Source organism: Neovison vison, chromosome 1 (genome assembly GCF_020171115.1).
Source record: "Neovison vison isolate M4711 chromosome 1, ASM_NN_V1, whole genome shotgun sequence".
In the NCBI taxonomy this organism is placed as follows: Eukaryota; Metazoa; Chordata; class Mammalia; order Carnivora; family Mustelidae; genus Neogale; species Neogale vison.
The window spans coordinates 263,336,474-263,480,652 of record NC_058091.1 but is presented as its reverse complement, the minus strand read 5'-3'; the positions used below and the strand labels follow the sequence as shown (position 1 = coordinate 263,480,652).

At 38.1% G+C, this 144,179-nt stretch overlaps 1 pseudogene; it reads right to left on the bottom strand.

Moving 5' to 3' along the window:
• Positions 1 to 110,682: 110,682 nt before the first annotated feature.
• On the bottom strand, positions 110,683 to 111,175 carry LOC122901948 (annotated as a pseudogene).
• Between the last annotated feature and the right edge of the window lie 33,004 nt (positions 111,176 to 144,179).

Sequence of the window (144,179 nt, the reverse complement as noted above, 5' to 3'; positions counted from 1 at the left end):
ATTTTTCCTGCAAAAGTATTTCTTTAAGAGCAAGTTTGTTCCTCCCTGCACTCTGAAAATGCCTGGCATGACGGCTCTCCTTAAAGATCATACTCTGCAATGATGAAGAGCTCGGACTAGAGTCCTACTGAGCTTGGTTTGAATCCAGGTCCTGTCATTTGTACTGGTGTGACCTTGTGCAAGTTACATAATCTCTCTATGTTTCAGTTTTCCCATCTTTGAAAAGAGGATAAATGTAGTACCTGTCTTGATAAGTTAAGGCTCTGGTTATGTCACTAATCCAAACTATGGTTTTTGAAGCAATAAAAGGGAATACAGTAGCTAATCTGTATGTATATGTGCATGTGTATGTTTATGTGTCTCTGTCTCTGTCTAGCTATACTCTCCAGGAGTGGTTAGTTAAGATACAATCTTGTTATCCTCTTTTGAGTTGCTTTTTCTTTTAGCCTCAGCCTTCTTTTTTCTTTTTCTTTTTTTTTTTTGCGAATAGGATTTGTCTACACAGCAGAGAAGAAGGTGTCATAGCCCCTAATTAACATTAAATAAATGTATCAAGTTCTCCAACTTGAAATTTAAACTATTCACAGATTTTAAAAAATTGTAATAAAATAATCTTTTTTGAGAGAGGGAGTGAGAGGATGCGCACATGCAAGCTGGGGAGAGGGGGAGAGGCAGAGAGAGAAGCTTAAGGAGGCTCTGTGCCCAGCATGGACCCCAGCACAGGGCCAACACAGGGCTCCATCTCACAACCCTGAGATCATGACCTGTGCTGAAATCAAGAATCGAGTGCTTAACCAACTGTGCCACCCAGGTGCCCCATAAAATAGTCTTAATTGGTTCTACTTTGGTCATAATCTCACCTTGAACTCACCATGTGGTCTGATGAAGGAGTTGCTTTGGTTGTTTAGACCAGGTTTCCTTGCCCTATTATGCGTGTGGCCATGTAGGGTTCTAGGGCTGTCAGTCCCACTGTCATCATATGTTTGGAGAATGGGAGAAGTAGTTCCCCAGAGGAAAGGGGTTATGTAGGGTGTGTTAAAACACAAAAATAACCAACGTCTAGTAGTTTCCTCATTGGGCTGTGATAAGAATTCAATGATAGAAATTTTTGTACCATTGATAGCAAGTGCTCACAAAAAAAAAAAAAAAAAAAAAAAAAAGAAAAAGAAAAAAGAAAAAAAGTTAAAACTCAGCTTTTACTAGTATTATTATTCACTGGAAGGATGCTTATTTCTAGGTATCTTGTAGATATCAGTCTCCTGAACAGTTGCGGTTAAACCGCCTTTGGCTGGGTTTAGTGCAAACATCTGGGAAAGAGATGTAGGAGGTCATGTGAAAGAGGGGAACGGAAAGGTAGCCATCCTGACTCTTCAGAGAAATGAGCCCAGGCAAGGCCCCGGGGCTTAGAGCAGGGGGAAGAAGCCTGTCTTTTCTGATGGGTGGTTCCTCATAATAAGTGCTCATTTTCAGTGGTACCTGTAGGAATAGACTAGCCTTGAGTCTCCACTGCCATTCCCATCCTCTCTTCAGAGTCAAATAGTCAGGTTTAAACATGATTAAAGTACCATGAGATTTCTGGCTCCTCTGTTTTTTGTTTTTTTTCCTTTCTGTTGGTTAGTGTGTTATCCCTACATTTTTTGCCCTTTCATCTTCTCAGACTTGGATTTAGCTTACTCTTGACTTTTTCCTTTAGTCTGACTCTGGTCACATACAGATAGAGCCCAATATTAATACGTAATGAGAAAAGTGGAATTTAGTTTAGCTTCCTTGTATGTGTTGCATTGTTGAGGCTAAAAAAAAAAAAAAAGGTTGAACCTTTTGACTTAGAGCCATGAAAACACTTCTTATTTAAGCACCATCAACTTAGAGCTGAGGTTTCCAACTGGCATAGATCATCACAGCAAGCAGGCAAATCTTTTGAAATAAACCCAATTTTTTCTTAAAGACAGACATCAGGAGCACATAAAAAATCATGTGCACCACGATGTACTTCGGGGGTAATTTTCCTTGATTATAAACAACTTTTTGATGTACTTGTCTCTCTAACATCGATGAGAAAGAGTCCAAGTGAATAAATAGTTCCTGCATTTCATGATGTGATTTTAATTCCTCCACCTTGGCTGCTTAAGGATAACAGCTTGATCTGATATGACTGAAAATAAGAAATATCTATATTTCCATGATCACTGAAAGTTCAAATTGGATTGTAAACTTAGATAGAACTGACCTGAGGCTTATCAGAACTGAAGCAATGGAGCCGTGAGAGAACAGAGCAGATTTAATCAGAAAGGAAATTCTGCTTCAGAAAGTCTTTGCCCCACCAAAAGACACTTGAGTATAGGAGGAAGGAGGATAGGGGATGAGAAAGAAAAAAGGAAACTTTCAAACATTTAAAAAAAAAAAAAAGTTACCTCCCCCCCTAACTTCTCTACTCGATTAGGTTTAATATAAAGTAATCCTACGTGTTCGTCAGGAAATCTTGTTATGTTCTCGAAGCCAGTGAATAATGGAGATATCTGCCACACTGGAAAGTAGTCCCGATCAATAATATTATATGTTTTTGTTCGCCATGCCTTTTTGCAGCTGACTGGCCTTCCCTTCTCTCTGGAGCTTGGCTGCTTTATTTATAGATGTGATTTTTATCTTCTCTCTTCCTAATGGTGGTGTTTGGAGGACCAAGGGAACAGTTATGAAAGCAACTCTGTAGGGCAAATAACCAAGCCAGTGGTACTGCACTGATTTCATGAACTCCCAATCCACTGGGAGCTCACTGTGTTGCTGAGGCTGAAGTGCATGTACTTCACCCAGTTCTGATACTGTTCAGGGCGTGCAGATGTGGGCAGCAAAGCTGTTGTTAGTGAAAGATTTTTCTGCTCCTGCAAAACAATGTACTGTAGCTAAAACCTTAATTTTAGCAAGTAGGATAATTGTTACTTCTCTAATGCCTCTGATTAAGGTCAGCAGCAGACATTACTTGGGAACTAAGACAGCTTTTGTGGGCAAATGACACAGAGGAAGAAATAAAGAAATTGTTTCTTTCTTGAAAATGGAGGATACTAGAAGGAACTATATGGTATACACAGATGGTATCAGCCATCTAATGCTCTATGACATAATGGCTTCCACAACACCCGCTCTTTTATTCCTGCTTTTGCCATTTGGATTGGGCTCAGCTGGACTGGCTGATCTCTGCTTCTTCTGGTCAACTGGATGGTTCCCACTACCTCTTTGACATGCCCAGCAATTGGCTGGGGTCCTTGGTTCTCCTTTGCATGGCTCCTTAGCAAGATACCCTGGGCTTCTTCATTGCGTTAGCAACTTCACAACTGCGTAGCATAAAACTCAACCCCTTTACAAAATAGTTCACCCACTTCCCCGGACCATTTCCTGTATTTCTTGGGGGATGTGTCACAAACATTTTCAGAAAAGACCCTTCTACCGAAACTGACCTTCTCTGCCAGCTGCTTCAGTGTTGCCTGTCCCTCCATGTGTGCATTTCAGCATGGCCCAGTTGCCATTGCATCCTTCTCTTACTGCATTGGACCCTTGTGTCCCCAAAGCAGTGTGGCTATCTAGGGTGAGGTGGGAACACTGCTCCTTTCCCCTCTGGGCTACTGTTTTAGAGGAGCCCCAAGCAGGACTCTTGGGTCCACCTTTCTCCATCTCCTGTTGTTCTTCCTCTATTTGGACATGAATCCAGCATGGGGTTGGCTGGGAATAAATGGATTGGACCAGGACACATTACTGAATTAATCTAATGGCATTTTATTTGATTAAGTCTATCATGCCCCATTCTTTCTATTTTTAGGGTGAATTCTCTCAAGGCCCTGACTTCCTAGATAGCCATCTTCCTGTCCATCCCCCACATCCCCATCATCCCTCTCTTGAACGAGCACCATTGTCAAATGAGGTCTGTCCCATTTTAGAGGTGAAAAAACGAAGTCAAGGAAATCAGAAATTCAACTCCCTTGACTTAGGTAGCCTCTGTAGGCTAGGGAGAAGAAAAAGCGAGATTCCAGGGCTCTATTTAGTCCGTTCCTCAGTTGGCAAATCCTCCCTATCCTAAGAAATCAAAGATATCCTGTGGGGGTAGCAACGAGATACTCCATATGGTGTTCTGCTCTTTCTCACCCTTTTAATTTGGCTCATTGTTCAATCTTAATTTGCAATTGTCACAGCTGCGATTGCATTCCCGATGTTCCACCAACTCCAAAAACCCTTGAATCTGAACCCTCAGTGGTTTTAATTTTATTTTTGTTGAGAAAGGTTATGTTGTCACAATGGGTAAAGCTAGCTCTTCAGTGAGGGAAAACATTTTTTTTTTGGGAAAAAGATACTTCTAATTTTGTATTAAGCCTCAGAATGGGCTGCAACTGTGGAACCTCAAGTGCAGGGGAGTTGACAACTCAGCCATAATCAAGCTAACTGAATTGGACAGAGCAATGTGAGACATAATTAGCAATTCCGTTCAGCGAGCTGTCTCCTGAAAAACTTAAAATACCTTCCCTTCCTCATGCATATTCAGTGCCTCATTTGCTATTGTTTTTATCCAACAGGTTGAAATTCAAAAGGAAAAAATTCTGAGTTGTCTGTCTCATTTTCATCCCCCGCATTCTCCTCTCTTTTCAGCAGCTCCCCGCACCCCCCCATCCAGTCCCATTTCAATATAGCAGGTCACCCCGATGCCAACTGCACAGTGACAAATACAAAGTACTCTGAGCACATTTTTTCTCTCGCTAGTACCTTTGTCAACCTTTCCTTTCAATTAGATAAACTGAGCAGGTATGTTTGCCCTGGGAAATTATGACCGTTTGGTTTTTGTGGTCAGGCTTCTGCTGGGAATGCTGTCTGTCACATGGTTACTGGATCTGATAGGTTTGTGCCGAATTGGAGATTGATTGATGAGCCTATGCTTTTCCTCCTGGTCTCTATCCACCTTATAGGGTTAGGCTTTCCCTTTCCTGGTTGTTCCAGGTAGTTAGGCTTTTGTCTGTGGATGTGCAATGAGACCACAGAAGCAATGAGACGTGGTGGGAAAGTCAAATACATTTCCCTCTGTTCATTGCATTCCCGGGTAGCTGAGCCTACAAATTCTCCATTAGAAGATTGTCTGCAAAATATGTTGGGTGTGACTACTCTGGAAAAACCCCCAGAAGAATGACTGGTCATCTGCAGGGGCAGTGCAGTGGAGAGCAAGCAAGAATCTGTCTTAGATCTAAGGTGAGATCTAAACAATGCTTTTAGCTGTGTGGTCTTGACCAAGTTACTTAACCTCCCTCATCCCCAAGTGTTTCATCTGCACAACATAGATTGTAACAACTCTGTGCGTGAGTATTATTATGAGGATTACATAAGACAATGTATAGCAAGGACCTAGATGAGTATCTGGCCCATCGTTGGGGCCCAGCAACTGTGTGCTTCCTTTCCTTTTTAAGTTGCTCCCCTTCCTCATCTTAGTCTTCCTTTTCCTTTTCTTTGTTTTATTGTATTTTGTAATCTGATATCAGAAAATGTAAAATATTTTAAAATTATAGGGAAATTACTCAGTGCTTTCAAACTCTTTCCCTACAAAGTTTCTTTTTAATAGACACATTCTAGCAATTAGTAAATGCCCATTTAAGTTTCATTTTCTCTCCCCTCCCCTATCAATATCTGGTAAAGGTGACTGGACAAAGGCATAAATTGAGTTAAATGAGGAAGTAAGTATTTTTTGAATCCTAAATTCCTGGAAGCATCACTGTATTTCATCACTTCAAAAATAGCCTCTTTCAGGGATGCCTGGTGGTTTAGTCAGTTGATCGTCTGCCTTCGGCTTAGGTCATGATCCCAGGATCCTAGGATCGAGCCCCACGTCAGGCTCCCTGCTCAGTGTGGAGCCTGTTTCTCCTTCTCCCTCTGCCTGCAACTCTGCCTACTTGTACTCTCTCTCTGTCAAATAAACAAATAAAATCTTAAAAAAAAAACAAAACCCAAAACCAAAAATAACCTCTTTCAGATTTTAGCTTTTCCATTTGGGAAGGATTAAAATAAAAAAAGTATACTGATAAAATTTCATGTTAAAAATTTTAATTTGGGCGCCTGGGTGGCTCAGTGGGTTAAGCCGCTGCCTTCAGCTCAGGTCGTGATCTCAGGGTCCTGGAATCGAGTCCCGCATCGGGCTCTCTGCTCAGCAGGGGGCCTGCTTCCCTTCCCCTCTCTCTGCCTGCCTCTCTGCCTACTGTGATCTCTCTGTCAAATAAATAAAATCTTTAAAAAAAATTTTTATTTTAATTTGCTGACCTAACTTGGAAGGTTTAACTTCCACATTTTTTTAAAAGTGAAAAGTAGGAAGTTAAGGCACTCTCGAGTCTGCAAATATTTTAGGGGAAGCTGAGATATATATTTAAAATGGATTCTGTATGAAATACAACAGTAGTGCTCAAAAGAAAGTTTTAAGGGGAAATAGAAGAAGGTCACCAGTGTTGTAAATCAGAGGAAGAGAGTTAGGAAGTTATTCCTTTTCAAAGTTATATTTGTCATAGCAGGTTGACATCCGAATAAGTTCATATGATGAGAAATGAATGCAAGGACTAGACTGAGTAGAGGCACTCCTTTCCCTCCCCCTGATTCCTGAAAGCCTATAGATTTCATTACATGTATCATACCATTTGGCAGGTGATTTAACCTTCATTGATTAGCATCACACACTGTCCTCTGTTTTCCAAGTAACAGTTTTATTTTGTCTTTTTTTTTTCCCAAAATATTGCAGAATATTTGAGGGGTTGGATCACCTCAAGTACTTGATGTGGCTTCCCACAGCTTCTAGCCCTATCCTATATATGTGTTGAGCAAGAAAGGAATCCTTGCAAACTAAGGCAGAATGAGAGAAAATGAAGCCATGAATCTGTCTTCCATCTGCAGTACCCCTTACTTTATGAGTGTGTGAAGGCCAAAGCTATGAGCCACCATGCTCACCAACAGAAATGGTCGTACAGGAGGGAGGAAGAGATGAAGTCCAGAAGAGAAGACTATGAAATGAGTATGTTGAACTCCAACAATGGAAAGATATGAAGAATGAATTGCAGATGGAGGGAATGTGAGAGATGAAGAAAACTGGTGATTGCTCAGCTGCAGTAGTGAGAATTTGGATTGTGAACAAGTTCCAACACAGCTTCCATGTCATAAAGGTGGGGAACAAGGTAGAGGATATATTAGAAATCATGACCCCTTTGTCTGAATAACTTTAGTTAGGGCTTCAACATAATCTCTTGTGTCGCTCAAGCAGGAACTTGATAAGCACAACTTAATGGAGAATTGAGCGAGCCCATACCCTGAAGAATAGGGACAAGATAGGAGCAGACATTTGAAGCTTAGGGAAAGATTTGCACTCCGTTAGCAGTGGAAAATACCGTCCTTTGCCTCCTTGAGCAGTAGCTCCCTGAGTTTTGAAAGCAATTAATCTGATGTTTCTACTTTAACCCCAATAGAAGCCTAAATTCTGTAAAGTCTTTGCAAGAAGTATATTTTGTTGACAGGTTGTTGTATATGATATAACCTCCCACAAAAATCTTGTCTAAATCCACCAAAATGGTGAAAATGAATGATACTGCATCAAAGTCATGGCTGTATTTGTTACATTGCCTTCAATTTTTTGCTTCTTTCTCCTTATGCTTTTTTTTTTTTTAAAAGCAGGGAGGCTATTGAGAAATCTTATTAAAAATCACAAACTGAACAGCAGACCCCCTTTTTTTTGCGAACCAGAAACAGATTTTAAATGACAAAAAAAACCTCTCTTTTAATCTTTTTGTAACATCTTGACAGTTGTGCCAGAAGATGTCTGCTTCTGCCTTCAAAATATAATTGCTTTTGGTCTGAAATAATTCATTTCCCGCTCCTTTTCCTCTACTAGAAATCTTTGCCCTTTAAGCTGGATATTTTCCCTTCATTTTGTGGCTACTTTTTTGGAAGAAAATGGGAAGGGGTAGGAAGCCAGGAGGCAAAGGAGACCAGAGTGAATGTCATAACACATTGCCTTGTGAGGGTATGATAAAGAGAGCCTCTGTGAACCAAGGGAAAAAAACTAACCTCATAAAAATAAGGTTAACTGTTACACTGTTAAATATCTAGTGTCATCATAGGTATTTGACCTTTTTAAATCCACCAGAGCACATTTCTATTTGTTTTGTTTTCAATAACTCAAGTGAAGTCATACCATAGTTGAATACCTTTCTGGCAGTTTTGTGTCTTAAAGATCCCAGATCTTGTTGGAGTAAGAATGTCTTCAAATTTCTGTAAAATCTGTCTTTGGATTCTCTGGCAGGAAACATTTCTGATTTATGAAATAAACTTAATAGGGAGTAGAAATAGGTGATCTCAGCAAAGGAGGACCGTCAATGGTAGGATGGGGAGTGTAGGCATTTGTAAAAATTCATATCTGCAAAGTAGGATGGTATGTCCTTCTAACACCCACATTTAAGTTTTTTTTTTTTTTAAAGATTTTATTTATTTTATTTGACAGATAGAGATCACAAGTAGGCAGAAAGGCAGGCAGAGAGAGAGGGAGGAGGAAGCAGGCTCCCTGCTGAGCAGAGAGCCCGATGCGGGGCTCGATCCCAGGACTCTGGGATCATGACCTGAGCCGAAGGCAGAGGCTTTAACCCACTGAGACACCCAGGCGCCCCCACATTTAAGTTTTGAATCACAAACTAGAGAAAAGGAAAGATAGTAGAGGGAAAAGAGGACATGAAAGAGAAACAGGTATTGACCATCACAGTAAACCTAATATTTTTAGGCTCCTTACATTATAGTGTTTTTTTCCCATATATACCTGTCATTTCTCCCCATAAACCAGTTCTGTGAGGGTAAGCGTAGTCCGCCAGTTCTGTTATGACTCAGTTGTATAGATGTTTTTGGCTTCTTTGGATCTCTGCATTCGCTAAAACCCAGAAAGAGGACTATGCCTTGCACTTGGCAGAGTTTATGAGATTAAGCAACTCTGTGCTGCCACCTTCTGTACAGATTTGACCTGTTGGATGAATGAAGATTTGTCTAATAGAGCTTCTTTTCTGCTTTTCTAATTGTTTGAGAAAATAGAAAATACATGAATAAAAAAGAGGGAGAAGGGGAACACCAAGCCTCTGTTGCAGTACTAGGTACTCCTCGGAAACTATCGGGTGCACTGTTCTTTCCACCTGCCTTGAGGCTACTTCGCTATTGAGCACCAGGGTGGAAGCAGTGCATTTCTATGTAGACAAGAACCTACATTTGGAGAAGCAAACTGAAGTCCGAGTTTTCTTCTTTCTTAGGGAAAACAAGGATGAGAATTACATTACATTGCATTGAGCACTTGATATGAGTCAAGCATTGTGTTTGATGCTCCTTATAGTATGTGGTGGGCCTACATCCCATTTCCCAGTAAGACACAGTCACCAACATTCTGGGGAAGATGAGATATCTTAAAATTAAAGCCACAGTTTATGCTGTCATTTATTTATTATTATTTATGCTATATATTATTATGTTTCCTTAGGAGTTTCCCAATGGGCGAGGACAAAGATTCAGTTTTGCTAGCTGGGTTCAAGACATGAAGCAAGAAACTGATAATTTTCCTTGGGTTTCTTCCTCTGGGTTTCTTGTCCTGTTAAAATATAGGTATCGCAACCCATCACCTATTCCCATCGTATGGTCTTTTTTGATTTTCTGTATTAATTCAGGACCTCATCTGTCTTTTTTACTTCTCTTAATTTGTTATTTCATGTTATCTGTCCTTTCTGGGATATAGGGTCTGTTTCATCCTGAGTCCCATTTTCAGGATTACCACTTGTAATTCCACTTTTCCTTCTGAGGAGACTGGGCCTATGTATTTCAGTCTTTGGGGATTCCAGCAGTTTTATGCAAAAGTAATGATGATTATTTTTCAATTTTTTTTATTTGACAGAGATCACAAATAGGCAGAGAGGCAGGCAGAGAGAGAGAGAGAGGAGAAAGCAGCTCCCCACTGAGCAGAGAGTTTGATGGGGGGCTCGATCGCAGGACCACTGGACTCATGACCTGAGCTGAAGGCAGAGGCTTTAACCCACTGAGCCACCCAGGTGCCCCACTTATGATGATTATTAAGAGGCCTGGTATTCCTGGAGGATTAGTACTTCCCAACTCCAGAGATCATTTTATCCTTCTTCAGCTTGGCAAGGGGGCTGGTATGACCTTATTTTACTCTGAGGAAAGTAAGATTCAGTGTTAGGTAGGTTGCTTACATCATGTAATTAGTAAATGGTGGAGCCTGAAGTTAAATACTGCTCTGTTTGGGGCTAAAGGAAGTATCTATATTCCTTTTACGCAATGATCTCTTAAAATGATCTCTTAAAATCTATGATCTCTTAAAATCTAACATTTATTGAATTTATTGAATGTCTACTGATGGTTCAAGCACTGTAACAAGGCTGCTATGCTGGGAAACTCTGAAATGGAGTTGGCATCAAACTGAGTTGGCATTCTGAAATATTGTGATGAGAGAGATTGTCTTGAGATGTCTTGTCTGCACCTCAGTGAGAAAGGATGTTGGGATCCATTGTTAATGTCTATCTGGGGAGCATAATAGGGTGGCTTTGACAATTATTCGCCTTCTCTCCCAGAGTCACCCAGCATCAAGGGTGGGATGATAGGCTATTTAAGAGATAGATTTGGACCGCTACAGCCCAGGTTCAGGTCCTGAATCCACATTGTGTTTAACTAGGATGTCTTGAGGAAATTACTCAAACTGAGTCTCCATTCTGTAAGAGAGGGTGATCATAGTATTCACCTTGGGTTACTTTGAGGCTTAAATGTGACAATGCACTTAAAGCACATGATACAATGCTTGGCGCATTAGGTCTTCAGTAAATGTTACCTGTTAGAAATAAATTTAATGAGACTGAAAGGTATCTTGATAGACCACTTACTATCTTTTTATTTTTCTTTCTCTAATCTTACAGAGGTTACTTCTCTAAAGGATACCTAGTTGACGTATTTTACACGGCGAAATAAAAGAGTAATTATTTTTCCATTTATTTCCCTGACAGGTTCCTCTTCACTTCCTTGAGATGAGAAGTCCTAATTTGACTAACTGATCTAGTCGGTAATGAACACCAAATGCTGACTAGGAGACTCAGGTAAGGCGTCATCTACAAAACCACAGACGAAGGTGTGATGCACTTTGAAAGTCAGGATGAGTGTAATAAATTGAGGGGCTTATAGGGGATACAGGGCAGAGCAAACCCTGATGTCTGTGTTTTGGGTATAGATGATACTGCTTTTGCAGACCACAGTCTCCGTCTCAGCTGCCGTGTTGTGAGATAAGAGAAGTATGAAAGGGTTGGCGAGGGGCTGAAAGCTGAGACATGTAGCCACACACCACTGTTTCTTGTCCCAGTTCCATTAGCACCGAACAGTCAAGTGCTCCAGTACTGTGAGTGTACTTTGGTAGCTTGTAATTGCCCTGTGCTTCAGTCAAGAGATGGGTAATTGCTCCTATGGGCCATGGATTTCCTGCTAGCAGCAGCTGATTGAAACCAGCCATTTATTGTGCTTAAAAACCCCAGACTCACTGCAGTGTTTACAGATAAACCTTCTGTGCGACAGTCATTTACTCTACCCAGCCATCCATATATTAAAGATATTACACACTACCCCCTCCCTTTCTCTTGAAGACAGATCAACTGTTCTTTTCAGTTTGATTAAATTTCAGTCTATAGTGTTGACATGCCAACTTTTTTATTTTGTGGCTTATGCTTTAAATAAATTTGCATTTCTTTGGACCTAAGTTCTATTTTGGGGGTGTTTGTTAATAGCCACACTACTGTTAGTTTTAGATACTTCTGCCAAGTTGTTTTTCTTCCTTTTTGTGCCTCCCATGAGCCAAACACAGATCTTAGCCTGTGTGTCTCTTTGTGCCCTCATAAGCTGGAATGTCATAAAGATAGGCTGTTCACTCTAAGTAATCATGGATTTTTAAGTTTTGGAGATGCTAACAGAGGATTGTGTGTTTTCTAATTTTAATGACACCTGCATCTGTGATGGACACATTGGATGCTGCTACATGACATCACAAGGTAGAGGACACTCTGTGTCCATTATCAACTTAATGGTCTCCTGTCCTGCTACCCCTGCAGTTCTATTAAAATTTGGTTCCAGGAATTAAAAGAGAAGATTGATATCTACATGTGATTCAGGTCTGTCCAATAGGTCTCAAGATTTGGGGTGGTTTTAATTCAATTTCTCTGCTTATGAATAGTAACACTGATATCATTTTCTACTTTCTCCCTTTGTTCTTGTGCCAAGAATGAAAGATAAGAGAATACTTAGGGATAAACTAGGAATGCTGCTCTGGACTTGTGAAATCAGAAACTCTGTTATTTCATACCCATACCCTCTGTCTCTCTCTCTCTCTTTTTTTTTTTTTTTTTAAACTTTCCCACCAAATGCACTTGGTTGGAATTCATGAGTAATTTATGCTCTTTCTATAGGAATAAATAGGATTATCTGCTGATCTTGACATTTTAATGTAAATTTTCTAGGTTGATTAGAAGGAAAAATGATCAGTCTTTTTTTTTTTTTAAATTTTATTTATTTATTTGGCAGACAGAAATCACAAGCAGGCAGAGAGACAGGCAGATCGAGAGAGAGGGGGAAGCAGGCTCCCTGCTGAGCAGAGAGCCCGATACAGGACTCGATCCCAGGACCCTGAGATCATGACCTGAGCTGAAGGCAGAGGCTTAGCCCATAGGTGCCCCTTAATAACTTTATTAATAACTCACAACCTCAAGATGAAGAGTCTTAAACACTCTTCTGAGTGAACCAGCCAGGTGTCCCTTGATATTATTTTCTTCAAGATGAGGAAGCAGAGGCTCTCAGGGGTTAAATAACTTCTCCTGTGTCATAAAGCTTGTAAGAAGAGCCATTGTGATTCTGGTTCAGCTAGGCCTGGCTGCTAAGTCCGCGTGCTTTCCATTATTTTACCTGGTTCTTGAAGTTTTCTTATTTCTCTGAATATCAGATTTCCATAGTGCAGTTAAACATGATTTGATTGATCAGTATTTGGTTTCCACTTGGTTTTTTAGGACCTCATTCAATTATTGATTCATTCAGCTAATATTTATTTTCATATCTCCCGTGTGTCGGGCACTGCTGGGCACTGAGAATACAAGATTAATGAGATGTGGTTCCTGTTCCTGAGATGCTTTCAGGGAGGGAACAGATAGGCAAAAAACCCCATACTTTTGATCCAGTATGAGAGCCACGTTAGAGGTAAAGTAGTGCCCCTCCTGCGCCCCATCTGTGGTTTTGCTTGCAGGGTTTCAGTTCCCTGTGCTCAGCCATGGTCTGGAAGCAGATGATTCTCCTGACATGTCATAGATGAACACTGCATCACAATGCCTATGTCATTCACTGTACTTCGTCTTATCATGTTGGGATTTTATCATCTCCCATCATCACAACAAGAAGAAGGGTGAGTACAGAACAAAGAAGTACTTTGAGAGAGACACCATATTCACATTACTTTTATTACAGTATATTGTTATAATTGTCCTATTTTATTTTTAGTTATTATTGTTAATCTTCTTACTATGCCTAACTTATAAATTAAACGTTGTCATAGTTATGTATGTATTGGAAAAAAACATAGTATATATATATGGTTTGGTACTATCTGTGGTTTCAGGCATCCACTGGAGGTCTTGGAATGTAGCCCCCACAGATAAGGGCAGACTACTGTATGTTCAAGTTTCATGGGTGGAAACAAAAAAAAGCAAGTAATCCATATGTTTGTGAAGAGAGGTTGTGTTTGGCAAAGGGTTTTTACCAAAAAAAAAAAAAAAATAAAAAAAATAAAAAGAGCTTTAACGGGAGCCTTAAAGGATAGTGATAATGGTGATAATTGCAAATAATTTTGAATACTTAGTATGTTCTCAAAGCAACCTGATTAAAGTCTTGCTTCATTTAAACCTCTCAAAATCTCTAGGCCTTATTCCTTTTCACATCTTGGTGATGAGGAAACGCAGGCACAGAGAGTTAAGTGACTACTGGATAGTAGGAAGGAGAATGCAAATCCAAGTTGGCTAGCTTCAAGGCCAACCCCATTTTGTGGTTCTGTTTTACTGAAGCAGTGCTGAGTAAGGGTTTGCCCAGAAGAGGTCGGGCTGGGGTAAAGGGAAATTCGGAACTTCAGAAGGTTTTTACGTAGCCAAGGGAAAGAGGTGAGAAACAGTGGGGGCATATATTGGGGATTTGTAAGTAGCAACAAATGGCTGAATGTGCCTTGTGTATTGAGGGTTGTTGGGGAGGGTCTCCCAGATCAGGAAGGACCTATTTGGACAGGGTAAGTTTAGACTTGGTGTCACTGAAGGATTTTAAATAGGGGAATGAGATGATCCCATCACTTTTTGTCACTAAGGTATACACAGGAAATTAGGAAAAGTCTAGGTTTCAGGGATATGAGTTAAAGCCCTCAAAATATGTTAGTAGCAGCAGTTTGACAACCTCAACTTAAAAACATTATAATAGCATACATTATTTATCTCAATATTATAAGATGTGATAACTTCAACTTTTAAAGCCTTCTAGTCAAAGCTCTTCTAATGTAGAAGGACCTACATTAGAAGAGACCAGTCTAACCATTAGACCATTAGACCCTGGACCAGTCTAACCTCTACATTAGAAGAGCTTTGAAGTCTGCAAATGCCTTGGTCATTTACCTGAGTTTCAGACAGGCCATGTCACCTGAGATAGAGACTCGTTCTGGATCTGAGGTTTAGATCAAATTGCTTTACCCTAAAAGAGGGTTGCATGGAGAATTTGTAAATCAAGATTTAGGTTCAGTGTGTATTTTAGGAGCCCATTCTAATGTTTCGTAGACCATAACACAAACTCCAGGCTTCTGAGCCAACATGATAGGAATTGACAACCCATTTTGGGGAGGGAAAGCCATGGTTGAAATGGCCACTGTGTGACTGCTTTTGATTACTGTCTTTCTAGGCATTGCACATCAGAGGAAATGCACCATCTGAAGATTTAAAGCCAGTAAGCCGTCTTTACCTCTCCTGATATTTTCTGCCTTAGACTGGAGCAAGCATTGGCTGACACTGGTGGTTGTTTTCCCTGACTTGCTTTGCTATTATATGATGACCTTTTCTTTGTTTATTGTTTTATTTGAACTTGCTGGGAGTTTATATAATTGATGGGCTTGTATGCTGTAGTATGTCTGAGAATCCGCTGGTGATATACAACATTGTCTGAATGTGTAGTGTTTTCTTTCATTCCTCCCCCCAACTCTCACCCCTGATGTCAAATAGTCAACATCCCAACTGGTTGAGCTGATACAGTAATAGAGATTCTTCCTTATCTTGTAAGCTAAAGGTTTGGGTTAATCAGAGCCACCCAGAGTCAGCCTATATTAGAAATTTCTTGTTGACAGTCTCTTGAGCTCTGGTATAATACCTGACTTTTAGGTTTTGATATATTTCCTAGCAGAGACTGGTCTCTACTTACATTGCCTTAGCTTGACTGGGGTGTTGAAATGTACAAATCATGCATTTGTTCCTTACTTATGAAAAATACGTAGTATGTGATTGTCAGTATATGTTTGCTAGCTAATCACTTAACATTTAAATCTGATTTTAAAAACTATAGGCATTAAAAAAAGACAAAGAAAGAGGAAAAAACTATAAAACAGTATATAGATTCTCATTTTTGAACCAAGTTGTATATGATCTTGAATGAAAAAGATACGAAATAAAAAGTATCAGAGAGCTATGGAGATAATCTGGGTCACAAGGACTTTGTCTTTCCTCTCTGTACTAGTACATGTGTAATTTTTTTCATATTTGGAAAAGTTTAAAAGCACAGACACTATTCATGATGCAGGCATAACTCAAAAGCTTCTAAAATGCAAGAGGATTGAGTGATTAGCACATAGTTCAAATATGTTATATGTTTCAAATAAAGAAGTTAATTATTCAGCTGACATGGTTAAGCTTTAAGTTCCTTGTTGCTTTAAATTAAACTGTGCTTGTGTTTTGCAGTGATGGCTGAGGTCCTTACATCTTGGTACGAAGGAATTGGTCTTGGTAAGTCACTACTTTCATATTCTTAAAGTTTATTATTCAAGGCAAGGATCAAAAACACTTCCACTAGCTCTGGGAATTGATATGCAAACAGGTATACTTGTGATGACTTTTGCTTACCTGTGATGTCAGCCTTAATCTTATCTTAGTACCTTCTCTGTCAATCAGTCTTGGCCAACATCTGTTGGAAGTCTGTGGTGTGCTAAACCTTGTGATGGGTGTTTAGGATAAAAAATAAAGGGTTCCTCAACAAGCTCATGTCTTTGAAAAAGAATCCAGCATAAATATTGAATTTCATTGGTTACATGTATTTTCCAATAGAGAAAGAGAGTTCCTAAAATTGGTTTTGCTTTGCCATCCCTTCTGAGAGGTGTTCTAAAACAAGACATAAGTGCCAAGTGATGTGGTGATTGAGTATTTTATGAAGGGCATGTAGTTAATCATTAAACATCTATTTTGGTGCCAATTAAGCAACAATTCTTCATGAATGTTCAGAGTTGAGATTTTCTTTGTGTTCCTTGAGAATGGATTTAGAAATCTGGAGGCAAGAGCCAAAGTGATTGATTTAGTTCAAGGGCCTGATATTGAGGGACTTTTTTTTTTTATTTTTTTTTTATTGAGGGACTTTTTAAGGTTTCTGTGGGATCCTGTGGAGTTGGTTCTTTGTCTCTCTTCATGGAATAATACCTTAAAAGAGGAGCTTGGAAGAGATTAAAAACCAACTATAGGCAGGGAAATGAGCGAAAGAAATGTCAAACTCAGAGGGCATTCGTCAAGGTTTGTCAGTGTTTTAGTTCATTTGGGCTGCTGTCACAAAGTAATGCAGATTGGGTAGCTTATAAACAACAGAAAGTTATTTTTTTAAAGATCTGGAGGCCAAGAAGTAAAAGATCCAAGCATGAGCATGTCATACTCTGGTGAGAGCCCCTCTTCCTGGTTTATCGCCAGTGTCTTCTTCCTGTTCTCGTATCATGGAAGGGGTCAGGGATCCCTCTGGAGCCTATTTAATAAAGCATTAATCCAATTCATGCGTTCTCCAACCTTCTGGTTTAAGCCCCTCCGGAAGCTCCACCTCCCAGTACCATCTTTGGGAGTTCGGACTTCAACATATGAATTTTGGGGGGACACGAATATTTACACCATAGCCATTAGGCACTCATGAATCCAGACTGGTCCCAAGCTATCAGAAAGGGTTGGATCTTTGTGAATCAGGAAATTAATAGGGGGTGGGGATGCATGTAGTCGTCTTACAGCAAGTATATTTGTTGTGTGTTTGTTGTCTTGATAGGGAAGATATCAGAACACCAAATTTTAAAAAAGAAGGAAAAAAATCTGTGCTAGAAACCTGTCAAAGGGAGAGAAAAATGCTTTCCCTTAATACTGCTGTTTTGAGAGAAAGTATTCAGATTTTTAAAAAAAGGTTTTATTTATTTATTTGACAGAAAGAGAGATCACATGTAGGCAGAGAGGCACGCAGTGTGGGGGGGTACGTGGGGCGGGGGAAGCAGGGTCCCTGCTGAGCAGAGAGCCCGATGCAGGGCTCGATTGCAGAACCCCTGAGACCATGGCCTGAATTGAAGGCAGAGGCTTAACCCACTGACCCACCCAGGCTCCCAGTATTCAAATATTTGAAGGAACTTAATATTTTCCCATAATATCTGCATTCATATATAGATTTTTTTAAATTCAAAATTCAAGGGGCGCCTGGGTGGCTCAGTGGGTTAAGCCGCTGCCTTCTGCTCAGGTCATGATCTCAGGGTCCTGGGATCGAGTCCCGCATCAGGCTTTCTGCTCGGCAGGGAGCCTGCTTCCTCCTCTCTCTCTCTCTGCCTGCCTCTCTGCCTACTTGTAATCTTTCTCTGTCAAATAAATAAATAAAATCTTTAAAAAAAAATTCAAAATTCATGGCAAGTACTATATTTTTAAATTTTTGATTTTTTAAAATTTATTTTCAGTGTACCAGAATTCATTGTTTATGCACCACACCCAGTGCTCCATGCAATACGTGCCCTCTTATACAGATTTGATCTATCTTTCTGTCATCTATCTGGATTATGATCTACATACACATATGAATTTGATCCCGCTGTTTGGTTTTAGCATAGTTATCTGCTACACTTAATATGTTAAAGACGAGAAAGTAGGGCATGACTTTAACTTAGCATTTTAGTTCACAGGGTACCAATTAATAAGTGTTAAATAATTTAGAAGGGGATTGAGTCTTTCTGGGTTAGACTTTTCTTCTAAGAAATGACTATATTTTAGATTTTACTCACATTTGCTCGGGGTCAGGACTGTGTCATCAATGTGTTTTACTTACAATGTATGGTTTATTTATGGGAATTTATTGGGGAGATGACAACAATAAATTTATTGGGGAGATGACACTTTCATTCTTTCTTGCTTTCTCTGAGTCCAGCTCCAAGAAAGCATATACATTGGATTCATATTTTGGATCACAAGGACTGGATTTTTTGAAATCATGTTATAAAATGCAATAAAAAAGAAAAAAAGGTTTTGCTATTTTCCTCTTAATTTTTAATTTTTTCTATTTTTTAACCTTAATTTTCTTTCTTTCTTTCTTTCTTTCCTTTTTTGAGGATTTATTTACTTATTTATTTTAAAGATTTTATTTTATTTATTTGACAGACAGATCACAAGTAGGCGGAGAGGCAGGCAGAGAGGGAGGAGGAGGCAGGCTCCCCGCTGAGCAGAGACTCCCCCCACCATGCTGTGCTTGATCCCAGGACTCTGGGATCATGACCTGAGCCGAAGGCAGAGGCTTTAACCCACTGAGCCACCCAGGCACCCCTTACTTATTTATTTGAGAGAGAGAGAGAGAGAGAGAGTGCATAAGGCCAGGAGGAGGAGAGGGACAGAGAAACTTTTGCAGAGTCTCTGCTCAGGGCAGAGCCTGACATAGGGCTCAGTCTCATAAGACTGAGATCACAACCTGAGCCAAAACCAAGAGATGGAGGCTAAGTGACTGCCCATGCAGGTGCCCCTAATCTTAATTTTCTGAACTATATTTCTTCTTTTATAAGATGGGACATTGATGCCTTTCTCTCCTGGGGAAGTGGTCTGGCACATGGCAGGCACTCAGACCAGTTTGTGGTATTTTTTTTAGTACTTAGCAAAAAGTAAGGTGTTCAGTGAATGTTATGCCTCTTGCACATCTTTATGCTGAGGATATGAAGGTGAATGAGACACAGCTTCTGCTTTCAAGGAGCTCGACATCTAGGGGAAAGAAAAATAAGTAGACAGAGCCAATGAAACCTCTTATTCAAAGTGCTTTAGGACTAAGGGGTCAATGTTCTAAAGGACCTCTGTGTTCTCGGACAGCCAGAATTGTCCAAGTCAGCCATGTTATTTGCACAGTATCTAATTGGATGTTTACCAAAAAGACCTAAAGCCATTGACAACCTATAAAAAATGTTGTGGTGGTGAAAGCTATTAATGTGTACACTAAGCAGAAAATAACTTTAGCTGTAGGTCTGTATTGGTACTAGGCTGTTGTAACAAAAATACCACCAACTGGGCAACTTAAATGACAGAAACTCATTATCTCACAGTTCTAGAGGTTAGAATCTGAGGTCAAAGCAGGGCTGATTCCTTCTGAGTGCCATGAGGAAGGATCTATTCCATGCCATTCTCCTAACTTCTGGTAGTTTGCTGGAAATCTTTCACATTTCTTGGCTTTTGCTGCATCACTGAGATCTCTGCCTACATCTTCACATGATGTTCTCCTTGGGGGGCTGCCTGTCTCTTCACATGATATTCTCCTTGGGGGGCTTCCTGTCTCTTCACATGGTGTTCTCTTCATAAGGACACAGGATGGGGTGTCGTCTTGATTTCAGCTCAGGTCATGATCTCAGAGTCCTGGGATCAAGTGGGTGAGGCCGATCCATGTTCAGCAGGGAGTTTGCTTCAAGATTCTCTCTCCCTCTGCCCCTTCCCCCCTCAAATAAACAAATAAATCTTAAAAAAAAAAAAAAAAGGAAGGATACCAGGTTTATTGGTTAGGGACCTACCCTACTCTGGAATGACCTTATATTAACTAAGTACATTTGCAACAACTCTACTTCCAAATAAGGTCACATCGTGAGGTACTGAGGTGGAGACTTTAACACACGAATTTTGTGGGGAACACAATTCAACACATTAAAAAAAGTGTTTCTTTATAGTATTTTTCATGGAACAGACAGGAGCAACTGATTAAAATTTCTCCCAAGCACTACAGACACTGGAAAGGTATATATATTATCCTGATGAGAAAAATGGAAGAGCAGGTCTTGGGAGAGAAGGGATAATGCCAGGCTTCATTGGATGCTTCCTATAGCCTAGACACTATTAGGTTCTTGTCCAAGTTATTTCATTTACCATAATTTAATCCTGATTAAAACTTATTTACAAGATCATCTCCATGTTGCAGATGCAGAAACTGAGGCACAGAAACATGGAATAACCAGCCAGAGTTGGGAGCCATAAATGGGTAGCGCTGGGATTTAAGAGCTAATACATTGGGTGCCAGAAAACATATTCCTTCTCTTCTAGTCTGCTGTCCTCCCAAGAAAATCTGTGACAACAAATGTGAGATAGTGGAACCCAAAGATCCTAGGACACTTTTCATATAAAAAATGTTTATCCCCAGGTGAGGTAACGTTAGCAGTTATGTTCTTGGTCATATTTTAGAACTTTATAATGAGAGTAGATACCTCTGTGTTCTCTAATTCTTGCAAAGATCGTTCTATAGGCTGATATTATAAGCTCTTAAATTTAAACTTAAACTAAAAAAATTTTTATAACTGTCTACATTTTCTTATCCCACTCGTCAGCTTGTTGACCCCTGGGGGAAAGTGCTGAATTCATAAGAGAATCATAAGAACAGACTCTTGGGGGTAGTTCACATGTTAACTCTAGGCACTTAAAATTTGATTTTCTTCTGTTTGGCATTGAACACCATCAATTCCCCCCCCCCCATTCCCCTTTCTTCGCTATTCTTGTCCTACCACATCCATGTCATGAAAATGGCTACTGAAATAAATTAGTTTAATTTGTGAAATTACATTATGGTTCTCTCTGCTCATGCCAGTTTACCCAGATTAGCCTGGGCAGATGGCTGTGGGGTTTCATTGCTGGTGAGAAAAGGGGCCCTTTCCAGAGATGAAGTACAAATGTGGGAGAAATGTTGTGGATGCCAAAAAGCTGTGTGCTTGGGTTTCTGGGCGAGCAAAAGCAGTGCTGTGCATCAGGGCGATTCTGCCTTCTGAACAGAGGGCTTTCTGAGAGCTAGAAGCAGCTGGTTCTGGAGAAAAGATGGCTTGAAAAGAATCAGAAGCATTATGAGTCTTAAATTATTTAAGTTCCTCCTGTGGCAGCGAACTGTAATTGCTTCCTATTTCTGTAAATATTAGCAGCTGTGAGCCTTTCAAGTTAGGAGCTAAACCAGCGCTCAGTGTATCATACTTAAACTCTGGAATATTGTTAAATATCTGACCTTGGGCTGTCAAATCACACTCATTACCCACACTAGTCCTTCTGCTGGGGAGCTGTTGACACTCTGAACTGGTCCATTATTTTCAAGCTTGGTCTGTAATAGCCTCAATAGATGGAGAGTCGGCAAAGGGAATTGCGAGTCACCAAGTAGCAGTGTCGTGATCCATTTCCTCTGGGGAGGTCGCCTCTGTGCTTGCTGCCTTTTCGTTGTTTTCACACCTGTGACTCCACCTATGGCTGTCATGGCGAATCCTTTATCAAACTGGCAAAAACTTGAAATAGGCTAATTCGAATACCAGCTCTTACCTCTTTAGTCTCAGTTGATCTCCCTGCCTTATGTTCAGCGGTTTAGTCATACTGAATTGTTTCTTCAGATTCATCATATTCTCACTTGTCTCTTGCACTTGGCTTATGCTGAAACTTCTATCTGGAACACGCTCTGCTTGTCCCATAACATCTCCATGCTAGCTTCTACTTATTCTGTTGATGACACCTGCTCTTGGAAGCCTTCCCTGACCATCCGTATGTGGGCTAGTTATGGCTTCCTTATTATCCCATGTGTGTGGGCACTCTCCCCATAAGAACACACATCATATTTTGGATTGTAATAGCCTACTTAGTGGTCTTCATCTGCCATTGTTCAGTGGGCTCTCTGAGGGTAAGAAAAGTATCAGTTCCACTTGCTGTTTTAATGGCAGGGTCTGTGTGGAAGCTGGTAAATAGAAAGTGATTGACAAATGTTTGTTGAGTTGAATTCATACTCCTATATCTAACATTGGTGAGATATAATACCTTCGGGCTTAGGTTTGAGTAGACCTGCTAAGGCAACCTGTGGTTGCAGCAGAATCTCATAGACGTCTTTGGAGAGCCTCCTCCTCCTCTTCCTTGTGAATACATTTGTTTGGGATAGAATGTGCCCAGCTCCCATAGGTGAATCATGATTGGCCTAAGCCAGTTATCTCTACCTCACTTTTTTCTGCCAGTGATTGTTGAGCGTGTGACACATTTCTGGTAGTGAGTTGTAAAGGGAAGTATGTTGAAGGTTTGGAGAATAATTTTCTGTCTTTCTTTCTTTCTTTTTTTTTTTTTTTTTAGAGATTTTATTTATTTATTTGACAGAGAGAGAGAGTGAGAGAGAGAGAGAACACCAAGTCAGGGCAAGCAACAGAGGGAGTGGGAGAAGTAAGTTCTTCACTGAACAGGGAGCCCGATGTGGGGCTTGATCCCAGGATCCTGGGATCATGACTGAGCTGAAGGCAGATGCTTAATCAACTGAGCCACCCAGGTGCCCCAGAGACAATTTTTTTTTTTTTATTAATAGAGTGGTGTGAAAAGGAAGACATTTTTTACCTGTGTCCCTTGTTTTTTGCTTGGATGTTTTCATAGACATAAAAAGAAATGCTACAACTATTTGACAACCATGAAAAAATAGGACCCCAAATAAAGGCAAGACATGAGCATGGGAAAGTGGAAATATGAAACATTCTTAGGTCCTTGATGACGCGGAGCCATCAAAATCAACCCTGGGACAACTCCCCTCTGGTTTCTGTAAAGCAAAATACTCTTCTAGCTTAAACTATTTTTGCTAAGTTTTCTGTTACCTGCAGCTAAAACCATCCTGATTGACAGAGACACCAGGAAAAGGAAAGTGTGTGCATGAAATTTGGGGTTTATTTAAAAAATGAGGGCGCCTGGGTGGCTCAGGGGGTTAAGCCTCTGCCTTCGGCTCAGGTCATGATCTCAGAGTCCTGGGATCGGGCCCCACATCGGGCTCTCTGCTCAGCAGGGAGACTGCTTCCTCCTCTCTCTCTCTGCCTGGCTCTCTGCCTACTTGTGATCTCTGTCTGTCAAATAAATAAATAAAATCTTTAAAAAAAATAAAAAATGAGAAGGACTATGCTACATGATGAGAGAAAGCAGCATAGAAAACGTGTTGAGCTTGGGGTTGAGACATCTTAGTTTACCTGAATATTTCTTGTGTAATTTAGGAGGAATCACTCTTTTCTCTTATTTTCTAGTCAGGCAATCATTCACTCAACAACTAGAAAAAAATATATTTGATTGCCAACTGTGTGTTATATACTAGGTTAAGTGTTTATTTGGGAAAACAGAGTTGAACTAGGTGATCTCTAAGGTCCTTTATTTGTAAAACTCTGATTTGCCTTTTATTTTTATGTCTTTGAACATAGTTTCAGGAACTGTGAGTCTATAAAAATTTTGCATGTCTTACCCCCAAATCTGCTTTGATTCAAATCATATTTATCATTGGCCTTTCTCTTCATCCAAATTTCTTGCAGATCCCTGTCTGATAGAATTTTAAAAAACAAAAAACAAAAAACAACAAAACCCACAAGCATCTGTCTCTGGCAAGCAGCTCATGAGTCACATCTCCTCTGCAAAGCAAAGTCTCATGAAATCAGCTGATTAAAAGGAGCCCTTAAAGAGGAGACAATCTGTTAAATTTATTTTAGGTCTAGCCCCCTAATTTCCATTCCACATGCACTAATTTATTCCATCACCCAGTCTTGGCAGGTGCAATCTATTTAGGTGACCCTGCTCAGGCTCACCCCTCAAATTTCCTGGCTGGAGAAAAAAGGCTATTGAGCTGTCATCAGAGATATTATAGCCACTGCTGATTCGAAACTGGTTCATCGTGGCCCCACTTTGATTAGGACAGGGCTCTTGATTCAAACTACCATGACCTTGCAAGTTGTCTGTTTGTGCTAATCCAACATTCTTGGTAGTAACGATGGGGTGGGATTGCCATTGTGCCAGGTTGTAAAGTGGGGGATCATCCATGCTTGATGGGGCACTGGGCAACCTCTGGAAAGCAGAGATAATCATCACTCCGATGGGACCGAAGGTGGTGGTGAACTGATCAATAGCAATTGGTGGTTGTGAATTTTAGGACATTGGTATGGCTGCTGAGTGAGTGTAAGAACTTACACAGTGGATCCATGGTGTGGGGACCCAGCAGCTTCTGAGCACCTTCTGCAGATCTTCCATTTTTTGCACGTGCCTCCACTATGTCTGATTTCCAGCAAACAGGAAAAAAGAATAGTAGAATTTCATGCGTCTTCTTTGTAAAGGAGGGGCGCCTGGGTGGCTCAGTGGGTTAAGCCTCTGCCTTCTGCTCAGGTCATGATCTCCGGGTCCTGGGATCGAGTCCCGCATCGGGCTCTCTGCTCAGCAGGGAGCCTACTTCCTCCTCTACTCTCTGCCTGCCTCTCTGCCTACTGTGATCTCTCTCTGTCAAATAAATAAATAAAATCTTTAAAAAACAAAACAAAACAAAAACAAAAACCACTTCTTTGTAAAGGATGTGACCAGAAAGTTGCACAAGTCACTTGTATTCGTATTTCCCATTGGCTGGTACCTGGTTATGTGCCACCTCTAACTTTATGGAGAAATGTGGTCTTTAACGTGGCATTCATATATGCAGAAAAGACTTGTATTTTTGCAGAAAAATAGATGTGGTTTGGAAGACTAGAAATCTCAAACATAGTAGTCCTCAGGGATGGCTGCAGGAGTGGCTTCTTTGTGAGCCCCAGCATCTGGGCAGCTTTGAATTCATTATGGAATGTTTCTGGCTGTGGTCACAGCTCTGGTTCTGCTTTCATACTTCCTTCTTTGTGTTCTCATCTCTTCTCCTAACCTGCCCCTTCCTTGTAGGGGTGGAAAAGCCCATTTTACCGTAGCATCTTTGTATACTGGGATGAGGTCAGTGGATTGTTGTTGTTGTTTACAAATGAAGTAGTATTTGCGCAATTGCTTATGTTTTTACAGTTTGGAGAAGCAGACTGACACCTAAACTACTGCCTTCAAAATGTAATTCAGCCCTATCTTTTTCCCAGTGGTGTAGCAGAGCCCTTTGCCTCTAAAGGAGAGAGCAAAACCCTGATCCCAGCTGGGAAGGCATGAAAAGACATTTAGAGGCAGCTTTTGCTTAGTGAGGATGTGTTCTCTGGAGATGCATGTGCCTTATTAAGAAAAACCAACCAAACTACTCTTGGTCTCTGTTTAAAATTTGTAAAAGACAGCAGCAGGTAACTTGCTCATTGCATATTCTCTAGACACTTCTATTCTCCCTGAGAGCTAAGGAGAAATGACATGTTATCTGTTTCCTGACAACATGATCTAGGAATATTCCTCCAAGAACAATTCTTGATTTGTATTTTATTTTGTCCTTTTAAGAGATACACTACTAGGGAATTTAAGAGTTGTAATATTTCATACATGAGAGGTTAAGGTTTATTTCTGCCCATTATTTTGGTTGTGAATTGGTGATGTTTGTTCATTCCCCAATGAATCTCCAGTATTTCCTTATAGAGCTCCATAAGCAGAGAGATCTATGCTTTGGTTTCTACAGTGAGTGGAGGGCAGTTTTGAGCAGTCCTCCTATAGATTTCTATATATAACTAATAGTTTACAAAGTAAACAGTTCTTCTGGTTGTCTTATGGTCGTTTAGGGAAAGGAGGCCATTCGTGGAATTTTATTTTCTTATTATGTGGTGAAATTCACAAAGGTGTGTGTGTGTGTGTGTGTGTGTGTGTGTGTGTGTAGAAACATGAGGAGAATCAGAAATAAGTTGGTGTCAGTTGGAAAATGAGTAGTGGGAGGATACCTGGCTCCCATTCCCTTACAATGTTTTCTTGATTTTTGGTTCTGGGCTGGTCATTTTGTCATCAGGTGCCATCTTGGTACCAAATGTCAGCCTCCTCTTCTAGAGATGCACTAGGCTTTTGATCTCTACCATTCTCTTCCATGTGCACAAAGCTTATTTGCTATACCTCATGTCTTCAAAAGCCAGTTCTCTGTGAGGTAAAGGGCTGATCAACTAAGAAGATCCTCTAATGATGGGAACATTGGGTGCTTAGGTAGTTGTGCTGAAGACATATTTTAGGGCAGTTTTGTTTTGTTTTGTTTACATTCCTATGAAGCCCATTCCTGTATGATTTCAGAACTATAGATTCTTTGGGGATAAAATTGCTCAAAGATTAAATATTTCTTTATGAATGAGAATCTGAAAGAAACTCAAGGGGGGGGTTTTGAGAGTGAGATGGTTCCCTATCCCTCCTTTTTGTTTGGCTTTATTTTATTAAAAAATTCTATCTCATTCTATATATCAATCTACTTATCTGGAGGGAGGATTCTGTATGTACATTGCTTTTTACTATTTAAGTAAGGATTGAAGAACTGGGTAAAGGGGGAGGGATATATCTGACTGCCAAAATGAGGTTGATATCAGTATAGATATATTGATCCAGTTTGTCCTTGTGAGACAAGTGATCTTTTGTAGTATCAAAGCATTTTTGCAATCTAAAGAAATCTGAAGACTATCTTGTTCAGCTGCTTATTTTACACATGACGGAAACTTGGAGCTTCAGAGATAAGTGACTTGCCTAAGGACATACAAATAAATTAGCCTGTTGCTTTACTTTACAAAAGTAAACTTTTTGTTGAAGAATAACATACATTAAGAAAAGTGCAAACCTTTTCCCCGAGGGACTAGATTTCTGTAACTAGCTTGTAGATCAAGTATAGAAAACACTCCAAAATTTTTCCTAATCACTCCCCCTTTCCCTACTGCAAAATATAACTATTATTCTACTTAAAACATAGCTTAATGTTGCCTGTTTTTGAATTTTATGGAAATTTAATCATACAGACTCTGTTCCTCTTTTTTTTTTTTTTTTTGGTCTGGCTCCTTCATTCAACATGATGTCTACAAAATTAATCCGTTTTCTATGTTGCTATAGTCTGTCCATTTGCATTGCAATACTTTATACCAGTGTGTGAATATAACACAATTTATTTTTTTCCCCATTGCTTTGTTTTTAATGACTAGAGGTTCCTAGTGCTGATTTTCATGTCTGATTTTCATTTTCCTTCTGGACAGTAGTATTTTCTCAAAATCAACCTATAAGGCTGTTGTCTGAAGTCAAATCCTTAATCACAGCAACCAGGAAGCAAAAATGTATACCACTACTGATTATTTGCTACAGCAAGTCCTGTTTTCTTTGGCGTGACTTTCTCTATTCAGAAGTTAGTTGAAAAGGGGTCAGATGACATTCCTCTCCTTCTTTCTTATCCTTTATGATGGCCTTTTGCTATTAAGAATTGATTTACAGGTTGAATTTTGAACAATTCATGTTAAAGTGATTTGTTTAGAGGAATGACTTTCCTTGTTCATTTTCTCCAGATCCTCTGGGAGAATCCAGATGGTTCTTGCATTTTTAGTGAATGAACACTTGCCATCTTGCATAATCTAATTGTCTAAAACTGCCCACATGCTTACCATCTGAAGGAGTGCTGTCTGCCAAAGGTGTCAGGTTATCTTTCATACGGCTTTAAGAAAGAAGACATTTTCGCCTGAAAGCATGGCATCAAAAAGCATCTCTCCTGGGTGGCTAAAATTGACAGTGCTTCAACTCCTTTATTAAAAATACAATTCACCAGCCTGAAAAAGAAAATCTAATTATTTAACTGCTAGCCATTTTCCCCATGGTAAAATAACCCTTAAATGTTTACAATCAAGTTAGCTAGATTTTAACCAATTTACTTATTTAACCAAGTATTAAAAAAAAATCCATACCATACCTTGTAAGTTCTTCTAAGCTTTTTTTCCCCATTGATTTTGATTAAATAGGTAATTGGCAGTTGATCAATAGGCATGATTCTGATGAGCTGGTTTGGCCGAGCCTTCGGTGTGACAAACCTGGGAGGAGGGAGCCCAGAGGTTTGCTGACACTCCAATCTATCTTCAATGAATGCAAGCTGGCTAATAAATATTTAATGGGCAGTTGTTTGCAGTTTAATAGAATTAGATAATTCTATTAGAATCCTGTTTGGAGACCTACAGGTATCATATATCACAGTTGAAGACATGGTTAATAATTTAAGCTAAGTGACTAGTAATTAGACAGTCAGATTAAGCAGGAACTTCTGGTTTTAAGCCATTTGGGAATTTGTGTGTGTGTGTATATGTGTGTGTGTGTGTGTGTGTGTCTGTGTGTGAGAGTGAGAGAAGGAGAGAGAGAAATTGTGTAGGATTTTAGATTGTGAACCATTATAAGGATTAGCTAATGCAGCAAGTCTGGGCCAAACCTTAAATGTGATAACAAAGCATGAGGCCCCTGGGGATTATTTAATATCTCATCCTCTTAGTTAATGAGATGGAAAATAGTTCACTGTTTATCTACAGTAGATTGAGCAGATGTTGCCAATTCTGTTTTATAGAATGTAATCTTGGTAAGATTGTCTTCTGCCCATTACCTTTTCATTGGCTCAATCTCTCCTGTACTCTTCTTTTTTGGGAGGTACAGATACTTTCTTGGTCATGGATTAGATGAAAACCCCCCTAAGTTAGGAATTAGTGGCCTTTTCATGTTCCAAACACTCAGTAACCTCTATTATGGCAAAGCTGGTTGCTTGACACAGGTTTGTTAACAACAAAAGTCTGGTACAATGTGAAGACTGTTGACTCTCTCACCAATTAATATTTATGAAATTTAGGTTTGTGATTTTATTTCATTTGCCTCTTTTACATTTCTCTGTTCTACAAATGCTTAATATATTAACTGGAGCATTGGATCTAAGAAGCCTAATATGATCCTTTTTTTCCCCGTTAAATAATTTTAATTTTCTAGAACCATGAGGTGATTGGTATTTTCCTAAATTGTGGTATCAGGAGAAAGTGGCTAATTTAGGAACATAAGATAGTAGAGATTTAGCTAAGGCATTAAGTTACTTTAGGAAGTGGGCTACAGACCCGTTAGGACTTGCCTTTTTCTGTGGCAGAAATAGACTTGTAATAGGCATAAATATATAAATACTTCTGGGACACCTGGATGGCTCAGTGCGTTAAACCTCTGCCTTCAGCTCGGGTCATGATTTCAGAGTCCTGGGATGGAGCCCCGTGGGCTCTCTGCTCAGCAGGGAGCTTGCTTCCCCATCTGTCTCTGCCTGCCTCTCTGCCTACTTGTGATTTCTCTATCAAATAAATAAAATTTTTTTTTTTTAAATAAAGACTTCTTTTTATTAGATCAGTGGTATGAGGATGTGAGATCCAAAGGCTCTGTCATTCTTTTACTTTTTCTCTTAGGTTCCAAGATGGCTGCTGCCACTCCAACCATTGTTCGCATTCCAGACAGGAGCCAGCAGATAGTGGTAATATCTCCAAGAAATTCCCAGGAGACATTCACTTACTTCTCATTGGTCATAAATGTGTCACAAGGGTACTTCTAGTTGCAGGGGCCTCTAGAAAGGTGGGTTTGTATCTCTCTTGTCTCTCTAGCCGAAGGAAAAGAAAGGAAATTTGAATAAGTATTGCATGAGCCAACCTACAATATTTGCCATATTCTTTAAGGAAATTTCCTTATTTTGTAGTAAACACTGACATGAATTTTTCCTACCAGAATAAAAGCCCTTTAAGATTTCCTTAGGCCCAGTGTTCTACAAGCCTTGCATATGGCAAATTGGAAACTCTTGATAAATTATGCTGCATTCTTGGGAGAAAGAAATAGAAAAGGGAAGAATAGGAAGAGAGGTGGAAGGCAGGAACCAAAAGTGGTGTTTATTTACATATAACTAAGAAAAATATTATACTGTACCGTTAGAATGTTCCAGTCCTTAATTATCACAATTATTCTGGTTAATTGAAGTTTTAGGCTCAACTTTATTTATTTGCTAAGAGGCTATTATATTGAGATGTTATCAAGTAATATATCTAGTTGAGTTTTTCTTAGCCTTTTTTTCCCTTAATGTTTTAAAAATATTTACTTTCTTCTTACCTCAAAGTAATGTATGGCCATTATAAAAATTTTACAAAATACAGATTTAAAAAAGAGAAAATATTCAAATCCTTACATGCTTGAAATATTTTCTTGTGTAATAAGACCCTATATTGTGCAAATTTAAGTAAATGGTGAAATGATACAGTGCAAATATTAATGTTGCATGATTTATTTATTTATTTTTTTAGAGGGGGGCAGTGGGGAAGGGCAGAGGGAGAGAGAGAATCTTAAGCAGCCTCCATGCCCAGTGTGGAGCCTGATGTGGGGCTCAATGTGGGGCTCAATGTGGGGCTGGACCTCACAACACTGAGATCATGACCTGAATTGAGATCAAGTCAGATGCTTAACTGACTGAGCCAACGAGGTGCCACCCTATTTATTAATTTATTTATTTTTAATTTTGAAAGATTACTTATTTATTTGAGAAAGAAAAAGAGAGAAAATATGAGCGGGGGGTGGGAGTGGAGCGGATGGAGAAGCAGACTCTCTGCTGATCAGGGAGCCTGGCACCAGGCTTGATCCAGGATCCTGAGATCATGACCTGAACGGGAGGCAGATACCTAATGCTCTGAGCCACCCAGATGCCCCCCAGGTACCCCATTAATGTTTCATTTAATGTATGGATTTGAAATAAGAATTTCTCAAATTAGTGACTGGTTCAGTCTGTAGATCATAAAACTCTTAATCACAGGGTCATGAGTTCAAGTCCCATGTTTGGCATGAAGCCTACTTAAAAAAAAGAATGAAAATATAATAAAGTAATAAAAGATAATTTCTCAAATTAAAAATTAATGTCTACAAGGGTATAATTTCAAAGCTGGATAGCCAATAGGAATTAAAAAAGGTGTAGGGCTGAGGGTTGAGGTCACCATGGTTGGTAATCCAAAATCCCCAGCGTGTTTCATCAGAATTAGACTTCGGTAGCTCCTCATTTGCATTGAAGTGACCACCCTAGATATCTTCTTTTATGTGAGTTGTGTTCTTTTTTTTTTTTTTTAAGATTTTTATTTATTTATTTGACAGATAACAAGTAGGCAGAGAGAGAGAGAGAGAGAGAGAGATAGGAGGAAGCAGGCTCCCTGCTGAGCAGAGACCCTGATGTGGGGCTGGATCCTAGGACCTTGAGACCATGACCTGAGCTGAAGGCAGAAGCTTTAACCCACTGAGCCACCCAGGTGCCCCTGTGCGAGTTGTGTTTACCTAGGTAAATATAGGATTGTGTCCTCCATGATTTTTTTGGGCAATATCTTATTTTAAATATTTGCCTGCATTGTTATCCTATCTTGTCTTAAGCAGATTTGCAGGGGTCAGTAAGAAATTTTCAGAGATCCTTGCTGTTATAATTAATAGTCAAGTTAGTAATGATACAGGGCCTGCTATACAATTTATTTTCTACAAGGTCTTTGAAAAAAAAATTTTTAAGTAATCTAAACAAGGTTCAGATTTAACTAATGTTTATTGAGCTCCAGTTTTGTTCCATGCATCATGCTAGTCATGATTACAAGCCTTCATTCAGTTAGTGCTCAGAATAATCCTGTGTGGAAGTGGTCGTGTATCTACTTGGCATTGTCCTAAATTTCACTTTCTTTTCTTTTCTTGAGGACTTTACTTATTTATTTTTAAAAAAGGCTTTATTCATTTATTTATTTGAGAGAGAGAGATCACATAAGCAGGGGGAGGCGCAGAGGGAGAGGGAATGAGAAAATCCCAAGCAGACTCTGCACTGAGCATGAAACCCACCATGGGGCTCCATCCCAGGACCCTGAGATCATGACCTGAGCCAAGACCAAGAGTGGGTGCCCAATAGACTGAGCTACCCAGGCATCCCACTGGAGATTTTATTTTTAAGTAATCTCTCCACACTATATGTGTGCCTCAGATTCACAACCCTGAGATCAAAAGTCACATTCTCCACTGACTGAGTCTGCCAGGTGCCCCTGACCTTCATTTTCTTGTCTCCCATATCAGATTGGAAAATCATACTGGCTCTACTGTCAAAGTAAGACTGAGTCTGATCATTTACAGTCTCTACCACCGCTGCCTCGGTCTAAATCACATCATCTTCTGCAGAGATGGTTTCAAGAGCCTCCATGCTGCTCTCTCTGCTTCCACTCTGCACCTCTCCTCCCCTCCCCTCAGTCCATAATTTCCTGCAGGGAAGACACGGGGTGGGGGGGGTGTGATCTGGTTATTACAGAAACATACTGAATACCTCCTAGCATCCAATGTATGTGGGGAATGAAGAAGGAAGACTTGAAAGAATTTTGTACCTTTTAGTGATCAGAAATAGAAAATTATAAAAGGAAGATTCAGTACTTATTGATGTTTAATCAAAATGGAAATATGGAGGAACATGTTTGATTATGTAATTTAGACAATTTAAATGCACCATATATTTTTTTTCTTTTGTGAATCATGCAAACTATGATTTGTCAGAGTGTCTGTCTTAAAAGAGTCAGGACAGACAGGAGTACACCTGTGTGTGTTGTTGCATGTTTTCTGCATCCCCCCCTTCAGTAATGAATTTTGATCACTATGCTAGAAGAAAGACTGAACTACCTTTTTAACTCCCTTGAAAGTTATAGTAAAAAATTATTGTCATATGGAGAGGTGATCAAAGAGCAAGCAGATAAAAGGAGTAGGACAAAGTTATTACAGAAGTGTTATCAGCCGGTTAATTAACAAAAACATTAGGATATTCTTCTGGGTTTTGTCGTATTTGTGACATTTGTCAACATTTAAAAATTTGCAGTTTGCTGTGATTTCTCTTTTTGATACTCACTTTCATGCCTAATTTTGCATTTGAAATTGAAAAGACATCCTTTCTCTACTTTTAAATCTGTGGGCCCCGGAAAACCTGGATCTTGCTTTATTTTTGTGAGCTAACTTAGTTCCATGATGTCTGGAAGTTCTTTCCATTAGTTTGGAGTGAGTTTCTGTTTCCTACAACCCAGAGAGCTTTGGCTAACATATATACCTTTAAAGAATTAGAGGTAGAATGGGACCCAGAGGAAAGAAGAGGATGTGTGTGCTATGTGGGCAAAGAAAGGTCCCAATTATAGGACAGTTCTCAGGGAGAGCATGGCCATATGGGGATGCGTGGAGGTGGCGATTGGGTCTACAGTATTCCTAAAGATCCCAAAGGAACCTAATAGTCACCGGACAAAGAAAACGCCCTGGCTCCCAGCGTCACAGAGGGGAAAAAAGCTCGGAGGGAGATTGAAAAGGACTGGAGAATTTAGCCAGCAGCCAGTCTGCTCCTTTGCAAGTTGTACACACTCCTCAATACAGTGTGTTGACTTTGTATGAGGAAGCTGAGGTGCTGCTGTCCATTCAGACGACGCTGGTGCGTAATGAAAGCAGAACAGCGGGAGCTGTGCATTGGAGAGGGCGCTTTTGATTTTATCTCCTTTTGTTGATCTCCTTTTGAGTTTCCTTGGTTCTGTGGTTTGGACCTCCACAGACCTAGAAGAGTTCAGAAACTTGAAAGGGAAAAAGCCCTTCCTCCCCAGGGCCGGCTCTTCCACTTTCATCCTGTGTCAGGTGTTCACGCCTCACAAAGATGGTGCTAAATGGAACTCTCTGCAACCTCTGGGTAGCTGGGAGTCCTTTTGAGGTGTTATGTTCTGGCAATAATGGAGTCTTGTTACTACAGGCTGTTAACATACACCCTTCCATTGTTGAAGAAAGACATCCAGGCAACCACAAAGCACATGGCTTCCAGGAAAATCTCAGGCTCGAGGATCTCTCAGGGAGTTTGGCTCTTGAAAGGAACATAGAAATCTCGGGCCCTTACTTCTCAGAGCCCTTTTTCCCTTTTTCCCTGAGTAAGTTGTTGAATTTTATCCCTGTGTCTTGCAGCACAAGGAGTTTAAAGTAGGTGGTTGTGGGGAACAACCAACAAGTATAAGCAGTTTCAGGGAATGTGCTTTGAAATGTGGTTGCTATTATCTTCCTCAAAGGATTCAGATTTTAATATCTGTTGCCTATAGCTCTATCTGTACCTACACAATAGGCTAGGTATCTTGCTTTCTGGAAATTTTTGATGTATTCGTCTCCTTTAACTCCTAGGGAGGATAAATGCATGGAATATAGTCTTACACGCCACCGCACTCTGTGTAGGCATTGCTACTTGATCATGGCGTTCTCTCCTACTAAGCTCTGATGCGGTTTCCAAACCGTTTTCTAGATGGTCACCTTCGATCTACCAAAATTTGTGCCTTAAGACAAAGATTGTCAACGGGATGAAGTCCTCTTTACGTCATTCTACCAAAGATCTTCTTAAAGGTCAGACGCTTATTTGCTTACCTCCAAGATAAAAGAGGAGAAGGTACTCTCAAAGAAAGTTTAAAAGAAACATGGGGTAGTAGGGCTGGTGAAATGAGAAAGAGAGAGAGAAATGTGTTTAATATATATTAGGTATTTTTGTCTGCTAGCCTGATTATTAAAAAAAAAAAAGCTACCTTAGCAAATCAATTATAGTTAGAATGACAGGGTACAATAGTAATAGTTGGGACAAGCTTCATTAGGCATTTGTGAGTGTGGCTTTTTTTCTTCTCAAAGGTCTGCCTGGGTCACTGGAATAACTGTGAATTTGGGTCAAGGACCCGAGTAAGCCGGGGAAGGCTCATTTATCATCAAAGAAGGGTGAGACAACTGTCATCACTCCATTTGACTCCAGCTGTGAAGTGAACAGCTTATTTTTGTTTTAGTGATGATTTGAGAGACCCATCAATAACATCACTAATACTCTTCGCAGTGCAGCCATCTATCTGTGTGTCAGTGTGTGTATTTGTGTGTGCACATGTGTACCCACCCATGTGCTCGCTGTAAGCAGGAAAGCAGAAAACAACTTCACCTTTGCACACGTATATACGTAGGGGTCCCTTCTTTCTGTTCACTCATGTTAGGGACTAATCTCGGAGCCTCCAGCTGGTTCCTTATTGTCCCTGATGGTTAGCATATTGAGCTTGTTCCACAGCTTTATTGCTCCAATGTGCTTGGGTTGCCTACTGTGCTACTCATATGCCCAAGCCCAGAGGATTCTTTGGAGGAAGGAGTGATTAACTGGAAGAAATGGGCTGAGTAGACTGTCATCAATCACTTTCCTTTATTTTCAACAGCACATCTCCTTAAACTTAATCATTTCGAAGATGAAAATCCTTGTCATAATTTCCAGGGTACTTACTAAGCTAACACACACACAGCACTTACGATGTGTGAGGCACTGGCTAAGTTTCTCTTTTCATGATTTCATCTAAGCTCTACAACCACACTGTGGGGTAGATACTGTTACTATTACTATTCCCTGTGTTGATTAGTGTAGCCTAACAAATAGACCCAAAATGGCTCAGATACTATAGAAGTTCATCCTTGCTCACATAAGAATACTGTGTGGCTGAAAAGTTTCGAGGAGGGGTCACCTGCATCCATACAATTATTCAGAGACCTGGGCTATTGGGAGCTTTGCTCTCTTCAACAAATAGTTTTCAAGGTCACCCTGATGGATCACCTCCATTCCAGCCAGCTGAGAAGTGAAAAGAATATGGATAGAGTACTGTGTGTGGGTCTCCATGTGTCAGGTCTGGAAGTTATGGTGATCAATTTTGTTCACATTTCATTGACTAGAGCTTAGTCGCATGACTACCACTAAGGGTAAGAGGAACGTAGGGAAATGTAGTCCCTGGGTTCTCTGAGATAACTCCACACTAGGGAGGAAGTGAAAAACGGTGATCTGCTAGCCATCTTTGCCCTACTTCATCCACTGGCTACCGAACATTTCAGAGCACCCTTCTTCTCATACTGTTCTGTAAGAAAGACAATCCAGAGTTCCATTCACTTACTGAATCCAGGTCAAAGTCTAGGCTTTCAGGGTAATGTGCTGTCCTATGTTGGGTGTGGATGGATGTGAATCCTTATGCCTGGCAACATATGAACCAAAAGCTCATTTGTCTTCCCCACCCCTTACCATACACCCAATAATGACAGCATAACCACATACACACGCAAACTTCATCTTGGGAACTGAAAATGTGGGAAACTCACAACCATCACTAATCTGCAGCAAAGATGAAATCGTCTCTAGTCAAGTATGTGATGGACTTTTGAAAACAGGTTTTATAGGCGTTTGAATACATTACATCTTCTCTGTTTGGTATGTACACACAGACACATACATACATATATATAAAATGTGTATTATGCAATTCATATGTAATGTATCTCTAATACTGTGTCTATGAATATAATATTCATACTTATATATGAAGAAATAACATACAAGTAATAGCAAGCGAACCATTTTGCCATTCTAATCCTCTATATCTTTACTTTGTTTTAAACCCTTCAGTTATGTGAAATAGAGCATACATTGAGAGATATGCTTAAATACATGTACCATTTAACATAGTAATAACATGAACACCGGTGTCCTCTTCATGTAGATTGAGAAATAACATAACCAGCATGCCAGAAGCCCCTCTCCTCCATCACCTCCTTATCACAGGGAAGTTTTATTTTATTACTGCCTAAGGTAATTACTCTCCTGAATTAATAAGACTTGCTTCTCTGTTTTCCCACGTCTTTATCATCTAAGCATGCGTTCTGATATCCATACCTAAAATCTGGTTGTTCTTGAATGTTATATGAATGGACTCATTCTGTGTGCATTTTTGGTGTCTTATTCTTTTCACTAAACTTTGTAATATGTGTTGAATATTGCTGTGGTGGATTTACTTTTATTCATGAATTAGAAGTGCCCATCTCTTATTCTAGCCTGTTAATGTTTTTTTTGCATTTTATATTATTTCTTTTCAGTGTTCCAGAATTGATTGTTTATGCACCACACCCAGGGATCCATGCAATACGTGCCCTCCATAATACCCACCACCAGGCTCACCCAACCCCTCACCCCTACCCTCCAAAACCCTCAGTTTGTTTCTCAGAGTCCACCGTCTTTCATGGTTTGTCTCCCCCTCCAATTTCCCCCAACTCACTTCTCTCCCTCTCCCAATGTCTTACGTGTAATTCCTTATGCTCCACAAGTAAGTGAAATCATATAATACTTGACTGTCTCCGCTTGACTTATTTCACGGAGCATAATCTCTTCCAGTCCTATCCATGTTGATATAAAAGTTGGGTATTCATCCTTTCTGATGGAGGCGTAATACTCCATTGTATAGATGGACCATATCTTCTATATCAATCCGTCTGTTGAAGGGCATCTTGGTTCTTTCCACAGTTTGGTGACTGGGCATTGCTGCTATCAACACTGAGGTACAGAGGGCCCTTTTTTTCACTACATCTGTGTCTTTGGGGGTAAATACCTGGTAGTGCAATTGCAAGGTAATAGGGTAGCTCTATTTTTAATTTCTTAACCCACTGAGCCACGCAGGTGCCCGTATTTTTAATTTCTTAAGGAATCTCCACACTGTTTTCCAAAGTGGCTGCACCAACTTGCATTCCCACCAACAGTGTAAGAGGGTTCCCCTTTCTCCACATCCTCTCCAACACTTGTTTTTTACTGTCTTGTTGATTTTGGCCATTCTAACTGGTGTAAGGTGGTATCTCAATGTGGTTTTGATTTGAATCTCCCTGATGGCTAATGATGATGAACATTTCTTCATGCGTCTGTTAGCCATTTGTATGTCTTCTTTGGAGAAGTGTCTGTTCATGTCTTCTGCTCATTTTTTGACATGATTATCTGTTTTGTGTGTGTTGAGTTTGAGGAATTCTTTATAGATCTTGGATTTAAGCCCTTTGTCTGTAGTGTCATTTGTGAATATCTTCTCCCATTCCGTGGGTTTCCTCTTTGTTTTGTTGACTGTTTCCTTTGCTGTGCGGAAGCTTTTGATCTTGATGAAGTCCCAAAAGTTCATTTTTACTTTTTTTCCTTTGCCTTTGGAGACATATCTTGAAAGAAGTAGCTGTGACCTATTATATTTTTAAGTCTGCATTTTCAGAAAATGTATTCAATCTACTGCTTTGGTCTGTTGCTTTGAAAAAATTCATCAACAATAACTCTCTTGTATTAAGCAAAAGATACATTGATCTTGTTTGTTTGTTTACCTCAGCTTTTTAAATTTTATTTTTATTCAGTTATAACATGTATGCAGTAAAGTACACAAATTTTAAATGCATAGCTCGCTGAGGTTTTACAAATGTAGATGCGTGTAAGCGCCACCAGGCTCAAGTTATAGAGCTTCTTAACACCCCAAAAAGCTTCCTTGTGCCCTTTCCAGTCAGTACACACGAACTGCAGATATTGACCATTCTGATTTTTAGCCTCATGAATTAATTTTTCCTTTTCTTGAACTTCATATAAGTGAAAGCAGGCAGTAAATTCTGTTTGGTGTCCATCCTCTACTCATCAGTATATTTTAGGGTCCATTTGTGTCATTGGTGTAGCAGTAATTTTTTCCTTTTTATTGCTATGTAGTTTTTCATTGCATGAATATATCACAGTTTATTTATTCACTCTTGATTATAATGATAAAACTTCTCTGAGCAGTCTTGAACATGTCTTTTGTGGATATATATATATATATATATATTTTTTTTTTTCTCCCAGTTATCTTGAAAATATACAGATGTGTGGAATTGCTGTATAAGAAGGTTGCTGTGGGCACATGGGTACCTCAGTTGGCAACTGCCTTCAGCTCAGGTCATGATCCTAGACTCTTGGTATCAAGTCCCACATCAGGTTCCCTGCTCAGTGGGAAGTCTGTTTCTCCCTCTGACCCTCTCCCCTCTCATGCTCTCTCTCACACACACTCTCTCTCTGAAATAAATAAATAAGATCTTAAAAAAAACCCAAGGTAGCCGTATATTGTAACTTTATATTATATTATATATATAATATAATATATTATTATATCATATTATAGCTTTAACGTTAAAACTTTATTAACACTGTGTTTCAACAGTATTAGAAAGTTATGTAATACTTTACACTGCCAACGGGCAATGCCTGAGCATTCTAGTTGTTTCTTGTCCTTTACCAACACATACGTTGTCAATCTTTGAATTTTAACCAGGTGTTGGAAAATTTTTTCTGTAACTGGACAGATAGTAAGTACTTTAGACTTAATTGCCCATAGGGCTTCTATTGCAACCTTGCAGCTCTACCACTGAACTGGAAAATCAGCTGTTGACAATCAGTATACAAATGGGCATGGCTATTTTTGGTGATCTTTGATCTAAAACAACCATGTCCATTATATTTATATTTAAGCTAATAGATAGAGGGGTGGCAAAGTGGCATTCTTCTTTTCTTTAAGAGAATGACTTATAGGGGTGCCTGGGTGGCTCAGTGGTTTAAGGTCTCTGCCTTCTGCTTGCCAGGGTCCTGGGATTGAGCCCCACAACAGGCTCTCTGCTCAGCGGGGAGCCTGCTTCCTCCTCTCTCTCTCTCTCTGCCTGCCTCTCTGCCTACTTGTGATCTCTGTCAAATAAATGAATAAAATCTTAAAAAAAAAAGAGAATGACTAATAATTGCACATTATCATTTTAATCCACATCTTATTGGTTAGAATTTTGTCACAAGACCAGTTTGCAAGAGAGAGTGAAAAATTATTTCACCAGGTCTTCTGTGATTAGCTAAAATTCTCAGGGGTTCTGTTAAAAGAAGACAAGGAGAATGGGTATTGGTAGACAACTAGCTGTCTTTTCCACATGGCCCATGACAGTGGGCCATGTCCTGTGGAAAATTTCCTTAGGTTAAGGAATACGGACTTTTATTTCTTTCATTATATTCCCTTCCATGTTTGTCATTCTTCTAGAATTCATGGTAGACAGATACTGTCTTTCTAAGGTCTATCTTGAAAGAAGTGAGATCTAAATTCTATTATGACTCTTGTTATTTGTCTCATAATTTCTGTCTCTTTGGTAGATTTTCAGTTGTTAATTCAGTTTTAGTTGATCTCCATTTTGGTATTTGGCTGATTTAGTTTAAAAAAAATCTTAAAAATCATATTTTTAATTTTTAGACTGACGATTGCTTTTCACAGAGCTCTTTTGATATATCAAATCTCTTAGTGATAATTATTATATATTTAAATTTCTATTCAGTACTGTTCATATGCTCTGTTTACAGAGATTGGCTATTTTGACTTTCAACCTAGTGTCTCTTTCATTTGTTAATTTTCCTCATAAGTTTTGTTATTTGGTGTTCTTGCTTATATTTATAATTTGGAGTTAACTTTTAAAAAATGATTTATTTTAGAGAGAGAGAGTGAGTGAGAAAGCACATGAGCAGGTTAAGGGACAGAGGGAGAGAAGCAGACTCCTCACTCAGCAGGGAGTCTGACAGGGGTAGGGGGCTTGATCCAACGAACCTGAGATCATGATCTGAGCTGAAACCAAGAGTCAGAAGCCCAACCAACTGAACCGCCCAAGCGCCCCTAATTTGGAGTTTAGATTGAGAAACACTAGTAGTTGGAATGGATTTCTTCAACACAAGTGAATATAATAACTCTTCTGGTAGATAATTGAGTTATGATTATGGGATGAGTGGCTCTACAGCTATGTGGGGCAGAAGAACAGAGTAACATTTGGCTGTGGAATATTTTCTTTAGTTGAATTAGTATTATTTTCATGCAACACTGCCACTGTTCCCATGCTCAGTTGAGTTGTCTTTGGAGGCATATCCTCCACTTTATTTAGAATGATATATTTGAGTCTTGTCATTCAAAATATATTGAAGTCACCTTGAAAGCAGGGACTGACGCAGTTGTTTTCCAGTGCTTAATCAATTTTCTCATGGACAATCACAAGATATGTTGTGTCTGCCAGAGATTGCCCACTTAAGCTGATTCTCTTCTTTGGGAATTATTATTAATTTATTACTTTGTTACTGTGGTTTTGTTTGCATTTATTTACTGATTTTTGAATTGACTTTTGGCATTTTTTATAACATTTAGAGGAACAAAATTGGAATCTGACTGTTTGGATTCATTGAGAATTACTCTATTAAAACTATTACTTCTATCATATGATAGATATGATATCCCTGATATGAGGAAGTGGGGATGCAACTTGGGGGGTTAAGGGGGTAGGAGAAGAATAAATGAAACAAGATGGGATTGGGAGGGAGACAAACCATAAATGACTCTTAATCTCACAAAACAAACTGAGGGTTGCTGGGGGGAGGGGGTTGGGAGAAGGAGGGTGGGGTTATGGACATTGGGGGAGGGTATGTGCTATGGTGAGTGCTGTGAAGTGTGTAAACCTGGTGATTCACAGACCTGTACCCCTAGGGATAAAAATATTATATGTTTATTAAAAAAAATTAAAAACAAAACAAAACAAAAAAAACTATTACTTCACATAAGTTCTAATTTCCTTAGTTAACTTTACTATTATATAATGTTTGCTTTTTCTTGTTATAAAGATAATATATGTTCAATAGCAAACAGTTTTAGAAAATGCAGATACATAAAACTTTTTTTTAAAGATTTTATTTATTTATTTGGCAGAGAAAGAGACAGTGAGAGAGGGAACACAAGCAGAGGGAGTGGAAGAGAGAGAAGCGGGCTTCCCACCAAGCAGGGAGCCTGAAGCGGGGTTCGATCCCAGGATCTTGGGATCATGACCTGAACCAAAGACAGACCCTATGGACTGAGTCACCCTGGCGCCCCTAAATAAAACTAATTTAATGCTTAATCCCTCTATCCAGAGATAACTACTGTTAACTTAAAAAATATGTATATCTTGGGGTGCCTTGGTGGTTCAGTCAGTTAAAGCCTCTGCCTTTGGCTCAGGTCATGGTCTCAGGATCCCCGAAATCGAGCCCCGTGTCAGACTCTCTGCTCAGCGGGGAGCCTCCTTCCCTTCCTCTCTCTCTGCCCGCCTCTCTGCCTACTGGTGATCTCTGTCAAATAAATAAATAAAATCTTAAAAAAAATGTGTATCTTCAGCTCTTTTTCTCTCATGTATGAATTAGGCTTAATAGAAATTAGGTTACTTATTGACAATCACACAGTAAGTAGTGAAGCCATGTTATGGAACAAGGCAAACTTATTTCAAAGCCTTTGCTCTTAAACATTACAATTTATACTTTGCCTTATGGATCAAATCCTGGCCTTAGGAAGTCTTGGAAGATATAGGATTGTGGCAGTTCGGAGCCAGCAACCAGGAGCTGAATGGAGGAGGTTTTCGACTGTGAAAAATTCTGTTGGGTCCCAAAGGGAGTGTTGTTCTTTAAAGGGTCTGCATCTCTTAGTTTTCCAAAGGTTCTACTCCAGTTGATGACTCATATCTTGTTGGCTTTGACATTCTACTGTCTTCCAAGTATCCTACAGAGTGGATTCATTGGGTTTAGTTTAGTTGTTGTTGCACTGTTGAACTCCATAGAAAAACAAAACTCCCATGGATTCTAATCTTGTAATTATCAACTTGGGTGTAGTTTTCTCTGTGAGGTTGAGCAAAGATAGAGGTGGTGCTGTGCATGCCACAGCCTTCTTCATTATCCTTCGATTTGCTCATCTCCTTGGCACGCTCAGAGAAGTTTGCAAGGATCCAGAGAACTGAGTTACCATAACAGCTCTCTAAGATCTGCTTTAGGCAGTGCACTTCAGCAAAGAGCAAGCCATGAAAGATCACAGGTATCTGAAGTCGCAGGTGATGGTCCAGATTCTTGGCTCCAACTATAAAATACTCATTTCCCCATTTCTGGGCTTTCTTGTTCTGAGGCCAGGCTGGTACTGTTTGCATAAAGTGCTGTTCCATTTGGAAACAGCTGTGCCTAGAAGCAGATGAGAGTTGGCGAAGTAGGGATCATAAGTCAGCAGAACTGTGCTAGAGAGGCATTTTCTGTTGCTGCTTTTGGTGGATGCTGACTAGAAAATCAGATTCTCTATAATCAACAGAACTTTACATTATGCATTTTAGAAGTTAAAAATCTAAGCTCAGAGATCCTTAATGATTTACTACCCTGGACAAAAGCTGTAGCTCAGAGTCTGTCCTTTATGGCACAAATATTATGATCTCATCAAAACAAATGTTATCAGAATACTCCTTTTAAATCGTTTTTTTTTTTTTTAGGTTGTGATAACTTATGATTGCAGGATCTGACTTTCACCCTCTCTGCTGAATGTCACATGGTCTCATCTTCCCTGCTTCCCTGTTTCATAAGCTCCTTTGGCGTGCTGTTCACAAGACGCATCTTGGTGGTGATCTTAGCTATACTCAGGGTCAAAAGGGACACTGCCATTACAATGTGTTAATAAACTGGGGAGTGGTGGTTCTTAGCATCTAGTCTGTGAACATTCTCTTGCTTCCTTCAGTGCTGTGCCTATGAATGACGAGTTTCGGGATTTTTTAAAAATATATTTTTTAAAGTTATTTTATTTTATTTGACACACACAGAGAGAGAGAGACAGAGAGAGAGAGACAGAGAGAGATCACAAGTAGGCAGAGAGGCAGGCAGAAGGGGAGGGGGAAGCAGGCTTCCCACTGAGCAGAAAGCCTGATGAGGGGCTCGATCCCAGGACCCTAAGATCATGACCTGAGCCGAAGGCAGAGGCCCAACCCACTGAGCCACCCAGGTGCCCCTGGGATTTATTTTTACATTTATCAGTCTGTGGTCTTTTTCCCTTAAAGTCTAGCCATCGCTGGGTGTTCCATCACTCATCAAGGTGATACAAAAGATGGACTTTGAATAAGAAATGTAAGCCAAGCAGGTGTTTGACTTTTTTTTATTTTTTATTTTTTAGATTTTATTTGTTTATTTGAGAGAGACAGAGAGAGAGAAAGGGAGAAAGTAAGAGCACGAAGTGGAAGGTGAGGAGCAAAGGGAGAGGGACAAGGAGATTTTGTACCAAACTCAGAGCCTGATCTGGGACTTGATCTCAGGACCCTGAGATCATGACCTGAGCTGAAATCAAGAGTCAGATGCTCATCCCACTGAGTCACCCACGTACCCCAGGAGTTTGAGATTTTAAGTGATATGCTGAGTAAGGCATTCTCAATCCATCTCTTTCTTCTTTCACATGCCATCTCTCATCTTAGACCACAGTCTCTGAGTATCATCTACACCCCCACAGTTAACGTAGCCATGAGTCATAACCCTGAGTTGGCATGAGAGTGGACCACCCCTTGATGTGGATGGCAGAGTTGGTTTGGACCCACGTGATGATCTAAGCTCCTGAGGCAAAGTTAGACACTTTAACCAGTCTGTCACCATACTATGTAAAGCTAGGGTAACCAAAAAAGTGAAGACAAATCAGTAGTTTCTCTTTCCTCATGAGAAAGGCAATGGTACTGTATTCCTGCTACTAATAGTAACACCTGGACCTAATGGTACACCTGTGAGGTATCTTTATTATCTAGTTGGATAAACTCCAATATCTTGGAAAAACATATTCAGCACGATACTACATAAAATAAGTGATGTTGAGGAAGCAGGAGGTTATGATATAACACTTCTAGTCAATAATAAAGTATAAGCTGAAATAATGGGGATCTAAAAACAGTTCTTTTTTTTTTTTTAAAGATTTTATTTATTTATTTGTGAGAGAGAGAGGGAGAGAGAGCGAGCACAGGCAGACAGAGAGGCAGGCAGAGGCAGAGGGAGAAGCAGGCTCCCTGCCGAGCAAGGAGCCCGACGTGGGACTCCATCCCAGGACGCTGGGATCATGACCTGAGCTGAAGGCAGCTGCTTAACCAACTGAGCCACCCAGGCGTCCCTAAAAACAGTTCTTAAATAGAACCATTTACATAAGAGAATTTGTGATTATAGGAGAGAAGAGCTCTCCACCAAAATTTAGTTTTGTGCTTTGCATGGTACAGGATCAACCTTGGGAGGAAATTCCCCGCCTAGGGGATTTACATTTCCTGGTCCTCCTTGCATGAAGTTGTGGCCATGTTACTGTTTAGGCAAAGGAGCAGAAGTATTATTGCCTGAGCCAGAGTTTTAAGATGTCAGTATCTCTTTTAATCTCCTTACCTCTGTCTGCCTGGGTACAGGAGACTCCAGAGGCCTAGAGAAGTTGATGGAGTCACAAGATGAAAAGACCCTGGATTTCTAAATCTCCACATGGAGGAGAGTGTCTTACTCAGCAGGAAAACTTTCACTGGATATAAGGGTTGTATTTTTAAGAACAAGTAGCATTGCCCTAACTAACACAGCTGGGGAGACGAGTTGGAACAATGTATCAGTCAGGGTAAAGACCTTGCCTATATTTGTGTTTGGCCTTTGGTGGTCCAGATGATGTTGTATCCAGAAACTAATGTCCAGATGACCTGTCACTTTATATATAAGTGAAACTACATGATCCTCTTCCTTTGCCACTTTATTTACTAACAAGGATTTAAAAAATGAAATGTTCTCCTTTGTCTGAACATACACCATCAAAGTTCTTCATCAATATCAATAGCAATCATAACTAGAAAATACAACTAAATAGAGTAACGTATATAATTAATATAACTAAAATAGAAAATAGAAAAAATACTAAAAATACTAACTAAAATAGAAAACATAACCAACAAGTCTGATTTCTTTTAGATTTATTTCTGTATGTGTCATATTCTCAATGTCATTGGTACTACCCTCTCAAAGCCAGTGATCATCTGGCTTTCCCTAACACAGTTCTTTGATTTCATTAAGAACAGCCCTTTGTCAGATTTAGGTGGCATATGTGCTAATCATAGTTTAATTGGTCTCTCCTGTTCTGTGGTGGCTCAGGTGTGATGCAAATAAAACATATATGTGCAATGGAGGTGATTGGAATTATGGTCAACTGACAGGAGGCATCAACCTTTCAGTGGTTGAATAGCTGGTTTATTGGATAAGACAGGACAATTACCACAACTGGCCTGTCAGGATGGTTAGAGCTCCCTATAGGCTTTGAGGCAGGTGTTTGTGCCTTCAGTTTAATCTCTTTCTTTCTAGTTCCAGGCTGCATGCAGCCCTTGGCACCGGCAGAAGCATTTATACAGAAACGTGGGTCACCTGGATGCCTAGCCCAGTGGATCTGGATGCTTATTACCAGACAAGGCATGAGCTCTCTGCAACGCAAGCTCGATTTCTCTGGGGGAAAGGTAACCTGACTTGCAATCTTTTTTGGATCATCTCTGTGTTTAATTTAGTAGAATTGTGGAAATTGAGAATGTTTTTCATCAGCTCCAAAGTACCTCCTAGAACCTATGCCATTCAATCTCTGATTTTGCAATTGAGGATTCAGGGTCTCAGGGAGGTTAAGTGGGTGCCCCAGGCACAGCCGATCATCAGGGAGCCAGGGCAAGGTTTTAGGTCTTCTCAGCTGGTGCTGATTACATGACCTGCAGCTGCTGCTTTCAGCCTGTTTTCATCACCTGTCAGCTCCTGTTTGTAGGAGTTGAAGCCTCAACAGCTTCTAGAGATTGGAGAAGTAAAACAGATCCAGAAGGAGTAGTTGTGAATAATTGTTTTCTTCTTTAACGCCTTTTTTTTCTTCTGCAAGATTTTTTTTTTAATCTTGTCACAAAGTAGCTGTTATTCCACGCTGGTGGTCTTTCTGCTGGTCTTCAAGTTGTTTGAGACCTGTGACAATTCTGCCATTTAGCTAAGTTCTAGTTCATATATTATGGTTGATCATTCCAGTTTTATTTCATGGAGAACATGTTTGGTAATATTATTATTCATACTTTCAGAGATAGCAAAAGTAGGCTTTAAGGCTACCTTACAACTTTCCCAAGGCCATCTGGGCAGGAACGACAGAGCTGGGGTTGAATCTGAGACTGACCTCTCCCAAACTGTGCTGTTGACTTCATGATACATAATCCTGCAGAGTACTCAGCATTTCCGTAGTCGTTTAACTTACTCCCCAAAAAGATTCAGCCTTGGGAGAATCCGTTTTATCAGGATGAGAGATTTTCTCAAAACTCCTCTTTCAGGATTAAGATTCAGATGGAAATTTTCATATTCTTAAATCTCAAAGAGCGTATATTCTGAACATTGTTTCAGTGACTGCTCTAGGCTCAAACTGGGAGTTAACGGAAATGGACCAGGGTAGTGGAAAGATCCAGAAGTCTAGGTGATGGTACCTTCTTCCTGAGAAATCTCTGTCAAGAAATCACTGTTAAGTTGTGTTAGATGTCAGTTCATTCTCTGGAAGTAACTTAGTTCCTTTGATTTTTTTTTTGGTAAAAATTCATCCTGGCTAACTTTTCCATATTTATCACTTTCCTTATAGAAATATAGTCCTTGCTACTTGGGTCATTTCTGTCAAAATTAAATAATTTCTAGGCTAGTAAAAAAAATGAGCATTACTGTCTTATGGACCAATTTATAAAACTGTCAGCTTTCTAGATGGTGTTTTTTTTTATTTGTGGCTTTTTCTCAGAAAACTCCATGACTTGAGCAGTATTTTATTTTTTATTTTTTTATACTTCGTTACACACCTTTTACCCCCATGATATCCTGGTGATTGTGTACAATTCATTCACTTTTTCTTATTCTCATTGGAAAAAACAAAAGGGACAAAGGTGGGAGAATGGCTGGTTAAGAAAAGCCAAGTTCTGGGAGAAATTGGTAGGCACCATTCAATTACTGATTTAAGAAAAGTGCTTCTAAATCCTTGTTTGGATGGCAGAACTGAATGTGAAGGTTGGGAGGCGTTCTGATCCAGATGGTTCTCTTATTTCCTCGAAAGTCTACATTTTCTTCTTTTCCTAAGGAAGAAGACAGAAAACAAGAGATAACAAAGCTCAGTTTTGAGTTAGCTTCATGTTGAGCAATTACTCTATTCCACCTATGTTTCACATGTACTGCTTTTCATATTCACTGGTTAGCATATTTGTATACAAATGAGCATCACCACTTAAATAAAAGAACTATCAGTTTCAAAGCTTGGGGTACATGTGCAAAAAACTATTGCCCTCAGTAGGTGCTCAAGGCTGAAGATGACCTTGACAATGTTGTCCTTTCTGCCAGGAGCTCATTCAGTGCATAGGTGCATTCTTTCCATGTATCTATAAAGTCTGGACCATTTCTTTTTGTCCTTTTCACTCCCTTTCTGCTTTCTTTTACAGTGTTATCCAACTCGTGTTCCATTTTCTTTTTCTTTCTTTATTTTTTTTTCAGTAGGTTCCACACAGAACGTGATGCTTGAACTCATGACCCTGAGATCAAGAGTCACATGCTCTACTAGCTGAGCCAGCCAGGCACCCTCATTTTCAATGGTATAATTATTTGCTCCTTGGTTGGCAGATATTTTTATGAACTAAATGGGTTTGTAATAAGACTATTAATAGGATGAATGGAGGATTTAGATACTTGCCCAGAATCTGTCTTTACCCTTTGATTTAAGAACACTGGATTGTTAGTTTGATTGAAGGGAGGAGTTTGGCTATAATAAAAGTTACACAGAGGAGGAGAGGCAAAATGATGAGGGTGTTGTTTTGCCTTTCTGCCTTATACAACGGAATGTGTTTGAGTTCACTGGTTAATGGGTCAATGGGTCAATGGGTCAGAAGTTGCTGTCATTTTTATTTTTTTCCCCTGATGAGAGGCTTCAGGGATTCCATGCCCAGGAGTGGTACTTCATGCCTACCTGTCAGAGTATGGCACAGAATAGAAGAGAGGGAAGTCTCTAAGCACCGTTGTGGCACCTTTGGAATTGGCATCTTGGAGAATTCTCTGGAGATGTGCCCTTGCATGGACATGGCCACTCACAGAGTGGATGTGGGCACCAGTCGATGAAGGGAAGCCCAAAACACCTTGGCACAGAGAGGGAGAACATTTCAATTCTCTGTAAGCGCTGCAGTTGACAGATTGGTTCATGGACACGTGTGAGGCATTTCCTTGGTGGTGACAGTGTTTGGGGAGTACTTTAAGCAGCTTAGACCCATTGAAATTAAGGAGTCAAGCAATTTGTTAATCTTGTGAGGGTAGAGTTGGTTATACTCAAGTGACATGTTAATTCACAAAGGACTATGATGGTCTGAAGTTTTACCCTCTTGGTAAAGTAAGAAGTCAGCCCATCACAGTTTCATAGACGTTAGCTGAAAATGTGAGACTTCTGGGTGGAGACAAAAGACTTTATTATTTATAGTTCGGCAGGCAGAGCACCAGGATCTTATTGGCTCCTGGAGACCCCACATCCAAGAGGATGATGCAGAGAACAGCTTAGGGAAATGTTATCCTTGCACTGGGCTTAGTCACAGTTGAGGAGTGCGAAGCTTAGGAAACCCCAATTCTTTAAAAGGGCTGTTGGGAAACCTGACTAACCTTTGCCTTAGAGGGAGACGTTCTTTCTTAAAGTGGTCAGGAAACAAATATGTTCTCTGACTCAGAGGAAAACGGAGTTCACCTTCCAAGGCTGTTTGCTATTCAAACATCCTTGACAGGATAGTCTAGGGAAAAAACTGTCAGTACCTCTGCTCAGAAAACTTGCAGGAATGTGAGAGACTCATGAAGAATTCTCCCCAAATAATATGTTCCAAAGATTCATATTTTTATAATTTTTGAAGGTAGATAATGCCTGAAGTCAAAGAAATAAAACAACAGGAATGTTTTGGGGGCATGCTAGTTTTTTGTCCCCCTCCCTTTTTAAAAAGATTTTATTTATTTATTTGAGAGAGTGAGCAAGTGAGAGAGCATAAGCAGGGGGAGGAGCAGAGGGAGAAGGAGGCTCCCCACTGAGCAGGGAGCAGGACATGGGTCTCAATCCCAGGTGGGATCATGACCTGAACCAAAGGCAGATGCCTAATGGGGTGAGCCACCCAGCAGCCTGTTTTTGTTTCCTGTTATATCCACTGATGCTTTTCCTCCTGTGACCTGTAACTTGGACACATTTTCCAGGGAGATATCTCTTTTCTTGTTACCTAAACTCGTCTGGCACAGGTGCTCAGGATCTGCCCACAGCACTAACAGGTTTCAGCATTGGAATGCAAAGGAGAGACTTCAGATTAAATGTTCCAGTGTCCATTAAAGAGTAGCGACAGGGACCAGAAGATATCTTACCATATCCTGTCACTGTTTAATATGCTAGATCACTTCAGCCGACTAACTGGAGAATAAGGAAGAGTCTGCGGGTCAGTGAGTGACTGTATGTGATGTGTGTGTGAGAAGGAGAGGGAAGAAAGGAGAGGCGGAGAGGGGAAGAGGAGAAGAGAGACGGAGAGGGAGAGGGGTATAGATTGCAGCCCGTATTCAGAAAGAGCTTGTGCACTTGGGGGTTCCACTGGGCTAGTGTATTTCACGTGAAAGGCTTGTAAAGCTCTTAAACTTATTTTTTTTTTAAAGATTTTTTTTATTTATTTGACAGAGAGAGATTACAAGTAGACAGAGAGGCAGGCAGAGAGAGAGAGAGAGGGAAGCAGGCTTTCTGCTGAGCAGAGAGCCCAATGTGGGACTCGATCCCAGGACCCTGAGATCATGACCTGAGCCGAAGGCAGCAGCTTAACCCACTGAGCCACCCAGGCGCCCTCTTAAACTTATTCTTTCATACTTTCAAGACCTGCAAATGCTAACCCATGCATTTTCTATGGTGATTTTCTTTGGTAAACATGAAATTAGCCTTAGAAACACCTCCTCTTAATTCAGATATTATTTAAATCAAGGGCTTAGAATTACAAAGTCTGAAAGATTTCGTAGGTAGGAGGGGAAAAGAAGTCAGTGTTTACATTAAGTATTTGAAAACAAAGTGAAAAAGGGAACATGATATATAGTTTATAGGAAGAGCCATTTGGAAAGCTTTTTCATAGCTAATTTGTTGGGAATTCTTTGGCTAAGGTGGAATAAATGTATTCTAGGAGAAGGTCTATTGAGCCCAGTGTGGTAGTAGCTTAATCTGACCGTGGCCATGTCTCACAGATCACTGTACCTAGTCAATACTCTATTATTGCAAGTTAAGTGGTTTGCTACAGTATTCCACGCTCAGGGTATTAGAAGCTCTGTTCCCTAATTTCCTAAGCAATAATGGTATAAGCAGTATGCATTTTTTATTATAAAAACTAACAATTGCCTCCACAGAGTTAACAGTGTTTTACATACCATTGGTACCCAGGAGATTCAGTCTTAAATCAGAGCAAAATTAAATGTAAAATGTACGAAATTTTGGCAGAATTAGGTTTTCTTTGTAGAGGCTGAAGTCTTCAGTTTTGCTTGGAATCAAACTTTGGTTTTCTTCCTGGTGCTTTTATTTTCATTTTATTTAAATGGGTGTGTTGTTTCCTGATTAAAATTGATTCTGAATAATTATAACAACAGTAATTCACAGCGGGAGCCTGGGCAGCCTTCTTTATAGCTCCTGGAGGCTGTCATCATCCAGCCTCTCCATGCTTGCCAGTTTTTCAGCGTTAACTATATTCACTGTGCAACGGGGTTATGAACTGCACAACAAAGACTTGGAGTGGAGAAGCATTCCTCCTCCCAAATGGCTGCTGTTTTTACAGGTTGGGGACTCTGTGCAGGTCAGAATTTGCTTGGTGAATTGGTTATTTACTCATTTCAGAGTAAATATATGGTAGGTAAGAAAGGAAAATGCTTTCTCCTCATTAGGAGACTTGATTTGGATTGGTAGCTCCCATGGGCCAGGAGCCATCATGAAGGAAGGAGGCGGGAGCGGTGGGGGACTGAGAGGGGACGTGGGTTTTTGGTTCAGACCAAAGGTAGAATTAGAGCTGCCCATGGGCTATGGGAGTAGGAAGTTCAAAGACAGCACAGTCAAGCTTACACTCCAATCTCTCTTAGAGGTCTCTTTTTTGCTCCTCTCTGCACATCTGCTTCATTTTTCTTTCTATAGTTGGCTTTTTTCCTGCCTCTTTGCCCTTGTGCAGAATACGGTGGCATCAGTGGGTCCCAGACTGCACATTCTCAATCCCAGTAACCATTCCCACTCACTAGCCAGAGTTAGGCCCAAAGGCCTTCAGGAGCTGGGCCTCGTTTTGATTAACAGTGAGTGAGGGAGTGCCAATATGCAGAATGCATTTCTGGCTTAAAAACATTTGAATTAAACATTGTTAATGGCAAAACTAAACATACCCATACAGTGCTATGGTCAAATGTAGTTTTAAGGCTACCAGTTTAAGATCCCTTGCCAGTCTTTCTAAGACCGTTTCCCAAATTCAGGGGTCACCTAGCTTTTCAGCAGGGATGAGACTAAGGTGAGGTGATAAAGCTGCAGGTGAAAATTTAAGGCAATGCCTAAAAAGATCAATAATCCAGATAATACTATTTCAATGCAAATGTTCTAACAAAATAAAAATTAATGCAAAAAATTCCATGGTAAACAAATTCTGAAATTGTAAGTGTAGACAGGATCACTATTACTGATTTTTCCTTTTGTCTCAAGCTCCAGTATGGCTCAGAGCAGGCGGTTCACGAGGTGTCTACCTATGGGCCAGTCTGTTACGAACAGCGAAGTGCGTCCCATCAGTAGTCTGTGGGTGGAGGAGTCCCTTGTCAGCAGTAGGGATGTGGGCCAGGCACGCACATCACAAAAAATGTCTCTCAAGGATGTTAGAGCATGTTACTTTCTTCTGGGACTCTGTGTTAGGGATTTGCCATAGCAAAACACCACAGGCTAGGTAGAAGTCTGAAATTAGGGTGCCAACATGATCAGATTCTGGGAGAGACTGTCTTCCTGGCTTACAGAGGACTGCCTTTGCCTTCTCACTGTGTCCTCACATGGTCTTCCTTCTGTGTGAGAATGCACACAGAGTGGGGGTGGGGGTGGGAGACAGAGAAGGTGTGCTTTCTTTCTTTCTTTCTTTTTTTTAAGATTTTTTTTTTTTTTTTTAATTATTTGACGGACAGAGATCACAAGTAGGCAGAGAGGCAGGCAGAGAGAGAGAAAGAAGGCTCTGTTCAGCAAGCTTTCCACTAACAGAGAGCCCAATGCAGGGCTGGATCCCAGGATCCTGAAATCATGACCTAAGCCAAAGGCAGAGGCTTTAACCCCCTAAGCCACGAGGTGCCCTGAAGGCTTCCTTTCTGTTGTCTCCTCCTTATAATCCTATCATGAGGGCCCCACCCTCACGACCTCATCTAATTCTGATTACCTCCCCATCTTCAAATACTATTAGGGGTTAGGGCTTAAACATATGAATTTAGAAGGGACAAAAGCATTCAGTCCATAACAGCCCCAAATATTAGGGATATGCACCAAACATTCTTTTTTTTTTTTTTTTTTTTTTAGGAGGCTTTAAAAAAAAAAAAAAAAAGATTTATTTATTTATTTGACAGAGAGAGAGAGAGAGAGAGCCCAAGTAGCCAGAGAGGCAGGCAGAGAGAGAGGGGGAAGCAGGCACCCTGGCTCCCTGCTGAGCAGAGAGCCCAATATGGGGCTCGATCCCAGTACCCTGAGATCATGACCTGAGCCGAAGGCAGAGGCTAAACCCACTGAACCACCCAGGTGCCCCTCCTCCAAATGTTCTTAATTCTCCCTCCCCCCATTCAGATCTAAAGTACAGTCTTCTAAATGTTATCTTTTGATAGTCTTGCCAAAATATAAACCCAATAAAGTTAAAATTTTGTCATTGGCTTCTTATTCTAAGTTAGTTGCCCCCAGAATATCGTTGTACAAAACTGAATTAATCATCAGACAAATGACTCAAAGATTTAACTAGAAAGTGAAGCTTGGATGCTTAACCATTTCTGAAAGTCCTGGGACCTGACCAATAACTACTCTTTCCATCCATAAGAAGACAGAAACATTTTAGCATATGGTTTTTCTTTTCTGTATAAAATCAATCAGAATATGTCACTTTGTGGCTTACTATAGTCAATCAAAATGTTGTGTCTCATTCTTCTAAATATAAATCTTCTAAAGACATTTTTCAGAAAGTTCTGTCAAGTTATTAAGTGATAGGAATGTTGGTAGAGAAAATAAATTCCTTTAGACATCTTATAGGAACTAAAGAATTAAGGAATGCTTCCCCCCACCCCATTTCCTCAAGGCCTGTTTTGGTTTTGATGTTCAAACACCATATTGGAAAACATTTAAACTGCGAATATAATTCTGAAAACACTTTGAGCCATGACAATATCTGTCCTGGGCAGCCTCATATCAAGCTGGCAAAACAGATCTTGGAAAAATAGGAAAGTATTTTTGTTTTCAGAATGCTTTATATGCAATTCCCCAGAAACAACTCAAAAAGATAGATACTCTTTTCTAAAAGGTTGCTGTTTTAGCACTTCCCAACTTATAAAGGTTGGAATTTCCCACTGGCTCAGCGGAGAGATTTGTATCAGTTATTTTAGATTCACTTAATAGCACATTTGTGTTTGAGATGAAGTGCGAGTCCCATCAGACAAGTAAGATTGTTCTTAAAAATTGGCCTCCTTCTTCTTCCTACTATGTATACTCAGATCTAAAGTAGAGTCTTCTAAATGTTATTCCACAGCTAGGTATGACATGCTATCTTAAAACAGCAGCAATAGCTGCTGTTTCTCTTTGTAGAGAACATGGCTGGATATATAGTGAATGAATCTGTGAAGACTGGTGATGTTCAGTTTTTTAAGTGAAGCCTTGACTTTATTCTCCACCCTTTCTCTGCACTGTACTGGCAGAGATGGAAGTGAGGGTGAGGAAGGTGGTAACACAAGGAAAGGTACCACCAAGGTTTGTACAAAATACAGTAACACTTGCTTAATCACATGTTATCTCAGCACAGTCATTTCATTTTGTTTTTACTTCTGCATCCATCATGTTCTATCCTTTTATTTTCCCTCCTGCTTGTCACCTTTATTGTTTTTTTTTTAATTGACTTTTTTTTTTTAAGAGCAGTTAAGGTTCACTGCAAAACAGAGGGGGAAGATACAGGTTTCCCATATACCTCCTTCCCCAAACCTGCATAGCCTCCTCTTTGCCCTTGTGCAGAATTATCAGCATCTCCTGTGAGTTGCTACATTTGTTATAATTGATGAACCTAACTGATTGACACATCATAGCTGCCCAAAGCCCATAGTTTACCTTGGGTTCACTCTTGATGTTGTATCGTTCTGTGGGTTTGGACAAATGTTCATTATGGTATCACGCAGAGTATTTTCACTGCCCTAAAAATCTGTGTTCTATCTATACATTCCTCCATGCCCACCTTAAGCCTGACAACTGCTGATATTTTTACTGTGTATGTAGTTTTGCCTTTTCCAGAATGTCATACAGTTAGAATTACAGGTAGGTAGCATTTTCAGATTGGCTTCTTTCACTTAGTAATATGTACTTAAGGTATCTCCGTGTTTTTTCATGGCTTGATAGCTCATTTCTTATTGTCACTGTGTAATACCCCATTGCCTCTGTATATCATAGTTTATCCTTTAACCCACTGAGGGTTAAAATCTTGGTTGCTTGCAAGTCTTGACAATTATGAATAAAGTTTCTATAACCATTCATGTGTAGGCGTTTGTGTGGACATAAGTTTCAATTCCTTTGGGTAAGTACCAAGGAGAGCAATTGCTGAATGGTGTTTAGTTTTGTAAGAAACCACCAGCTATCTTCCAAAGTGGCTGTACCATTTTGCATTCCCACCAGCAATAAATGAGAGTTCCTATTGATTCATAACCTTGTCAGCATCTGGTGTTGTCAGTGTTCTGGATTTTGGCCATTGTTAGATAGGTGTATGGTGGTATCATGTTCCACCTCATTTTGCTCTTAGGTTTTACCTTCTCTTCTAGCTTACATGCTTCTTGAAGGCAAGGGTCATGCACAGCTTTTTACCCTCAACCACTCCTAGTGTATTCACTTGCATGTAAAGTCACTCAGAAGTGTGCCAAAACATTGAAGATGATGAATGTCTTTGAATTGGTTAAGAGTTCAGTTAGAGGGGAAGAACTATCACTTACTGAATAAATTTGTCAACCATTTGAAATACTTGCAATTTCCCTGTTAATCCTCACAATAGTCCTATGATAAAGACAAAATTATTTCCATTTTGCCAAAAATGGACTGAGGCTTAAAATAGTAAGCGAATTGCCCATCATCAGTAGAGTCAGCTAGACCTGTGGTTCTAAACAAGATCTGTCTGGCCTAAAGCTGATTTCATGAGAATGGGCTGTACCTGCAGTTTGAGCCATGCTCCCAATCTTAGATGCCCATGGGCCAAGTAGAGAAGGGAGGATGCTGGGGGTGGGGGTGGAGTAAAGAAGGGGGCAGCCTCTACTTACCTCTAGCTAACTATTAAACTACATTTTTAGAATCAGAGAATCCATAAATTTGTATTTTTTTTTGGAGGGGATTGCAAAATCTTCCAAGTTTTATATTTTGGCACCCAATTTAATAATAACACTTAAAAAGTAAATAGAGGTCTGTAGGCCAAATTTAGGCTACAAAGGGAAGGTTTCTAGCTATTGTATTAAAGAATAGTTTGAAAAAGTAGCAGCTCTTTTTCCCCAAGTATGCATTGTAATCCCAAATGAAGTAAAATACTGCCTGTCAAGAAAAACTTAGAGAGCTATCATTAATAGTTCACTCTTTTGTTGGTATGTAAAATGTGTATGGATAATACTTGTTAAGAAGTAGTTACCAGTCTACTATTCAGGAGCCCAGCTAGTGAATGAATACGGTTACTATTTTATTCCAGATGAAAAGAAGTTCTAATCTAGAACTTCATGAAAATAGCAAAAGCGTTTATTGAGCTGTGAACTGATGCTGCATACTCAACTCTCCACAATTTCTAAGTATCTTAGGCAAATATATGCACTTTCCCACAAGAAATTACAAATAACATATGTATGTAACCACATATAGCTTTGGTGTTAATTGCTTGTTGCCCATTATGAGTATGTAGATCGTGCCCTTTGTCAGAAGCAGCTAGAGTAGTCTCTTGTTCTTCCTCTTGGTCCTATCTATTGTTACCCTGATTCAGGTCACCAGCCTGTGTTGTCTTTGTCAGTGGCCAGGGTAGTCTAGTCTCTCTTTTGACATAAGTGTTATGATAATTACAGAAAACTCTTTCTGCTGCATCTCTTGAAGTTTGCATCTGCACAGAGCTTAGCTGAATTTTTATTGTTTTAACAATTTTTGTTCCTAGCAGCTATTTGAGGATGTGATGTAGGAAGGTAAAGCCCCCTCACTGTCAGTGTTTGAATGTCTCTAAATGTCCTCATTTGGCGCTCCCTTGGAGAGATAGATTTAATGAGCTTCCATGATTTCTATGTAGAAAAAAGAATGTCTTCTAGGATATTGCTAAGGCTTAAATGTCGGTTCTTCAACGATCATGCCTCACCTTTCATTTTGGGTATGTTGACTTTCCTACTGCAAGGATATTTCTTGTCCCTGGATTTTTCAAAATGTCCTGCCCTTTTTATTCTTTTTTTTTTTTTTTTTTAAGACTTTATTTATTTATTTGACAGAGAGCGATCACAAGTAGACAGAGAGGCAGGCAGAGAGAGAGAGGGAAGCAGGCTCCCTGCTGAGCAGAGAGCCCGATGTGGGGTTTGATCCCAGGACCCTGATATCATGACCTGAGCCGAAGGCAGCGGCTTAACCCACTGAGCCACCCAGGCGCCCTGTCCTGCCCTTTTAAAGTGGGGCGTGTTCTTTTACTCTGTCCTGCTTCCCTCTTTTCTTCTCCCCTTGTTTTGCTCTGCCAGAGAAACCACTTTAATTATTTGAACTTATTTTAGAATTTAACAGCATGCTTCTACATAACATGCTTTCACTGCACTTTGTTGATTTTTAAATTTTGAGTGTTATCTATGCAATTTCAAATAAGAGAGGATTTAGCTCTATTTCATGCTTGATCCCTACCACAAAACAAAATCTTCCCATTTCTCTGTTTTTTTTCAGTAGAATTAATTGAAATTTGTTAGATTGGTATTCCTATAGTCAATGTCTATATTATTATGGCTCTATAATCACTATTCACAATCAAGTCATGAATTATGCTATGATGTATTTTTTCTACTGTTCTGAAATTTCACATTGATGTGTCTTAGTGTACATTTATTTTCATCCACTTTGCTGGTAGCTTAATGTGCCTTTTAAATTTGGAGCTTAGGGGGCAACTGGGTGGCTCAGTCAGTTAAACATCTGCCTTTGGCTCAGGTCATGATCTCAGGGTACTGGGATTGGGCTCCCTCCTCAGGGGGGAAGTCTGCTTCTCCCTCTTCCTCTTCCCCTCCCTTTGCCCATGTTCTCTGTCTCTTACTTGCTCTGTCTAGGTAAATAAATACAATATTAAAAAAAAAATTCACATACCTCTCTAAAAAAATAAATTTGGAGCTTATATCCATTATGGGGATTTTCTTGAGTGATAATAATATAATAATAATAATATAGGTTCTTGTTTGGATGGTTCATTTATACCTATTTCCTTCACTCTAATTCATTTTATGATGTTGGATCTCCTGGACTATATCTCTAATGTTATTATCTTTAATTTCCTTTTTTCAGTTTTTGCATCTTTATGTTGTGATTTTCTGAGAGGTCTCTTCTTTACTCTTTCCTTCCCTTCTCTTCTCTTATGACTTCTTTGGGTTTAGTTTGCTCTTTTATTTTCCAGTTTCTTAAAGTGGAAAGTTAGGTTGCTGACTAAAGATCTTTCTTCCATTTTAGTCAAGGTTTTTACAGTTATAAATTTCCTTCTTAAGAATATTTTAGCTTCATCCCATAAATTTTAGTATGTTGTGTTTTTGTTTTCATTCATTTTAATATATTTTCTAATTTTTCTTGTGATTTCTCTTGACCCATTTGTTATTTAGGACTTTATTGTGTGATTTTCATATATTTGTGAATTTCTTTAATGTTCTTCTGTTATTGATTTCTAATTACATTCCATTGTTCCTGGAGAACATATTTTGTATTATATAAATCCTTATACATATACTGAAACTTGTTTTATGGCCTAACACCTGGAGTATCCTGGAGAATGTTCCATGTGCCCCCAATAATTATATTTTTTTCTTGTTGGTGGAGATTTCTATAGATCTCCGGGAGGTCTAGCTGGTTTATAGTGTTGTTTACCTCTTCTGTTTTCTTGTTGATATTTTGTTTAGTTATCCTATCCATTATTAAAGGGGGGTTTTCAAGTCACAAGTGCTTTTGTTTAATTGTGTATTTCTCACTTTAATTATGTCAGTTTTGATTACATTTATTTGGGGTTTTTGTTAGTTGATATGTTTATAATCATGTCTTCTTGATAGATTTACTTTTTATCATTATAAAATGTCTTTGTCTTTAGTAACAATTTTGTCCTAAGTTTTATTTTATTTGATATAAGTATCACTCTGACTTCTTTTGGTTACTCTTTGCCTGATATATCTTTTACTGTCCTATTACCTTCCACCTATTTGTGTCTTTGACTCTGAAGTATATCTCTTGTATCTCTTCATCTGTCACTATCTAACTTTTGATTGGAGTGTTTAATACATTTACATTTAATGCAATTCCTGCCAAGTGATTTATGTCTACAAGTTTGCTATTTATATCTGTTATGTTTTTTGTCTTTTTGTTTCCCTATTCCTCCACTGCTGTTTTGCTTTGTGTTAATTAGGTATTTCCTAGTATACCATTATGAACTCCCTAAGTTTACTATCTTTGTTAGACTACTGGTTTTCAAAGCTATTCCAGAACTAGGTAGAGTGTTGGGAATAGGCCAAGTTAGAATACCACAAACCTCATTATCCAATTAAACTCAGGTGTTTTTCCTGAATAAACACCGCTCAAATAGTTTTATGTCATTGGTTAATTTCCAAAGTTCAGAATAAGTTCATTTTGAGAATTTTTGCTAGTATTCCATTAATTTTTATGGGGGAGTGGATTATCAGGTATCCTTTTTCCACCATTACAGAAGTGCCTTCAGAGATTTCTTGAAGTCTATTTTCCATTCTTTTGGCAAAATTTATTCTCTATTATTATTATTATTATTTTTATTTTTAAGTAAGTGTCTGCTCTTGTTTTTTGGACATAATAGCTGGGATATTTTCTCTCTCTGAAGATATTATTAAAAGCTAAAAATTTTTTTGTCCTATATTATCTCTGTTTCTTCCAATTTGGTTTAACTTCTTCATTTTGTCCTCTCTTCTATGTTAGAACTCTCTTCAGACAATAATGGCAACTTTAGTAGCAAACATTTATTGAGCATCTACTATGTGGTCATCACTCTTCTAGTAGATTATACATATTATCTTATTTAATATATATTAACTTATTTCATTCTTCTAACATTAAATATCACAGGTGACTACTATCATTTCTTCCGTTTTACATATGAGAAGCTGGGCTATAAAGAAGTAAATAACTTGCCTTAAAGTTACATAGTATAAAATTGCAGAGTTGGAATTCAGGTATAGTTTGACTTCTACATCGTCTTTCTCAAATAGCTCATCCCTGGGTTATCTGCTTCTATGTACCAGTGGGGTTGTGAACATTTTGATCATATGGGTGGGGCTTGTTGACTGTGTGGCTGTCATCTGTGGGGTAAATTGGGTACTTCTTGGCTTTTCTCATTGCTAATTTCTCTTGCTAGCTTTCTCTTGTCTGCTAATCAGTTATCACTAGTCCATTAGCTTTTTATCATCCACATTTTTTTCTGTTTTTGTTCTCATTTTTTTTCCTTTTTACACCTCTGAGTTTATGCCTTAGGGCGGTAAAAGTTTTACTATCATCTTAGTAGGGCTTTGGGAAGAACCAGAACCAAATGTATGCTTTCGATACACTGCCTGTTTAATCATTTTAAGCATATCTGTCTATCTATTTATCTATCTATCTATCTATCTATCTATCATCTATCTTAAATCTGTTATGTGAAGTTCTTGAAGGTCTTCCTTCCATCTATCTGCTGGTTTAACATGAACACTAAAATTTTCCTATTCAGCTCTATAATTTTGTCTTGCATGTCTATCCTCAGTGGAGGCTTTATCTAAGGGGTTTCTGTGTGGTTTGGTCTGAGTTTTTCTCCATCTAGATGTTTCTCATTTTCTCCTGCCAGGTGCTCCACGATGTCTTTTTATGTTAATTTCATGCCTTAGGAATACAGGACTCTGCAAAGAGTGTGAAATAAAACTGAAGCTCATGGGAAGATGAGCTTTGGTTAAGAATTTTTAGGGGAGATGGGCACCTGGGTGGCTCAGTGGGTTAAGCCATTGCCTTCGGCTCAGGTCACGATCTCAGGGTCCTGGGATCAAGTCCCTCATCGGGCTCTCTGCTCAGCAGGGAGCCTGCTTCCCTCTCTCTCTCTTTCTCTCTCTCTCTGCCTGCCTCTTTGCCTACTTGTGATCTCTCTCTGTCAAATAAATAAATAAAATCTTTAAAAAAAAAAAGAATTTTTAGGGGAGGTTCCTCCCACTCCTCATGCCTGAAATTTAGAACTGCAGCAGCCTCCATGTTCCTTTTCTGTGCCACTGAGCATATAGAACACCATTTCACTGAAAAAACCGTACTCCAAAGATTCTGGATTAAGCATGAGGGTCTCATTTCCAACTCTCCTCATCTCATAGGTTCCAGGTCTTATGTACTATGTGTGTAGCTATTAAAATCAAAGCCCTTGGGCTAACTGAAACCAGACCAATCCCTTCCCTAATCACCAGACCAGGACAACATGATAATATATTACTGAGTTTCTTTTATCTTCATTTTTGACCCTTGGGGATTTCTCTTACTTTTATTTGAGTGCAGATATGTATTTAAAAGGATACTTGTGATATTTTAACCAGAATATCTATATGTTTTATAGAGAAAGATTTTGTGTTATTTGATTTGCCTTTGTTGCCTGCAGTTCCTAAAATTAACTTTTCTTGTTGAATTATTTCATGTATACCCCATGAATGTTATCCTCACTTTGAAAGTATGTGTGATTTTTTCCATGACATCGCTGCTAAGTCAAGGAATATATTTTTCCCCAGCTTTATTGGGATATAACTGACATATCACATTGTGTATATTTAAGGTACATACATGTCAAATTGATGTGTTTATAAATTGCAAAATGATCACCAACCATCATAGTGTTAGCTAACACACCCATTGCATCACATAATTACTGTGTCTTTTTGTGGTGAGAACATTTAAGATCTACTCTCTTGGCAAATTTAAAGTATATAATATAGTATTATTAACTATAATCATTATGATGGACATTAGATCCTCAGAACTTACTTACCTTATAACTTGAAGGTTTTTTGTTTTTTTTTAAGATTTAATTTATTTGACAATGAGAGACACAGCAAGAGAGGGAACACAAGCAGGGGGAGTGGAAGAAGTAGAAGCTGAACAGGGACCCTGATGAAGGGCTTGATCCTGGGATCATGACCTGATCTGAAGTCAGACGCTTAATGACTGAGCCACCCAGGGCACCCCTTATAACTTGAAGTTTATGCTTTTTAGCAACATCTCCCAATTGCCTACCACCCAGCCTCTGGTAACCACCATTATAGTCTCTGTTTCTGTGAGTTTACCTTTTTTAGACTCCACATATAAGTAATATATAATATTTATATTTTTTTGTGTGATTTATTACACTTAGCATAAAAAGGTCCTTTCATGTTGTTACAAAAGGCAGGGTTTCCTTCTTTCTCATGGGTGAATGATACTCCATTGTATATGTACCATATCTTTTTATCCATTCATTCATTGATAGATATTTAGGATGTTTCCATATCTTGCCTATTGTGAATAATGCTGCACTGATCATGGGAGGGCAGATATCTCTTCAATTCTTTTGAAGAAATACTTAGAATGAGATTGCTTGATCACGTGGTAGTTACATTTTCAAATATTTCTGAGGAATCTTCATATTGTTTTCTATAGTGGTTGCACCAATTTACATTTCCATCAACAGTGTTCAGAGATTCCCTTTTCTCCACATCCTTGCCAACACTTGTTCTGTCTTGTTTTGAGGATAGCCGTTCTAACAGGTGTGAGATGGTATTTCATTTGTATTTCTGTGATGATTAGTGATATTGAGCGCCTTTTCATGTTTAAGAATGTATTTTTAAAGTGGCCTAAAGGAGTTTGAGACTGAACTAGTAGAGGTAATAGTTTCTATTCTGTGAGGATAAGACCTAACTAGAACTTGGCATTGTGTTCTAGATACTTCACTTTCCAGAATAATAGACTTGTGGTGTGTTATGAGAGGGACAGTTAGCATGGCAAAACATCCTCTTATAAGGATACTTGTGATTGCATTTAGGACCCCCCTGGATAATCCAGGACAATCTCACTATCTCAAGATCCTTAATGTAATCATATCCTGCAATGTTATTTTTTTTCCCATATAAGGTAATATTCATGGATTCCAGGGATTAAGACATGGAGCTCTGTTATTCAGCCTTCAACAGCTAGCTTTGTGAACATCAAACTATCTTCTTTGCTCTAAGAACACTTTCTACAATATCTTGGGCAAGTGTCCTCTAGCCTCTCTTGAGTAATGTCAGTGTTAGAGAATATCAACAGCCTTTAGATTGTACTTAAATAACTTTTAACCCTTTCCTATTTCCAAGAATCTATGGTTTTGAAGTTTTTGTTTTTAAGTTCCTTTTGCAATTTCATTTATGTTTGCTTACTTTCCATTTGTGCAATCTATATAAAAAAAATAATGTGCTAAGTTCAGGTGAATTTACCCAATCCATATCTGAGAAGTTATTGAGGTTTCATAGTGACCTATTACATCTAAAATAAGGAAAGTATATTAATAAAAGTTTTATGTTTGCAAGTGTTAAAAAAAAATAACTGTGTGATTAAGTTAGTGATAGGAATTTATTGGCTTATATACCAGAGAAATCCCAGAATAAGTGTAGCTTCAGCTGGATCCAGGTACTCAGATGGTGTCTTGGTTGCTTAGAACTTGGTAATTCCATATCTTAGTTTCAGTTTTGTTGAATTGATTTTATTTAGTAAGCTAATGCTAGGATGACAGGATGATCACTAGTGACCCTGGCAACCTTGCTATCTTCTTAGACATCTGTGGAAAGAGCTCTATTAAAAAAATTTCTAGAATTTGCATTCAGTGGGCTGGCCTAAACTTGAACCGAGCCAGCCCCAGTGATATTGCAGGGACGTAGAGTAAGGAGTCTCCCATGAAATATTAAAAAAGCCACTATCAGCAAAAAGGAAATATTTGTTGGTCAGGCTACAAAAACAGATGTGCTATGTAAAACATCATGTAATATGCAAAACATTGCATATGCTATATGTAATCGTAGTTTCAGCTGTATGTTTTGCTGGAGGTTTATGGAATCGATCCCAGTGCTCTATAGCTGTGTATCAGGCTCTGTCTACATTTGTGTTTGTTTGTATTTTAGATAAAATTTACCAGATGGGAGAAATCCATTGCTGTTGCCTAGCTGGCCTGGTGGAAGAGATCAGAGGATGTGGGTAAATTCATCTTTGAACAAATGAATTAAATATGCACAGTAAATGGTTTATTGCACAGCAGGAAATTGGTGCGTAAGCATTGGGGAAGAAAGCAAAGCTAGCAGAGCAGCAAGCCTCATGCAGTCACTCCTATGGTCAGGTCTGAGAGGTGGCGATAGCCAGGAGGCTAGCAGAGTGCTTTGTAGCACAGAGCTTGTCTGAGTGTGCAATATGTTACCTACAGCTGGGTCTGGCATAATCAGCCCTGACTAATGGGAGGTGAGAGGAAGGGGTTCAAGTGCTGAATAAATAAATTACTTAATTACATATTATCAGAGAGAAGAACAGATGGTCAGCTTAGCCCATCTCCTGGTGCCTTTGGCTTCAGAATGGAGAGTAGATCTCATGAGACCAGAGCAGGTTAGGCTCTTTTTTTTTTTTTTTTTAAATTTTATTTATTTATTTGACAGACAGAGATTACAAATAGGCAGAGAGGCAGGCAGAGAGAGAGAGAGAGAGAGAGGAGGAAGCAGGCTCCCTGCTGAGCAGAGAGCCCGATGCGGGGCTTGATCCCAGGACCCTGAGATCATGACCTGAGCTGAAGGCAGAGGCTTTAACCCACTGAGCCACCCAGGCGCCCCTAGGCTCTTGATTCTATTTATCTGCCGGTCCTACCAGAGGATCATGGTGTTCAGGAATAAACAGGTCCCATTTCCCCAAAGCTGAAGGGCACTAGGTGCTCCAGTGTCCACTCTAAACTACAGTTGGGCAGGCCTAAACTAGTAGGCATTTTCCACTTTGTTCACTTTGGCACCGGATGGAAGTATAAATGCATTTCATTTCCTGTAAAATGGTTGAAAAGTGATTTTCAATTGAGAATCTAATAAAATGTGAAGGGAGTAGTTGAGCATTTACTGAATGTGCTCATGAGTATCTCCTTTCACTTTAGACCATATACTTGTTTTCCTTGGCTTTTGATGTCCCCACAGAAAATCCACTTTTTCTGTGTACTGATTGCTCTGGTGTCAGAGGGAAGTATGGCTGAGGTTGTATTCTGGAAGCATCACATTTGTTTTCAAATGCCTCAGTTTGGCATGGAAGGGTTCTCAGAGCAGGGTTTCCTACATGCTGGTCTGGTGATGGTTGCCAAGTTGGCTGCATCAAAATCACCTACGTTGTTTATTGAAGCTATTTGCTCTTTAGCTCCAAGCATAGAGATTCTGATTCATTAGGTCTTGGATAGGCTCTGGGAATCTGTGTTTCTTCCTAGCTCTACAAATAATTGTGAATTAAGTTTAGAGATTGGTATGTCAGTTGGGTAGCAGAGGAACAGCAAACTCAAAGGGCTTATTAAAGAAATGTTAATACAAGTGTGTGGCCAAGTTTAAGAGGAACTTTTAAGGGGTAACAAGGCATCCATAGCCAGTAGCCATGGGAAATAGGCGCAAGGGGAAGAAGTAGTTATCAGACCCTGGTGAAACCTATAGGTGTAAAAGAGGGCTGGTGGAGGGGAACAATGGACTGCCATTGTCAACCTATGGTCCAGCAGGGAGAAAAAACCTCTCTCACCTTTTGCCCCTTGATCTCTTCCTGGTGCTTTTGTCTAAACCAAAAGGACCAGAGAGTCCTGGCAATTTGGTCTATAGAAGTCAGACTCTTGAGACACCAAACAAGATGGAGAAACTAGAGAGTGGACCTGGAGGGGTAAATAAAGAATATCTAGCTCATGTTGGTACAGATGACATTTTCTAGTTACACATTTGTGTCAATATGTGAATGACAAATAGGCAGGTATGTTTTGTTTTACAGACATGCTTTTTTTCTTGGTATAAAATTGCCTCCTCCACAATTTCATCATAGAGGCTGGGAACTCTTAAAGAACAGAAGTGACATCTTTCGAATTAGCTTCCTGTACTCTGCCCACGGTTCAGCCAGTTCATATTCCTTCTTTTGAAAGGGCTTCAAGGAGAATCTTTTGGAATATCATAACTGTCTACCTGGTTGTCAACTTTACATTTAGTAATATATTTTTAGGATGTCCTATTCTCTCTTATTAAGTAATTGTGGATCTGTATCATTCTAATATTCTTTTTTTTTTTTTTAAAGATTTTTATTTATTTATTTGACAGAGAGAGATTACAAGTAGACAGAGAGGCAGGCAGAGAGAGAGAGAGAGAGAGAGAGAGAAGCAGGCTTCCTGCTGAGCAGAGAGCCCAATGTGGGACTCGATCCCAGGACCCTGAGATCATGACCTGAGCCGAAGGCAGCGGCTTAACCCACTGAGCCACCCAGGTGCCCCTGTATCATTCTATATTCTTGAGGTGACTTTTACTCTGGAAGAAGTTGTTTGTATTTGTAACCAACAGGATCTTCATGCTGAATGTCTCCTTAAAGAAACCACGTTATTATACTTCATAAAAGATTGAATTCAGTGGTATTGCTTTCTTTTGGTTTTATGTTAAACATTCATTTCACTGTGTTTGAAGCATACATTTAATGCTCATTAGTAATTATAACTCCACATCAGAAGGATTGGATTAATTTTGATTTTAGTATGTTGCCTATGAAGATTTGAGCACATTTTAAAATACAGCAGTGAAAGAAACTTTATAGAAACTCTTCATGGAATCTCCTGGAGATTTTTTCTGTAGCTTCTGTTTTAAGACTCCAGCCCCTTCCCCCAATGAAGAAGTTTTGGGCATTTAGAGTCCCCTTTCCTGATGGGAACTAACCACTCAAAAACAAAAACTTGTATTACAGCAATTCATTAGGCCACCTGGGCATGTCTTGGTCTCCCACCAAGGGAATAATATGCATGCCAGTTATCAACATCTTCTAAGTACCTACTGCATCCTAGGCACTTTACATGCCATTTAGTCCTTCCAGTTGCTTAGGCAGAAAGCTTGGAGAAAACTTTGGGTCCTTTCTCACCACATATCTACATAAATATGTCAACAATTCCAGAAGCCACTACTTTCAAAATATGTCCAGAATCTGGTCATTTCTCACGACCTGCAGTGCAGGGCATTGGTTCAAATCACCATCATCTCTCCCTTGGATTAGTTAGTCACATCCTAAATGTTTTGTCTGTCTCTTCCTTCTCCCTTCCGTCTTTTTCCTAGAAAGCAAGCAGAGGAAGCCCTGTAAAGATTATCATGTAGTTCCTCTATTTATAGTCCTCCAGTGGCTCCCATCTCGCTCAGAAGAAAAGCCAAAGATGTTACCAAAGCTTTATAAGGCTGAACCCTCGCTTTTCCTCAGCTGTCTCTCTGACCTCATCTGCTTTCACTCTCCCCTTCCCTCACTATATTCCAGCGACAGCATGCTCCTGCTTCCCAGTTTTTACATATGCCATTCCTTCTTCTTACTGTGTTCTCCCTCTAGTTTTTTGCCTGGCTTACTCTCTCATTTCATCCAGATCTCTTAAAATATGACCCTGTAAGAGAAGACTACACTGACTACCATATATAGAGTGCCCACCTGAATCACTCTCTTCACTGCGTTATTTTTCCTCTTAGTGCATATCACAATCAGACATATTTACCTGCTTGTTTGATCCCCATGAGAATGAAAGCTGCTTAAAGACCAAGACTGTGGAGTTCACTGCTCTGTCTCTGGCCTGTGTTTTAGTACATGGCACATAGATGGTGCTCATCAAATATTGGTGAAGTAAATGCATGGATTTGTGAGTATATCAGTTATTCTCAAGAAGAATATGATCTAGCATTTAGCAAAAACAACTCAGACGAGTTTCACCTTAAGTAACATTGTATTGAGTACTCATCTGATAAGCATCTTATCAGCCTTATTGCCAATGAGAGATGTTTTGGTTTACTGCAAAGGAAGGAAATATGCATATTATACATACACCTCCCACATGTATATGTACACATGTGTATATGTTATATATGAATGTGTATGTTCGTATATGTATGAATGTATGAGTGTGTGGAAGAATGTGTGTATGTGTATGTGTATGTGTATGTATATGAGTATGAGTGTGTTTGTATATAAATTTTTTTTGGCCCAGGAAAGAGATGTCTTCCTACTCAATATCTCACTGGAGAATCTCCATCTTCTACCCTAGGAATCAGTGCCAGAAGTGGACATGGAAAAAGGAGACAGTGAGGCCCTGCACATGAATGAAGAGACCTGACTGTGGACTGTTAGAGAAATTTATTAAAGGGTTGGACAGTATTCCTCATGGTCTTTGTGAAGCCTTGGACTTCCTAACTGCCAGTGCAATGTGGTATCACAAAGATAATAGCTTTTTTCAGAAGTTCAGTTTTCTATTCCTACCTTGGAAAGCAGTAGCTTAATGAACCTGAGTGGTCAACATTTGTGGTACTCCTCTCTCTCTTCCAGGACCTTTTGAAATATATGTTTTTTGAATTTAGTTTTGCCGGAAAAATCTGCATCCAATTTGAATGAAATTGAATATGTTTCAGGGCTCAAGCAGCATGTCTTCCATCTGAAGCAAAATGGAGATGAATTTCAATTAGATGTTCCCATTATAATCTGTCTCCACCTGTAGTTTTCATCAAAAATTGCTAGGAAGTGTGGTATAATGTATGATCAGGATTTGCCCACTGGCAGCAGTGTCCCATTATCTTAGTAAAAAAGCACAAAATAATTAGTCTGATGCATATAGATAGCAGCTTCTTACAGCGAGTGACTTTAATTGTGGTGAGTAATATATACGAAGTTTGAAGTATTATATATTTCCCTCCCAAGAAGACACCACTTACTAATTCAGTTGACAAAGTAACAATGTTTCAGAAGATTTAATGCAAACAGAACATCGTAGTCAATAGCCACTGTAAAATGTCCATTTTATGGCCTTATTTTTGCCTGAGCTTAATTTATGGTAATTTGGTAGTTACATATAGCCTGGAAGTATGCTGTTGGCTTGAGTTAGTACTTGGGTATTGCATAAATCATAGCTGAATGTGTTGGCTTCATCTAATGCTCTTCTTTCTCCTACAATTGAAATCCTTCTTATCTTGTCATTTCTCTCTCCTCATTCTCACCTGCAAATTCATGGGGCTCTGAGAGCTCAGTATTTAGGAGATCACTTCTTCACAGAGTGGCATCTTCCAAAGGTCAGGTAGAGTGTTTCTGGACTTCACAGGGTGGGGAATTTAGCAAATCTTTTTTGGGGATAGAGTATTGGTACCATCTCACCTTAAATGCTTTAAAGGGAGGTATAATTCTTCTTGCCCTACCCTCCTATTTGCCTCTAAAATCTATACTAATATAAAAGGTGAGGTTTAGTAGTATTATATTATTTGAACTAGGTTGTTTTTTTTTTTTTTCAGGGCAGGATTGTATTAGTTTTATTCTATTTTATTTTTTAATCTGAAACATAGGATGAATAAACCAGCGTGCTCTAGGTCCACAGGTAATCTACCTGGGGACCTAAATAATATAAATTATTTAATTATGTAGTAAGGATTAGTTTAGGTGACTGGTCTTCAAAGAAATACATTGGCTATTTCAGAATTAATGAGACAATTGGCTATCCTCTACTTCTTTTATACTTGTTTACATAGATTTTTGAATTTTTAGTTGTGACTATTCACTTTCAAAAGTGATTAAAAGGGGCGCCTGGGTGGCTCAGTGGGTTAAGCCGCTGCCTTTGGCTCATGTCATGATCTCAGGGTCCTGGGTCGAGTCCCGCATCGGGCTCTCTGCTCAGCAGGGAGCCTGCTTCCCTCTCTCTCTCTCTCTGCCTGCCTCTCCATCTACTTGTGATTTCTCTCTGTCAAATAAATAAAAATAAATAAAATCTTTAAAAAAAAAGTGATTAAGAATTTCAAGTAAATAAGTGTCATGCATATAATTGTGAACAACCTTATTCAAAATGTTGTGGGAAACCATGTTTGAAAATGTAGGTTCTTCTCTTAAACCCATAAAGTCATAATATAAATATTGCCATCTATTCCTAAGTTGGATAATAATATTCTTCTAATTTAGTTACTCAACTCTCTTCCTTTACTTAGAAAAGCATCTGTCTATAAATTGCACAGAACTTTTATATGCATTACCTCTTTTAACTCATGTATCAACCCCATGTTGTAAACGTTATCTGCAATTTAAAAGAAGAAACAAGCAATTTTTAAATGGTATGTTTTCTAATTATAAAATGACAAATGTTTATTGTAGGAAATCTCTGAAGTGTCAAAAGTATACAGATGTTGTTAGTAAGACTGACCAAACAAAAATATGGAAAAGACACCAATTACCAATATTAGGAATAAAATAAGTGGGTACCACAGATGGACATAGGGGAAGGGAAGGAAAAAAAAAGATGAAAACAGAGAGGGAGGCAAATCATAAGAGACTTAACTATAGGAAACAAAGAGGGTAACTGGAGGGGAGACTGATAGGGAGATGGACATTAAGGAGGGCCTGTGAAGTGATGAGCACTGGGTGTTGTAGGCAACTAATGAATCACTAAGTTCTACCTCTGGAACTAAAAAAAAAAAAAAAAAGTAGGTATCACTACAGACCCTCAGACATTAAAAGGACATTCAAGAAATCCTACATACAACTCTATGCACACAAATTCAATATTCAAAAAGAGGTAAAATGTACTAATTCCTTAAAAAATACAAATTACCAAACTCATTGAAGATGAAATGGGTAACTTGAATAGTCCTTTCACTACTAAAAAGCTGAATACATTGTTGAAAAGCTGTAAAAGAGGGGCGCCTGGGTGGCTTAGTGGGTTAAAGCCTCTGCCTTCAGCTCAGGTGATGATCCCAGGGTCCTGGGATGGAGCCTCCGCATTGGGCTCTCTGCTCCAGGGAACCTGCTTCCTCCTCTCTCTCTCTCTGCCTGCCTCTCTGCCTACCTGTAAGCTCTGTCTGTCAAATAAATAAATAAAATCTTAAAAAAAAAAAGCTGTAAAAGAAATCTATAGCCCAGGTAGTTTCACTAGTAAACATGTAAAGAAGAATTAACATAAATTTTATATAGTTTCTTTTTCCTTTGCCAAAAGTATAAATACATAGATCAATGGACTGGAAGAGAGTCCAGAAATAGATCAACACAAGTATGACCACTTGATTTTATTTGCACTTAAGCATCTTATTTATTTTAATGATAAATTATTTTCAGAACAATTTTAGACCTACAGAAAAACTGAGAAGATAAAAGAGTTCCTATACACCCCATACCCACAGTTTCTCCTATTATTAACATTTCACATTAATATGGTACATTTGTTACAATTAATGATCCAATATTGATACATAATTATTAACTAAAGTTCATGCTTTAAAAAAAAAAGATTTTATTTATTTGGGAGAGAGAGAGATCATGAGCAAGGATAGGGGTAGAGGGAGAAGTAAACTCCTCACTAAACAGAAAGCCCAATGCAGAATTCAATCCCAGGACCCCGGGATCCTGACCTAGGCCCAAGGCAGATGCTTAACTGACTGACCCACCCAGGTGTCCACCCCCTGCAACTTTTTAAAAAGATTTTCTTCAGCTTTTACCTGAAGTTCTTTTTCTCTTCCTGGGTTCCATATAGGATACACATTACATTTATTTGTCGTGTGTACTTTGGGTTCTCTTGGTTGTGGCAGTTTCTCAGACTTACCTTGTTTTCATTGACCTTGACAGTCTTGAAGAGTACTATTAGATCTTTCGTAGATTCCCCCCCACTGGGATTTTCCTGATGCGTCTATCATAGAATGGAGTTAGGTTTTTTGGGGGAGGAAGACCATAGAGGTAATGTGCCTTTTTCATCATGTTCATCATCAAGAGAACATACTACCAACTGGCTTATCATTGTTGTTGTTGACTTTGATCCTCTGGCTGAAATTGTGTTTTGTCATTTCTCAACTGAGAAGTAGCTCATTTCCCTTCTTTTCCATACCTTACTATTTAGAAGCAACTCACTATACCTAGTCTACGCTTAAGGAGTAGGGAGTTATGTTCCCCCTCCTTGAAGGAAGAGTATGCAATTCATTTGGAACTATTCTGTGTGGAAGACTTAGCTCTTCTCCTTATTTATTTATTAATTTATTTATTCAGATCAGTATGGGCCTATGGATATTTATTTTATGGGTTATAATCTAATACTATTTTATTTTGTTGCTCAGATTCTTTCAAGTTGGAATAATCGGGCTCTCTTTCAGTTGGCTCCTGTTTCACTTTCATGTGCCCTGATGGTGTTTTTTGTTTTTGAAAGTATTTCCTTAATTCCTGGCACTGCAAGATGCTCCTGGCATATCGTGTATTTCCTGTTAGGCACCTCTTCTGTATTTTCTATCCCAGTCCTAAAATCCCCTATTTCCCCATTTTCCAAAAAGACCTGGTTCTTTTTCTTGGACAATAGTATTAGAAACCAAGACATAGGCATTAGGTTTGTTCACTGCTACTGAGATGTCACTGACTCTAGGCCTTCTCAGTTGATGGATCAGAGAAATATATGTGTGTATACAGTGTCTATACATCTGTCTATAGATATTTCAGCAAATTGAATCATTTTAATTTATTTTAAGCTAAACATAAGTTAATAATGATGTCTCCAACTCTATTTCCATTACCATATGGATCATTCTAGCTCTGTCTCTTGCTTATCTGTAAACTCCCACTCTAACAGTGGGAACTCTGGCTCCCATCATTCGCCATTTATATACTTAATTGTTTAATTCCAAGATACTTGTATAGCTGAGTTAGCTTTGTTAATCTTTTCTGGCATGGGAAAGACTTTATCAACCAGAGCATAGTGTTTACACACCATCTTAGCCAAAATCACTTAGAAGTGATTGAGCATAGCATTTCAATAGAGTTTCTTTTACATTTAATTTTACAAACTCCACTAATTTCCAAAGCCTCTTAGGTCAGCATCTCCTCTTCCAGTGAGGTGTTTTATATATTTGTAATACAGTCACATTCTATATTCTCCCCTGGGATCACATGTCATCCTAAGTAATTTTTAAAATTTTGCATAAATTAAGGTCCATTGTAAAGTTTTCTATGTTGAATGGCTTTGACAGACGCATAGTGTCATATGTCAGGAATTATGTATCAAACAGCATAGTTACACTTCTCCCTAAAAATCACCCATGCTTCAACTCTCCCTTCTGAACCCCTGGCAACGCCTGAACTTTTTACTGTGTCTATAGTTTTGCCTTTTCCAGACTGCCATATAATTGTAATCAGATAGTATGTAGTCTTTTCATCTGGTTTCTTTCACTTAAAAGATATGCATTTATGATTCATCCATGTCTTTTCATGACTTGATAGCTCATTTCTTTTTTTCTCCTAAATAATATTCCATTGTATAATTGCCATTTGGTTTTTACAAAGGCACCTGAGTGGTTCAATATGAGAAATATAATTATTTTGACAAAGTTGGAACTACTTGAACCCATTTACAAGACATGACACTCAATCTTACCCTTTTACCTTATATAAAAATCAACTCAAAATGAATTGCCAATCTAATTTCAAAATGATTAGACTTCTAGAAGGAAGTATTTATGACCTGGGGTTAAGCAAAGTATTTTTAGATGGAGTTCCAAAAGCCAGGTTCATAAAAGAAGTTGATAAATTGGAATTCATCAAAATTGAATACCCTTGCCCTGCAACAGACTATTTAGAGAATAAAAAGACAAACTACAGACTGGGAGAAAATATTTGCAAACCACATGTCCAACAAAAGACTTGTATCCGAAAAATATAAAAACTCTTTAAACTCCATAGTGAAGAAACAAGCAAGCTAATTTCAAAATTGGGAAATTCTTAGACAGGTACTTCACAAATAATATATACAAATGGCACGTGAAAATATGTTCAACACCATTAACTAGCAGGGAAATGAAAATATGTGGTCTGGCCCCTTAATACTTCTCTGAGTTCCTCTCCCATGTTTTCCTGCCTCACCTGTTTCACATCAAACCACACACATATCTTTGCTGTTTCTGGAATGTCCCAGACACAGTCCTGACTTCTACCTAAAATGTACTTCCCCAAATATTCATGCTAACTTTCTCAACTTTTTCAGACTTTGCTAAATGTCACCACCCTAATGAGGGTTACCATCTCCATCATGTTTAAATTGCAATTGTCTGTCCCTGTACTTTTAACTACTTTCTGTTTTACTTTTTCAAGCATTTGTCATCTTCCAACAGATTATATAATGTACTGATTATGTTTGTTAGTTGTTGATTACCTTTCTCTGCTAATATCTAACTTTTATGGAGACAGGGATTCCAGTGGCTTACATACAGTGGATTAAAAATATGCATTACTTTTATTAAAGAAATAAAGTTGCTGCCAACCATTTGATAGAATTTTTCCACTGTGATCCGAATATCAAACATCACTTTTATGTGTTTTAAATCCTTACTAATTTAGAGGTTAGTTGTAGGGGGTAATACTATTACATTTTCCTGTATCTGCATTAGAACGATGTGATGATTTCACACAGAATCTCTACTTCTAAGTCTAAGACTTATGACTGAGTACTCTGCTTTCTCATTCGTGCCTTATCTTTCTACGTCTTTTCCACTTCGCTTTTTATTTCCCTTTTTGCTTTCTATATCTTTTGGTCTTTCCTTCTTTCTTGTTATTTTATCATGGGAATTTATAATTTTGGTAGATTAATGATATTCTTTTATTCTTTTTCCTCAAGTATGAAGTAATGCTTTTTAAAAAACTCATGAGTTTATGGTAGTGTTATTAAGTACATTTATAAAAATAGTTTATTTATTTATTTTGTAGGAAGGGATGATGTTGCAACACAGCAAGGTTTTGACTTTTTATTCACTTAAAATTTGGAATTGGTACCAAGGAACTCAAGTAGAACCAATCATAAGTAAACAAGTGGATATTCATTTTCACTGAACAAATTAGGTAGGCTCATAGAAGCAGTAGATTGACTAGATCCAGTTTTACCTTTTGTTTATGTCCACAGTCAAGCTTTTTGGATATACCTTCAATGAGAAGAAAAGATCAAAGTTTTTGGTTTTGCAAAGTGTTGCTCAAAACATGTATAATGGGTGTCTCAGCCCTTCTTTCTGTTCTTAGCTCAAACTCATGCTTGAAAGAACTGATGTTATTACTTCTTCTATATAAAAAGAAGCAAATGGCATAGGTTTAAAAAACCCATATAGGCAGTCTTTATAGTAAGAGATGTTTAGGTTTAAATGGTTATCTGCTCTTTGACAAGTTGGTCCAGAAAGCAGTAGAATAAGCACCAGCTTTGGAACAGAAAGTGCTAAGATTCAAGAAATAAGAAAAACAAGTTCCCCTGGCTTCCTAGTTAGTACAGCTTAGTAAAGGGAGATAGATATTTAATAAAATAATCAATCTCAGTGACATGTAACTATGAATTAGAAGAGCTTCAAAAGTAGAGTAAAAGGAGCTATAGCAAGGATTAGAGAGTGGTGGACCTGTCTGAGAAGCACAAGGAGTTGGAGAGGGACAAATGTGTTCTCCATAGCTGTTTTGTTTCTTCAGTCTCATATGGACCAGTATAGGTCATCCATGTAAATGATGCAATGGATTAACTGCCTGATGCCAGCTGATAGGACATTTGCAGGTATGGCTATGGCTTAATGGATCTGTTTTAAAGATAAAATAGTGTAGTTTTTTTAAAGCACAGATTTCCATGAGGATCTTCCTACAGTTTTAAGAAAGATAGCGTGATGCTTTTGGGAATAACAGTACAGATAATCTGTCAAAGCTCTAAGAAAACACCAGAAGAGGAGGGTCCCCTGATTCAGGAACTGCTGCAATGGCTGGCAGCTAACACAGCAGCAGAAGGTAGGGAGGTGACAGACACGCAAGGCAGATGTTCTACTGAGCTCCTCCATCTGGATGGGGCCTTTTGGTTCTACTGCTCTTTCCCAGCCATGCAGGAAGCAAGTGCCAATGATGCATCTTCATTAGGATGAACATGACTTTGGATAGAGGAAAAGAAATTATCATTTGCTTAAAGCCCAGGGTCAATGAGAACCCAAATATGGTACTGATAGTATTGGGGGAAAGTGACAGGACCATCACCTCTTCTTTTGAAAGAGGACTTACTGACAATATGAAGGGAAATCATCTAATCCCAACCTTCATCAATAATACAGGGACAAAATCTGTCAGGAATAGCTATGCTTTGATTATTCACTCTGTGCCAGACTCTCTATGATCTGTCTCGATTCCTTTCCCTTTATTTTGCAGATCTCATTTTCCCTTTATCTCCCCACTGACCACTGTACGTGAGCCACAAGAAGACCCCAAGAAGTTGCCATCTTTCTGGAATTTGCTCTCCCTATTCTCTGTCTAGAAATTGCTTCATGTCTGTGCGTGGCTTATTCTGTCACTTTAAGGTCTCTACTTAAATTCCTCTCCAAAAAGAGGTCTTGCCTGACCACCCTATCCCCAATAGTACATTTTGTCACTCTCTAGCCTTCCACACTGCTTTTGTTTCTCTACAAAATTTCTGTACTGCCTAACTGTGAAGTGCATGTATTTGTTTATCACACCGATTAGAATGGAAGCTCAGTGATGTGGAGATTTTGACAGTCTTCTTCACTGTGCTATCCTGAGTGTGTATTACAGTATCTGCACAGAGTAGGCAGTCAAGAAGTACTGGGAGGAATCACCAAATCGATCTTATTTAATATCCAAAGCACAATTTGAGAAGTAGGTATCCTTGTTACTTCATTTGACAGAGGAGGAAACAAGATTAAGCAATTTACATAAAATAAAGATACTGATTTCAAAGATACTGATTTCAAAATCTGATCTTTTTTACTTAAATCATTTTGTCCCATTTTAATCTTTGATTTTCTCTGAATCATATATGCTAAAGAGAAGCTACTTACCTGTGTTATCAAAACTGTCCCTTTGCCAGGCCAGAGAGTGTAATACAAAAGAAGAGTGATAGTATGGATAGCATCTAGTGATATTGAAGTAGGAACAGATAGAAAAATTGTTATGGACCAAATATTTGTGTCCTGTCAAACTATTTTATCTCAACTATGTTGAAAAAAACCCTGATAAGACAATAGTAGGAGGTAGGGCTTTTGGGAGGTGCTTAGGTTTAGATGAGATCAGGAGGGTAGAATTCTTTTTTTTTTTTTTTTTTAAATTTATTTGACAGAGATCACAAGTAGGCAAGAGGCAGGCAGAGAGAGAGGAAGGAAAGCAGGCTCCCTGCTGAGCAGAGAGCCTGATGCGGGGCTCCATCCCAGAACCCTGAGATCATGACCTGAGCCAAAAGCAGAGGCTTTAACCCACTGAGCCACCAGGCACCCCCAGGAGAGTAGAATTCTTACATGAGATTAAGACCTCCTATAAGAAGAAACCAGAGAGAGTAATTTCTCTCTCTCTCTCTCTCTCTCTCTCTCCAGTGTGAAGACAAAGCAAGAAGACAGCAATCTGCAAGAGGGCTTTCACCAGGAACTAAACCTGCCTGTACCATGATCTTGGAATTTCCAGCCTCCAGAACAGCTTCCAGTATTGTTTGTTGTTGAAGCCACCTGGTTTATTGTATTCTGTTGTAGAAACCAACCTAAGACAGGAATATTCTCCAAGCATTTATACTCAAGGTTGCCTCTTTTGCGGGTTTCACAAGATAATTTATATGTATATGTCTCAAAGAAGAGGCTTAGCATGATGCTTCTGAGGAGCAGATGATGACCTTTCCGGACAAAGGACAAACAAGAGAAAATGAAAACAAATTTCCAGGAGATTCTCAGCCTCTAGCAAGGGTTCCCTAGGAAGGAAAATTATAACTTCTCAGTCTCCTGAAGATGAAGCGCTGAAACATCATTTCCTTATTTAGCATTCTGGGTGGCCAGAGGCAGAGAGTGGCAGCACTGATGAGGATATAATGATGTGAGGCCCTGTTTGTATAAATAACTGTGGGAAATCCCAAAGTTTACAAGTGGTGATGACCACAGACTCCAGGTCCCGCAAGCCAGGTATGCAGATGTCCTGATATCTTTTCACACATGTCCTGATCTACCTCATTTTGAATGCTTTTGGTGAGGGCCCTTATATTCCCATTTCTCAATTCTGGGTTAGTTTGTATGGAAAACCAGACACACTCCTCACAGAAAGAACTAAGCTACTGAACTTCTTGGTGAACTTTTATTATGAGTATGCCCCTGAGTGGCTATTTTTTGTGTTACCAGTAGCTGAAATGTGTCCTGTTTTTGTTAACAAGCACATTACTGAATTACACTCATTTTCACTGATTTTGCCAGCATAAAAAATTAGATTGGAGGACATGATAAGCAATATGGCAAAAGCAAAAATCAGGACATAGTAATAAAACGTGGATAAACTTGAATGCTGGGGTATCCTGTATAATTAAATTTTTTTAAAGTTTTGGTTAGCTGAAAGTTAGACAAATTCTCCCCCCCCAACTCTGGAAATCTTGAATAATGTTTGAGTTCACTCCCCTGTCATTAAAAACAGTATATTAAACCTAATGATACCCACTTTTAATTAAAAACCCAATAGTGTACTAGGTAAACCCTTCCAATTTATCAATTTTCATTGATTATTGTAGATAGAAGACTGACCAAACCTTGGATCACAAACCGTATCTAGAATTAAGAAAAAAAAAATCACCTTTATAAATAGGATTTTTCAAAGCATGTGATAAATGTTCCTTAGCAAGTAAGGTGCCCAAATAAAACAGCCTATTTAAAGGAGAGGAATCTTTCAGTCAAATGGGAAAACACTAGTGAGTGGAAAGTTTGGTAGTTTGAATTTCAAAACTCCACTATATTTTTGTATTTTCTCTATGAAAGACTGACATTTCTCAGTTCCCTTATTTTCTTTTTAAATATCAATTTAATATCTCCACAATCTTACAATACCTTGATGTTAGTGTTGTTCCCAAACTTCTAAAAGTGTACTGGACCCTCAACTTTAATTATAGTTGCGACATTTTATTTAAGCAACTTTAAAATGGAGATCCCCCCCACCCTTTTGAATGTGATAAAGAAAAATGATTGGTTTAGAAGAGCAAAAGCAAGTGAAATATCAAAATAAAACAATACACAATTTACACAATTTATTATTATGATCTTTATATGTGTGACCATCCTAGTTTTATTTAACAAATCTTTATGTAGAGCTCACTATATTCCAGGCACTACTTTAAGGCTACCTATGGATATTATGTCTCTTCATTAATCCTTGTAACACCCCTATGAAGTAGTTACTGTTATTCCTCTTTTACCCATCAGGGAATGAGACTTATAGAAGTTATATAACTTTCCCAAGGTCACCATACTATTAAATGAAAGAATTGTGATTTGAAACACCCAGATTATATGCTTTCAACTATTATACTATGCTGTCAGTCTTGGTTGCATGAAAGACAGAAGTGTTCAAAATGTCAACTTCCAGGACCCATCACTGTTTGGGGCTATTAATATCTGGAAATAAATGAATTTTATGACCTATCTCTCTTACCTCAGGAATATATAATGAATATTTTATAAGTATGCATTTATGCATGTCACACACACACACACACACACACACACACACAACAATAAAAATGCAGTTCTAACTATGTTATTGTTCCAGGATTTCCTTACAATTTGTCCTCTCCAAAGATTCGGGCATTTCCAGGTAATCCAAGAATAAGTTAATGGAAATGCCTGAATCCTCATCATTTTATAGTTATTATTTTCTGTGCTGCTTCACCTTTGGGTGCTGATTATCTTTGTGTTCCATGCTTTTCCACATTCTTTGCGAATTCATGATACGCTCATGCATAACTTATATTGTGGTTGATTTATGACAGTCAAAACTATCAAGTAGCCTGCAGTTACTCAACCTTCCCTCTGAAATAAAATCAGAAAAGCCAAAATTCTCATTATGACTCAGATGAGAATAAACATATAGGTTTTTTTGTTTTTCAAAACCAATTTCATATTGCTCTCATGTTTTTCTTTCAGTTATTCCCTCTAGTAGAAGAAAAAAACCCTCACAAACTGTCACTCACACTTCAACTGGGACTCTTCTAGTTTGAAACCATCTCTTATAGCTACAAAGCAGTCAATTTAGGGTTGGCACTAACCTCTCAGGGCTGTTTGTCCCGGCTTGATACCCATGATGTTGAATTGTTGCTTTGGTCCCCCAAATGCTAACATCTGCCTTGGATCGCCATGGATCCTATCCTTGTCTCTGGTTGTGAGGTCCCTCCTCTGTGAAGTCTTTTTGTCCTGAGCACATCTCTTCTGTTCTGCTAGACCTATTAATACCTATAAGAGAACTCTGCAATAGGATTTTTCGAAGGCACAAGGATGTTCTAGATGCTCCTTAACTAAGTAAGGTGCCAGATTAAAACAGCTATTTAAAGGACAGGAATCATTCAGTCAAATAGAAATTGTAGAAAGGGGTCAAAATCCTGACAAGAGAGGATTTGGTGAGGAGATTTACTTTAGAGAATGTTAATGCTAAACCCCGTTTTAGTCAGGTTTCTCCAGGGAAACAAAGCCAATAGGATATGTGTGTGTGTGTGTGTGTGTGTGTGTGTGTGTGTGTGTTTGTGTGAAGAGATTTATTTTAAGAAATTGGCTCATGCAGTTGGGAGGGTTGCTAGGAGAGCCTACGGTGGGGACCTCTGTGGACTTTGGGAACTCACTCATGTCAGAAAGAGCTATAGAAGCCTAAGTAAAAGCTAGAAGCCTGCGTTTAGGGAAAACTACATGTCCACTAATAACCAAAGAGATAATGCATCTTTCCCATGGAGGAAATGTGGGCCACATCCAGATCAGACCTATCTCTGAACTGCTTTCATTTCTACCCAGGAGGAGGGCAAAGGGCTTACAGCTGTGAGTCTATGTATAGAGTGGCCACTGGAGAACCAGACTGAATGAGAAATCTCATCCATGTCATTGGAACTGCCCAGAAGGGAAGGAGGCTCTGAAATGCCCACAGAAGTACCCTGTTTAAGTATCTGCCAGGCTCAGGGGGCGTGATGTTGCTCTGTGACTTTCATGCCACCTGGAATGTAGTGCCGTGATGTGCACTTACTTGGGCTTCTTTGAGATGCTTCTGGCTTCCTCAGCGATACCTGTGGAAATGGGGCACCCAGTCCCAGTGTTCTTAAACTCCAACAACACTAGGCGGATGTTTCTGTGCCTTTTCCACTCTGAAGACTGTAGGTGGCTGGGATGCTCCCATCTTTCTCTTTTGTTCCTTTATTTCTTCCTCTATTCTCAGCACTGAAAAGGTTCTTTCTTCATCCTTCTGTCTGGCAGGAATTTTTGCCTTATGTTGTAGTGTATTCTTTTTCTACTCCTTATTAGTGACATAATTTTAGTGCAAGAAAAGGATGCAGGAAACCAAGTGTATTTTAGCAAAACCAAAAAATTATTTAGGGAGGTAATCTTATGGCTGTTTCTTATTCTACTGTTGCCAGTGGCATTTTATGGACTTGCCTTGCTTATGGATGTTTGTGTAGAATCGTCAATGCACTAAGAATATTAACTCATGGTTGCCTCTTATATTACACAACAAATTTCTCCCTTTATCTAGCAACAGATCCCTTTTGTTCTTCTCTTCCTTTTTTGTATTTAATAATCATAAGGTAATTTTTCCAGTCTGAATTAGAGAATTACATACACATATACATATACATATACATATATATGCATTACATATATATATATAGAGAAGAATATATATATATGTGTGTGTGTGTGTATATATATATATAAAACCCTCTTTCAGTGTTTTACTCTCTTTCATATAGGTTGTGTGTACAAACCAGGATCAATCCTTGGATTCAAAGGAATGGATAATTGGAAAATAACTTTATTAAACTGTTTAAATGTGCATGCAGGAAATAAAATCTTAGATTTTCTTTAGACAAAAAAAATACATGAATATTCAATCACGGTGATTTCTAATAATTTCAGCATTTTGTCTCAATAGATGGTGGAGTGATTTTCTTTTTTCTAGTGGGGGAGGTAGAGGCATATTTTCAGTAAAGATTTTAATTGTGTAATTTGACTTTTTAAAAATAGGATGCTAGATGTAATGTCTGTATATGCATTTTCATTAAACATTCTTTTCAATCAGATATATTAAAGATTCTTGTTTGGGTTAAGTCAGATTTGTCAGCTCTTCAATCAGTTTGTAGTACATTGTAAAAGAATATACTCAAAACAGAGCTGAGCTGTCAAGCTGTGACAACTTTGAATGAGGAAGATTTTCAAAAATTATGAGTGAGATATTTTAAATGTCTCCTTGACATCCACAGAACTATTCAAAATACTTCATCAGAGGCATGTGCTTTAAAAATGTACTTGAAAATTAATGTGAGGAGTGCAATTTGTCAGTCTTTGTCTTAGCAAACGCATCACTGACAGTCACAGAACACTGACTGTCTCTACCTGAATCTCTGTACCCATGTGTTGCTGGGATGGAGGAGAGATGGACTGACCCATTCAAGGGGCATTTAGAAGGGCCTCAAGCAAAGCAGCAACATAAGAGACCTGGTTCAGAGTCCTGTTGATACCTGTCTGAGCCGGTGGCGAATGGCAAACTTCATTTGTCCTTTGCCAGGAGGATTGTGTGATTTAGTGATTCCTCAAAGGAGCCATTTCATCCTCAGCTGTGAGTCAGGGACATGAGCTATTTGTCCTGACCTCAGCTCATAACAAGGAAAGGTATGGCAAAGAGACAAAGCCTTGGCTATTTATTTTAAATAAGTCTCTTAAGGGGTAAAGAAAAATCACAGACCTGGGGCTGTCCTACCTTAGCTTCTTCTAAATTCAAGGAAACCTTTCCAACACCTGACCTGGAAGAGCCCTCCAGGGACACCACTTAACTGGTGAAGGGGCTTAAGAATGGATCACATTGAACCATGGACCTTCATGTTTCTTTTCACTGCGTCTCAGTACCTGTCAAATGCGTGTGTTGTATGCTTATCCGTTGCCAGAAATCAAGGTGGGGAAGGCACACAGTGCTGGATATTGAAGAGAATAGCTTAAAATAGATTTAAAGGTGATCCTGTCTTCCATTTGCATAGTGTCCTTGGTCTTTTAAGGTGCCCCAAAAGGAAATTCACAGTGGAAATTCATGGCAGTGTCACAGAACTCAAACTTAGGAAGGTCAGGTTCCAAGAGCAAAAGAAGCACAGGTGGCTTCTGTCTCTCTGATCATGGTGGCTTCTCTTCTGTGTGTCTGCCTGTCTCTCTCTCCCTACAGAGAGAAGGGAGTGTTTCAAGAATGGAGAATGCTTTTGAGGCATCGTAGTACAACAATCGGGAATGTGTAAATGGCCTTTGGGCTTAGTGACAAGGGATGTGTAAGTGGCCTTTGGGCTTGGTGACCTTAAGGAGAGCTGTTTCAGTGGAATGGGGAGGCACTAAGCCATGATGAAGTGGGTTGAAAAGTGTGCAAGGAGCAAGCATATGGTGGTGAGATGACTGTTTGATACTTTACATATTATTATTTTTTTAAAAGATTATTTATTTATTTGACAGAGATCACAAGTAGGCAGAGAGGCAGGCAGAGAGAGAGGGAGGAAGCAGGCTGAGTAGAGAGCCCGATCGGGGCTCAATCCCAGAACCCTGAGATTATGTCCCCAGCCGAAGGCAGAGGCTTTAACCCACTGAGCCACCCAGGCACCCCTGCTTTACATATTCTTATTATCCCATAGCTAACCAACTGAGTTAAAAGGGCTTCAGAAAAGCTCAGCACTTTAAGAGAGAGAGAGAGAGCATAAGCAGAGGTAGGGACAGAGGGAGAGGGAGAGGGAGAAGCAGGTTCCCTGCTGAACAAGGAGCCAATGCGGGACTGGATCCTAGGACCCTGGGATCATGACCTGAGCTGAAGGCAGACGTTTAACTAACCAAGCCACACAGGGTCCCCAAGGTTCAGTACTTTAAATGGGACTATACATGTAATAAGTGGCAGACACAGGGTTCAAACATATAAATGTCTTCCCTGCAGTACTGAACTCTTAACTGCAGTTAATTTTTCTACCACTTTCATTAGGGCCATGGGTATGTGGTTACCCTGGAATAGAGAGTCTTCTTGGGCCCAGGGCATGTTGAGCACATTTGTGGCCACAGATGCTGTTCAGAAGAGATAGCTGCCATGTTTTACTTGCCTCACAAAAATATGTGACAACACAGGGAAGGAGTTTATGTTCTTAATCCACTCATTAAGCTAGACTTACGATCACATAATTGTCTAATTTGTTCCAACCTTCCAATATCACTTGCAGTAAATATACTATTTTGGTGGCCTATGGTCCCTTATCAGGGCACCTATAATGATGCAGTATTTTGTATTTGACTTGTACATTCTATCTGTAGCATTTAAAATACAGGAATAAAAGAGACAATTAGTTCTGCTGAATGCATCTTGGAGCCGTGTATTAGCTTATCTATGGATTTTCTCCTTAGATGTTTAAATATTCCCCCTGTAATTTAGGTTTCATCAAACAAAGGAGATCTGATTTAAGATAATTCTCTTGGTAAGAAAGCAATTGCTGCTGCAATCTGCCATTCACCCAGAGCCATTGATCCCAGGATAAACCTTCATTTATCAGAGAATTCAAAATAAAACACAACATATGCTGTCGTTTATAACAAATTGATGGGTAGAATTCTGCATTCTTCCTAGATTCTCCTATCCAAGCATTGTTTCATTCATCTGATGAAAATTACTGTAAAATATCAGTTTTTATCTCCTTTTACTCTTAATTCAAACAACAAGCTGGTTATTTTTTAAATAAAGCCAGCCCATTATCTTAGCCTTGTTGTACTATTATGTTTATTTAAAATTGTCTTTTCAAAGCATTTTTATTAGTATATTTTAAAATGGTCTCTTTTATAAGCCACTCCATCAGTTGGAGCCGTTCAGTCAGCAGTGTGTTAGTAACGTTGGGAGGAGTTCAGGCATCTGGATTGTTCCTCTGGCCTTGTGCGGTGATTTTCTTGCAGCAACCATATAATCATCTTCTGAAAGCTTCAGTCCAGGTATAAAGAGGTTGTGGCCATGAAGACATGCTTTTCATTAGACTTGTTATTGAGTTTTGCAATCTGCACATGGCAGGCAAAATGACCATGAGATGATAATTAAGTGGTATCTTTATTATTTCAGAGAGGAAAAAAAGGTCACAATTCTGGTGATTGCAAAGCCTTGGAATTGGAGATTAAAGGGAAAAAAAAAAAAAACCCAAACATAAAACACTTGTGTGAACACAGATTCCCTCGTTTCACTTTTTAAATGTAGAAGATGTTTTTTCCTTGAATAATGAATGTCTTGTAGGACAAGAGGCTCTTGACTGAAGGTTGGCATTAAAATACTTGCTATCTAACAGCAGTATAAGCAGATTGTACAAAGGAGACCACTGTTTAATCACTGAAGTTCAAAACCAAGGTTTCTCTCTGAGAAGGGTGTTTGGAGCCTCGAAAAAATGCAACAGATGGGTACCTCAAATTTAAATTCTTTTGATAATGATTAAGGATTTTCTGCTTAAAAATGATGAAAATAAAACTTTCACTGACAGTCTTTGAAGATGACGGGAGAAGATCTATCAGGAAATTATAAATTTTTTGTGGGATTCATTTTAAAGTAAATGTTTTTTGCTTCTCTGTACTATATGAACTGACTTTTCTGCATTTTAATAAAAATTTTCACTTGAGCTCACATAAAACTCAGAAAGAAGCTATAGTTATAAATAACAGCGTGTGCATTATTTCTTGTACTTTTACTAAATTGAAAATCTTGAAAAAAATTTTAATCTCTGGTGCAAAAAAATAGAGATGGTCGATGGTCTCAACTGAACTGTAACTGTTAAATTATTTATCTTTCTTCTCTTGGTTGTTGTATAGAATATCACCACCTCAAACAAACAAAACCTACCCATGACCTATGTGATACAGGGGTGTTGTTCATATAGTTGTCTGCAAGTTTTCTAATCTGTAATCTCGATGGGATTATGTAAAATTCCATAAACATCAACAATGAATATATTTTGCTAATTCCTAATAGATTCTTAAGTTGCTTTCCCAAATCATTCAGAGGGAGTTATGAAAACTTTCCACAGTAGTAGGTCCTTCAGGCATTTCTAGGGAATTGCCATTCCATGTTTTTAATGTGAAGAGGAAGGCTGTCTTGAACATATTCATCTTTAATTAAGCTTAGTGTATAGGCTAACATGATGTTTATTGTGTCTCCTCATAAAAATTGCTGTTTTTTTAAAAAAATATTTTATTTATTTATTTGACAGAGAGAGATCACAAGTAGGCAGAGAGGCAGGCAGAGAGAGAGGGGGGAAGCAGGCTCCCTGCCAAGCAGAGAGCCTCATGCGGGGCTCGATGCCATGACCCTGAGATCATGACCTGAGCTGAAGGCAGAGGGTTAACCCACTGAGTCACCCAGGCACCCCAAAATTGCTGTTTTGGTAGTATATCAGTGCTTTGTTAATTCAATAGCCTTATATCTAATAAATTACTTCTATAGCTTTATAGAATCTCTAAAAGCACTATAGTATTCCGTACTATAATTTGCTAGTATGTGAAGGAAAACTTTTCACATTATAAACTATCAACAGTTACTGATTGAACTGGAGAAGGTTGAGGAATTCTGGAGTGGCAAATTTGTATAAATGAAACATCATACAGAATCATAGAATCATAGAAGATTTCTTAAGCTCCGGAAGGGACTTTTTATATTTATATTTTGTAGTGTGGATAGCATACTGAATATGGATGAAAAAAATCAATATTAAATGTATTTTATTTAAATTAAAAAATATACATCATATTCAAATGCAACAGCTCAATGGTTACACTATAACAATCTAAAAGTTGTTAATTCCACAGCATGAGGCCCTATATATGCAAAATGAGATGAAATCTATGTGCCAGAGCTCCAGATTGCTGGCTGCCTTTGCCTTCTGATATATGCGAAAGCTCAGTAAAATATGCAATGTGAGAAAAGAAATCAGTGGGTTTATATTATTATTTCTAGTAGAAGAGGCTACATTTCTTTGTTTATTAAAAACTTGAGAGGTCCATTGTTCGTTTTTCTTTTCTTTTTATTTTATATTATAAATTCCTTTTAGAATTTAGAGGCGTTTAAAAAAATTTTTTTTAGATCATTACCTTTAAGGAACTAGTCATAAATCTACATATATTAGGCTTCTTAAAGCTGCATTTGCATAACTGATTTGAAAGTAACATTTGTTATAAGCTTAAGTCTTGATGCTATTATCCCATGGCAATTAATTCCAACCACTGTGAAATGTCAAGGATGATTTGTTTATAGTGTGACCCTGGTTCCTTTCCCTTGCCAAAGTAGAAGACATTGGATAAACACTTAGATTTTAAGAAGTTTAGGAATATACATTTAATATGCCTGATGGCTGACTATTCTTTACCCCAGTCCTGAAAGGAATTAAAGGCATGCCCCAGCTACTGGGTGTTTCCACTCTTTTCTCTCTTTGGTACTTCCTACTGACTGCTACTAAGGTTAAATCCTAAAGTGCACATCTGTTTGTAGATCTTCATTGCCCTCAAATTTATGTATCTAGAGAGGCCTTCCTCAACCGCCCTACAGTGGCAGCTTTCCTGATGTAGTTCTCAAATGGTATACTTTGTTTCATTTTCATTTATCCCTATCTGACATTATATTATTTGTTTGTTTTTACACAGAACAATTTTCACAGTTCCCCTACTAGAATGTAATGTCCATGAGGGCAGGAGCCTTGTTTCCTGTCCTGAGGATTGTACCTGGCACATAGCAGGTGCTCAGTAAACATTTTTTTGGACAAATGAATATATTTTCTTTAAAGGCAAATTATATCTCAACATTCCCTCCTGCAGTCTTGTGGTTCTTTTTTTTTTTTTTTTAAAGATTTTTATTTATTTATTTGACAGAGATCACAAGCAGGCAGAGAGGCAGGCAGAGAGAGAGAGAGAGAGAGAGAGAGGAGGAAGCAGGCTCCCTGTTGGCAGAGAGCCCGATGCGGGGCTCGATCCCAGGACCCTGAGATCATGACCTGAGCCGAAGGCAGAGGCTTTAACCCACTGAACCACCCAGGTGCCCCATGGTTCTATTGTTTGACCATAGCAGTATATGTAATTCCCCATTTATTATCCCAAATAAAATGTTGTTCTGATTGGAGATGATGTGTTATATATTTATTTTTATACTTGGAGATTTCCTGTTTAAAGATGTATTTATGAGAAATGATCAATACAAATGACAATATTTGTGTTAAGCTCTTTTTTTTCCCCTGTGAAATAATTTCTTTAGAAATGTTGCTTCCTCTAATCTTTCCAATCTGCTGTAAGATTATCTGTGAAATTGCTACAAGATTTGCTTGTGGTCTCAGGGTGTAGGGACTGCAGCATGAAAATTACACTAGAGTATTTTAGAAAAGTACATCGGGATTAATTTGTTGTTGTTTTTGTTCTGATCTATAAGCAGTTTAAATTCACACTAACCTCTGCTATGTGTGGTAGAGATCCATGGATAACTTGTGCTTTTAACGATAAAGGTTCTCACAATTCTTTATATGAATGTACTGACAGAATTCTTTTTGCCACTTAGAAATGCAAGACAAAACAGCTGACAAATGTCATTTGGAATTTTAGGATCATATACACAAATACTCTGTGTTTCTGCAAGGGTATGCCTACATGATTTCAAGTTTCCTTCCAGTTTCTCCAGAAATAATGGGTTAGTTCAAATAAAACAGTTTCAAGATTATTGATATAATCACAAATTGAAATGGGACCCTGAGCTCTCTGTTCACAGGAAAGCTTGCCTGACTCTCTCTGTATTTGAAGTGATTAACGATGCTGCAGCATTATGGGAAAAAGGTATGTCTATAATTATATGAAGCCACAGGAGGGAGAAACCCTTTCTGATAATGGTCTTTGAAGCCACCCAAGTTATCTGAGTTCAAGCCATTAGGGGGGAAAAAAAGTTAAAAAATGTAAGACAAATATAAGAAAAGAAGAGAAAAATCAGAATATGTAGTAGCAATAAAGGTTTAGGGGAAGACTGTGTATGAGAAAGGAAAAAAAAATTGGTTTTGGCCATAAGAAGCTAATTACAGGAGGAGATACTATCTTAGTGGTTAAATAAGCCACTATAAAGTCATGGAACACTTATTTGTTCTCTGAATAATTATCGTCCCATTGTTCTTGTTATGTCACCTTCCTTTTAAATCTGTAATATGAGACAGTATTTCTCAGCATCTTTGTGGGGCACAATGACACAAACACACTTCACTAAAAATATAATGCTATGTAAATATTATAAACAATGATAAGGAATAGGTTCTCATTGCTGTTCCCTATCCCCAAACCCATCCCCCGCTGTGTGTTCATGAAAACACAAGCCTTCTTAAAATTAGGATAATTCAAGGCTTATGTGAATTTCAGAATCACCTTTGAAATGTCAGGGGTATGTGGGGCTCCATTTTCCTCCCCAGCCTCGTTCACCTCTCTGAGAAGATGGACTGCAACCTCTGGCTGCCTGGAAACAGTGTTGGACTGGCATGCATGCAGCCTGGCCAGAGGACGTGAATACAAACTGGCAGCCCAATTCCCTTCCTGACCACTTGGTGCCACTCTAGCCTTAAGAACTACTCAGCCGCAGCCAAATCCTGGGAAACTGCTTTCTCCTAGGTTGGCTGCTGTGGTTTCAAAGACAGTCATTGTTTTGAAGAAGGTCATTTGGAGAGTTCGATGGCTGATGTGATTAGAATGTGTACAGCGAGGCGCATTCCAGGTGCTTTGTGTGCTAACACTTAGGTGTTATTACCAGCATTAATTATCCAAGGGACATGTAGCAAACACAGGTGGGCCCTTGTTGGTTCATTAAAAAGGCAAGGCTCTGCAGAATGCAAACCACCAGGTAGCCACCCAGGCCTTTAACTTGGAGTTTAATTTGGGAATAGGCTGGCACCCATCAGACCTGGTTTATTCATAGATTGGACGTTATAAAAAGAAAATGTGTTTAATATTAGTTCCTTCTGATACATGTTAAACACACACACACACACACACACACACAAACACACATCCCTATAGTGAAAATAGAAAGGACTTGAAAATGCTGTTAACTATGCTTCCTGACATAATGACAGTTCAGGTGTTTTTTTTTCCCCCCATCTCCACCCTTTTTATGTGCCCAACTTTTTATTTATCAATAAAAAGGACATTTTCTTTCATAGAAAGAACCATCTTTCAGCATAAGTTAACTACCTCTAGTGTTGTCCAAAATGTGACACAAATGACATGTTATCCAAGTTATGCATCTTCATCCATTTCCCCACCTCTTTTTTTTTCTGGGACCAAAAAGAATTCGAGGAAGAATCTGTGTGAAGGCATTTACAGCTTTGAGATGACTTTCTGAATTGGAGGACATTGCAGCATTTAGCTGAAGGTCCTGTGTTCTGTTTTAATGGGAGCCCAGGAGGGGGGCTTGCCCACTTCTAAAGATGCTATTGAGAGCAGTGCTTTTCTGACTCATTAGTTTGGAAAGGCAAGAGAAGGCTGCCATTAAGAAATGTCTTTGCAATTAATTGCATGTAAAATCTCAAGTTTTTTTTTTTCTGACACATTTATAGAAGGTGCTTTGCCTTGTTTATGTCAGGGTACTACTGTGGCCTTAGCATGAGTGGAGCTGGCACTAGGCAAAATTGAGGGGTGGGCAAAATCTGTTTCTGAGTCCTTTTTTATTTCATGGCTTATTTTTCCCATCTCTGAACCTAAAACTTCTTTCCACTTCCCCTTAAACTTTATTGGTTTTTAATTAAATTGCCTCTGGCATTTGGCTTACCAACTTTGGGCTGTCCTTTGGTTTGGGGGTCTGGGAGCTCTGTTAGGATCTCGATTCTGCCACTTCCTTGTTGTGTAAATTTGGGCAAATTATTTAACTTTCTTGCATTTCATGTCCCCATCTGTAAGTAGGGCTATTTTGAGCAATAAATGAAATACCACTTATAAAGCTCTGGCTCCAGCATTGGAATAGTCAAGCATTTAAGGTGTTTGTTAAAAATGAAATTTTCTGAATATTATTCTAGACAACTGATTCAGAATCTTGAGGGAAAGGCCCAGGAATATGTACTTTTAAGAGGCCTCTTACACTCACCAAAGTCTGAGAACTCGTGGCTTAAGGAATAAATCTCTGAAGAGTAACTGTCATTATGAAAGTATCAAGGGAAATAACATAACCGAAAGGAGCGGATGAGTAACTGAAGGACACTGGGTTTTGCTGGGGAGAGATTTTGGGGCCACTATGGGGTGTGATTCGATTAGGGCTGTCCTGACTCTTATTCAGAATGGAAAACGTGGACCATTTATTCAGGATAAATGCTGAGATTGCTGAGGAAGAGTATACAGTGCCTTTGTTCTAAAGGGAAGCTGTTAAATCCATCTGTTTTATTACTGTAATTTGTCACTTTTTCCCCCAGCTTGATTTTATTTTGGGTATCCATATGTGTGCAATTGAGGCAGGGATTATTCCCCTTCTGTTTTGCTAGCTAGCAGACTCTTATTCACTAGATTGTAGGCTCTACAAGGGTAGACACCATGATTTCATGCTCCTTTGGGGCTTTAGGGTCTAGTATAGAGCACATGCATGGGGTAGGCATCTGGTTAATGAGGACATGAGTAGGAAAATGGTTTCTTAACCCCTAACACATACTAATTAACCTCCCTTTTTTCTCTTGTTCAAATTCACACACATACTTAAAGCTTAATCAAGTTCAGTTTCCTTGAGTAATAGAATAATTTTGGGAGAGCTGATACTCTGAAGAAACTAGGTCATATTAACTGAAATTTAGGGGTGACCAGATATATGGAATATAGATTTTAAGGGAAATTAATTCAGTATTGGCTTGCTGCTGGGCCATCTTTCTGGTTCAGATCATCTAGGAGATTAAAGATCTACTGATCCAGTATGAGCCTGATTTGCAGAGCTTATTGACCATGTGGGAAATTGAGCGATGGAAAGCAAGTTGCTGCCTGCTGGGGTTTGTTGTTGACCCCAGTATTTAATGCCTACTTAGAATGTTTTAAGAAGTGACAATGGAAGGGATGTTTCGAACGTAGTTAATATTTCCCGGAGCCATTCACACTGTCTAATTTTTCTCAAAATTAAGTATAATAGGAAAAATGCAGATTTCTGGGTCCAACTCCAGATCAAATCTACATATTGCAGATGGCAGGTGTGAGGCAGGGTGTAAGAGAAACTCGGGTGATTCAGTTGAATTTTGTCTGGAAGAAGTTGTTCATGAGATCTAGGCTATCCTAAGTTTCCCCCTCTCTGCCATTCTGGGCACTAAAGGGAGCCATAGCTGATAACTGTAATGTATTTACTGCTCTCCATGTGCAAAACTCTGGCATGGGAGTAAGCACATTCTTTGGTCTATATATCTTGAAGCCTTCGACTTTAGGCCTCATCCTTGTCACTTTTTGCATAATCAAGGACCACATAACTTTTTGTTGTTGTTGTTGTTAGAGCAGTTTTAGGTTCACAGCAAAATTGAGGGGAAGGTTCAGAGATTTCTCACATACGACTTGCTGGACACATGCACAGCCTCTCCCATTACAAACATCTACCACCAAAGTAGTACATTTATTACAATAGATGAACCTGTACCGACATTTAATTATCACTGAAAGTCCATAGTTTACCTTGGAATCCACATGACTCTTTTTTTAAAGATTTTTTAAAAATGTACTCGTTTGAGAGACAAAGAAGAGAGAGCATGGGCAGGGGGAGAGGCAAAGGGAGAGGGAGAAGCAGACTCGGGGGTGAGCAGGGAGCCTGATGAGGGGCTCGATCCCAGGACCCGGGATCATAACCTGTACCAAAGGCAGATGCTTCACTGACTGAGCCAGCCACCCAGGCACCCCCACCTAACTTTTTTGAACCTCATTTGCTTCACCTGTAAATGGTTTAAGTGAGAAAACTACTCTCATGTGCTTGGATTCTCCTGTCTCCATGTTTTAAGTAGGTAACAAGATAAGTTTTGTCGATTATTCTTGTTGTTAACCTTGAACTCTTTAGATTATATGGGCTAGAAGCCCCACTTGTTCTTTTAGTTTAGAGTAGCGATTCTCAAAATGTCCCTAAGCCAGCAGTATCAGCATCCCTGGAGGAGTCTGGTAGAAATGTCAATTCTTGGGCCTTACCCTAGACCTACTAAATCAAATGCTGGGGTGGAGCCCAGTGAGCTGTGTTTCAATCAGCCACTCAAACAGTTTTAGTGCTGCAATAGTTTGAGAGTCACTGGACTTGAGGGAAATGTTGCTCATTGGCTTAAAATTTTAATGAGCACTAATCTGACTGAGTGGATAATCCTTCATACAGTGTCATTTAAGGAAAATAGAAAAAGGCCAATCAGAGGCTCTTTGTGGTGAGGTGAGAGCAAGGCAGTTACATGGATCAGCTATATCACACTCACCTTTATTTTTTTGCCTAGGGCTCACCCTACGCATACATTGAAAAAAATTGCTTAACCCCTGGCTTCACGGTCTTTGTTCATATCTTTGGGCAATGGTGAGAATCCTATCTCATCTGGTTGTTGTGGGGTTAAATGAGGGTGCAGGTTAAGTGCCTCCTGCAGTCTGGTGCATGGTAGGTGTTCAGTGATGATCCCTTTGCTGCCCTCCCAGGAGACAGAGCACCATGTGTCATTACACTAGACTCTAAAGCCAGGAGGGGCAGGACCTGCGTCTCCAGGGGTCCTTGTTGCAGTCCTAGCAACTGGCCCAGATTCTGGCTCAGAACTTACTAAAAAATATTGGGTGTATAAACAAATATGAATGGGTCAAGGCGAAATAGCGGATGAATAAGGACAGTTTTATTTGATATGTTGGCTGATACAATATACACGTGAGGAAAACTTTACTTTCTGAGACAAAGGTTAGACCTCTTCATATGAAAATTAAGAGTCAACTCTCAGGTCCGGATTAGAAGCACTCACACCTGGAGTCAAGTGGAGGTAGGAGGAAGGTAAGGGGGGTAATTTAGAATCCCTACTCCCAGCACAGCCAGGCTCTGCGTGCGCACAACCGCTCCGGGGCCCAACTTCCTCCTCCTCCCTGGGCTTAGTTCTCTGGAACACCAAATCCCCGAGTCAGCTCCGCCCAGCCCCCCAGGAAGGGGCGGGCATGTGGGCGTGGCCTGCCCGCTTCCTGGTCCTCGCGCAGTAAGGGGCCGCCTCACGTGGCCTTGGTGCAGTTGCAGTGCGTCTGCAGCGTCTCCGCAGCTGTGGAGGCCGACGAGACTGTGGAGTCTCTTCAGGAGTTCTCTGGAGGTCGTAAGATGATCCTGGGTTTGCTGCGTCAGCAGGGGAGCAGGACCCGTTTACCGTAGCATTGTGATTGTCCACGGACACCCTTTTAAGGCCCATCAGGCTGTTTGGGCTGCTTGCAGTAAGTTCTAAAATTCTTTCAGGAGTTTACTCAGGAAACTTTGGCAGAGTTCGAGGGTGTTAGTCATATGGGCTTTCGTCGTTTCATTGAGGTCACGTAGGCAGCAAAGTTAATGGTACTAGGAGAAGAAGAAACCAATGTATGGAAAGCAGCAGAGCTTACACAAATGCTGGAAACTCTCAAAGCCCTTGAAACCAGACACAGGTGAATTGGGTGTTTTTCTCACATTTGCGGTATGCAAGTTTTTTTTTTTTTTGAATAGAGTGTAAACTTTTGGAATGGCTGAAAAAAAGTATCAGGACCTTATTTTGTTTCACTGGAATTGCATCATTGCTTATTAAAACTGTATATGAGAAGGTTCTTTTTACTTGTTAGGAAGCAGTAGTTTACCTTATAGACTTTTTTTTTTGTTCCCAGACTATCGAGTTATAATTTCATATAATATAGGGGCGCCTGGATAACTCAGTCGGTTAAGTGGCTGTCTTGGCTCAGGTCGTGATCCCCGGGAATGAGCCCCACGGAGCCCCGCCTTGGGCTCCCTGCTCAGCAGGTAGTCTGCTTCTCTCTCCCTCTGCCTGCCGCTCCCCGCCCGTTTGTGCTTTCTCTGTTGAATGAATAAATAAATCTTTAAAAAAAAAACTTTCATATAATGCAATTCACCCACTTTAGTGTAGAGTTTGAATTTTGGTAACTGTATACTATGGTGTAACTACGACCACAATTAAGATACAGGAACATTTCATCACCCTTAGTTTAATTAGGACTCTGCAGTTGATCCTGACCCGGAACCCCAAGTAACCACTGATCAGATTTTTATCCCTGTAATTTTATTTAGAATGAGAGCACTAAGTGGACACCTACTGTATGTAGTCTTTTGTTCAACTTTTTTCACTTAGCATTACATTATAGAGATTTGTCTGTATTGTATTACTGTTCTGTCCTTTTTATTGGTGAGTAGTATTCCACTGTATGAATATGCCACCTGTTCATGGATATTTAGGTTGTTTCTAGTTTTTGCTTTTACAAATAAAGGTGGTATGAACGTTTGTGTACAGGAAAAAAATTTAAGGGTTGTACAAGCACTTTTCATATCATTAGGTATAAGGAGAATAGGAGCCTCACTAAAATATAAGGGCAATTAAATTAGTATAGATGTTAACAGATTCTGTATTTCAAGCTGTGATACATAATGTAGGCATCTACTGCCAATAATGTTTAGATAGACCAGAAGCCAGGATATGTCAATTTTGAAACACTTTTTGTCTCCTTTAGTTTCCTAGTGATCCATTTGTTTTTGACTTTCTTCAAACCAAGGGTTGCCAGAAAAAAAAAAAAATCTGTAATGAACTTCTCCCTTACATTCACTTAATTCTTTTCTTCTTGTCTTTTATTTTTATAACCATCCGATCTCTTATTTGACTTCTAATTGTATGCCAGCTCTACTAAGCACCTTACCAACTTTATCAAATTAATATTCTTAACAACCATGTTGTTACCACCCCATTTTGCAGATGGAAGGACCGAGGACTGCAGTTTAAGTAACATAAGCAAAGCCAGGACTAGAACTTAAGGCTGATTTTTCAGCCTATGATCTTTCTACTGTAGCACCTGGTACAGAGAAACTTCTTTACATTTGTTTCTGGCTGGATGTGATTACCTATTGCTCATACACTTAGTGATATGGGTAAGCTTACTGGTTCTTAGAAGACTTGCAGCTAGTAAAAGAATGAAGAGGAAATTCCCAGAGCATGAGCCATTGGAGAAGGGAGGATAGGTTTTCTCTTCAACCAAGAAGTGAATGTTCCAGTCTCAGGATGGAAAAAACTTAGAGGGGAAAGGCTTTGGTGATCTTAGATTTGGATGAACAGATGGCCTCCATGCTCTTTGTTGTTTCCTTATTAACATTTGTTTGCTTCTATTCCAGTTTCCATGATTTGAATTTCAGTGTTTTCCTGGCTTCTGACATTGGTTGTCTGTGTTCTCTCCTGCTTTCTCTTCATTTATAGAAACTTGAGTTGTCTTTCAAGTTATTTCTGACCAGTCTAGGCAAAAGTGATCTCTCCTCTCAGTTCGTGGTTCTGTTTGACACTTATTAGGTACTTAATTACAGTTGCTTTGTGATAGCAATAAATTACCTAAATAAGACCTATTTAGAATTGGGTAAGTATTATATTGTTCCTCAACCACAGTTGGATTGTAGAGGTCCCGTTAAAAAATAGTAAGCATTTAAAATAATAATAAAAATGAAATAATAGCTAATATTTATTGAAAACATTTACTGTGTGTCATTATTTTGTCTGTTTTTCATATGAACTTTATGAGATGGATACAACTATTATTATTCATGCTTTATAGATGAGGAAATGGAGCCATAGAGAGATTAATTTGCCTATGTTGATATAGCTGGAAAATAAAGTCCAAAAGGAAAAATAAAAACATAATCCTATCATGAAACCATAATTATATACTCTTAAATTTTAAATAGACTGATGCCAGAGACCATTTTTTTAATAAACTTATAGTGCTAGTCAGGTAATAAATACTGAAGGTACCTTTATTGAATAGTCAAGTGCATTCCACAAAAATACTGTTGAATAAACTTACAAAGGAGTTGAATCATATTTTCTTGACTTGCCTGTTTAATTCAGCTTCCTCTTTTCTTCTCTTACACAGCTGACTGTCCAATATGAAGTTTTCTGCTTACTGATGTCAAAGACTGTTGTTTTGGAGCAGCTCTAGTCATAGGAAAAACCACACTTCCCTAGCCCTGCCCTTTATCATTTTAAAAGAAACTAGAAAGAATAAGTCCCCATACTTACATAAAGCTTCCAGGTTCTAACAATTTGCACTTTTAGGAAAATTTCACTCAAGTTTAATCCCTTGTGGTTCTGTAATGTCCTCTGGAGAAAAATATCTTGAAACAGTTGTGGGTCTTTATCTCTGAAAAATTGTTCTCTCTTTGGTCTATGAAGGATTAATTTTTAAGTTGATTTTTAAAAATCATAGCTTTGACCAGATTTTCCTTTCCTGTTGAATTCTTGGTCTTTTATAATTAAAAGATTCATGCTTTTCTCTGGCTCTTTCCCTTTCAGGTTTCTTAGCCTTTCTTCAAAATGTTTGTCATGCCAGTAATCTTGACTGGGAGTGCCACAGAAAGTAGCTGAGAGCTCGAGATTTGGAATTTCAAATACCCATCACTTTTTAGCCCTGTGAGCTTGGGCAAGTTATGTAACTGCCTTGGGCAGGTTACATAATTGCCTCAATTTTCTTACCTGGAAAATGGCAACAAAAATGTTATCTACCCTACAGGGTTATTCTGAGGATTTTACAAAAAAGACACTACATATAAGATTCTTTGCATATTGTCTGATTGATGTTTAAACACAAGAAAGGTTTTCTTTTCCCCAAAATACTATTCTCTAGAAGATTGAATGGCATTTAATAAAAAGTTCTTATGAAGCCTCTCATAAGGAATGCATTCTAAAGCGGTGTCAAAGTTTGTGGAAAACACAAAAGTCCTCACGACCTCAGTGAATGCTAGTTACTTAGATTATCTGCCATGATAACTTTAAAAAAGAAGCAGAAAAATTTAACACAGCCATAGGAATTGTTCTCAGAGGTTTGGTCTCAGAACTTGACTGTATATCACTGTAAACAAAACTTTTGAAGAGTCTTGAAGGAAGGAAAATTCTGTATTTGGATTTGTGGACATTAGGAATATATTTCTACAGGATGATGATGAGAAGTGTAAGTGCCCTAGTGTAATTCTGATGAATACTGCAGGCATAGAGTATTGTTACTGATTGCATATATACAAATTCAGACAATTTAGGCAGAAGTGAACATGATGAGCTCGGGAAGACTAAGGCATCTCAGAGTGAATTCATGGTTAATAAAGATGTGATGACAAAGATACATTTGAAGAACTTGAATAAAATTATTTCAAGTAACATCAAGGTAGTAAAGTGGAGTAATCCTGAATTAATATATTTCATATAGGATGTGATTTTTAAGCCTGAGTATAAAAATTTGGAAAATCAGTTATTAGAAGTAAATGTTTAAGTCTTCTGTCTTTTTTTTTTTTTTTAAAGATTTTATTTATTTGACAGAGAGAGAGAAATCACAAGTAGGCAGAGAGGCAGGCAGAGAGAGAGAGGGGAGGAAGCAGGCTCCCTGCGGAGCAGAGAGCCCGATGTGGGGCTTGATCCCAGGACCCTGGGATCATGACCTGAGCCGAAGGCAGAGGCTTTAACCCACTGAGCCACCCAGGCGCCCCTAAGTCTTCTTTCTTAATGTAAAACTTTATATACTCAAATTGGCTAAAAACATTTTATGAATCTTTTTCCTGAGAAAATGGGGAAAATTCTATGCGGTGTCACCATCTGTTTTGATAGATATGGTCATAAGTTTTAAGAAATAATTCATAATAATATCACTAACAATATATTTTTTTAAAGACCGGATCTTTTTAAAGTAATCAACTTGATAATTTGAAATAGTTCTTGCAGGTTTTTTTTTTTTTTTTGTCCCTACAAGGACTTTTTTTTTCCTTTTAATTTACAATTACCCATTCTCTTGACCTTTTAAGTTATTAAATCACATCTTCCTTGGGCACTAGAGTCTACAAAGATATCTTCCTCAAAACACAGACTGTGACTGAAATTAAACTCTTAGTGTTCCTGTTCTTCCCATCTTAACCCACCAATGTTAAGTACAAACATAATGATACACACACATCCCCCTTCATAGTGTTAAAAAAAAAAAAAAAAGAAAAAAAAAAAAAAACCCTTAGTAAATTCATGATGATTTATCTCAGGGTAGAGTCTTATTCATAATTCTGTTTAGCACATGCCAAGTACTTTTTAAAAAACAATATAAAAAATACAATCATTATCCCATTTAATCCTCACGACTGCTTTCTCAGATAGGTATTAGTGTAATGCCTTTTTAAAGATGAACAAACAAGGCACAGAGAGTTTGAGCGGTTTTCTCTAAGTCACATAGCTAATAAGCTGCAGAGTCAGAATTTGAACTCTGAGTGTGACTTCAGAATCCATTATAATGACTGATATAGTCCTGCACTGGCTAGGTGCTCTTCTTTATGCTTACCTAAAAAAAATAATTTTTTTTAATTATAAAAAAGTAATACCTGCTAGTCATTAATGACAACAAAAATATATTAAGTTGTTAGAACCTTGAACAATGGTAAGATTGATAAAATTGATCATGATAGTCTCCCCTCATCTACCAGTTTCCATAGAGACAACTACCATTAAAGTTTGTTGTATTTTATTTCAGATAACATATGTATATATAGTGATATCACAGTAAAAACCACATTTTGTAACTTGTGATTAACCTAACTATGTGTTATGGATGTCTTTTCATACTAGGATATGTGTCTATCTTAATTTATTTTACTGGCTATGTAGTATGAATATACCATAATTTACTTGATAATTTAAAATCATTGATATTTAAATTATTTGTAATTGTGGGAAAATAGGAAACTATATGGAATTGAGTATCCTAGTCTTACTCATCTCATTTTTCATTTTTCAGTTGAGCACCAAACCTAGATGTGGTCCTTGATACTGTCTTTTTATAATACCCCACGTTCAATTCATCAGCAAATCATACTGACTTTTTTTTTTTAAGATTTTTATTTTATTTATTTGACAGACAGAGATCACAAGTAGGCAGAGAGGCAGGCAGAGAGAGAGAGGAGGAAGCAGGCTCCCTGCTGAGCAGAGAGCCCGATGCAGGACTCGATCCCAGGACCCCGAGATCATGACCTGAGCCGAAGGCAGTGGCTCAACCCACTGAGCCACCCAGGCGCCCTGCAAATCATACTGATTTTATTTTTTAAGTATATGCAGATAGTAGTCATTTCACTGCACCTCTCAACCATCACTAATCAGTCCAAACCATCATTGCCTTTTATGGGGATTAATGTCATCATCATCTAGCAGTCTCTCTACTTGTTAAGAGTAATGTTTTATTTTTTTTTTATTTTTTATTTTTTTTATTTATTTGAGAGAGAGAGACAGTGAGAGAGAGCACGAGCGAGGAGAAGGTCAGAGAGCGAAGCAGACTCCGCATGGAGCTGGGAGCCTGATGTGGGACTCGATCCCGGGACTCCAGGATCACGCCCTGAGCTGAAGGCAGTCGTCCAACCAACTGCGCCACCCAGGCGTCCCAAGAGTAATGTTTTAAAACGCAGGTAAAAATCCCTCTGTTCAAAGTTCTTCAGTGACTCCCCTTCTAACTCACTTAATCCAGAGTATTTGCTGTGGTCTTTAAGACCACTCGCTGCCCCATGACCCAGCATCTTACTACTTTTCTGACACTGACCTCTACTACTCTCCTTATTCTCTACACACGAACCATGTTAAAATATTTGCTATCTCTTGAGTGTAATAAGTACATTTTCTCCTTATGGTTTTGCATTTGTTTTCACTACCAAGAAACCTTCAGGCCTTTCCCCACCCCCCCATATTTATCTAATTCACATCTGCATTTCTCCTTTAGGTGTCTGTTCAAATGTTTTCTTACCATATTTGCCAAATGAGTGTTATACGAACATATCTTTATCCACTTGAATAAGTGCTTGTGTATAATAAATTTCTAGAACTGAGATTGCTTACTTTTGCACTGAGCACATTTGTTCTTTTTAAAAAATCCTTTGACTCCCCGCTCCACACCCATGCCTATTTGTTTTAGTATTCTCATGCCTCTCTTCAAAGTGGTTCTGTGGGTCTGTTGCTGCTATCTCTACTGTGGAAGGCTGGCCTGCTTTCTCTCCCTCCTGGGAGCTCTGGAGGAAAAGCAGGCACTAGGCAGCTGGTCTGATCCCCATGGGCCTCTTCACAAGGCTGTGATTTCAGGAGTGACCTTGGGGTATGACTGAGTTGTCATTAAACAATTTAATAGATGAAAGAATTTCCTCTTCATCCTTCAGCCACATTTATTTTTCCCCAAATGTCTGGCACTAAGTTGTAAATACTCAAAACCACAAAGAAAAGTTGTAAAAAAAGATCAATTTATTGTATGGCTTCAAAATTTCTATTACATTGAAATTGGGATAATCAGAGAGATACCCTAAGATTTTAATAGTAAAATAAAATTAAATCCATGTCCACATGTATCTTTAAAAATTAAAGTACTTTTGCATATCTTTACTATTTTCCTTTTAAGAAAATAGTATGAATACTGTTAATTGTCAAATAATTTGTGATTTGCATTGTCTCCTGTGTCACTAGGATAACAAGGATAACGTGAGTAATTGGAATTGTAAAATTAGGGAATTTTTGAATTAGAAGAGCTCATTTGTTTAATCCCCTAATTTTACAAAAAAGGAAAACAGAAGTCTGTAGAGATTAGGTGATTTACTCAAGGTCACACAGCTAGTTAATGGTACAGGTGGGTCTTCTGACTCCCCAAATAGTGCTCCGTAGCATCCATTGGACAGTGCCTCTGAACCAAGCTCTGTGCTAAATCAAGTTCTACACGCTAGATAATTCCTGTTCCTTCCAATTGTCCTGACACCCTGCAGTTTATTTAGATTACGTGATTTGGCCTCATATTTCTTCTGGAGCTAGTGGGGTAAGGATCACCCTATTAAGGTGCTTAATTTTGAGCTAATGATCCTTCTTTCTGTCTGAAGTCTTCAGGTTACAGTTTTTTCAAAGGAACTCTGTGCCGCTTGTCCTTTTCTGCTTGCTGCATGATGTGCACATCAGTGCCTCCTGCAGCCTTCCACTTTTTAATTGCCTCTCCTTCCTAATGAAGCCTGTATCAGCTCCAGTGCTAATTGAACTTCGTCCTTCATTCAGACTGTGTTATTAAACAAATAGTCACAGTGTTTGGTCTCACTTTAATAGGAGCATTGATGTTTGCTTAACATCAAAAACTTATTAGTAATCCATTGAAAAGGCAATTAATGGAGGACATGTGGGTAAGGAAATTGAACTAGTCTGCGGCACAGGACAAAGAATGGCAAAGACACTCTGGCATTCTGAGGTTTAACTGTGTGTATCCTGGTGGTTGCAAACTGATTGTTCAATTCTGGACTCATAACCAAAATCTTTGAAGTTATCATTTATATGAAGTAGCATTTATTTACATGTCTGATATTAGACTGAAGGGCAAACTGATTGTCTCTTGGTCCCACCCACCTCTCCTCTTTAAAGCACTTTTTCCAAGGCTTTTAGCATATAGAATTATATTTATCATTATAGAAAATACTGAGAGGTAAAAGGAAGTAAACATCTCATGTACAGTCTGACCCCCAGAAATAACCACTGATAAGATTTTAGTGTATACTCTTCTGTGATTCATTTTAACACATGCATAAAGATTAAGATTGGATCACATACCATAATGACCTGTTACTTATTTTTTCACTGGTAATATGTCCTGGACAATAGAGATCTATATGTCATATTTGATAGCTTTGACGTATCCTGGTGGATAGGTAGGCTGTACTTTATTTTATCGTATTGTTGAAGGCTTAGAAACTTAAAAAGTTTCATTATTTAATTGTTTGTATGCCCTAAATGAACATTATTACTTGGGTAGGTAAATATTAACATTAGGAAATCAAATTGATATCCTTCTTTGTTATAAAACAGTCATCCTCTTTTGTGTGAGTATATACAGTATTTCCTGTTATTAGGCTACAGATGTAATCCTATAAAATAATTCCTGTATCAAATGTCCTATACTTGTAATTATGCTGATAAGATAATTGAGAAACAACAGGAAGCTGATCAAGAAATATTCTTAAGATAATGGCTTTAGGTGTAGATTTCCTTTCCCTGTGGACTCATAAATGATACGTGGGTTCAAAGAGAAAACTGACTCTAAAAATATGAACTTAGTGGTATTTGGTATTTGAGTAAGGCATAGCAGACCAAATTCTTTTTATTATCCATGTTAAATAGATATGAGGGGAGAAGAACCAATAATGGGTTACTCCATTTGTTCCACAGACCTTGGATATGACTGAAACTCCCATCTGCATTATAAGAGTCACGCATGGCTAGGTCCCCAGGCAATAGTTAGTAAATGAATGGTGTTACTGCCTGGCAGGGACCCTATTAGAAAGTGGTGTTGTTGAGAGAACCTAAATAGATACATATACTCTGGTTTAGTGAGGATTATAATGCATAAAATGTTGGTAATAGGTTTAAAAAGATTAGCATAGACTGGTTTCCATGAGATCTTTTCTTATATATAAAAAATTAAATGTTATTTCTAATGTCCTCATAAAAGTAAGGCTGGAGGATTATCGATTTTTGGAGGCTTTTACTAGATGGCTTGATAATTGACTCTCTCAAGTTTTTAGCACTTGGCCCTGGGTTTGCTGTTTACCTTGCTCAGGCAGTTTGGTGTAATTAATTTTAATAGCTGTATTTACTTTTAGGGTTTATACTTTGGTGGGAAGATACCTCTAGTCAAATCTATCTCTAGTCAAAATCTCAGAATTATTTTCTCTTTGAATTAAAAAATACAGTAGATTAAAATAAGAATCTCCTCTATAAATTTAAATGAGGAGAACAGAATGCACAATCTCTTAATATATTTACAACCCCATGGGCTGGAAATGTCGGTTGATGAAGATAGGAAAAAAACAAAAATGAAAGCAGTTGATTTGTTAGATGGTAAAATTGATGCACGTTTCTAGTAAAGAATAAATAATAATGGAGAAAAAGAGGGCTTTAGGTAAGATCTTTTTTTGAATGCTTCCAAAAAGCTGTGAGTTGGTGCTTATCTATCAAAAAATTTGGCTGCAAAGTAATCACTTATCATATTGACTGTTAAAATGTAATCAGAAATCTCAGGTTGTTCCATAGGGTTATTAAGACAAAAGGAAAGAAAAAATGAGTGAAGGTTGTAAAATGCTTTGTTCTCTAGATTTCCTCCTCTTCCTTCTGTTTGTATCCACAAGTTTGTGGTAGTTGGCCTTTGGGGGTACGTTTTCATATGGTATGGGATCTCTCACTATCTCTTAGGCCAACACCCTGTTCTTTTTAATCTGATCATTTTAAGGCAGATACAAAAACACACTACAGTTTTGGTCAGAGGACTTTAACATTTTTCTTAAACATCTCCCCCCCAATCTCAATTTTATTTGTAGTTTGTGCAGTCTGTTTCCTTATTTTTGAAATTTTTAAAAAATGATTTCTAAACTCTGAATTTTATATGCAGTACATGTTGATTGAAAATAAATTAGAAATACAAATAAAGTAAAAGCAAGAGTAATCAATAGTTCCCCAATTAAGAGATATGTCAATGTTTGAAGTCCGGAATTGTACAAACGTGGTGATCCAAAGGGGCACGTGCACCCAAATGTTTATAGCAGCAATGTCCACAATAGCCAAACTATGGAAAGAACCTAGATGTCCATCAACAGATGAATGGATCAAGAAGATGTGGTATATATACACAATGGAATACTATGCAGCCATCAAAAGAAATGAAATCTTGCCATTTGCGACAACATGGATGGAACTAGAGCGTATCATGTTAGCGAAATAAGTCAAGCGGAGAAAGATAACTATCATATGATCTCCCTGCTATGAGGAAGTGGTGATGCAACATGGGGGCTTAAGTGGGTAGGAGAAGAATAAATGAAACAAGATGGGATTGAGAGGGAGACAAACCATAAGTGACTCTTAATCCCACAAAACAAACTGAGGGTTGCTGGGGGGAGGGGGGTTGGGAGAAGGGGGGTGGGGTTATGGACATTGGGGAGGTTATGTGCTTTGGTGAGTGCTGTGAAGTGTGTAAACCTGGCGATTCACAGACCTGTACCCCTGGGGATAAAAATATATGTTTATAAAAAATAAAAAAATTAAAAAAAAATATATGTCAATGTTAAATAGTTTTATTTAATTCCAGTCTTTTTTTTTTTTTTTCTTTCCATCATGGGTACTTGTGTGTTTATTTTTACTACTATAATAGAATAATGCTGTGATAAACCCTTCTGTACATACATTTTCTATACAGCTCTGATTGTTTCCTTAGGATGAGTTAAGAGTATGTTAACTTCCTCTGAAGTTTTAAAGTCACCATGGGGATGGGGCTGGAGATTGGGATTGGGGACATAGAAGCTGTTGGTTGGAGGGGGGCAGAAGTCATGGCTCTTGCAGTATTTTTTTCCCTTCTAATAATCTCTCCCAGCTGTGTGGGGATAGCAGGGAATCATTTCTGCTAGATTACAGTTCAGAGGACACCTAATTGATATTTTGGGTATATGGGACGAAAAAGTTAAGAAAGATTCTTATGCATATAGGTCACTCCTTAAAAATAATGCAGAAAAATGAAAGGTTATTTGAGATTATTATACGCTATAAATATTCTGATCTATAAATTTGATTTTTTTCATTGGGGAAGATATGAATCACAGAGTATCTTGAGTATTCTTTAAAAGAGAACATGGTTCAATAATGGAGACTCACAAATGGAGGAATAAGAGAAATATGAAGTTTTGCTTTTGTAAAAATACTGAAGTGGAAAATAGAAAAGCTGAAATCAACAACAATAACAACAACAACAAAAAGCCACATCCATTTGGACTAAACTACATGTATATATAACACAACTTTCCAAGCATAAAAAGAAAACTCTAGCCAAGGGAATGAAAGAAATGCCTTTGAAAAACTGCTGAAATAGGCCTGTTGTTGAAATAGTTTTATTTCCCCTTTAGAAGATCTATTTACTACAATTCTGGGAATGAGAAGGATGATTTTGAATAAAGAATAGAGCCATTTAAGATGTGCACAGTACCAGAATTTATGAAGACTAGTTCAGATTAAAACTAAATGTCACCAGCGAATAGCAGCTAACGGAAATGTACATTTCATTTATTGTATTGGGAATTGGGGAGGAGAGAAGGGATGGGCTTCTTCTTATGGGCCTTTTTTTATATGGCACTAATTTTATGGGGAGGACTTAGACCTTATAAAAGAATGTATTTCTCTCAAATCTTAGCTGTTGAGATTAATTCATTAACTGGCAAGAGTTGGAATCATACCTCCTACTTGGATATAGCACGAGGGAGAAGATTCAGATGTTTAATGTAATCATTCATATGGCAAATTTGTATTATGCACCTAATCTTTGGCAGGTGTCACTTCTGCCACTGTTGAGTACTTTAGTAAAGCAGACAAGTCCTTATCTTTGGGAGCTTCTAAAACTGGGGGAAGGGTAATACATAGCAGGAGAGAGATGAGTGCCCTGCCAACAATTAAAATTTGGTGATTGGGAGATGGTGGGAGGCACATTTCAGATTGAGTGGTCAGGAAAGTCCTCTTTGTCACATTTGAGAGGGACTTCCAGGATAATTCTGCAAGTCTGCTCCTTTTTTGCAGTTTGGAGTATCTGTCTTTCCTCTTTCTGTGGCCTTTACCTTCTTGTAGAGAGCTTTACTATTATGATTTGCTTTGAAGAACTGTAAAACTGGAATAAAGATGCAGTTTAAAAAAAGAGCTGGAAATGCATTTTTATAAATCAGAGGCTCAGGTGTGCCATCATTTTCCCAGCTCCAAGAAAATCATAAATTATTTTTTATTAGAGGGAATTACTGCAGCTCCAGATCTTAATGATTACTGAACAGGAGATTTTTTTTTTTTTTTCCCGTCCTAAATATCAAGTAGCTGCCAGTTTTAATTTTCTTTTAGAATTTACACATTCAAAACATTGTTTTAGTTGTTGAACAAAACTGTCTCTTATATCCAAGGGATGGTGCCAGAGTATGAAATGCACATCTTGGTTGGATTTCTTCCCCTCCGGCCTGATGCATGAGTAAAAACCAGCCTTGTGTTTTATGATTAGAGGGCCAGTGTTCAATATTAATATCTATGGAAAGAATCAAATTCCAGCATTACTCTTTAGTATGTCCATACTTTAGTATGTCCATTACTCTTTAGGAGTTTGAGAGAAAGTTGACCATGTTCCTGGGATCTTTACTTGATAGTACCATTTATTTTTTCTTTTTCTAATTTTTTTTTTAAGATTTTATTTATTTATTTGACAGAGATCACAAGTAGGCAGAGAGGCAGGCAGAGGAGGAGGAGGAAGCAGGCTTCCTGGAGCATAGAGCCCAATGTGAGAGCTCTATCCCAGGACCCTGGGATCGCGACCTGAGCCGAAGGCAGAGGCTTTAACCTACTGAGCCACCCAGGCGCCCCGATAGTACCATTTCTTTAGCACAGATTATTAGTGTGGTAAATATGACATCTGGATTCAAGGACAGGTAAAAGGGGAAAAATTAACATACATATTCAGCATTATTATATGTCAGAGACTGTTTTAGGGGATGGAAAACAGTAGTAAATAAAAAGAGAAAAGAAATAGGCAGAAATTACTGCATCATGTAGAGTACATTCAGATGGGGAGAGACGTTAGAAAATCCATAAACAAATAATGCCAGATGGTGATAGATAACTAAGAAGAATTGCAGAGAAGGGATAAAAAGACCGTCAGGGGGAGGTGAGGCTTATAATTTTATAAATTAAAAAAAATGGCTTGGGAAAAATCTCACTAACTTTCTAATATAGAGGGAAGGAGGTGAGGTAGCAAGCCAATGTGACTATCTGAGTAGTTGGGAGCAGCAAGTGCAAAGGCCCTGAGGCTCATGCATACTTAGCATGGTCGAGAAATGGTAGGGAAACTGTCATAGCTAGACTAAGGGGAGAGAAAGGAAGAGTTATAGGTCATATGCTGAGAGAAGATTAGAGATCCAGATTACGTAGATTGGTAAAATCCATTATAAAGACTCTTTGGCTTTTAGTCGGAATCAAGGGAGGAGTTATTTCAGAATTGTGACCGCAGGAATATTGTGATTTGACTTCATAAGAGCACACTAAGGACAGCAAGGGAGGAAGTAGAGTTTAGACCAATTAGGAGATTGGTTCAGTAATTCAGGCAAGAGGAGATAGTAGTTTGGACTAGAGCAGTAGCTGTAAAGGCACTGAGAAGTTGTCTGAATCTTGATATTTTGAAATTAGAGCCAACAGGTTTTACTGTTGGGGCGAATGACAGATGTAAGATAATATAAAGATTTGTGGATGAGTCCAAGGTTTTTCCTGGAACAACTGGAATGATAAAGTTGTTATTTGCAGAGAGTAGGAGGATGGTGTCTGTCAAGGGTGTAGGTTTTGGGGGAGAATCAGGAGCTTGGTTTTGAATATATTGGGTTTGGGGTGCTTGCCCATTAAATATCCAATAGAGATGATAATCAAGATACTGGGAATGGGTGGCCCAGTTTGGAGGCACAAGTTTAGGAGCAATCAGAGCCAAATTGCGTGTTCTGTCCATTTTTGTGCACATGTCTTCTGTGAAGTGCAGTTTGTGACTTGAATAAAAATTGTGTTTGCAGTACCCTAAAATCGTAACCCAGGTTAAAGCCAGGCCTCTCAAATTTTATCTCATGCTTAATTCTGAATTGGAAGTGATTCTGTGTTTAGTTTTGGTTTTATTAATCACCCCCCCCGGCCCCGCCCCCGCCACCAAGCCCAGTCATAACCAAGTAGTTTCTTACCATTCTTCTGTAAAGGATGTGGGTGAAGGGCAAAGGGTCAGAGGTGATTTCTCAGCCACAGGAAGGTGATACCTTTTTGAAATTCTTTTGAAAGGAGGCTCAAGAGACTTTTTTGTTACCTTTCCAATTAACCCATTTTAGAGTTGATTATGATTTTAAGCTTCATGATGTAATAATCTGTAACATTTATATCGTGCTATTATCTCTTTCCAAGTACTTTGTGAACATTTGTTAATTGCTTTCCCTATTGCCCCAGGAGGCGGGTAGAGACATATTTGCATTCATTGTAGGAGTTTCCAGGCAGTGGGGTTTTGAGCAGTGAAGTGACTGCCCATCAAACACCTGGCCAGTCAGGGATAAAGGGATTCATAATGCAAGTAATGATGATGACTTATCTCCATTAATTATTATTATCTTAGTACCTGCAGCATTCTCCTCATAAAAGTCAGAGCCCCAAATGAAAGAGGTATTTTCTTTCCCTAGAGATCACAGCTGATATGATGAACTTGATGAACAGATGGGAGGTATTAAGTACCAAAAGGATAAATGAGGAGGAGGACTGAAGTTGCCTAAAACACTTCTAATTATGAAACAGAGGACTGTTACCCAGAAGACTTTAAAGCAGTACTCAGTAATCTGGTAGAGCAATAGTAGGATACTTGACTGACTTGTTCATTCAACTTTCACTTTTCTTTTTTCTTTATTTTAAAGTTCACTCACTGACAAATTTATTGATATGTCCCCTATGACAGACATTTTACAGGCTTGAAGGCACATAGCAGTGTATAAAAGAAACTAACATGGGGTACCTGGGTGACTCAGTTGGTTAAGTGTCTAACTCTTGTTTTTTGTCTTAGGTCATGATCTCAGGGTTGTGAGATCAAGCCCCATGTTGGGCTCCACATGGGCCACTGAGCGTGGTTAAGATTCTCTCTCTCCCTGTGTCACCTCTTCCCTAAAACAAAACAAAGCAAAACAAAAAAGGAGACTAACCTTTGCCGGGGTGGGAATAATGAAAATAATATTTATTGAATGCTTACCATATGTTAAACCCTCTTCTTTTACTACAGTTAACAAACCATTCAGTAATAGTAATCCTATAATTATCCACATTTTTTTTTTTTTTATCATGAAAAAACTGTATTTAGATTTAGCCAGCTGGACTCAGTTTAGATGATCCCAATTTTGTTGGCAACATCCAAAGCATCATAGTCAGGGGCCAGCCGAACGTATGCCTTCTCTCCATCAGGCCTGATTAAGGTGTTGACCTTGGCTACATCAATGTCATAGAGCTTCTTCACAGCCTGTTTGATCTGGTGCTTGTTGGCCTTAACATCCACAATGAACACAAGTGTGTTGTTGTCTTCTATTTTCTTCATGGCTGACTCAGTAGTCAGGGGGAACTTGATGATGGCATAGTGGTCAAGCTTGTTTCTCCTGGGGGCACTCTTTCGAGGATATTTGGGTTGCCTTCGGAGACGCAGAGTCTTGGGTCGTCGGAACGTAGGTGCGGATCTTCTTTTTTTTGTGACTGTGGATGCCTTTCAGCACCGCTTTCTTGGCTTTCAAAGCCTTTGCTTTGGCTTCGGCTTTGGGAGGGGCGGGGGCTTCCTTCTTAGCTTTCGGCGCCATCTTCGTAAAAGGGCTAATTATCCACATTTTACAGAGAATAAAATTAAGATATAGAGAGAATAAGTTACTTGCTAGAATGTAGAGTTAAGACATGGTGGGGCTTTTAGTCCAAAGAGAACCACTGTGCTTTAGTGTTGTTTTCTACATGAAGTATTGGAGACTAAGGGGGTAGCTGGTATAAGTAATTCACCATAACTACTTAAAATGGTAAGATTCAAGATATTGATCCTAATTTTTTTGGAGCTAAAGTGCATGCATCTGGAATTATGTTAACAGGTCAGAGAAAAAAAAGGTCTCATATTGTTTTTCTCCCAAGTTTTTGCCTTGGGCAAGTAGAACTTGGGTTAGTCCTTTCTCACATACTCTCTTTTCCTGTTCATCTATTTTTAATGAAGGCTGCTGGTTCTTTGAGTTAGGTCTTATTTCTAGGATATGTGAGATGATAATTGAGGGCCAGCCTTAGGCAAAATTGTAAAGTATGTTGAGGTAGGAATCTTAGATATTCTCGGTCTTGCTCTATCTTCTCACCTTCTTTTTACTTACTCATATAACCCTTTCTCTGTTTTTTTCCCCCCTACAAATAAAAGGAATAAAAATGACTTAAATTTAACACTTTCCTTCACACAATAACTTTACTTTTATGTATTTCTTTTTTTTTTTTAAGATTTTATATATTTATTTGACAGAGCGAGATCACAAATAGGCAGAGAAGCAGGCAGAGAGAGAGAGGAGGAAGCAGGCTCCCTGCCAAGCAGAGAGCCCAACGTGGGACTCCATCCCAGGACCCTGAGATCACGACCTGAGGCGAAGACAGAGACTTAACCCACTGAGCCACCCAGGCACCCAATCTTTTTATTTTATTTTATATTTTTTAAGATTTTATTTATTTATTTGACAGACAGAGATCACAAGCAGGCAGAGAGGCAGGCCGGCTCCCTGCTGAGCAGAGAGCCCGATGTAGGGATCAATCCCAGGACCCTGGGATCATGACCTGAGCTGAAGGCAGAGGCTTTAACCCACCGAGCCACCCATGTGCCCCACTTTTATGTATTTCAAGAGGAATTCTATTTTTAATGATGAAGTGTCATGCAAACATTAAATCATGGTCAAAGCCCTTAGAGGATGTTCAGAATACTTTTTTTTTTTTTTTAAAGATTTTATTTATTTATTTGACAGAGAGAGATCACAAGTAGACGGAGAGGCAGGCAGAGAGAGAGGAAGGGAAGCAGGCTCCCTGCTGAGCAGAGAGCCGGATGCGGGACTCGATCCCAGGACCCCGAGATCACGACCCGAGCCGAAGGCAGTGGCCCAACCCACTGAGCCACCCAGGCGCCCCAGAATACTTTTTAATACTTCAAAGAATTAAGTATGATACAGTGGAAAGAAAACAACTTTTAATACTTCAAAGAATTAAGTATGATACAGTGGAAAGAAAACAACTTTCATGTTGAATAGAATTGGGTTTTAATTCTCACTCAGTCATTTACAAAATATGGGATGCTGGGCAAAATATTTTAGTCACTGGAACCTCGTTTTTATAATCTAAGTAGCATGACATAATTTCCAATATATGTGAATTGACTTTTTCTGACTAGTGTTTGATAACTAGTGCTTAATAAATTTGATAGTGCTTAATAAATGTGTGCTGTTTGCTAATTTTCACTCAACTGATGTTTGAATACCTATTATATTTGGGCTAGGTACTGGGAAGAGAAATTATGGTAGAAGGCAGATATTGTGCATACTAATAAAAAAAGTTGACGAAAATAGTATTACTCTGAGCCTCAGTCACTGGAGTAGGTGCCCTCCCTTCTATCTCCTTCTCTCCTACTCCCTGCCTTTTCACTGGTGAGTACTCTGATGACTGAAACACTCTTACGGGGCGCCTGAGTGGCTCAGTCTTTAGGCATCTGCCTGTGGCTCAGGACGTGATTCCAGGATTCTGGGATCTAGCCCAAGTTGTGCTCCCTATTCAGTGGGAAGCCTGCTTCTCCCTCTCACACTGCCCCAGTTTGTGTTCGTTCTCTCACTGTCTCTCTTTCTGTCAGATAAATAAAATCTTAAAAAAAACAAAAACAAAAACAAAAACAAAAACAAACAACCCAAACATCTTCCTAGTGCCCATCAGAGCCCTTTTTCTGATAAGAATGATCTCCACCTATCATTTTTCTCTTTGTCCTAAGCTTCAGGAGACTGGCCATGTATGTTGCTCCTTCTCTTTTTGTGGGTTCCTCATTACTGTTGCTTTCCAGCTTTGTTCTACTGTAAGGTGAGGAATTTGGGCATTTTGATTGCAGTACTTAGACTTTTAAAGTCTGTCCTGCACTTCCTCCCTGAAATAGTGATCACCTGAATCAGGTTCTAGTGGGAGTAGAGTGGAGGAGTGGATTCCAAAACTAAGTATTACTAGGAAGCAGAGGAGAGGAAATTGTTTCACATAGTCTAAACTAGCAAGAAGAGCAGTGTCATTAACCAAAGTGATGAGCCCAGAAGGAGGGAGAAGAGAAAGGTGACAGGTCTGGGCAATAGGAAGATGGTTTCATCTTTAGACTTAACCAAGTTGACATATTCAGTATTTATCAAAATAAGATATTCAGTAGTTATGTTAATAAAGATTTTTGAAAGCAGAAGCATGATTGTATATATTTCTCACAAAGTAGAGTTTTATTTACTATAGTATATAGTGACTGAAGTTTTTAAAACCTGAATAGATCAGGAAAGAGACTAGAATTTGATAGAGGAGTCTGGGCTGGAAAGAGAGAGATGAGATATGGATCAAAGAGTTTTCTGCATGTGATGGTATTTAAAGCTATGAGACTGTATTAAAATATCAAGAAATGGATAAAGGGTAGTTGGAGAAGAGGAGAGAACAGAGAAGAGCATCAGGGTATTTCTGTGGGAACTCACATTTAGTGAAGGAGCTGCCGGAGGACCTGCGTTGAATTAGACACACAGAAAAATAATGGTCTCATGAGATAAGAGAGTTATCAAGACTATGAATGGCTGCATAGGGATCAAAGAGCAGGGGGATTGAGAAATAGATTTAGGATTCTTTGTGATGAATTGGTCGTTAGAAACCTTTTGGGGATGACAGTTGCCATCCATTGCTGGGATTAAGTGGTAGGGGCAAGTATGAGCTGTTCTTTAAGCTTTTGGTTGGTGAAGAGAGGAAGGGAGGCAAAAGAAAAGTAGACTTGAGTGATGCTTGGTAGATTAAGAAACAACTTTAGGTGGAGGAGAATATGCAGGTGGGAAGAGAGGGGGAAAAAAAGCTTAAGTTTCTTTTTAGAAAATAATGGTAGTTCTTCTAAGGCTAGTGGGAAGAATATAGATTAGATCTGGATAAATGCTGAGGTGGATGAAATGTTTAGGATTTAAGGAGAAATTAAGATTTGATATAGGCATTTTGGGGGCTGTTACTTTTATTTTTGAACAGTAATTATTCCAGATGAGGAGGATAGCAGATATTTGTACTAGGACACATCACCTACTTTTCAGTTTTCTTCAGTAATGCTGATGGGAATGTATGTCCTATAACATTAAAGTTTTAACAGTTTAATTGTTAATAGGGCCTCCAGTATAGAAATTTGCGGCTTTATTTCTGAATGTATCATTGTTTTTACTGTAAATATATAGAATTGATTTTTTGTTTTCTATTTCTATTCACACATTACTTTAATCATGTTTTGTCATTGAAAAATGGGGTTTTAAAAACTGGAAGCTTTTAAGGGACATGCTAACTCATTAGGTTGATTACAACTTATTAGCACCTAGTAGTTTTGTATCCCTTGTGTTTTATTGAGAATATAACCCTTTTTAGGATGATGAGAGAATCCTATTTCTATATCTCTGTCTCTAGAGAGATAGGTAGAGAGCTGAGATTTAGGAAAGCCCAGTTATTATTCATATAGCTTCAGTATCTTCTCATGTCATAGGGCTTAATAATCTCTATCTAATGTGTCTCTCAAAGTGTATGTGAGAAATCAGAATTAAAAAAAAATACTTTGAATACTTAAAATGCGTAAAGGTCTATTTTTAATATGTTATTCATAGGCCTTGGAGAAACCGTTGGTTTATTTGGAAGATCAATATTTTACAAGTTTTAAACTGTGTTATTTCTAAGATTTGATATTTTAATTTAAAAAGAAAAATTTTAAAGGAGTTAATTTAGTATTTGTTATATTTATTTAAGTACTAAGTATAAATTTAACAGTTGGTGTTTACCATGCTATCCATTATCTAGTTAGATGACAGACTGATAGTTTCAAAATATTTACCAAGAAGCTACTATATGTCAAGCGTTTCATGCTATATTTGGAAATGAGATTGGGAAATAAAATTAATTGTGAAATGATCAAAATACTGATATGCATAGCTCAGATATATATGTAGTGTTTAAGATAAGGGAAAATCATATGGGTTGTCATAGTTTGAGACAATTCCCTTAAAAAGGAAGCTCAAGCCTGAATGATGGGAAGAATTTGAGTTAAGTGGAAATGTAAATATGAAGTTTGCACTAGGAATTGTCCGTGGTATTATTTATTTTAACTTGAAATTACATGTTGTTTACAACAAGTTATGGCTCAGACTTTAATCATTAGCTGTCATGCCAGTATCAGCATTCAGACCGACTTTCTCACAATATACATCTCTGCACACATAGTTCATAGGTAGTAAAATGCTGAAAAGTTCAAGGGGAGGCAGCTTTAGTTAGACTTGTATGGTGGGGGACCTGCTTCAGCTCTAGTTAGGAGGGAATGACCCAAGGAAGTTCCTTTTGTTTCTCCAGGTAAAAAAAATACTATTTATCTTTGAGGGATTAAGATAAACTATTAACTTACTTACAGTACAGTAAAAACAATACAAAAACTTTGTTGAATGGTTAATTTACACAGTGGTGAGGGCACTGGTCCAGTGGAAGAGGACCAAGTCTGCAAAAGCACGTTGTTTCTGAAAGAAGGGAAAGGTACTAGAAAGAAACAACAGTAAATACCCACTACTCTGTATTTGAAGACTATGTTCATTGCAACACCCGATATTCTCTACATAATTTTTCTTTCTGAGTTTAGAATGCTTTGTTCTGCAAGTCACAGAATATTCAAATTTTAACATCACTGCCTATTGCATTAACAGAAGTACACGGAGGCTTTGATAGCTCAGTGATGTCACTAAAGGGGCATTATGTCTTTTCTGCATCTTTTCTACAATTGCCTAGTTCCTTTCTGGGGTGTATTACCTCCTGGTCACAAATGGCTGCCAAATATATAGAAATGACTGCCAAATATATAGAACCTGGTCCTGACATGACCAGGTTCAAGGTAGGAAGAAGAAGATCTGCCAGGATGGCAAGGGAGGCAGATCGCCTTATGTTCTCCTGGCTTTTTGTCAGGCACCGAACAATTAGCACAAGCAGGAAGGACAGAGTGAGAGGGAGAGAGAGTCTCACGTAGACTCCATGCTGAGTATGAAGCCCCATGCAAGGTTTGATCTTACCACCTTGTAGTGGATCACAACCTGAGCTGAAACCAAGAGTCAGACACTTAACTGACTGTGCCACCGAGGCACCCCTTATTTTATTTTATTTTTAAAAGTCAGCTTTATTGACTTACAATTTAGCAAATTTAAGGGTGCAAATTAAATTTTGACAGTGGTACAGTCATGTAATCAACACCATAATCATGACACAGAATCTTTACATCATTCCAAAAAAGTAGAGATGTTTCTTTTTAATGGATCCAGGTGGAGTAGTTTTAAAACTAGTAGTATTAAAATCCTTCTGTCCATGATGACATGTTCATAGTCCTGATCCTGAGATCTTAATGAAAGCTGACATTATAGTAATAGTTAATGTTTATTAAAGGTGCTAGTTACTACACTATTTGACATATTTAACTGTTTTTAACCTACATATATATTTGACATACATAGTTTAATTTGTGAAACAACGGGATGGGATAGGCTGTATCAGCAGGACTGCTTCTAGTCTATATTATGCCTTTGTGTGAAGTAGAAAAAGAAAGCCCCTCTAAACTGAACCCCTATACAGGGTCCATCAACCTTGCATCTGGATGAGGCAGCCTTATCAGTTGTTCCCATTTTATGATATGAAAACATTACCTTTGAGGAGTGAATTGGCCTATTCATGGTTATATAGCTGGGGGCATATCTTGGCTTTTGACAACAGGATTTTATTCAGTAACAACTTTGGTAGGTTTCGTCATTGACTAAACAATTCCTTGTATTTCCTCATCAGGTTTTGCTTCCTTCCTGTTATCTGTTTACCCATTCTCGTATACTTATTCAGGTTTATCTCTTTCATTGATTTATTCACATATAATAATTTTCTCAGTTGTTATATTATTAATTATTACAATTACTGTTTGTTCATGGAACCTAGTATAATTATATTTATCTTTTTAGTGGAAATTAGGTTTAGATGATAATTATTACATTAATTTTTAATTGACTAGTTACTAGCAACCTATATGAATGAGTTTGTTCATATTCAGACACATAAAAAGCTCATATGTATGGTAAAATAATTCTTCAAAAAAAATTTCAAACCTCTTTGAATAATTTTGTATCTTGTTTTATTAGTCATGGAAGGTTATTAGGTTCTATTAAATTGCTTGATGATGCCACAACTTAAAATGACAAATCTGGTTCACATTATATGTCTTGAATAATTTTTATATAATTTTATGATTTTTAAAGCTGAGGTGGAAAATCCAGGGGAAATATCTTTGGGAATTGCAGAACAATTGTTTTGAAATAAATTGTTTGGTTGTCAGTCTGTACTAGATTTTGTCAGTGTAATATGTAATTGGAATTTTCTTCATATTCCTGTTATTGAGAGCAAGTAAATTAAAATCAGATGTTCATCTCTTGCTATTTAAGTTCATGGTTTACTCCTCTCGTCTCTTGAAAAATAGGTATAATTAGATTTCTTGCATAATTAACTAAATATTCTGTAAAACACAGTATACAGATTAGTAAAAAACTAGAAATGTTGACAGAAAAAACTCCCAATTAGAAAGTGATGGATTAGTTTGTTAAGGCTGATACAGTATTAGTGTCATTAATTTTCAGATCCTAAGACTTTAAAGCAGGTAAGTTAACCTGGAGTATCTATTGTGTGTTAAAATCAAAGAGGCTGCTCGTTCCTTTCAGATACACTACTTTTTTGGAGTAAACATGTGTTAGTGTTTCTTCAATTTTGTTTTAATTTCTCAAAGATAATGTTTCTTCATGAAATATCACAAGAGCTCTTTCAAGCAAAAGAAGAATTTTTTTTTTCTGTATGCCAGTTCAAGGTGTAAATCTGGGACAGCACATTACTTTAGAGCAGTGGTTTCAGAGTGTGGTTCTCAGATCAGTAACATCTTCATCACCTGCAGTCTGGTTCGAAATGTGAATTCTAGGGCTTCTTCCCAGACCTGCTGGATCAGAAATTGTGGGATGAGCCCAGGGATATCTCTGTACTTTAAGAAGTTCCCTAGGAGATTCTGATGCATGCTAAGATCAAGAACTACTGCTTTAAAGTAAATTTAGTGTAGCCAAATTACCTAGATTGTATTAATTTAAAATATTTTACTCCAGAGAGTAGAATTGCTAAGTCACAGGGTATGGACATACTCAACTTTACTAGGTATGCTAAATAGTTTTATAAACACTTTTTGGGGTGCCTGGATGGCTCAGTTTGGCATCTGCCTTTGGCTCAGGTCATGATCCTGGGGTCCTGGGCTCAAGCCCCATGTCAGGGTTCCCTGCTTAGTGGGGAGCCTGCTTCTCTCTCTGCTCCTTCCCCTGCCTGTACTCTCTATCTCAAATAATTTTTTTTTTTTTAAAAGAAAACAAGACTTGGGTAAGAGAACAGTAAAGTGGGGCTGGATAACTGATCGCCTTCCAAATTTGAAGGGAAGCTTATTAAAATACTGATTAACAAAGCATAAAGTTAAATATACATGCTAAACTTTAATATTTTAATGAAAGCTCTAAAAAACAGAGTACCCATTTTCACACCAGATTTTAAATATTTTGGTATCATCTCAGAACATGACAGAATTATCACTGCATTTACTAAGGAAATTTTTTACCTTAGAAAGGAAATTTTTACCTTATTCAATAAATGGTGCCAAGACCATTTGTTGTTGGTCAGATGGAAAAAAGAGATCTTAATGAAATCTTTCACATAAATCAGTTTCATGCAAACTAAGACCATAATGAGATGTTACTATGCACATATTCCAATACATAAAATTAATAAGACTGGCAATACCAAGTGTTGGTGAGAATGTGAAGTAACTGAAATTCTCACATTGGTTGCTGGTAACACAAAAATATACAACTACTTTGAAAACAGTTCGACAGTTTTTATACAGTTAAACATAAATTTACCTCTTCTAGATATTTTCCCAAGATAAACCTATGTCCACAAAATGACTTAAATACAAATGTTTAAGGCAGCTTTATTCACAATGGTGAAAAAACTGGAAAGAGTTCATCAACAGGTAAATAGATATCCAAATTGTAGACTATACATATAATTGAAGGAATAGGACTCAGCAGAAAAGATAAAAGAAACCAGCTACAACTACGTACAATAACACAGATAAATCTCAGGTGCATTTTGCTGTGTGAAAGAAGCCAGATGCAAAATTATACATACTGTATGGTTCTATTTATAGGAGATTCTAGAGAAGATAAAACTACTTTCTAGTTATAGAACAGATCAGTGGTTGAGCTGGAGGTACTAACAGCAAAGAGATGCAAGGGAATTTTGTGAGGTGATGAAAATGTTCTACATCTTGATTGTGGTGGTGGTGAAGTGAGTGTACACTTTCGTCAAAGCCCAAACTGTGGGGGCACCTGGGTAGCTTGGTGGGTTAAGCCTCTGCCTTCGGCTCTGGTCATGATCTCAGGGTCCTGGGATCGAGCCCCACATCGGGCTCTCTGCTCCAAGGGGAGCCTGCTTTCCCCCTCTCTCTGTCTCCCTCTCTGCCTGCTTGTGATCTCTGTCTGTCAAATAAATAAATAAAATCTTAAAAAAAAAAAACCCAAACTGCATACTTTAATTGGGTATATTTCCTTTTGTGTGAATTACACCACAGTAAAATGTATGTAGGTTTGTATATATATAATTTTAATATGACTGAAAAACTCAATTTTTTTTAAAGATTTCATTTATTTATTAGAGAGAGTGGGTGAGAAGGAGGGAGAGAATGTACAAACTGGTGGGAGAGGCAGAAGGAAAAGCAGACTCCCCACTGCACAGGGAGTCCGATGCCTACAGGGCTCTATCCCAGGACCCCGGGATCATGACCTGCACCAATGGCAGATTCTTAACTGACTGAGCCACCCAGGCACTGCTAAAAACTTAAATGTTAAAGACAAAACATTAAACCCCTTCTGGGGGAAAAATACCAGAAAATAATTCTGTGTTTTCTGGGTAGAAAAGAATTTTTTTAACCAATCATAGAAATAAAAATTATAAATCAAAAGATGAATGAATATGAGCTCCCTTTCTTCTAAGATATATCAGAGTGGTAAGAAAAATTATAACCAACAGAAAGATATTTGAGATATAAAATGACAAAGTATGCATATCCAGAATATTTTAAAACTCCTATGAATCAAAAAGGACAACCCAATCAAGCAATGGGCAAAGATAAAAATAAGCAATTTACTTAAGTGCAAACATGACTGGTCAATAAATATGTAAAATGAAGTTAAGTCTCTTTAGAGATACTCAAATTAAAAACTTGATACCATTTCATATGTGGGAGGCTGCAATAAGGCTTGAGACGAGGACCAAACCAGGTCCTGACTTGTGCATTCTTTAAAGTCCGAATAACCTAACAAAAGGTTTAGGACGGGAAAAGTTGAGTAGCACTGAGAAAGGGTCTGTGCTATGTGTTGTGTGCTCGCCTACGTGACTTCCCACACACTTGCTAAACAAATGAAAACAGTTCGGTTTCATTCATAAGTTCGTTGCTGGTCCTTGCTGCCCTAGTATAGCCCATAAATTACTTTCAGGTTTGCTGTATCAATACAGAACAATTGTACTGGCATCAGCCATTTGGTGCCATGAGGTCTGCTTATAGTTAAATGTGAAACTTATTATGGGAACTCATGGTTGTTTAACTAGACACAGATGTATTGCTTCTCCTGTTATCACTATATATATGGCCTTAATGCTTTGAATAAAGTTAGCACTGCTGGACATCCTCCTCAGTGCTCCTCCTGCCCCCATCTCTCTGCTTCTCGAGTTCTTTTCTTCATCCTCTTACCCTCACGTTCCTGGTCAATTTGTGGCACTGGCTGCGACATTCATATCTACCAGATTTATAGAAATTAATGTGCCTGACAAAGTTAGGTACAGAGATCGTAAGACTTTCAGTAAGATTGGTGATACGATGATAAACTAGATGGGAACAAGTGTTTGTTAATTTTTTTTTTTAGATTTTATGTATTTATTTGACAGAGCTGGACATAGGGCTTGATCCCAGGACACTGGGATCATGCATCACTTGAGCCAAAGGCAGATGTTTAACTGACTGAGCACCCAGGTGCCCCTATTTTCTTTTTAAAAAATTCTTAGTCATAAATTAAAAAAAAAGTCTTTTTTTTTTTAAAGTAAAAGGTGAAAGATTTAAAAAGCAATCTTCTTTAAAAAATATTTTACCTGTTGAAAATAGAACTACCCTGTGACCTAGCAATTACACTACTGGGTATTTACCCTAAAGATACAAACATAGTGATCCGAAGGGGCACGTGAAACCGAATGTTTATAGCAGCAATGTCTACAATAGCCAAACTATGGAAAGAACCTAGATGTCCATCAACAGATGAATGGATAATGAAGAAGTGGTATATATACACAATGGAATACTATGCAGCCATCAAAAGAAATGAAATCTTGCCATTTGCGACAACGTAGATGAAACTAGAGGGTATCATGCTTAGCAAAATAAGTCAGTTGGAGAAAGACAACTATCATATGATCTCCCTGATATGAGGAAGTGGAGATGCAACATGGGGGGTTAAGGGGGTAGGAGAAGAATAAATGAAACAAGATGGGATTGGGAGGGAGACAAACCATAAGTGACTCTTAATTTCACAAAACAAACTGAGGGTTGCTGGGGGGAGGGGGGTTGGGAGAAGGTGGATGGGGTTATGGACATTGGGGAGGATATTTGCTATGGTGAGTGCTGTGAAGTGTTAAACCTGGTGATTCACAGACCTATACTCCTGGGGATAAAAATATATTATATGTTTATAAAAATAAATAAATAAATAAATAAAATTTAAAAATATTTTACATAGAATTTTAAGTGGTCTGTATACCATATATCTGGTTGGCTATATTGTTGGTAGTGAAAGTCCTATTGTTTGGCTTTTTTTTTTTTTTAAAGATTTTATTTATTTATTTGATAGAGATCACAAGTAGGCAGAGAGGCAGGCAGAAGGGGGATGGGGGAAGAAGGCTCCCCGCTGAACAGAGAGCCCAGTGCAGGCGGTCCCAGGACTCTGGGATCATGATCTGAGCTGAAGGCAGAGGCTTTAACCCATTGAGCCACCCAGGCGCCCCCTATTTGTTTTGCTTTTAAGGTTTTTTTTCTCCCTCTGAGTAAAAAAGAAGTATATTCCCATGGAAGAGAATTGGAAAAATATATAAAAGTATGAAGTAGAAAATAAAATATCTCGTGTAATCTTACTTCCCAGATACAACTATAATCTGCAGTTTCGTTTCTCTGTTTGATTTTCAAAATTGTACATATAAATATACGGAAATAACATAATTCAAGATAATTTAGGATTAAACATTTTTAGCTCTTTGTTCTCAATACCCACTTTCATATATTCTTTAACATTAAGTGTACAGTGTGTTCTAGAACCCTTTTAAGACTTTTGTTTGGCTAGTGTTAAATTATAAAGATAAAACCTACTACAAGGTATTTACATTATTGTGACTATATTTGAGAATAATTTTATGAAAATAATATTTTAAAACAGAAGTACAATAAGATATATATAACTGTAATCACAATTAAGAAAATGTGTTCTAAAGTATAACAAGATTGCAATATTATTTGACCTGAGAACCATGTTTGATCTTGCTCTGAGTCAAGGATGTTAAATTGTGCTAATGTTTTGTTTTCTCTGTTTTTGTGGAAACCCTATAGTGAGGCAAGTGGTGCACGCTGAACTCATCTATTTTTATGTTTTTCCTGACAAAATTTATGTTTTCATCCTGAAAGCAGAAGCTTCAAATTTATTTTCTGATATTTAAATTACCTAGTTAAGGGCAGAGATAAGATTTAAAATGTCTAATCTCTTAGGGTTTAAAAATACAAGCAGTTATGGTATGTTGGATTTATTACTTTTGTAAATTAAAATCAATGGGATTTTAGCAATTAATGACAGAATTGCATATAATGGTCTTAGGGTATTAATAGTCTTAGTAAGCCATCTGTAGCAGTTTTTAATTCTCAATATAATTGCATAGAGTAGTTTATGTTTTCTAGGAAGAAGTCTCTAGACAAGCTATGCCTTATTTTATTTCTGTTTTAGGCTTATCCCCTGAATGAGTTTGGTATCTATGAGTTATTCCTCTTTGGAGATTTGGGAGTTTGCAGAAGTAGAGAGATAATAAAACCATGATTTGAAAAATTGCATACTATTTAGAGATGGCAGCTTTTTTCTAAGCCACTATCAGTTCTTCCTTTGCATGTGGTGGGTGGGGCAGAAGGGAGAAAAAACATTCTCCCCTTCTGTTTGGATGTGAAAGTTTATCATTTGGACCTAAGAAATCAGTTGGGTGGAATGTAATCTGTCAGTTGGCATTTAGTTACAGGACACAGATGGTCTTTCTTTTCTAATATGTGATGATATTGAGGATGAGGCCCATAGACCATTTTGTTTTTCTTAGTGTGAACTTCAAGTGTAAGAATTGAGTTAGTTTTAATCAGTTCATGGCAGTCTCCTCACTGCTTAATATCTTTTGTTTTCTTTTTGATTCCTTCCCTTTGTCTTCATTACTTACAGTCATTTCACTGTGTTTATAAGCACCCATTTTTTGAATTTAATATTTGCCTTTCTTATGTTCACATTCCTTAACAAACCTGCTATTTGTGTATGTGTGTTTCTAATTTATGTAGATGGTGTTATGCTATACAACACACTGCTAATTTTCCCTTTCAACATTTAAAAAATATTTTGTTACTACAGTATATTATTTGATTTTTTTTGTTGTTTCTATCACACACATTTACTATATTTCATTTACCCATTCTTTTACTGATGGGAACCTTAGAGGCCTCTGTCATCTTGGTATGAAAGATAATGCTTCAATAATTATCTCTGTAGGTGTCCCCTTGACGACAACTTTTCGGTGTCAGGATGTATTCATACTAAATATTCTTCCACCAACAGTTCATGAGGCTTTTACCAATTGGTAATATCTGATCTTTCAAATTTTGCTATTTTAATGTAGGTAAAATGTCATCTCGTCCTTTTAATTTGCATTTCTCTGATTATTAATGAGATCAAGCATCGTACGCTTATTAGCCATTAAAGGCTTTCCTTTTTATAGATTGTCTATTCATAGTCTTGCACATTTTACCTATAGATTTCCAGTTTTGGGGGGAATGATTTGTATAGGGATTCCATGTACCTTATTATAATTAATCCTTGACTCTCTTTACTTTGAATCCCTTCCTCAATCTGTCATTCATAATTTGTGAAATTCTTCATTGAACAGGAACATTTTATGAAATTTACATGAAAATTAATTTTTTCTTATGGTGTATACTTTTTTTTTTAATATTTTATTTATTTATTTAACAGAGAGAAATCACAAGTAGACAGAGGCAGGCAGAGAGAGAGAGAGGGAAGCAGGCTCCCTGCTGAGCAGAGAGCCCGATGCGGGACTCGATCCCAGGACCCTGAGATCATGACCTGAGCCGAAGGCAGCGGCTTAACCCACTGAGCTACCCAGGCGCCCCTATGGTGTATACTTTTGATTATTTTAAGAAATGATTTCCTTTTCTACCCCCAAGTCTATGGCCATACCACCCTGAACGCGCCCGATCTCATCCTTTTCTACCCCCAAGGTCTCAAGTACCTTCTACATATTCTTTCTTTAGCTTTATGTTTTTGCATTATTGTTTTTTCTTTATGTTGAGGCACTGTCCCGTACAATTACCTCCAGAATGCATCCCAAACCTACTGATTTATGATATCTTTTACAATCCTCCTCAGTTCTTTTCCTCTGACCTAATTGTCTGTTCTTGAACTCATTAATTACTGTCTGTCTGCTTATCTATCTGTCTAATCTTTCTGCCACTTATCTTTATTTTTTGGCTTTATAATATTTGCTAGAGCAAGTCCTCTGTTTTTTTCTTATTTTTCTAAATTGTCTACCTACTTAACAATTCTGTTTTCATTATAAATTACAGAGAGCGCCTATTAAATTGCAATCGGTTTTATTAATTATTTCTTGGAATGACATGAAATTTGAATAGTAGTCTGGGAGACAATTGGTATCTTAACTATTTGTTTCACCCATGAACATAATATGACTTTTTACTCAGTTCTAAACATTTTTTTTTTTTTAAAAGATTTTATTCATTTGTTTGACAGAGATCACAAGTAGGCAGAGAGGCAGGCGAGCGTGATGGTAGGGAAGCAGGCTCCCTGCTGAGGGGCTCAATCCCAGGACCTTGAGATCATGACCTGAGCCCAAGGCAGAGGCTTAACCCACTGAGCCACCCAGGAGCCCCAGTTCTAAACATTTTTAATAGAGTTCTTTCCCCTGCAAATGGCCTTTTACTGTAGGGTAATTCCTAGATACTTGATAGGTACTTTGTAAGGGTTTTGTTAATATCTTGTTTTCTTTACATTTATTTAGTTTGTTATTATTACAGATCTATGTATTTTCATGGTAATATTTTATTTGCAACCCTTTCTCAACTCTTAGTTAAAAAAGTATTTTGTTGATTTTCTTGGGTTGGCTGTGCAAGAGATAATATTATTTGTAAAAATAAGATTTTGGTTTTCTTTAAAATCCTTATACTTCTGTTTCTTTTCTTTGGCTTATGACATTGGCTTATTGCTTTTTTTTTTTTAAATGGCTTATGGCCTTTAATACATGTTTAAGAGTGGCAGTGTTTCTGATATTATAGGGGATATGTCTGAACTTAAGCCATTTGATTATGTATTTGCTTTGGAATTTGGGCAGATAATTATCAAATTAAGAAAGTCCTCTTCTGTTTCTGGTTTTCTAACTTTTTTTTTCCTTTGTAATAATCTATAAACTATTGAGATTTGTGTAATGCTTCTTCTGCATCTATTGAAATGACCAGGTCTTTTTTTCTCGCTTAGTTCATTAATGTGGTACATTATGGTGATTAGATTTTCGGATGTTACAGTTGCTACATTCCTGTGATAAACCCTCTTTGGTCATGATATAGACTTAGAGTAGTTAGTTTTTGTCTTATTTAGGATTTTAGGATCTATGTTTATATGTTGAAATGATCCTATAATGTCATTTCTTGTATCCAGATTGGGTTTAAAGTAAATACTTAGCTTTGCAGTATAATCAGGGAGTTTACATTCTTTTTATACTCTCTAGGATTTCTTTTTTTTAAATAAGTTTTTTATTTTGATTCCAGTATAGTAAGTGTTCTATTAGTTTCAGCCACTGTGGAAGACTGTATGGAGGTTCTTTAGAAGGTTAAAAATAGAACTACTTTATGATCCCATGATCATGCTGCAGGGTATTTACTTCCTAGAATTTCTTGAATAAGATCATCGTTGCTTTCAAAGCATCAGACAGTGGGCCTAGGGGTTACCCTTGATGAGCAAGAAACCCATTGACACTTTTCTATCTGTTACAGTGTTGTGCTGAAAATATTTAACAACAGGCTGGAGCAAAGGAGGGGGGCGCTTACTGATTTAAGTATTTGCCAATTTCGTTGGTGTAAATATTGCCACCATGTTTGATTTAAAGCTACCAATGTGAAGTCTTCATATTTGAAGTTGTGAAGAAATATGCATAATCAGCTCCTGTGAACTGGCACAGGCTCTTTCCAGCATACCACTAGTCTGTCACCACATCTGACTATGACAACCTTCAGAGAGTAATGGCAGCTGCTTCATTTCTGCCTTCCAAATCTTTTACACATTTCTCTTTTGGCCAGCTTTAACTCAACTATTCAGGGAAGAGGATTCTGGGAATCTTATTTCTAGCTTAACACATCGTTTTTAGCTTAGCTTAAAATAAACTGCCATAGGGGTGCCTGCCTAGCTCAGTCAGTAGACTGTTGCAACTCCTGATCTCATGGTTGTGACTCCTACTTAAAAAACAAATAAATAAATAAATAAACTGCCATAATTACCACTTTTAGGTTTTATGATGGCTGTGGACTGCTCAGCTTTCCTATTTTGGTATTTTATATATTTCCAAAATATATTTTTGTCTAGGCTTCAGTTTGTTATCGTATAGTTTTCCATAGCATTTAAAAATTTTTAAATTCTGTTATTTTGTAATAATTTACCCACTTTAATTCTGATACATACATTTTTAATTCTTTTTCTTGATTTGTCTTTCTGAAGGTTTGTTAACTTACTAGCTTTTGGTTTTGCTAGTCATCTCCGTTACATTGATTCAAACATTTTTTTTAAGACTTATTTTTAAGTAACCTCTATACCCAATGTAGGGCTTGAACTCACAACCCTGAGATGAAGAGCTGCATGCTCTCCCAGCTGAGCCAGCCAGGCACCCCTCTGTTTTGTTGATTTTTGTCCTTATCTTTATTGTTCCTCCCTTTTGTTCTTCCTTCTTTTATGACTTTTTTCTTGTTTCTCTATTTTATTCCTTTAGCCTGTTTATACTATCCCTTTTTTGTCTGTTTAGAATATTTTTTCTGCTTAAGGTATGTGGTCAGGCTGTGTGTTATCTTACATAAATTTGTTTCCCTGATTTTATTTAGTTTTATATAGTTAGTTTATATAACTTATATAGTTATAAGTTTTATTTTTATTTTTTAAAAGATTTTATTTACTTATTTGACAGAGAGAGATCACAAGTAGGCAGAGAGGCAGGCAGAGAGAGAGGAGGAAGCAGGCTCCCTGCTGAGCAGAGAGCCGGATGTGGAGCTAGATCCCAGGACCCTGGGATCATGACCCGAGCCAAAGGCAGCAGCCTAACCCACTGAGCCACCCAGGCGCCCCTATAGTTATAAGTTTTATAGCTAGTTTATAATTAGTTACTTGGCATATCCAACTTTATTCCTTTTGTTCTTTTTATCATAGTTCATTTACACTTATTATGAATAACAAGAGGCTGGATTTATTTCTGCCATTTAACTTAAATAAGTTTGTCATTTTACAAACATTATAAATACTTTTTTTTTTTTAAGATTTATTTATTTATTTGACAGACTGAGAGAGATCACAAGTAGGCAGAGAGGCAGGCAGAGAGAGAGAGAGGGAAGCAGGCTCACCGCTTCTCTCACAAGCAGAGAGCCTGATGTGGGACTCGATCCCAGGACCCTGAGATCATGACCGGAGCTGAAGACAGAGGCTTTAACCGAGCTACCCAGGCGCCCCAAACATTATAAAGACTTAAAGATACTTCAACATGTACTGCCCATTCTTTTTTTAAAAAAATTTAGAAAAGATTTTATTCATTTATTTGACAGAGAGAGATCACAAGTAGGCAGAGAGGCAGGCAAGAGAGAGAGAGAGGAGGATGCAGGCTCTCTGTGGGACTTGATCCCAGGACCCTGAGATCATGACCTGAGCCGAAGGCAGAGGCTTAACCCACTGAGCCACCCAGGTGCCCCTGCCCATTCTTAATTAATATATTATTTATCAAATAATTTACTTCTGTGTTGTTTTTCCAACCGCACAAGTAGATGACATCATCATCATCATCACTGCCTGTTAGAGTAAATTTTTATCCATAATTATCCCCCCTTTTTAACATTTCTTCTTGGATTTTGGACTTTTCTTTTCTTTGTTGTATTAAGCAATCTTAAATGTTCTTATCAAAATGTTTTCTCTCCTTTGCTTTTCCCATTATTTCTGGAATACCAAATTTGTGTTGGAATTTACACCTTATCTTTTCTCTTCTAACTTCTTTTTTATTTGTTTCTCTTCAACTCTGTGTACTTCATTCTGAGTTAGTTCTTCTGTTCTGTCTTTTTTAGTTCATAGGGGTGAGCTGATCCAATATATTTTAAATTTTACTTATGTTTTCTATTTCTGATACTTCTCGTTGATTGTTTTTCAAGGGTTCTTGTTATTTTTTTTGTTCTTGATATTTTTAATAGTATTTTTTTCCTCTGTGCTCCCAGTTCCCTTTTTTAATTTCCTTAAACACATTGTTCTTTTATTTTGGAAGATTTATTTATCTGGGAGAGCGAGAAAGAGAGTGTGTGAGTGAGCATGATGGGGAAGGGCAGAGAGAGAATCTCAAGCAGACTCCCTGATGAGTATGGATTCTGATGTGGGCTTGATCCCATTGACCCTGAATCATGACCTCAACCAAAATCAAGAGTCTGATGCTCAACCAACTGGTTGCTCAACCCAAGTGCCTCTAAATATTCTTAATTTACATTTTAGATCATATAATTCTAGTCTTGATAGTCTTCAAATGTATGCTTTCATTTAATCCTCCCCATGATTATGTCACGCTATAACTCTCAGTATTCTTATTTCTAGATAAGGAAACTGGGACCGGGAATACTAAGTAATTCATTCAAATCTGAGATTTTAATGCTGGTCTGTTTAACCTCAGAAATGCCATTGATGTTATCAAATTTCATTTTACCATTCACTATTTATTGGGCAACTAATTTATGTTTCATTAGATAGCACACTGTATTCTGAATGCATTGAGGATGGGAATAATGTAAGCTAATATTCAGTACTGTATCACAGACATTTGTTGCAGAGCAGAAAAAACTGGACAAACTCAGTTAATATTTGTAGAATTACATAGTCAATTATTGCCATAAGATCTTATTACTGCATCTCTTATTAATGCAGACTCAATAAGTTTAGAGGGTCAATATATTTGCCTCAGTAACCCCAGTCTGCCTCTATAGTAGGATGTGAGGGCCAGGTCTATTTTATATTTGTTGTCTATACTTATATTTATTTCCATTCTACCACTTTACATGGTAGTGTTGGATTGTGGGTATCTTCCTGTACCTTTGCTTATTTGTCTTAATTTATTCACTAATGCTATTCTCTTTTTTCTAGTCCATCCTGAATACCACTTTCTGAATTCTTTCTGAAGTAGGCGCTTACTATAAAATTGCTTGACTCAAAAACTTTCAGTATTACTTCTCTCTTTCCTTTAATACATATGTAAACTCTTCTCTGTGGCATTCACACCAGTCTTCAGTATAGGCCCAACCTTTATTTTCAGGCTTATCTCCCACTACTTCCCCACATAATAACAATAGTTACTAATAATAGTTAATGCACTTTTTATGTGCTTGGTGTCATCTTAAGAGCTTGACATATATCCTGTCATGTAATCTTTGAAACAAATCTAGGGATATGTACCATTATCCTTATTTTATAGATGAGGACACTGAAGTTTGGAGGGCTTAAATAATTTGCACAAGTTCAGACAGCTAACAAGAGGTGAAGCTGTAATAATTTGAATCCAGATAATCTCCCTCTAGAGCTGATACTGCAGATCACCACTTTGCATTGTAAATCAAGCGTATTGCTTACCTATGCCCTACTCTGAAGCCCAAATCAAGCTTTTCTTGTATCCCAAATCTACATTATACAATTTTGTTTCTGTTCTTTTGTTTACACTCTAAATTTATTCTGCAATGCTTCATGAGTCTCATGTTACAGTCTACCATGCGCCCAACTTAAATTTAATTTCTTGCAAATCTTCCCTTATTTCTCAACTCCTAGTGTGCTACATGTACTCTTCCTTATAGCACTGTCGCTGATGTATTTATTACCATGGTCTTTATCTTTACTCTTTCTCTTTGATTCAGGGATCAATTTTTGGAGGGTAGATGAAATCTTTATTTCTTCTGCAAGAACTTGTGTGGCCATTTGTATCAGCAGAAGTTTTAGATGCTGCTTCTGTCACTTTGTAGGTATGTGATCTTGAGCAACCTGATTAATGCTCTGTGTAGTGTCTGTTTCCCTCTTGTAAAATGAAGATGACAACCTACTTCACAGGGCTATAAGGAGAGGGAAATAAGGTAACACAGGTAAAGCTGCTGGCACTTAAGTGGTATTCATCCATTGCTACATTCTGTTTTCTTCCCACTTCATATGCGTGCAGGACTTTGAATATATTGCATATTTTGTAGAAGATGTTGAAAGAGTGAATGAAGGCCCATTGTGTGTGTCAATGGTAGACTTTACCAATGTGTTCTGCAATTATTTTCTTTGGGATTTTCTTAATGTTGCCCCTTCTCCTCTCAAATAAAATCTAGCAGCCTTGTGGTACATTTTTTTCAGGTTACCTTACTTTTTTAGGTGATAGTGGCTTTAATTGGTTCAAGAGATAAACTAATCCTTTCTATTGAATTAGTTGTCTTATGTTTCTTTCTTTGAGGACAAGTAAGTCTTAACCCATTTCAGTGCAGAGAGTCCTATAAATAATGAATCCTTTGTGGGGGTTTCTTGTCAGTTTTAAAGGCAATTACTTTGGATATAAGCACTTTTTAAAATTTTTTTTTTTATTTTAAGTAAAGGATCCACCATGGCTGCTGTTATTATTCATGGGACTAAGCCTACTTCCATTTTTCCTCTTGTTCCTATGAGCAAATGGAATAGGGTTTGTCGTTTAGATAACTGGGGAATTTGAAAAAGAATTTCTTCATTGCTGAGATCCCTTTCAACATAACAAATGAGAAGTGAAAGCCTCTTTTATTTGTGGGTGTCATGTGGAATTAGTATGATCAGCACATCATAATGGGTCCTGCGACACTGGATATAGGTTTCCATCTTCCCACTCTGTATCATTGTCTGCCTGCTGTCTGAACAAAGTTCAAGGAAGTTCTTGTTTTGCTTTGTTTTTGAAGGAAGTTTTCTTGATCTTGTTAGCCTCTGAAGTAAATCCAGGGTCCTACAGGATATTCTTCACGGACATTATTCCATGTCTTTTTTGTTTAGAAGATGGAATGAAAAAAAAATTTTTTTTTTGGAGTGTACATATGGGCCCCCCAAAAAAGTGTCTTAAAAGGTATTGAAGTATATAGTCTCTAAAGACATAATTTTGGGGGCACCTGGGTGGTTCCAAGTTCCTGCCTTCGGCTCAGGTCATGGTCATGATCCCAGAGCCCTGGGATTTAGCCCTGCATCGAGCTTCCTTCTCAGTTGCAAGTCTGCTTCTCTCTCTCCCTCTGTGATCTATTTCACTTTGCTTTCTCAAATAAATAAATAAAAGCTTAAAAAAAAAAAAAGGACATGATTTTATATGCCTATTAGTTTTCTTACACTCTATTTATTTGACCCAGGTTTAATAAAAAGAACAGCTTTTATGAATGAATACCTTAGCTGAATAGCTACACAATGGATACTTTTTCTACAAATGTTATAAAGTGAAGCAGTCTTTTATACAAAGTAAAATAAAGCTGTTGCTGTAATTAGTATGGAACATGCCAAACAAAACAAGGCTAATTATTGGATGGACAAAAAAAAAAGTGAATTTTGTAAAATAGGCCATCTTCCTTACAGGTAGGTTTTTTTCTTCTTTCTTCCTGTTCCTTCAACTCTGGAGGATAAGAATTTTGATGACATTAACACAGCTTATTAATGATCACTGTAACTCACTCCATACACCTAATTAAATCATCAGTTGCAATTGGTTACAAGGGAGTATGATTTAAATGGAACTGTTCTGACAAACTAGATGCCACTTCACCCATAAATATTTAATATTCCCTAAGGCTAGATTAACCAGAAGGTTTAAGGAACCATTTAGCCAGGTCTTTCAAAGGTGAGTGACAGACATTTTCTATGCCTTTTTGAAAAAGGACAAATTAATTATAAATAAATTTCTGCTTAAACTCTTGTGTCATTGGGCATAATGTAGACTGAGAAATTATAATTAAAACAGTTTTTTAATTTCATTAGTAAGATAGCTGATCCCCTGAAGGAAAATTGATTTAAGTACTTTATTAGGATCAAGAAGTAGAGTTAAAAAAAATACATCTGGTTGCATTTAAATAGTTCAGAAACTAGCTAAGAGGCATAAATATTTTATCACTCAAGAGGTTTGTTAACTGAGCATTTACTGTGTAACAACACTAAGGTATTTTGTTGTGGGGTTGTGGGGATTTAGTTAACAAAATGGAATGATCCTTGCAATTGTGGGGATTTAGTTAACAAAATGGAATGATCCTTGCAATATTATAGCAGGAAACAGATATTAAATAATTACAGGAGTAATGAGTGCTACAAAGAAGAAAAGGAAATTGACAAAATTTTTTAAGAAAAGATTTATTTATTTTAGTGAGAGAGAGAGAGCAGGCGAGCTTGCGCGCAGTGGGGAGGGGTAGAGGTAGGGGGAGAGAAACCCAAGCAAAACCAGACATGGAGCTCAGTCTCAGAACTCTGCAATCAGACCTGAGCTGAAACCAAAAGTGAGATGCCTAAATGACTGCCCCACGCAGGCGCCCCAACAAAATTTTTAATTTGACCCTTACCTATTCCAGGTCCTAAAAGGAAGAAAAGCCATGTAAAATTATGCCTACCTTTCTTCTACTACTATCCCTGTTTTTTTTTTTTTTTTTTTTTTTTTCAGTAAGTCCTGGTTTGCCAAGTGGCTAGGTATAATTTTAGTAGTTTTTTTTATCTTGATTTTATCCCTTTAGACAAGTTTGAATTATGTTTTCTTTATGCACTTGTGGGCAAAAAAAGTATTGCCGTCTACCACCTGGCACTTAAACAAGAAAAGGTCATACAGATTTTGCCGTGCATGCTGCCAGTAACAATCCTTACTTGTAGTTAGTTGTTAGGGTCAATTTAGTAGTTTCAGCAGACTGAAATCTTCCACCTCAAGTGGCCCCTAGCCTCTTAATTTGTTATTTCCATTGCTTCTCTAGCTGCAAACTGGAGCAAAGGAACTTCTGAGCTCTAGGTAGGGGGAAAATCTTGTTGGCATCAAAAGTGAAACTGCGGAGGGAATAGGGAGTTAGCATTTCATAACATTAGTACCTCTTCTTTACCTCTTGTTGAATTTCTCACTACCTGTTTGCATTATGAATGGGGGCTATTTTTCTGCTGTTTCCTACCAAATTCAAAGAAAGATTACGTATGCCACTCTGCTCTTTCTGGATAGCTTTTGTGTATGAGATAGGTCATGTGGATTGCTTCAGACAGAAAAGAAAGTATCAGATAAGTGAAAATTGGGGAGTTTTTCTGGCAGTAGAACAGCATGTCCAGAATTTTAGGAAATGTCATCCTTGAAGATTGAAAAGTAGTCCAAAATGGTTAGAAGGGAGAAATAATTGTTTGAGATGAGCTTGGGAAGTAAGTAAGATAAGCTTTATTTTTCCTTGCTTTAGACAAGTGTAGAGATGATAGGTTCATGGTTGCCAAAAAATATCCCTTTTAATAAGATTTTCAGAAAAGTTTTAAATTTTAGAGTAGCTTTAGATTTGTAGAAGTTTGCAAAGATTATACTGAGTTCTGCCTCATATACCCCCTTTTCCCTATTTTTACTGTATTATACATTGGTATGGTGAATTTGTCATAATTAATAAATCAATATTGATATATTATTTATTAAATCCATACTTTATTCAGATTTTCTTAGTTTTTACTTAATACTTTTTTTTTCTCGTTCCAGTATCCTGTCAAGGATACCATATTATATTTAATTGTTATGTTTCTTTAATTCCTTCTGGTTTAGACAGTTTCTCAGACTTTTTTTGTTTTGATGATTGTGACAGTTTTGAGGAGCACTGATTAGGTACTTTGTAGATTGTCCCTCAAGTGGAATTTGTCTGGTGTTTTTCCTCATGATTGTACTAGAGTTATGGGTTCTGGGGAGGAAGAGTGCAGAGAATGTCCAGTGCCATTCTCATCACATTATGAAAAGGCACATACTTTGAATATAACTTTTCACTGCTGCTATTACCTTTTATCTTCTGGCTGAAATAGTGTTTGTCATGTTTCTCCATTGTGTGGTTATCCCCCTTTACATACCATCCTCTTTGGAAAGAAGTCTTTATAAGTAGGCTACACTTAAGAATTGGGAGTTATACTTTACTTTCTTGAGGGTAGAATATTATACATAAGGTATTTAGAATTCTGCATGGAAGATTTAGTTCTTTTCCCCCATTTATTTGACTTCATTTTATTGCTCAAACTGTTCCAGCTTTGACCATTGGAGCCCTTTCAGTTGGCTTTTTTTTTTTTTTAAAAACAAGACAAATTTATTCTTTCACAGTTTCTGTAGGTCAGAAGTCCATGTGTACTTTGCTGGGGTCTCTGCTCAGGGTCTCACCAGGTGGTGGGCTGGGGTCTCCCCTGAGGTTTGGGGTCTTCTTTCCCACTTCAGTTGGCTTCTGTCCTTTGACTTGTCCTTATTATTATGTTCTCTTTGTTTTTTATTTTGTTTGTTCATTTGATTTTAGCACTTTATCTTTTGGCACTGTAAAATTCTTCAGGCTTGTCTTGTATATTCCCTACTTCAGCTCTTGAGGCTGTCATTTCTTCAAGGATAGCTTGTTCCTTTTTTTGAAGAATGTCATTAGAAAGAAAGACATGAGCCTTAGATTTACTCATTGCTACAGGGATATTCTTGCTTCTAGGCCTTCTTAGCTGATAGAGTGAGAAGATAATATTGTATATACTGACCATATATGCATACATATCTGTAAATATTTATACATATATATCTATTAATATTATATCAAGATAAACATGTTACTACTGATGTCTCCAACTATAATCCATTACTACATGATCATTCTAGTCTCTTTTTGTTTGTAACCTCCCATTTGTGTAGTGACAGACTTGGCTTCTACTATGTTCCATCTATTTACTGAATTATTCAATTCTAGTATACATGCATGGTGGTTTAATAATCATCCCTGCTGTTTCCCCCTCTCCTGTTTTCTTGACACAGAGCACATGTATTTGAAGGTGGTTTGAGTTGAATCTCTAAATGCCTGCCTCCCTGCTTTCCTTCCTTTTCTTCATCCATTCCACCATCCACTCATTTACCCATTTATCCAGTAAATATATATTTGTAGAGCTAAGTGAAGCACATTGACTCTAAGAGGCAGTGTTGCAAATGGTAGATCTGGATAAACTGGTGCTATTTATTATAGTAGACTGTTTCTTAACCTGATTCTATTAGCTGACTTGCCAGATTAATCTGACTTCCATTCTTGTAAAATTCACTGTAAGTTTCTTTTGCTTCCTGAAGGCTCACAGGAAGCTGGCAGTTCTTAATTATACTTATGTCTCTTTACTTCTACCATTAGAGTTTTGTATAATAAAAGACAGTTTTTAAATTTTTAAAATTTGTTTTTAGTTTTTTATTTTATTAACATAATGTATTATTTGCTTCAGGAGTACAAGTCTGTGAATCATCAGAAAGGCAGTTGTTTTTATTTCTGTATCTCTTTGACATTTTTCGTTTTATTATAATTACAATTATATGTTTTTTATATAATAAAAAATATAATTTTTATTATATATATTTTTAACTAACTACTAAGTAATAACTCTTACTTTCCTAAGACTTCACATATATATTTTTATATATAAAATATAATTATATATAATTATATAATAATAATATAACTTATGTTTATTATAACTTTGTTACAAAGTTATGATTTATATATAATTATATATTATAGTTATAATTAAATTATAACTTATATTAATAAAACTATAATTATCACTTAAGTAAATATTATACAAATTAATGAAATTAGACAGTAAGTTAAAAACTACATTGGCTATTTTATAAAATCCCAAGAGAATATCAAAAGATGTCTATTAAAGGGCGCCTGGATGGCTCAGTGGGTTAAGCCTCTGCCTTCAGCTCAGGTCATGATCCCAGGGTCCTGGGATCGAGCCCCACATCGGGCTCTCTGCTCAGCAAGGAGGTTGCTTCCCTTCCTCTCTTTCTGCCTGCCTCTCTGCCTACTTGTGATCTCTGTCAAATAAATAAATAAAATCTTAAAAAAAAAGATGTTTATTAAATTGGGGTGTGCAAGATGACTACAGAATATTGGGAAAATTTATTAAAAATCTGTAAGTGTTCTATGCCAGCAATGCTAAACAATTGTTTTTAAGTTCTCATAGAACTTTTAAGAAATAAATACAAGGAAATGAAGGAGATGTGCTATGAGAGCCATATGAATTAAAGACCATGTGTAATTTCAGTTGTTCGTAGATTCACACCAAAAAAAAGGCCTTGGCCCTTTACCAAAGATTCACAATTAATGTATGTTTATAAATTAACATAATAATCCTTTACTTTATCTGACTTTTTGTGATTTATTTATCAACCATTTATCCCAACTGCTTTGGAGGAGAGGGTTACCACTACAGTTTTATTCCTGAGGTATGTTTGAATTTAATAGACTTTTGTGGCTTAGTTACAAAAAACAGTCACCACTAAAAATTTGTATTCAGAGTTGTAAACAACAGTGGTGAACATTTGAATTAGTACTTTGGAATTTGTGCTGGACATCTTGCATTTGTTTCTTTAAATCTATTCTTCAAGTTCTCTCCTCTGTGTCTGGGAGACTAATCTATAGAGAAGTAGTGATCCCTTGCTCTCTGGCCTCCAGCTGGATTAAGCTAATATAGTCTTCTTAGAGAGCTGGAGAAGGTGAGGCTGAGGAATGGTTCTGGTTTTCTTCTTGCAAGGTTACTTTTAGCTAGATATGTCCCCCAAATACAGGTCACTCAAGGAGGATTCTGCTACATCACCTCTTTTCTTCCAGGTTTTGGTAACTGCTTCCAGTCCTTCTTTGACCTCAGAGTGGTAATATCTCCACTGCTATTAGATTCAGATTACTACTTTTCTCCTTCTGTATACCCATATCTTTCTGCATCAACCCTTATAAATAAATACTCTTCAAATTATTCTGAGCTCATTCATAATGCATATACTATAGTCTGAAATGTAATGAAAAATAGGTTAGTATTGGTGGGGGTAGACCTTAGAAAAACTAGTCTCTTTATTCAGTGATGTCATTATTTACTGACTGAACTCTGATTAATCATTTAACTTTTCTCATTTTTTGTTTCTTCTTAACCTACCAAAGGATCTAAGAGAAGTATTATACATTTGGAAGGGGAAATGCAACTTACTTTCCTAAGACTTCATTCAGGTAGGGAAATTAAAAAGAACTAGCATTTGTTGAGCACATACCAGGAATTATAATAAGCATCTTATTTCAATCTCACAATTAATGTATGTTTTATAAGTTAACATAATAAGCCTTTACTTCATCTGACTTTTTGTGATTTAATTATCAACCATCTTGTGGTGTTATTCCTATCTCACCAGTGGTGAAACTGAGACTCAAAGCTAGTAGGCTAGTCATACAACTAAACTATCAGTTGTCTTAATTTATAGCTATATCTCCAGCGCTCAGCACAATATTTAGCAGAGATTGGTGCTTATTAATGTTTGCAAGAAGAATGGGTATGGAAAAGGGTAGAGGAAGGGAGGCAGGTTTTGAATCCAGGTCTCAATGACTTCAAAACACCCTGTAGTATAGTTAACAAAACAGTAATTTTTATTCATAACATTAAGTAAATGATCTAAAATCCTTTTTTATGGGTTTATCAAGATATACTTAACATAAATTAATTTCAGGTATATAGCACGTTGATTAAATATTTGAATACATTGTGCATGATCACCAATAAGTCTAGTTACATCTCTTGTCATACAGAGTTAAGAATATTTTTCTTATGATGAGAAGTTTTAAGATTTACTCTCTTACAACTTTCAAATGTGCAGTCCAGTGTTATTAACTATAGTTGTCATGCTGTACCTTATGTCCTCATGACTTATTTATTTTATAACTGGAATTTTGTACCATGTGGATCACATTATCTATTTCTCCCACCCCAGTTCCCTACTTCACAACCACCAATCTGTTCTGTGTCAGATTATAATCTTCACAGGCTAGAGTGGTGTTGCTAATAGAGCCCAAGGAATGATTGGACCCACTTAGTGTTCTTGACTTATATGAACCTTTTTTGTTTTTGTTTTTAAGATCTTTTTTATTTATTTGAAAGAGAGAGAGAGAACACGAGCAGAGGGAGGGAGAGAGAGAATCTCAAGCAGATCCCCTGCTGAGCACAGAACCTGTCATTGCAGGGCTGATCCCAGAACCTGGAGATTATGACCTGAGCCAAAACCAAGAGCTGGACACTTAAACAATTAGGCACCCCTCAACCTTGAATAACAGACATCATATTTTCCTTAATATATATTTCTTGATCTGTTTTTCTTAATGAGATTTATGTCCTCCCCCGCCCCCCGGTTGAGGAGGAGTTAGTGGTTTTCCTATTATTACATCCTGTGTGAAGTAATGCTTTTATTTGGCAGGCACTTAAACCATTTATATTTTAATGTTAGGGTTTTTTTTTTTTGCGTTAGCATTTTGAAATTTAAATGCACCTGTTACCTTGTACATGCCTTCAATTTAAAAAGTTTTGGTAATGTCTTTTTAGAGCATTCCAAAGCAGGTCAGGTTGTGCAGGCAGTGCTTTCATGGTAATCCTTTCTTCTGTCTAGATGGTTATAATCATTGTTTGCTGCTGAGGACAGGCACATGAAGTGGATGACTTCTAGGATTTGACTTGTTGCTTATGTAGACAAAATTACTATCATGTAGAGGTTAGTCATTTTCTTTAATACCATGTATATATAAAACACACATGTGAGTAGACCTGTGTTTATATGCATGTGTATGTGTGTATTTGTATTTCATCCTGTTATTTATTTTTTTTTAAAGATTTTATTTATTTATTTGACAGACAGAGATCACAAGTAGGCAGAGAGGCAGGCAGAGAGAGAGGGGGAAGAAGGCTTCCTGCTGAGCAGAGAGCCCAATGTGGGGCTTGATCCCAGGACCCTGAGCTCATGACTTGAGCCAAAGACAGAGGTTTTAACCCACTGAGCCACCCAGATGCCCCCATCCTGTTTTTAAGTCACTTGCTGAAAAGTAATTTCATCTCCCTTGTGCAGGTACTGTGATAGTTTTGGTAAAGATAAACCAAGGAGGATTCAAAGGACCTTTGCTGGTGATTGTGAAAATCTAATGGATCAACTGTAATGACTACCCTTTTTGTTCAGAACTTTACTTGGGCCAAGAACTTGGGAGCTTGATAGCTGTTAGAAACTTCAGACAGCTCTTTTAAGTGTTGGTCTGTAGGGAAGTCCAAGCCAAACACCATAAACATTGATAAATTTGTGTTTTGGTTCTGTCGCATTTACATGTTGGATTGTGAAATAAAAGGGTATGAATGTGATAATTTAGTTTCACATTAATCAGATCCTCTTTTATTGCCATTACAAAAACTTCTGGGGTCATACTCCTGAGGGTCTGTGATTCTGAGTCTCATAAATATGGTTTTATAATGTCCATATGACATTATTAATATTAATTGCTTCTGTTTTTCCCTTAGTGTTAAATTCTTCATTGCTGTTTGTGGTTTATTCTGAATTCTGTGGTTAGATTTCATGGTGTTCCTGAGATTGTGCACTGAGGTGGATTTTTGAGTTGCTCTGTACCATATTGAGAGGCATACTGGCTTTTTAGCCTCTGAGCAAACAGAAACTTCTGTTCAGAAATTTCTGTCCAGAAACAGAAATGCTTAGTATATAATTTTTCCCCCTTGTGCCCATAAATTTTCCTTTGTGGGGGTTTATTGGGCCACTTTCTTAATCTAAGGCTCAGTTTCTTTCTGTAAAGCAATGATAATAGCAGTACCTACTATGTAGTGTTGTTGTGAAGATTAAGTATGCTAATGTACTTAAGGGAATGAGCCTGATGTGTGGTATTTAGTAAGTGCTAGATAAATGTCATCCACAGAAGCCATTGGTACTCTCAGAATTGGATAATAGGCTATAGCAAAAGTCATAGTCATTTTAATTTGCCAATGTGAGCATTTGTGTTTCTATACTTTTTTTTTTTTCACTCAAAAATGCTTAGCTCAAGACCTCAGCATCAGGTAATAAATAGTAACCCCTGAAAGGTCTATTAATTTTTAGAGGCGATGGATGCATCATTGAGTAAACTGGCTCTCTTAGCTCTCTGAATGATATCCTAGAAGAGTTAACACTTTTTTTTCAAAAGGAAAAAATGGTTTATTTCTTTCTCACTACTATTTTTCAGACCCATTAAACTTGAAGTAATGGTAAGGCTTCCGTGCCTGCTTTGAGGAATACAAGATATTTTCTATTTTCCCTCCAAAGTGCCTATTACAGCTCTATCACTGTGTTGTTTGTTCTTCGATTTCATCAAAGAGACTAATTCCAGTGAGGCTAACAAAGTCCTCTGTCTGTCTCTCATATTGCCTTTCTATTATCTCACAACATTTACAGGTTATGGAAAAGGTACATCACAAAAGTGTTTAATAAAATAGTTAAATAAAAGAATTAGGTAAGATGAAAAGCATAGCATCTGTCAGAGGCTTAGGGGGCATGTTGGATTGTGTGTGTGTGTGTGTGTGTTTTCCCCAGTGTATCCAGCTAAAAGAAATACCAGTTTTCAGGGTAATTCCTGAATTGTGCTTAGAAAGGGGGAAGGGAGAAAGGAAAGTTCATCCTTCAGGTAGAATGAACTGTCAGTATATCTACTCTACCATATTGCTGGCAATGAAATGTAGGAAAACAGAAAGGAATGTTGCTTATGAATTTTAGTAACTTTCAAAGATTAAATTCTAAACATGGGCTGTAGTCTGTCTGCCTGTTTATTTTAATGGGTAATATTTCTTTCTTACTTTACCTGTGAAATGATGGGGGAAACTTTTCACAAATTTACATTTCTTTAAAAGAATGGCTGTGGGGCACTTGGGTGGCTCAGTGGGTTAAGCTTCTGCCTTCAGCTCTGGTCATGGTCTTGGGGTCCTGGGATCGAGCCCCACATTGGGCTCTCTACTCCGCAGGGAGCCTGCTTTCCCCTTTCTCTCTGCCCGCCTCTCTGCCTACTTGTGATCTCTCTCTCTCTGTCAAAGAAATAAATAAATAAAATCTTAAAAAAAAAATAAATTATAGGTCAAAAAAAAAAAAAAAAAAGGATGGATGTGATGACCACAGCTAGTAAAGGCCTAGCACTTAGTAGTTCACCTTGCCCCCATTTGTGTTGGTCACTGATTTTCAACAAGTGGTCAATTTTCTGGTAATTAATGAATTTACGCTCAGATTTCTAGGTAGAGTTTTACCATGATCTTCATCTTAGAGCTCTTTTGTATGACAACTTCAGGATTGATATGATGCTTACTGATCCCTGGGTGGAAAAGGGACTTAGTTAGACTTCTGAATGCTACTGAGGGAGGTCACTTGTCAATGCTGATTATGATTTTACGTACAAAAAGTTTGATTTACAGTAAAATGTGCTACATCATGGAGAACCCAACCCCTTGAAGACTGCTACAAGCAGAGGATACTGTGACGTGTCTGCAAAAGGTTTTGTTCAATGTCCTCCATTACTCTGGAAATGCTTATTTTATTTTATTTTGGTCTTTTCTTGGTGAGGTTTCTTTTACTCTGCTCCTGGCCAGGCTGCCATGCTCTACATCATTAACCCTAAACTCTGGGGAATGAATCCCCTGACAACGTCTTTGATATTAGATTAGATCCCTTCCAGGCTGCATTTAATTGACTGAGTTCCTAGGGGGAATAGCTGGTTCTGGTTTCCTCTCTCTGTTTTACTTGGCCACTCTTCTTTAGGAGCTGGCTTGCAAATTCACTGTGCCTCTCTGAAGAAGGAAGTGTGACAGATGAAACAAATGCCTATGATTCTGTGAATACCCCCCCCTTCTAATAATATGTCTACAGTTAGACCTGTCAATGAGCATCTTTGATCTTTTTGAAACCTTTTCCTCCAAGTAATAAGAAAGTGACTTCTTTCCTCTTATGTCCTTTACATTGCACCTTATCTTTTTTTCTGAAAATGAAAGATGAGAATATTGGTAATTAGAACACTAGTTCTTTTTCCTTAGCTCAAATTCCTTCACTTCTGTTTTTAAACTTTTAAAATCTTTTCCTTTTTTTAATGACTCTAATACTGTTATCATTTTTGCTGATCTTTCATTTTCTTGCAATGATCAAAAAATTAAAACCACCTTGGTTTCTCCCAAATATAAAAATTATATGTGCTCAATCTCGAACACTGAAACATTATGGAAATACAAGGAAAATGAAAGATACCTATAATAATAACCCTCTTTTCTTCCCCCAAAGTTTAATCTTTATTTTTTGATGTCTAATTCTCCTGATTTATGTGTGTGTACACACATATTATACATTATAAAATGTATATTTTATTTTAGATCTAAGTGCGCACGCGCACACCCCCCCCACACACAGACACACACATAGTTGATTTTTAATGGTAATACTGTCAATTTCCAACAAATTAAAATAAGTTTGGGGGAGTGACAGTTAAAATCCATGCTTCCTTCTTCTCTAAGACTTATCTAGAGGCCCTTAAGCAAACACCCTGGAGTCTAGTTTGAATTGAAGATTTATGATTGGTTGAAATACTTAAAATCTGGTTGAGTCACTGAAACCACTCTTTCTAGGTCCCTTCCATCACTGAGTAGAGCTCTGAAATGTTATGCATGTTCCCTGATGTCACCAGCTGCTGATGTCAGCCTCTTTGTTCTCTGGGCTTGGCCTTTATGATGTCTGGTGTGTCTCCCTTTGATATGATAATTCATGGTTAAGAAGGAACTGATTGTTAAGTTTGGACTTTGCTATTTACTGCCTCTGTGGCCCTGAGAACATGTTTTG